General features: G+C 38.3%; 3 protein-coding genes across 3 annotated transcripts; 2 read left to right on the top strand and 1 right to left on the bottom strand.

The window, feature by feature from the left end:
- Window positions 1–20,153: 20,153 nt before the first annotated feature.
- On the bottom strand, window positions 20,154–29,777 carry LOC128856716 (general transcription factor IIF subunit 1-like). The gene is made up of 2 exons (XM_054092030.1): window positions 29,668–29,777; window positions 20,154–20,354 (listed from the first exon to the last, which is right to left on the bottom strand). Exons 1-2 carry the CDS (start codon window positions 29,719–29,721, stop codon window positions 20,172–20,174), a joined length of 237 nt encoding a protein of 78 aa, XP_053948005.1. The 5' UTR covers window positions 29,722–29,777; the 3' UTR covers window positions 20,154–20,171.
- A 26,746-nt stretch (window positions 29,778–56,523) lies between these two features.
- LOC128858827 (probable multidrug resistance-associated protein lethal(2)03659) lies at window positions 56,524–84,271 on the top strand. Its single transcript, XM_054095350.1, has 7 exons — window positions 56,524–56,934; window positions 77,161–77,391; window positions 77,469–79,373; window positions 79,648–79,963; window positions 80,032–80,182; window positions 80,253–81,201; window positions 83,745–84,271. The coding sequence occupies exons 1-7, from the start codon at window positions 56,855–56,857 to the stop codon at window positions 84,013–84,015; spliced, it is 3,903 nt and encodes a 1,300-aa protein (XP_053951325.1). The 5' UTR covers window positions 56,524–56,854; the 3' UTR covers window positions 84,016–84,271.
- A 7,608-nt stretch (window positions 84,272–91,879) lies between these two features.
- On the top strand, window positions 91,880–124,736 carry LOC128858826 (sodium-coupled monocarboxylate transporter 1). Its single transcript, XM_054095349.1, has 9 exons — window positions 91,880–92,404; window positions 116,866–117,025; window positions 117,098–117,163; window positions 117,244–117,363; window positions 117,421–117,575; window positions 117,652–117,901; window positions 117,970–118,350; window positions 118,438–118,640; window positions 124,042–124,736. The coding sequence occupies exons 1-9, from the start codon at window positions 92,163–92,165 to the stop codon at window positions 124,319–124,321; spliced, it is 1,857 nt and encodes a 618-aa protein (XP_053951324.1). The 5' UTR covers window positions 91,880–92,162; the 3' UTR covers window positions 124,322–124,736.
- The last annotated feature ends 19,443 nt before the right edge of the window (window positions 124,737–144,179 follow it).

Here is a 144,179-nt window from a genome sequence, read left to right as displayed (position 1 = left end):
ACACACACACTGAACAGCATGCAACTGCGAGATTTATTTGCAATTGCATTTGCAACAACAGTTGCCAGCTGCCTATGCAATTGATTGTTGCAATTTTCAATTTTGAATTATGGCCAGCTATCATCCATTAGATCGCAGATACTCACCCGCACGCATGCATGGATTTGTAGGCATGTTTGTATGTATGAATGCAGTGGCAGCTTTGTGTTGCTCAACATCAGCCTTGCTTTGTGTTCTTGCACTTTCAATGGTGCCACAAAACTTGGCAGCTGCTTTCGTTTGTTCGCAGCCCCTCAGCTGAGGTGGCTGGGGGTTAAGTGATTTATTGAATTGTTTGCCTGGATTTGCACTTCGACTGTCACCGATACTTTTTGACAGCTGTAGATTTGTGGCAGCCGTTCGGTCGAATACCACTGGTATATAGTTGTCTGAGTTATTGTTGCTGTTGTTATGTTTTTAACTCATACATCCCCACGCATATTGGCAACAAATTGCCGTAATTGATTTGAAGTTGATTAATGACTAAATACGATTTGAATAATTTGCATACGGAAATCAAAGAGTTCATTTAGGAGTTGAAGGGGGGCAGTTAGCCTAAAAGTAGGCTTAACCAAATGTGTGCATTTGAAGTGAAATAGTTGAAAAACTAATTTCCTTTGCAACATAGTCTACTTTTAGGCGCAAGGAAACTGGGTTTTACGCAGGATTAGTGGATTTTATGAATAATGGGAAAAAGCAGTCATCATAAAATCGGCTTAACTAAATGTGTGCTTTTAAAATGCATTTTTCTTTACACAGGCATTACATAGTCTGCTTTTGAGCGCAAATAAATTAATTTTTATACTGGACCAGACTGAATAGTTTATGTATTGGAAAGTCTTTACTTCAGAATTGAAGAAGAGCAATTAGCCTAAAAGTAAGCTTACCAAATTAGGCAAAGCAAATTTTTTTTATTCAAAATAAATCCCTCTGCATAACCGAGAAGCACATCAAACGACTTATTCAATACGTTTCCGTAAATCTAGTTCAAAATAGCAGTCGTCGACTTTGGAATATCTGCCTTCCTTTAATAACCAAATGTAGTTTTTGAAACCGAAGGAACACAAACCGAAGTAACTAAGTCAGGCCAATAAAAGCACACAATTTGATAGATCGAATGATATTTTCGGGCAAGAAGTGCGTGATTAAAGTTGAACGTTGACCCGGCGCTTTAGCGAACAACAAGTGCTGGCATCCATTTTCACAGAGTTCTGCTCGAACACGTCGAATTCACGACAGCAAACGTTTTCTTCTTCTTGATTGGCGCGATAACCATGTCTATGTCGTCGTAAAGCTCATCGTTCCATCGCCTGCGCCGTTGCCAACGTGCAAAGGTCCAAAAATTTTGCGCAGAATCTTTCTCTCACACACTCCAAGAGACGCCTCATCGGATGTTGTCATCGTGCAAGTTTCTGCGTCATACATTAGGATGGGCATGATGAGAGGCTTATAAAGTGTTAGTTTTGTTCATCGAGAGAGGAATTTACTACTCTTAGCTTAGCACTACTTAGCACTTGTTGGCAAGACAGATTGCTCGTTGGATTTCAAGGCTGCCGTTGGTTCCTAGATAATTGAAGTCGCTTACAACTTCGAAATCATAACTGTCAACAATGAAGTGGGTGCCGATACACGAGTGCGCCGACTGTTTGTTTGATGGCAGGAGGTACTTCGTTTTGTCCTCGTTCACCGCTCGTGTGTAACTTATGCGAAGGAGAAAGGAGTGCGTTAGAACACCTTCTTTACCACTTTCCTGCTCTAAGCAGTACTCGTTACAACTGCCTGGGATCGATGTACTTTTCAACTCTTAAGGATTTTGCTGACAAAAGTTTAAACGGTTTATTAAAACTTGCCAAAACATGTATCACGAACTATGTTTAACACGACTTCAACAACACTGGTAATACTACGGACTCTTGTGGTCTATGTGCGATATCAGCCAGAGATACGTAACCTAACCTTCGGTACGAAACAATTGAATTGTTGCTGCTTCCGGTCATACGAGTACATCATATGCAGTTGTTCAGACACGCTTTCCGGCTATTCGGGAGCTAAGTGAATAACGCTGGGGTTTCCTCAAAATAAATCGAGCATAATGCGACGTGCAAAGATTAAGCTGCTGCACTAACGTTGATTAGATTTGAGTAAAACTAACTAAGGAAATGAATTGCCGATTACTAGGACAACTACAGCTCACCGATTACTCGCAAAAGGACCAGAGCCACTAATCGGAATCAGTTCTCTAGGAATCATGCATGGGATCAGCGATTATGTGTGCAATTTACGTAAAGAGCGGTGGTCTAGTCTAGAGCACTGCGGAACTGCAAACTGTTTTGTGACAAGCCCAAGCAGAAAACTGCCGAACTTTTTCCTAAAACTTGATAGAAAAGATGTTCGATTGATGGACGCTACTATTACAGGCCGCCGTAGCCGAATGGGTTGGTGCGTGACTACCATTCGGAATTCACAGAGAGAACGTAGGTTGAATCTCGAAATTAAGAAAACGTTTTTTCTAATAGCGGTCGCCCCTCGGCAGGCAATGGCAAACCTCCGAGAGTATTTCTGCCATAAAAAATCTCCTCATAAAAATATCTGCCGTTTGGAGTCGGCTTGAAACTGTAGGTCCCTCCATTTGTGGAACAACGTCAAGACGCACACCACAAATAGGAGGAGGAGCTCGACCAAATACCCAGAAAGGGTGTACCCGCCAATTATATATATATTAGGGCGGGTCGATTTAAAAATCGCTCATTGCTCTGTGAAAATCGTATTCTAGGGATCAAAATAAGAAACTTTGCCGAAGGAACCATACCTCTAAAACGAATAAAATGTATGACCGACCCCCACTGACTTTGAACGGCCGATCCACCCATGCCAGTGGCACACCCCCTGGAACTTCCCTGGGGGGTTCCCCATACAATCATTTCAAAATATCACCATTTTTGGCCTTTAGATGAGAAAAGAAACTAAAAAGTTCGACCCAAATTGGGGGACATCAGAATTCGTTTTAGAGGTATGGTTCTTTCGGCAAAGTTTCTTATTTTGATCCCTAGAATATGATTTTTACAGAGCAATGGGCGAATGGAGGATGGTTCCATGTGTAGAAGTCCACGCAAGTGGAGAAAGTTACTGATCGCCATTCACTTGGGAGTGGCCAGGACGATTTTTCTACATATGGTTCAAGCAGCTCACAACGTCCGGGATTAGCCCACGTATCCTCTGGTTAGCTTCCGAACACCCGTTCGGGAGTGAGCTAACGTGAGAAGGCGAAGCATTCCAGGATAGCTGGTTGTGCGCTGGGTTTGGGACCCGCCACTTAAAAATCCCCCCCAATGAAAAGATTAAAGAAGCCTCGGATAAAAAAAAACGGCCAAAATAGCGTAAGCGGTTATCGCGCCAATTAAGAAGAAGAAGAATGGGCGAATGTTTTGCCTCCCCACAAATCGACCCGGCCTAATATATATATTATTACAGAACAAAACCCATGCGATCGGCACATGTCCATCATTAGAATCGTTGAAGACCTGACTTGCCTGTCTTTTTTAGAGGAGGCGGATAGCACTGCGTATTTTCTCTGTGATTGTACTGCATTTGCTTGAGCGAAGCTAGGATCTTTGGGTTCAGATGTCATGACAATAAGTAATATTCGTTCTTTCAAACTGGAGGAAAATTCTCACAGGACTCGCTATCTCTGTCGCTTGTTTTTTTAGTAGAAGGAAAGCATCGACTTGCACCCGAACTAAAACCCCCTCTTGTTCAAACAGTTGCTCCGCTCGGAACCTTGCCGTTAAGAAATACTTAAGCGCTCGCTCTGTCTCTGTCTCTATTCTATCCTATCTCTTTATCTCTGTCACTTCTTTCCTCTTTGACTATCTACCTTTTTACTTTCCAGAGCTTTGAATACAATTGGCTTTTTAGCTTGATTGGAGTGACCATTCTCTCAGTGCTTCTGGCCTCGCCTTTTTCAAACTTCAATTTCAACACTAACTAACAATCCTCCTGAAAGGGTTTGATGGTTAGCTGGTGGTACAGCAGAAGGCCGTATTTCAATAGAAAAAATTAGATGAAGGAGACAAGTGAAAGTTGAAGACAAAAAGATTTTATTTCATTTACTATTTCTAGGAAGTTAAAGCGGCACAGATCTGCAAAGAACTAAAAAAACAGATTTCAGCTCTTCTTGCTTGAAGTAATTCCTGTGAAGAACCTACTTACCTATGTGACCACAAATCATAGGTGGTTATCGTTTTAAGCTTCTAAATATTCACTTAACTATTTATATGTTGAAAAAATTCCTAGAGTTTTTTTCGCCTACCCAATGCATTCAACAATCAATTAGCCCTTCAATTAACAACTGACACGTGTGGTCATCCACAATAGCTTGAATTAAGCGAGTCTGAAGAATGCGCTCAACTATGATACTTAAACTTTTCTTTTCTTGTTGTTGTTGTCGTTATTTGGTAGCCACTCATAATTCCATACGCTTATCAACGCCATCATAATAAATTGCCAAAATTAAGGTGCGGAATTTTAATTACATAATTTGATGAGTGCAGGCAGGCTAACCGTAAAGGAAGGACGGGCGCATTGAGGAGTATGGGAAAAATATAGAAATTATTAAATTAAATGAGAACTGAAAAGCGAATGCGGGGAATGCACAAGTAATTAAAATAATATGGAAAAAAATTTATGAAATAAGTGTGGAAAAAATCAACGTTAGTCAAAAGCAGATAGACCATCTTAATAGAAAAGCGCACGCAAAAGTGGCGAATGCGTGCGTGAAAGTGAAAGTGTGTCCATTTGGCGCATGTGTGTGTGCTTGTAGTGGGTGCAACGTGCACAACTACCAACAAAAAAGCAAGAAGAAAAACGAAAAGAAAAGTAACAAATGACAGTAATAACAATAATTATGAGTTTTATCCGATTAAAAAGGTAAATACACTAAGGTCTACACACACACACATGCACAATTAACGAGCAGGCTGAAAGTAAAACGCCGCATTCCAGCCGCTTGTCGCCGCTACACTCAATGGCTCATTCATAGTTTTTGTATATTTTATATATTATAATTGTTTTTTTTCCGACTTTGAAAGGTGATGCGTGCGCATAAACAATTAATCCTTAACTAATTTACTATCCTTACTGCTGTTACTACACACACTCTCACACATACTTGCGCCTGCTTGTTCATTAATACCCCTTCAGTAGGCAAATGACGCTTCAAAGACAGCAGCGATGCGTGTCATAACGCTCAATTATTGTGACACTCGGTAATCATCCTGTGTGCGCCTCCTTTTTGTCTTACAACTTAGAATTCTATAGAATCTCCACGCCTGCACTTCTGGCGGCCTGCGCAGCCCATTTTTTTTTTTTTTCTTTTTGGTGCGTTAAGCCAATACTTGTAAAGGTTACATTTTCTATGCCATTTGGTTGATTTTCAGCTTAATTTTTCCTCTTCCGTTGTTTTGCATTTTTATGGGTGCGCTGGTCATACCGTATCACACCCGCATGATAGGCACATTTATGGAGCTACTCCTGCGACCGCACTTCGAATTTGATAAATTCTAATTTATAACTTTGACTTGTGTATGTATGTATGTATGTTGGGATGTATGTGGTACCATATAAGAGAAATTGGTATAAAAAGAAAATTCTATTAAAAAAGAATTAGTACTAAAAAAAAAGTTCAGTCAAATTTATAAGTGAAGTTCTACTTGTTCATAAGGCATGACAATTTGTCGTCTGCCATTTTCTTTGCCTAAAAATCAATAAAATAACCCATTAGTTGAACTGCGCTATCAAATAATTTCTATTTCGTAAAGCAGAATACAAAAACCTTAAATTGTTCTCCAATTTTCATCGTTTTCTCCGTTTAACCCCTTGCCTTACGGTTAAATCTCGAAGAATATAGAGTAAGCCATGTAAAATTTTCTTTTTGAATCGGCTATAAAAAAAAAAAATAATCAATATTTTTTCAAACTTTTTTTTTATTTTGAAGATTGAACATTGTCATTTATGAATGAAAAATAATATCGTTCAAATGACTGCCACGACTGGCTTTACAGTAGGCCATTCGATCAACCCAATTTTTAAGCACATTTTCGATTGTTTGGGCTCCAATTTCATGAATGGCAACTTCGATTTCGTGTTTTAAAGCATCAATCGTCTCTGGATCGTTCGCATAGCATTTGTCCTTAACTGCTCTCCTCAAAAAATAGTCCAACGGGCTTAAATCACAGCTCCGAGGCGGCCAATTGATATCGGAATTTCGGCTGATTATTCGGTTTTCAAAAACGGTAGCCAAAAGTTCGAGTGTACCTTTGGCAGTGTGACAAGTTGCACCGTCGTGTTGAAACCAAATGTCGTCCATGTCATCTTCTTCAATTTTTGGAAACAACTCGTTGAGCATGTCACGGTAACGCTCGCCATTTACTGTAACCGCGGCTCCTCGCTCATTTTGGAAAAAAAATGGCCCGATGACGCCGCCAGACCAAAAACCGCACCAAACAGTGACTTGTTGAGGGCGCATTTGCTTCTCTACAGCAACACGTGGATTTTCTGAGCCTCAAGTCCGACAATTTTGCTTATTGACGTAGCCACCGATGTGAAAATCAGAAAAGAAGAAGAAGACTCACCACTTTGGAAATAGGTTTTCAATATTTCCCAATTTTGTTCAAGCGTATAGCGTCCCATTTCGTAAATGTCAAACCTTTAAGTAAATTATGAACACATTTGACATGTCATTTGTGTTACCATTCTCATAAAAAATAGGTGGTTCAAAAAGCAAACGCTATATGGCCCACCCTGGCGTGCAGACAAATAAATTTAGCGCAATTCTATTAGTAGAATTATCATAAAATAAAACTTAAGTATTTTATTATTTTTATTTAATCTATTTATATAAAAGTAAAAACTATTTCATTTGTAATGCAACAGGTTTATTAAGTAATGATACTATTAAATAAAAATTTAAAAATAAAGACTTTATGTAATAATGAAATTGAGATGAAACAAAGAAAATTCTTGATACACAGAAAAACCTAACAAAATATATAAGTTCATTAATATAATAACAAAATATTGCTTCTCTTTTATGGAAATTAACTTGAACTAATAATCCTGAAGTGTGTGATACTTTTCGAAGCAATCTGGTAATTGTAGTGGCTTTACAATTACAGTTTACATTGCCAAGTGGTCTCACTTCGATTTTTGTGTTTGGCGCAAACATGACAACTTTTTGATGGATTTTGATTATTATTACTTGGAGGAACGCGTTCTGGAAAATTACCCCAATTCCTAGCCTGTAATCGAAGTGGAGTATCACCTTGGGCAGGCTGTCCTCGAGTATTGTAATTTGGTACAATAATATTTTTTTTTTGTGCAGCACTCAGACATTAATTAAGTCCCTTGTACTACACTTGGATTCCCTTTTAATTTTGTTTAAATCTGCCCGACCTCCGAAGAGATCTATGTAGATCTTGTTGTGCCAAGGAGCCAAGATGGTCGCTTCTTAACATATCAGTGCCAAAGACCTCAAACCTGATTAGAGCAAAGGCGGGGCAGACACACAGGAAGTGGTCCGCCGTCTCATCCTCCGCTTCACAAGCTGGGCAGAGTACACTGTCTGAGATGCCCAACCTTTCCATGTGCTTCGCCCACAGAAAGTGGCCCGACATCAGTTCAACCAAGCACATTTATAATATTGGGTAGTCGAAAAGTCTTTTCGTATTTCTCATCAAACTTCAACTCATTTTTTTTATATTTACTATATAATGAACTTTATTAAGCCAAATATGTACCATTTTGGTCGACCACCTTTTGCCATTTTTCTTCTAGAGACATTATTCCATCAGTGTAAAACTTTTGTGGTTTCTCGGCGAAAAACTGCGACAAACAATTTTTATAGGCTTCTCTTGAAGCCAACTTTACTCTACTAAGGGAGTTCTGCATTGACCGAAACAAATGGTATTCCGATGGTGCAAGGCCAGGGCTATAAGGAGGATGCATCAAAACTTCCCAGCCAAGCTCTCCCAGTTTTTGTCGAGTCATCAAAGATGTGTGTGGCCTAGCGTTGTCCTGATGGAAGACGACGCCCTTTCTGCTGATCAGTTCTGGCCGTTTTTTTTCGATTGCTTGCTTCAATCTCATCAGTTGTTGACAGTAAAGTGTAGAATCAATCGTTCGAGCAGGCTGGAGCAGCTCATAGTGGATGATTTCTTTCCAATCCCACCAAACACACAGCATAACCTTTCGAGGCGTCAATCCTGGCTTTGCGACCATTTGTTGAGCTTCACCACCCTTGCACCATGATCTTTTTCGTACCTTATTCTCGTATTTGATCCACTTTCCGTCTAATGTTACCATTGGCTTCAGAAATGGTTCGATTTCATTTCGTTTCAGCAAAGAATCGCAGATGTTAATTCGGTCCATTAAATTTTTCACAGACAATTCATGTGGTGCCTAAATATCGAGCTTTGTTTTGTAACCAGCCTTTTTTAAATGGTTCAAAACCGTTTGATGATGAATGTTTAGTGCCTTGGCGATATCATAGCAGCTTATGTGACGGTCCTGGTTAATCTTTTCCATAATTTCATCGACTTTTTTAACGATAGGTCGACCGGAGCGAGGTGCATCTTTCACATCGAAATTTCCAGAACGGACGCGAGCGAACCATTGATGTGCTACACGAACTGATACAGCATCGTCTCCGTAAACTTCACAAATTTCTTTGGTGGCTTGCGTGGCATTCTTCCCTTTTTTATACAAAAATTTCAAAATATAGCGAATTTCTTCATTACATTTTCAAATAAGTTACTACTGTTCGTACTTTCCTTATTCTGTCAATGCCGTCTCTCTCTCTCTCTATTATTAATAAAATGCAGAAAATGAGAAATAGCCAAATATCTTCTGAAAGGCATTGGAGTGTATATAATAGATCTTTTTGACCAGTTCCATTGCAGCTAGGGTTTTTTTACTTGTGACATAATGATGGTAAGCGCAAAAAACGTTCTCATCTCATCGGAAGTTACAGGAAACCGTTCTTTGATCAATTCTTTTTTAATATGGTGTTCACAGGTTTTGACATGTTCTGCATACAAATTAATTTCTTTTACTAACATTTCCCAAAAATCATCTTTCAAAATTTCGTCTAATACACATAGGGCATCAGGTTTATTCCCTAGTTTACGTAAAATGCAAGAATTTATACCTGGAACTTCCGTAAACCCAGTTATTTCGGTAATATTATCTTTATCTTCCCAGATCCATTCGTCCGATAAAGTGCTTGAATGATTATCAACTTCATCATTGTAGCTTCTTAGGCATTTTGCTCGTTTTCTAATTCTGGGACCTACACTACTATCTTCGCTATTTGCATTTCTTTCACTTTCACATGAATTATCACTTACAGTTTCCCATGAACTATCACTTTAACATTCCAATTGTTCTATTGTGTCTTACTCATATATTTCACAGTCAGAATTATCACTTTCGTATAATAAATTTCCAATTGTTTCAGACATTTTTAGGATTATTTTATACGAATTGATTTTAATATGTTAAAACTTCTTTTCAACTCCGAACAATTACGCTATAGCTTAAGAACTGAAGTAAACTCGTAAAATATTTAAATTAGACAAACTCCCGGTTTAAAAAACTCTTAAAACCCTTATCTATATTAAGGTCAATTTAGCTTATATTCTAGCAACAATAATAACATTTTTATTTTTACAAGTTTAAAGAAATTGATATGATTTTAAACATTAAAATATACGGCGACGCCCGTCAAATTCGAATTTAGTACTTTTAATTTAGTATTTATATCAGAAAATATTTTTTCCTATCACATACTGCGAAAGTTTATGCGGGAGTCTACTTTCTTTATATTGATATAAAGTTTTAAAAATATATTTAATAAATAGCTTGGGCGTGAAATCTGGTATCCTTAAAATCCGTTTTATGAAACACCTTTGCAGTTTGTCGACCTCATCCGATAAAGTAAAGCCCCACACTTGGGCAGCATAAGATTGTTTTTATCTGCAGATAGCTTGAAAAAATTTAAGACAATTATTGTTTACTTTGGCTGCGTTGTTTCTGACTTACAAATGATTTCCGAATGTGATTTTTGGTGCCAGTATGACATCCACATAGCGATCTTCCGCCACAACCCTGACCACTTCCCCATTATACCACCACATTTCTAACTGCGATATTCGGTCACCTTTTCTAAAAATCATAATCATATAGGTAGTTCAGGTACACCGTAAATAAGAGTGGTGATAACAAACATCGCTGATTCACTCCTGTGCCGGTCTCAAAATAATCAGACACTTCTTGTCCGGTCAACACAGCTATTTTGGTATATATTTGCGATAAAATTTACGATTTTGCTGGATATACCCATTTGACGTAGTTTATACAGCAACGGTTTTGTGGGGACTCTATCAAACGCCGTTTTAAAATCCATAAAATAGGCGTATACTTTTTTGTTTTCGTTGAATTTTGCGTGTACAATGGCCGCCAAATTATAAATCTTGTCCTCAGTTGAAACGTTTTTTCTGAAACCTGCTTGAAACTCCGTTAATATGTTATACTCTTCGACCCAATTCGCTAACCTTTTGTGTATTATTAAATATTATTATGTATATGACTAAATATTAAAATCTAAAATTTAATGTGCAAGTATAAGATCACTTTTTTCAAGGTTTTTAATTCTTCACTTCGAATTTTCCTGTGAGTGTCGTGGCGTAAATCACATTGTTCATCAATTTATTTACCACCAAGCGCGTACCGTAACGCGAAACGACTGATACCTCCGCAGTAGCAGAGACTGCACGGCATGGCTACAAGGAGAGACGTGCTGCCTTCAGGCTACTGGAGCACCTAAAAACGATTCCAGAGGGGGAGTGGTCTGACAAGCAGAAGCACTCTTTTAGCTGGGCGACAAGGGTAACGGAGGAGTCCCCTCGGGGTTCTGAACCGAACCCAAAACGTCAGTTGTCGGACGACCCACCCAGCAACCCCAGCACGTTGAAGAAGCCCCGAAACTCCAAGACTTCTCCAGCCACATACAGTGAAGCTGTCAGAGGCCAACAACTATGGGCGGTGGTTGACAAAAGCAACCCTGACGGCACTATTTCGCCTGACAACTGGAAGAAAGTGGAAGCCAGGCTCTCAAGCGTTTTCTTCCAAATCCTGAAGGAGAATCCTGGTCCTGCTAATTTCTGTCGCGATAATGGATGGCATCAGAGCCACGTGAAACTTATCGCCTGTGCCGATCAGAGATCAACTGATCTATATAAAATAGCGATTTCAAGGATAGGCGAAGTATGGCCTGGGTCTAAACTCGAGGTAATTTCAAGGGATGACATCCCCAGTTTACCAAGAGCTAGGGCCTGGTTACCAGCGGAGCCATCGGACCCTCAGAGGATCCTTGAAATGCTTCGGGTATGTAATCCGGAGCTTCCTACATCGTCGTGGAAGGTCACAAAGCTGGACGATCCCAAAGGTGAGTACCGAAGCGCTACCTTCGTAGTCTGCAAGGACTCCGTGGACGCACTGGCGCGATCTGACGGTGTAGTAAGCTATGGGTTTTCGTCCATAACACTGAGGGTCTACAACAAAGACAAGACGTCTAATTTAAAGGACCCGGTTGGAGCTGAGATAGCCCCCACGGCGGAATCTGGCTCCGGTCCTAACACGGCTACAGCGCTAAGGAAGGCATCTGCTGACGGCAGTATCTCTTTCTTGTTAGATAGAGTACTTGATACTACTCTCACTGATGAGGAAGAGCTACTGGCGTCAGACTCAGATGAGCCCAACAAAACGGTGGTGGAGAGGAAGCCCAGTAACCATGATGTTACGGGTTCTTCAAATTAACCTTCACCACTCAAAGGTTGCGTCCGCCAACCTCATAATCCACCTGGCCAAAGGTGGACCTCATATTGTCCTGATTCAATAACCATGGGTATCACATGGACTTGTGTGCGGACTAAGGACTCAAAAATATAAACTGATGTATGCTCGCAACAAAGGTAATCCTAGAGCGTGCATACTAATAAGAAAAGGGATAAATGCTTTCATGCTCTCTAATTACAGCGACACCGATCAATTGACCATTAGCCTGGAGTCGGGAAATGAACGGATGTGGCTATCTTCCTGTTACCTCGCACATGACCACGAGGAGCTACCGAGATTAATATTCAAAGATCTGGTAGCGCAGGCGCAGAAGCTTGGCGCAAAGCTAAGTATTGGTGCGAATGTAAATGCGCATCACGAGATATAAGGCAATCTTGGAAATCCTTTTGTGAAGAGGTTGAGGGGGCAACTGAGGCCTCCAGACTTCGTAAGATTTTAACGGGAAGCCCTCAAAATTGGGAACTGCTACAGAAAAGTGATGGTACTTTCACTACAACCAGTAAAGAGTCTCTAGAACTTTTACTCGACACTCATTTTCCAGGCTGCTCAGACGTTACTGGGCATGACATGGAAGATACAGTACACTGCCGTGAAGTCAGAATAGATGCTATATCTGAGGATCGGCTCTTATGGGCGATTGAAAATTTCAAACCTTTTAAATCACCGGGCCCAGATGGTATTTACCCGGTGGAACTGCAAAAGGCCGCCGAATATCTAGCACACGGGCTACTAGCAATCTACAAAGGTTGCTTTCTCTACGGTCATATACCTCTTAAGTGGAGACAAGTCAAAATTGTTTTCATTCCAAAAGCTGGTGGAAACTCACATACCCATCCAAAAGACTTAAGACCGATATCTCTCTCCTCCTTCCTATTGAAAACTTTGGAGAGGTTGATAGAATTTCACTTAAGCCTAACTATAGATAGAAATCTTATCTCTACGTCACAACATGCCTACACGAAAGGGAAATCGGTAGAGACAGCTCTACATAACCTTATTTACACGGCAGAGAGTTCACTGCACAAACAGGAATTTACTTTAGCCGCTTTCCTTGATATTGAAGGGGCCTTTAACAATGTCGAAGGGGGGGCAATTACTGCAGCACTCACTGATCTTAGGGTAGAACCGGGATTGGTGGGCTTCATTGGCAAAATGCTAAATAGTAGAATCATTGAAGTGGAACTAGGAGAATCGGTGCTCAGGAGAATCGGTGCTCAGGAGATTGGTAAGTAGAGGTACACCGCAAGGTGGAGTCCTCTCACCGTTTTTATGGAACGCAGTTGTAAATAAACTTCTGTTAATACTGGAATCGGTGGGCTGTAAGGTGACAGCTTACGCCGACGATGTTGTTATTGCTGTCTCTGGTAAATTTGTATCTACATTAAGAGACCTAATACAAAATGCTCTAGAAATACTTTCTAGGTGGGCAGGAAAGTGTGGTCTAGGAGTTAACCCAGACAAAACACAACTTATATTGTTCACTAGGAAACACAAAATCCCTCAGCTAAGTCCAATTATGCTCAAAGGGGAAGCTCTTGTGATTTCGGAAGAAACCAAGTACTTGGGACTAAACATAGATAGGAAACTGACTTGGAAGTCAAACATCTTAGAAAGAGTCAGGAAAGCGAACCTAGCTTTTTATGCCTGTAAGAGAGCTTTAGGTAAGACCTGGGGAATTAAACCTAAGGTTGCTCATTGGCTCTACACTGCTGTCGTCAGACCCATTCTTCTATATGGAAATGTTGTCTGGTGGTGTGCTATGCAGAAAAAAACCTATTCTAACTTATTGAATAAGGTGCAGAGATCAACGGAACTAGCAAATACTCAGCGGCCTGTGCCGCTATAAGGCTCAGAGCGAGCTCACAATGGAGAACTGTCACACATGGACATTCAACCATTTTAGACTCCTACACGGATATTCCCAAAGACTGTGATTATCACCCTCCCATTCTTTGCTTCGAAAGGAATTTCCTAATGAAAATCCCTTCTAGACTGGAATGGCTTGAAGAAGATCCAACACCCAACACACCCGTTAAGATCTACACGGACGGATCCAAAATGGACACCGGTGTGGGATCAGGGTTATTTTGCGAAGAGCTTTTTATTAGTGAATCATTTAAACTACCGGATCACTGTAGTGTTTTTCAAGCGGAAATAAACGCTACTCATGAAGCCTTAAAATGGTTAAAGATAAACAGAATATCATCAACGGATATCTGCATTCTATCAGACAGCCAAGCTGCCCTACGAGCCCTGGATGCATTCCAAACAACATCAAAGAGTGTCTTACGTTGTCGCCAATCTCTAAATGAGATGGCCAAATAATATCGTATAATCTTGTGCTGGGTTCCAGGCCACAGAGATATACCAGGGAACTGTAGGGCAGACCAACTTGCAAGAGAAGGTACCTGCTTGCCAGACATAAGTAATCTTATGGAGATACCTCTGGCAACTTGTAAGCTTCTCATTAAGGACGCACTAATCAATTCTGCAAATCAGAAATGGATTAGCGCTAACACCTGTGAAATTGCTAGGCAAACATGGCCAAGACTAAATTTACGTCTGTCCAAGAGTATTATAAAACTGAGTAGACTTCAAATCAGGACCGTAGTAGGGGCCCTCACAGGACATTGTCTCATAGGAAATCATGCAAAGAGATTAGGCGTTTACACGCATGATTTCTGTCGTAGCTGCAGAAATGAGGAGGAGTTAGAAACAATTCAACACCTTTTTTGCACATGCCCAGCTCTAGCCAGAAGCAGGAACCGATTTTTAAAATCCTACTTCTTAACGAATATAGATAATCTATACATTTTAGGTATCAAGAACCTTTTACGCTTTGTCAAAAGCTCAGGATGGTTTAATATGGAGAGGGAAATGTAGCTCAGCCCCCGCGGCTTCACAACGGACCCATTTCGTGGTCTAAGTGGCATCGTTGTCTCTATGTGCGATGCGGCTGCCAAACCTAACCTAACCTAACCTAAGCGCGTACCGTTGCAAAGTTTTGGTGGGCTTACTATGTTCCGAAGCGGTGGTAAGCCAGGCACATCCAAGGAGTTTAAAAATTCAATTGGATAGTTGGTGGCTTCATCTTCATTTGTTACACAGTCAATGGATTTGAATGAATGCATTGTTTCAATGATATCATTTTGAATTATGTAGTTTAGGTCCTCTACATCTGTATTCTGAGCCGCTAAAATTGCTCGCTCACTCAACCATTCATTATTTTTGTAGTTATTAATGATATTTGGAAATACTTTATTGATAAGTTCGTCTTTCGATAAGACAAAGTTACAGAAATTCTGAGGAAATGAAATCAATTCGCTCGATTCATCGACAGGTACTCGACCATTACCGATAGTCAGTAATTGCTCAGAGAAATCTTCAGTAGATGTATCATTAAGTAATGCAACTCTCATATTTGTTGTCAGCTGAAGTTTCTTCACATAGCGCCATAGATTCGATGATTTGAGGCAAGCGTTTATTTCGTCAGCAGCCGTTGATCTTTGAATTACTGGCAGTATTTGGCGGAAATCGCTAGACAGTAAAATCATTGCGCCTCCTAAAAAGTCAATTGTGGCAATTTCACTCTTCCACTAAGGCAGCACAATCCGGGCGTTTCTCCAGAAAACTTCAATGCACCAAAATAGTCGCAAACAACGTTCATTGGCTCAATGCAAACGCTAGGATGCAAGCAGTAATCAGTGTTGCAATCATATCGAAACGCTGCTCGATTCAAATCAGCACTTGATAATTCTCTTCTTGTGCGTCGAAAATCATCGACGATTTCGCATTGCCAACCGAGCCGTTTCACGGGCTGCCTCGCTTTGCTCTTGTGATTGAGAAGCACGAAGTCGACCCATACTAACGCGGCGCTCTTCACGGGCAATTCCTTGTGCTTCTTCAGTCGTTTCATTCATTCGCAATGTTTCGTATCCTTCTTGCATTACGGCTTAGTTGGGAACGATTTGTCTATTTCGTCTTGGTCGCGGCATTGATAATGATGATTCAAAGACAATACAAATTACTGTGATTATATATTTCTGACAAAATTTATCCTATCAAATTTTCTACTTAACCATAGACAAAATTACGTTTAGCTGTCATTTGAGTTTTGATATTCCATAATAGAAGCGTTTTTGTTATACCACATTTTATATTGACTTCACGGAAATGCGTTCGAATGGAATAAAAAGTATCCTATGTCCGTCTCCTGGTTCTAAGCTACCTCCCATCAATTTTCAGCCAAATCGGTTCAGCCGTTCTCGAGTTATAAATAGTGTAACTAGCATGACTTTCTTTTATATATTTAGATGTATGCAGGTATAAATTAGATAAAAAATATTTCTTTTTATTTATTTCATTCCTTCCATTTAAAAAATTGTTGTTCAGTCTTTAAAAAAAATTTTACATTTAAGGGGTCCCGGTGGTCTAGAATTTTCAAACAATCGATTTTTTTGATATTCCGTAAGTATAGACTTTTAAGAATATACAGCCAAATACTGTATTTCGATTAAACAGCCGTTTTAGCAGATAGAGTCAGATTCGTCACGCGGTCACTCTCAAAACTTTAAACTCACTTATCTCAAAACTACTTTTTTCGACCTGACGTTGTCAAAAAAAAAAAAAACTATTCAACTGAACAGTCTGAAATTTTAATATGTTTTTCACAACATCAATGGCTATCGCCCGTACTAGAATCGTATTATTATTTCAATTATTTCGTATTTCTTTGATTAAAAAACTGAAAAAAACCAAATTTTTAGAGTGTCAAATTTAAAATCGCGCCATTTCGTCACATTTTTGTTTTTTATTATTTTAGTACGAGACATAGCTACAGTCAAAGAGAAAAGCCAAAATGAATAACACCGCCCAGGTAAGATTTTTCGGTAGGATCAACTTCAGCGTCATTTTCAAAATTATTAAAATAAAAAAAGCCTACAAAATTGAAATATCGTTTTTCATTTTTTTTATTGAAAAAAAAAAGTCCTGAAATGCCTTTAATTTTCGAGCTCTAGACCATCGGGACCCCTTAAACTCAAAAATTTTTTATTAATTTTTAAATGGCAATATTTATTAAAACAAACTTTACTCAAGTAATCTAAAATTAAGTATGAGAATGCCTATGTAGTTCCAACTATTGACATTATAATAGAACATTCTGACTGTACATATAATTCTTAGAAAAAAAGTCACTAGCTCAATAGCTCAAAAGTCAATTTAACCCTGATAGACTTTTTTTCGAACAATGATGAAAAAAATGTCCCGCCTATTTGTCAAGCTTAACACTCGAATTGACTTTCTTGACGAAGTACCTCTCCAAGAGCTGAAATTTGAAAGCTCCTCCTCAAACCGCCGCTTCAAACACTCTCGTTTATATTTTAGTGGGCTAGTGACTGAAACACTTCTAACACTCTATAAGGCGCTCATCATGCCCGTCCTGACTATGGCGCAGAAGCTTGGACAACGGCGAGTATTGCAGGCGATGGAACAATGAGCTGTATGAGCTTTACGATATGGGTGTACGACATGGGTGTAGCACAGCGAATAAAGATCCAAGGGATACGTTGGCTGAGCTATGTCATTCGAATGGATGCAAACGCTCCGGCTCTGAAAGTATTCGGAGGAAAAGGAGGGCCTCTTCTGCGTTGGACAGATCAAGTGGAGAGGGACTTGGATTCACTTGGTGTGTCCAACTGGTGCCGGTTAGCATGAGAAAGAAACGACTGGCGCGGCGCGTTTTGTTAAACTCGGTCAAAAACATTAAGCGGTTATGGCGCCAATCAAGAAGAAGAAGAAGTGACTGAAATTAAATAAAAAAAAAGTTTATTCCCTTTCCAATTTCATACCATACAATTTTACCTCACTAGTGGACTACAGAACGAATCCATTATTCGCTATATTCAAACAAAGCCAATAGGTAGGTAGGTTTGGCAGCCGCATCGCACATAGAGACAACGATGCCACTTAGACCACGGAATGGGTCCGTTGTGAGCCGTGGGGGCTGGGCTACATTTCCCTTTCCATATTGAACCATCCTGAGCTTTTGACAAACCGTAAAAGGTTGTTGATACCTAAAGTGTATAGATTATCTATATTCGTTAAGAAGTAGGATTTTAAAAATCGGTTCCTGCTTCTGGCTAGAGCTGGGCATGTGCAAAAAAGGTGTTGAATTGTTTCCAATTCCTCCTCATTTCTGCAGCTACGACAGAAATCATGCGTGTATACGCCTAATCTCTTTGCATGATTTCCTATGAGACAATGTCCTGTGAGGGCCCCTACTACGGTCCTGATTTGAAGTCTACTCAGTTTTATAATACTCTTGGACAGACGTAAATTTAGTCTTGGCCATGTTTGCCTAGCAATTTCACAGGTGTTAGCGCTAATCCATTTCTGATTTGCAGAATTGATTAGTGCGTCCTTAATGAGAAGCTTACAAGTTGCCAGAGGTATCTCCATAAAATTACTTATGTCTGGCATACAGGTACCTTCTCTTGCAAGTTGGTCTGCCCTACAGTTCCCTGGTATATCTCTGTGGCCTGGAACCCAGCACAAGATTATACGATATTATTTGGCCATCTCATTTAGAGATTGGCGACAACGTAAGACACTCCTTGATGTTGTTTGGAATGCATCCAGGGCTCGTAGGGCAGCTTGGCTGTCTGATAGAATGCAGATATCCGTTGATGATATTCTGTTTATCTTTAACCATTTTAAGGCTTCATGAGTAGCGTTTATTTCCGCTTGAAAAACACTACAGTGATCCGGTAGTTTAAATGATTCACTAATAAAAAGCTCTTCGCAAAATAACCCTGATCCCACACCGGTGTCCATTTTGGATCCGTCCGTGTAGATCTTTACGGGTGTGTTAGGTGTTGGATCTTCTTCGAACCATTCCAGTCTCGAAGGGTACCCCCGATACCATCTACATACTTTTCCCAGTCTGTTTTCCTGATATTTCTACCAGGCTTAGGTTTCGGTAGATTTTTGCTAACCTCAAACGAGATATATCTATGATCAGAGAAGGAATGTTCTTCTAAAACTTTCCAGTTCCTGATTCTGTTAATAACGGAGTCAAAAGCAAAAGTAGCGTCTAACACTTCCTGTCTATTACTAATGACAAAAGTAGATTTATTACCTTTATTGCAAATCTGTAGTTTAGTTCCTATCAGATAATCAAAGAGACACTCACCTCTAGCGTTAGTATCAGTACTGCCCCATATGTCGTGATGCGCATTTACATCCGCACCAATAGTTCGCTTTGCGCCAAGCTTCTGCGCCTGCGCTACCAGATCTTTGAATATTAATCTCGGTAGCTCCTCGTGGTCATGTGCGAGGTAACAGGAAGATAGCCACATCCGTTCATTTCCCGACTCCAGGCTAATGGTCAATTGATCGGTGTCGCTGTAATTAGAGAGCATGAAAGCATTTATCCCTTTTCTTATTAGTATGCACGCTCTAGGCTTACCTTTGTTGCGAGCATACATCAGTTTATATTTTTGAGTCCTTATGGTTCTTGAATCAGGACAATATGATGTCCACCTTTGGCCAGGTGGATTATGAGGCTGGCGGACGCAACCTAACAACAAAGCCAGTAACTGCAAAAAAATGTAGAAGGAATAAAGTTCACCGAGGATAGTTCGCACTCTTTCGTTTTTAGAATTTTCCAAGAATATCTCTAAGATCAGCAAGCGTCGAAGCATTGCTCTACTGTAACGATTTAATATCAGCTTGACGGGTAGCGAAAATCATAAAAGATTGTATTACGATGGAAGAATATTTCAACTGCATAGTAGCGCCTCTATTGCTGTTAGTTCAGCTTAAAATGTGCTGCCGTAGCCGCTTAGAGTCATCCGATTTAATGAGAGTTATTTCAAGTGAATCCCGCTACCCAGCTTGTCGTTTAGTAGCAATGCAACTGGGTTCAGGTCAAAGACGTTCTTCCACTTGTTTCTCTAAGAGAGGCATAAATAGCGAGTCCTATATTTTTGGGCTTTCTGGAATAGACGCAGGCTATTCATTCCGTAGACGCTACCAGTTTGAGTAATAGTGTAACTAAAGTATCATATGTAGTACTTTCATTTTTGGATACAACCAATTTAAGGGTTAAACAAATTTTAATTTAATTAACGAATTTAAATAAATATACAATAAAATATTTTAATTGAAATATATTTATAATAAATACAGTTTATTAGAGTGACTTTAAAATTTGTTCAGCATTATGTTGTGGTTGCTGCCGTTGTTGTTGTTGTAGTTGTAGTAGTTGTAGTTGTTGTTGCTGGAGTTGTACGACGTCGTTTCAGTCCTCCAATACAATTGGCGCTTGAAGCTCTCGCAAGAGTTTTAGCAAAGGAAGGATGCGCTGGGTTCGATGCAGCTATTAGTGTCACAGGGTCCGAGAACTAAAGCGGCGGAAATTATAAACAAAAGCAGATGGTCAAGTATTAGTTATAATTAATTTCTTTTTAATTATAACTTTTTGATGCATTTTTAATTGGTTTTAGTGATTTTTATTAGACAAATTTGTATTAAGACACATTTTGATTAAAAAAAATGGATTGAAATTACTTTTTATGGAAAAAAAATTGCATTAAGAAAATGAATTAAATTTCTAAGTTAACTAGGCCACATTAAATAGTTTTTTAATAAGCTTTATTTTAAAATTTAAAATTAAATGTGGAAGTATGCGTTCTAATTTCTTTTTCAGTTTGCTTCAATTGTAAAAATTTTAATAAAAATCTTTAGTAAAAACTACAATAAAAAAATTAATTAACGTGAATAATTAAAGCATGCCTTTTTAGTACGATGCATCTTTATTTTTTTACTTTGTTTTTAATAAAAAAAGAACAGAGCATTTATATAAAATAGTATTAAATGAAGTGTATCTTTTTGATATTATTTCCTATTCTAAAATTGTATGTAAACCCTTTTTAATCAAAAAACAAACAAAAAAATAGTAAGGAATATTAATCTTAAATCTATAAAAGAGTATAAAATTTTAAGAAACTGTACCTCGTTTTTACTTTTTTTTTAATTGAAAAAAAATTTTAATAAATAAAGTCTTTTTCAAAAAATCTCAAAGTAAAAGAATATTTTTGAATTTTTTGTAGTTTTTGGATTAAAATAATTGTATTATTATATTATTATAATTCGTTTTTAATTTAAAATAATTGTAATAAAAAACTAAAAATCTAAAATAAACTAAGATTTTTTAATCCTCCACAAAATCTTGTAGGGACACAGGTAACCACCGTCTCATAGCTTTAACTTAAAAGTATGGCGCTATGGAAAGACCGACGGTTTAGCCACTCTTTATAGTCACAAACAAGGCACAAACTCTATTCCTAGACTTACCTTCAACAAGCTCTTTAAGACGAGTATACCGTCACAAAGGACGTGGCGGACACCAAGGCCATGGAGAAGGGGGGAATTATAGTATAGAGTGTTTTCGAAGGAATTAGGGCTCGCACTATCGACTACCAGAGTGCTACAGCGCCTATCAGGCAGAGGTTTTACCTATAAAAGAAGTGGCTACAATCTATATAATGTGCTAATATGTTCTCGGATAGCCAGGTGGTCATTAAATCCCTGAATGCGGCTATGCTAAGATCAAAAGTTACACAGAAATGATGGGCAGTCCTAAATGATAATTGTGTCGTATTCAAAGTCAGTCTTATTTGGGTTCCGGGGTATAGAGATCTTCGTCTTCTGAATTGGCGCGATAACCGCTTGTGCGATTTTGGCCGAGTTTAACAAAACGCGTCAGTCGTTTCTTTTTTGTGCTAACCGGCGCCAGTTGATCACACCAAGTGAAGCCAAGTCCTGCTCCACCTGATCTTTCCAACGCAAAGGATGTCTTCCTCTTCCTCTGCCATCACCAGCTGGTAGCGCATCGAATACTTTCAGAGCCGGAGCGTTTGTATCTATTCGGACGATATGACCCAGCCAACGTAGCGGCTCGTAAAACTCGTACAGCTCATCGTTCCATCGCCTGCGATATTCGCCGTTGCCAACGTGCAAAGATCCAAAAATCTTCCGCAGAATCTTTCTCTGAAACTCTCCAAGCGACGGGGCACAGAGATACTGAGGAAAATTATAAAGCCGATGAGCTAGCAAGGGAGGGTACTACTCTTCAACTGCTCAGAAGTACCATAGGGATAGCTATGGCCACGAGCAAATCAATAATTAAGAATAACATTATCCAAGAAGTCAATTGGCCATGAAGAGATGAAGGCACATGCGTAACAGTTAGGTCGCAGGTCGTGGCTTATATAACAAGTCATTGGCTATTTGGCAGGCATCCTTTGGGATTAGGAGTTTCCTCTAATGAATATTGTAAAAGTTGGAAAGATGTCGAAGGGGAAGAAACAGTTGAGTACTTCCTTTGCAATTGTCCAGGTTTAGCTAAATTCACGTTGACTAGGTAAATATTTTTTCAATTCCCTTACGGAACTGTCTTTGTTCAACTTGAATTTCCATCGTTAAATTCGAAGAACACACTCGAGCTTGACTTGTTTACAGTAGCACAGAAAACAAACTAAGTGACATATCACGCTGAAATTTGCCATGTAAGCTTATAACAGTCCTATATAATTGACGCGTACACCCTTTTCGGGTGTTTGGCCGAGCCCCTCCTCCTATTTGTGGTGTGCGTCTTGATATTGTTCTAAATATAAATATTTTTCTGAGGAGCTTTTTCATGGCAGAAATACACTCGTCGGTTTGCCATTGCCTGCTGAGGGGCGACCGGTATTAGAAAAATGTTTTTCTTAATTTTGGTGTTTCACCGAGATTCAACCTACGTTCTCTCTGTGAATTCCGAATGGTAGTCACGCACCAGCCCATTCGGCTACGGTGGCCGCCCAAAAAATTCTATCCAAAACCTTTTTATTTTAAAATATTATAAATTAAAACTTTTTATAATAATTACAATATAATAAAAAATATCCATCATGCAGGGAGGTTTGACGGATATTTTCTCTACCGATGGGTCCAAGAGTGAAATAGGGTCTGGAGTCGGATGGTACTTAAACGATAGTAATAAGTATCACTATGCTATGGGGGAAATGGCAACTGTTTTCCAAACAGTAGTTTTTGCCATCCTGAAAGTAGCCGAATGGATGATCGAGAGGAGATGGAGCGGGAAACAGATTGGAGTCTTCAGTGACAGTCAGGCTGCATTAAAGGCCCTTGAGAGCGCGAAGCAAACCTCAAAGATTGTTCAAGAATATAAGAAGAAGCTTAATTCTGTCGCAAGACAAAACAGGCTTGAACTTATATGGGTTCCGGGACACTTCGGTGTTCAAGGAAACGAAATTGCCGACGAATTGGCCAACCGTGGATTAGCGGTGCCCCAACAGGGGCCAGAGCCAGTAATCGGAATCAGTTCCGCAAGAATCAGGAATTGGATCAGCGATTATGTAGGCAATCTACTTAAAGAGCGATGGTCCGGTCTAGAACGCTGCAGAACTGCAAACTGTTTTATGACAAGTCCGAACAGAAAACTGTCAAACTTTCTACTAAAACTTAGAAGGAAAGACATTTGGTTGATGGTCGGCATCATTACAGGACACAACCCATGGGGTCAGCATATGACCACCATTGGAATCATCGAGGATCCGGTATGCCTGTCATGCTTGGAGGAGGCGGATAAGACTGAGAACTTTCTCTGTGAGGGTACTGCCTTTGCTAGAGCACGGCTACGAGTATTGGGTTCCGATGTCATGAGAATGAGTAATATTCGTTCTCTAAAACTGGAGGATATTTACAGATTTGCCAAAGAATCGGGAAAATTCTCACAGGACTAACTATGCCTATCTCTAACTAAATATCTCTATTCTTTCCTATCTCTTTCTCTGATACTTTTCTCCTTCCCTCCTTGACTATCTACCCGCTTTCCAGAGCTTTAAATACAATGGGCTCTTTAGCCTGAGTGTTTTAGGAGCCACCAAATCTCCTGGTGCTCCTTGGCTCGACTTTTTGAAATTTCAATTTTCAAGACTTTTAATATTTTTTTTTAATTATTATTATTGTTTTTTTTTAATATTATAAATTAAGACCTTTAAATTTTATTTGTTTTTTTTTAATTTTCACTTTGCTAAAATAGTAAAAGTGTTTAACGAATTTAATCGACTAAGCACGACTTTTAATTTTTTTTAAACTTCATTTTGCTTCAATTTAAAAAATTTGAATCTGAATACAAGTTTTTAAAAAAATTTTATTTAAAATAAATTTCTATTTAAATACAAAGCAAACAAAGCAAACGAACGGCAACGTTCGACATCTTGCTCTCTCCTACTTAAGTGAGCGTATATATGTGTATATATGCGCATATGTACATATATAAATTCACGTATTTGTATTTGCATATGCCTTCTTATTGATTACACTAGTCTACAAGGAAAAGTATCCGAAATAATTTAAACTAATATCTGCTTCTCTGTCCATGCAAAATTCGGATTGATAACTAAAATTAATTTATTAGTTTGAGTTTTCGAGATATCCTAACCTAAAAGTGCAAAAAACCCCATTTTTGCCCATATTTGAGGTTATGTAGCCTTGCAGATGTTTTCTTTCACCAAAATTAAAGGATGGTATCTTTAAATACAATCCTTCTTTTTTCAAATGGCGTTTTGTTTGCTCAAATATCATTTTTTTTCGCAGAGATATCGCATTTTGAAATTTTCATGTTTCGAAATTTTCCTACACCTGGAAATCGATTAAGATAACATAGACATGATATATTCGATTACTAATTTTCTTGGATTGAGTCTTATTTTTCCTAAAATTTTGTCTCACACCATAAGTGTGCTGACTCACCACACCCCTACACTATCTAACCTTTGGGTACCGAGTCACACACAGCCCTAACCCCTAGAAAGCACCCCTATCATACCGCGAGCAGGCTAACCCACTTAACCGCAAGCAGGCTTACCCACAAACTCCAAATTTACATACTATTAATCCATATATTTCAGGCCCTCAAACCCAAGAAAATTAGTAAGCGACTATATCATGTCTATGTTATCTTAATCGATTTTCAGGTGTAGGAAAATTTCGAAACATGAAAATTTCAAAATGCGATATCTCTGCGAAAAAAAATGATATTTGAGCAAACAAAACGCCATTTGAAAAAAGAAGGATTGTATTTAAAGATACCATCCTTTAATTTTGGTGAAAGAAAACATCTGCAAGGCTACATAACCTCAAATATGGGCAAAAATGGGGTTTTTTGCACTTTTAGGTTAGGATATCTCGAAAACTCAAACTAATAGAGCAATTCTGAGGCCAGATTTGGATTCAGCGCATCATAAACCTTCGGAAATATGTAGTCTGGTTTCTGGGTCTGAATGTTGGTTAAATTTTGTCGGCCTGTGTTATTATTAATTTGATTTACTTGAAGAATTTAAAATAAAACCAAGTTTGTTAACCCATTTGATCCCATTGTACTCGCTTGAGTACAGAAAAAGCATCTTTTTCGAAACGACGTCAAAAGCCAACGCTTACAAATTTTTAAATGTACTCGCCACTTTATAATACAGAGCAATGTGGAAAAGGAATACACATGTTTCTCCTTCTTTTTTTTTTGAGTCCCGTTATCCGTTATTCACTTGTCTTTGTGTGCACGTTTGCTATTTTTCTTCTTTTCATGGTTTAGTTTGCAATAAGCTCTCTGTTTGACAAAATCTAAGTTATCACGGAAAAAGTTCAGTGTTGTAATATTCATAATACATATAATTTGTATACTTTATAACAAAAATACGAAAAAAGTTGTGGAAAAGTGCATTTCGGTAGGTTTAAATTCTAGTGTACTCGCATGGGTACAGTGGGAACATTCATATATATTTTGTGTGCATATTTCATGTAGATTTGGTAATGGATGTAACAAAATTTTACGGAAAGAGGTTTCACAACCTTTCTGCGGCCACCGACTATATTGAATCAAGCGATCGTAGTCACTTCGACTTCGCTATTATACCGCCAAATACCCACTGGGTCACAGATGAGGAGGACATTGAAGAGGATAATATATTGCGTGATGATATTCCAAGGGATGTTCCGGGCGAAGTTGACTTATTTTTGAGCAGTGACAGTGACAGTGATGATGGTATTCCACTTGCAAGCTTACAAAAAAGGCAAAAGTTGTCAAAAGATCTAAATTCGAAATGGAGAAAGAGAATAACAAGTGCGGAAATTCCAGAAACGCATTTTTACGAACAATCCTAACTTGAAGCGTGTTCTTTATTCGTAACTAATAACCCAGTTGAAATTTTTGAAACTATTTTTGCCTTGCAGCATAACAAACATGATTTTTGTTTCAATGAGGAGGATCTTAAGAGGATCAGAAAGAAAGTCTCCCATTAGGTTCAAGGGTCGTCCTTGATCTTTTGGCAAACATTCCACATCCGACCGATCACATCGTATTTTTCGACAACTTCTTTACGTCATATGACCTTCTTAGAATTTTGAAAGAACAAGGATTTAAGGCTACTGGGACTGTTCGTGAACGGCGGTCCAAAAAATGTCCTCTGAAAACGAACAATGAAGTACAAAAGAAGCAACGGGGAGAGTTTGATTTTATGTAAGTTTATCATAATGATTTATTTGAATAGTTGTTTTGTATCAAATTTTGTAGATGTTCTGACTCAGGAATACTTTTTGTGAAGTGGAATGAAAATAGCGTTGTGACAGTGGGAACAAACTTTCATAGAATTGAACCTTTACATACCGTCAAACGAGGGTCAAGACAAGAGAGGCGCAAGGTGAATGCCCATCAGCCATTGAAGTTGATAGTGGAATACAACTCAGGAATGGGAGGAGTTGACCTCCACGACCAAGCTTTGAATACTTACTATATAAAGTTTAGAGGAAAGAAAAGGGGGTGGCCTCTTTTCACCACAATGATAAGCTCGTGCGTAGTAAACGCATGGAAGCTTTATAAAATGGCAAGTAAGAGTCAATGCGACTTGTTGCAATACCAACGTGAAATTGTGCGATTTTATTTACGCAATTATAATATCCGGGACATATCTTCAAAACGATCGACAACGGCATCAATAGCTGGTTCTTAAAAAAAAATGTTCCAAAAAAGGATATCGAATCAGCTGAGGTGCAGGGAGTGTCACCAAAGAATTCGATGGATTTGCGAGTTATGCAATGTAGCCCTTTGCGTGGAGAGAAAATGTTTCAAAAACTTCCATACTGTTAACCGAACTAATAACCAGGAAATCTTTGAAAGAGTATTTTTATTTAATACTCCATATTTTCATATACAGGCAATGTATGTACATATTATCCCATTGTACTCGATTGGGTACAGCCCAAAAAATGCATTTCTTTGATTTTTTTTCGTGTTTTTCTTTTTTAAGGAGCTTAATTACACTATTTCAATAAACGTTTTATAAACGCATTTAAAAAAAATTGTTTTATATAAGGTTGGGATTTAATGGGTTAATAATACCTGTTGTTTTAATGTTATTATTATTAATTTTTTTATTATATATATTATGAAGGAAAAAATGTATGGTAATATTTACCATATACCTTGTATACTAATATATATATACCTTGTATACCATATATGTTGTATACTAATATATGTATATAAACATGCATATACATATACAATTTCGCGCAATTTTCAAAAAGAACAAATCTATATGTAAAGATGCATACAAATCATATGGACATATCAAATATACGAATCTATTCCGTAGACAAGCAAATGTAAGCTAATGTGCTTGAACTGCAAGCGAGAGCGCGGAACGAACGACAAAGAGCACAATCGGCCCCCGCGTTCGACAACGTTCGACATCTGGCTCTGTCCTACTTGAGTGGGCATATATATGTATGTGTATGCGCATTTGTATATAAATTCACATACTTGTATTTGCATATGCCTTCTTGCTGTGTGCATAGTAATGAACCATTTCTTTGTTGAGAATAGGACGATGATAGAAAAAGTAGGAAATGAAAGGGAGTGTTTCGAGTGTAAAGTGTCTTGAAAAAGGCAAATCGATGATGGTGCCTCTTAGTGTTGTTGACTTATTAACGTCTGATGCACAATCGAAATTGAAGATATCTTTCATGAATTTGATAAATGTTTCGTCATTTTTCACGTTTGTGTAAATGTAACTTGACCTATTCCATTGCAATTCCATTTCTATATCCATACAAAATATCTATCAAACAAATAAAATTAAAATTTTGTTTTGAAAATTGCAACCATTCCATCAATATTTTCTTATGACGTTGTCACGTTAAACTATCGTCAGTAAACCGACTTTACAGACAACCTCTTTTTTTTATATAAAAGAATTTAATTAAAAGAAAGTGTTTTTAAACATTTTTTTTAAATACATTTTATTCTAAAAATTATTTTCTATATGTTATAGAATGACCCTTTAATATTTCCTATAGTTTTTCTATTAACTTAAATATTACAAATTTTATTCAAAAAGTTTGATTAAAAAATGTAAACTAAAACAAAACTTTTTTATTTATTTATTAATTTGTTTTTCCACTCTGATTTATTATTAAAAGTTACCATTTCCATTTATACGTTTAAGGGAAATTTTTTTACATTTTTAAAAACTTATAGATTACGAATGACTTTTAACATTTATTTAAAAAAATTTAAATTTCCTTGAATCTTGAAGTGTTTATGAAAAATATCTTCTTTAAAATAAATTTTTCTTTAAAAAATTGTTGTTTTGATATAAACCAAGGAATGAACCTTTAATATCTTCTTTAATTTTTCACTTACTTAAATTTGAAAAATTTTATTCTGGAGAAAAAAATTTTAAAACGATCAAACATTTATTTTATTCAGAAAGTATGATTAAAAATATTAAAAAAATATATATTTTTTTTTTTCACTTTGATTTATTATTAAAAATATTTCAATTGTACATACAAGTGAGACGTTTTACATTTTTCAAACTCTTTTTTCAAATTTTTATTTAAAGAACTTTTGCTTGAAAATAATATATTTCGAAGAAAGACCCTTAAATTTTGTATTATTTTTTTTCTTTAATTTTAAAAGTTTTGTTCAGAACGTTCGATTTAAAAGTTCCAGTTAAAAATATGTTTTAAAAAAGTAATTTTATATTGTTTCACTCTGATTTATTACAAAAACTATTGAATTAAAAACGTTTAAACAAGTACATACAAATACAATTTTTTACATTTTAAATTTTTGTGTTTTTCATTTTACTTAAATTAAAAAAAAAATTGATATAGAAATTATGTTTTGAAAAAGTGTTTTTATTCGACGAAGTTTTATTTTAAAATATGTTGAGATATATAATTTTTCTATTTTTGTTTTTTTGATTTGGCTTAGATTTTCTCAGAAAATTTTATTAAAAAATTCAAATTAAAAATATTTTTTTTATTCAACGAATTCTGTTTTAAAATATGTTAAAATATATAGTTTTTCTATTTTTTTTTTATTTTTAACTTGGCTTAAATTTTCTCAGAAAATTTTATTAAAGAATTAAAAATTTTAATTAAAAATATTTTTTTTAAGTTCAACAAGTTATATTCCAAATAAAGTATACATGTGACCCTTTTTTATTGTTTTATTCTTATATTTTTTGGAATTTATAAGTAACTAAAAGTATAATTAAGACTTCTTACATTTTTCAATTTTTTATTTCACTTTGCTTAAATTCTAAAAATTTATATATAAAAATATGTTTTATAAAATAAACTCACCGCCAACTGCAGACTAACGCAAATGAGCAAACTTAAAATCACGAGACGCAACATTTTACCGCATAAAAATTTGTGGGCCTTCCCAGTGCTTCAAAACCAATGCAACTGTAACAAATTTACATTTTTAAGCACAACCATCGGCGCACTTTCGTTTATATAGAAAAATTTGTAGTGATGATCAAAGTGATTTTCGATAACATTTGCTGCTACTAAGTGTGAAAAAGTTGACATTGCTTCGGAGCGGCGAAGCGGAAATTTTCTGTGGAAAAGGGACTTTTTTTGAACACAACAGAGAATGCACACAAAAAATTGCGTAAATTTACTAATTGAAAAACCTATGGTAATAACCTAATGTATCTATGCATGTGACTCTGGCATTAAATCGTCATGACACATCGGCATTCACGTTTTTGGTGTAGATGGATGAGAGTTGGCAAAACGAATGAAAAAATGTATCATTAGAGCAAATTAATAATTTTTACGGCAATGAAATGAAAAAAATGAGGGAAAGGTCAGGTTTTTTTGCGCATTTTCACAGGTTTACAAACTCCAGTCAACTTTTGGGCCCACGTATGCGAGCACAATTCTTAACTTAGACTGGGAATGAAAGACAATGATGAAGAATTGGAGACATCATTCAGTGAAGGTTCGCGTCAAATGAAACGAGGGCTTGCTAAATAGTTAGAAGGTTAGATTCGAGCAGCAATTTTGAAGCTCGTGAAAGCATATAGATTTACATATACAAGCAGGGGAAGTGGGAATCAGTGGCATATGGTATGGGTGAAGCCTCGTGGCGTCAAAAAGCGATTTTACTTCTTAGAAATGAAACCACAAAAAAACGGTATAACAAAAGTCTATATGCTTTGGTTCACTCAAGCAAAGTAAACATTGAAAAAGTAGCTGCAAAGTACCGTTATTTCAAAATTTTAATGGGCAAATCTTCGTTGCTATTACATACATACATACATGTGATAATTCGTAAGAATTCGTATGAACATAAAAATCGAATCGGTCCCCTAAAAAAGCTATGTAAGCTCCATTTTAAGGGAAATCCACCAAAATCCGAGAATTAGTGTTCCGAAATTGGCCCAACCTATCGCCTAAGCATCCGGAAAAAGTTTTTATCCAAGAACTATTAAGAGATATCTTAATAATAGCGGATATTTAAGCAGGACACCACGTAAAACGCCTTTGATTGCAAAAAAAACTGTCGCCTTCGGCATTTATTGGCAAGGGAATAGATTTTTGGTTTAAACCAAAACCTCGATTGTTTTCGATATTTCGAAAGTATAGTATCTTAAAAATATACTGTGAAATGTTCATGCGGAAATTCCCAATAGTATAGCTTCTACAGCCCAGGTAGAGAGCGGTCCGCGCGCTCCTGTACCTCAATCTTTAAACTCGTTTTGCTCGCAACGACTTTTTCCGGCACGGTCCGCATGATATATTAATTCATACAGGTTTTAATATTTTTTGATGCGGTTTTTTTTAAATATTCGGAAGTGTTTTCTCTGTAGTCCTGATTTTCGGTATTTTTATTAAAGAATTTTATACGAGTAAACATAATTAAAGTGTGGCATTTATGACGTAAATTGCAAAATTTTTCGAAATTCAAAAATCCGGCTAGACTGACTATAATTACAACTTTATTTTACAACATTTTTTTTACTTTTTACAGATAAATCAACTTTTCAAGGAGAAATGATGCAGACCGTGGAGCAACTTTTTTTTCATTGTACTTTGGGTCACGCGATTTCTTATATACTCATTTTTGTAAAGAAAATGTAAAATACATTTTTTGTAAATTTTAAGTATCTACTAATAACATTGCATACAATTTTTTTATATTTATTTCTATTGTTATCCCTTCTAAAGACAGTTTTTTGCATTTTTGGCGCTGCCTGAAAGTTTTATTTACTGACGAATCGAAGTTCAATAAAGTTGGAAGTGATGGCCAGGATAGAATATGAAGAAGAAGATATGCGGATATGAAAATGAAAAATTTGATGCCTAACATGTTGGAACAGCATTTGAAGCATCAGTAGAATGCTTGGGTCTTGGGCAAGGTTGGGTTTTCCAACAAGATAAAGGCCCTAAGCATACTGCACTAATTGCCGAAGACTGGCTTTTATATTACGGACCCAGACAACTAAATATACTGCCGGGAATTCCGGAGTTAAATTCGAAGGAGCATATTTAGCAGTTTTTAGAGAAAAAAAATCGACGAAGTATAGTAACTGAAACAAAATCTTTAAAAAAGAGAGTTCATGGAAGCATGGAACCAAATAACGCTGGAAGAGCGTATCCAACTAGTGGGATCAATGCCATGACGCCTTCAAGCATTGATTGATAACGATGGTGGACCTACTAAAAACTAAAAGTATTCAGGAAAGTTATGTTCAAAATGAATACATTTGTTGTTCAAGCTAATTTAACCTTAATAGGTTGTTCAATAAGTATTGCAGTTCGATAAGAAAAACACAATTTTATGGTTTAAATTGCCCCTCATTATTAAGTTTATTCTCCCTGAGCATCAACACACTTGCTCCAACGAGATTCCAATTTATGAATTCCATCCTTGAAGTGAGAAGTGCAAAATACGCTTCCACAGATGTTATGACCTCTACATTTAATAAAAAACGGATGCATTTTTTTATGTCTGGAAACAGACAGAAGTTGCTAGGAGTCAAATATGGTGAATTCGGCGGAGGCTCCAACAATTCGAACCTTAAATCATGGATTTTAGTACTTGTCAAAATGCTCTTGTGACTCGTTGCTTTTTCCTGATTAAAAATAATTTTTGTTTCTTTTGCAAACTGGGTCGTTTCTCAAGAATTTTTTCCGTTAGCTGGTCTAAAAGGTTATAACACTAACTAGAATTTATTGTTTTCCCAGTTTGCAAACCATCCACAAACAAAATTCCTTTCGCATCCCAAGAAATTCATGCTAACACCTTCATGGCCGATTTCTGGACACGAACTCGTTTCGGAGCCGAAGAATCAAGTTCACACCACTTTTTAGCCTCTTGTTTTGATTTAGAACCATGGTGATAGATCTAAGTTTCATACATAGTGATGATCGACCCCCAAAACCACTTTGTTTTTCGCAAACGCCCTAAATGTTGCTGACAAAGTCACATTCGAATGTGTTTTTGTTCCACTCAAAAAATTCAGTAACCCATCTTTCTACTGTACTAATTCAGGGCGAAAAGTTCTTATAAACTTTCAACATTCGTCCATAAATTTCCTCTGCTTTTTAACCTTCCAAAAATAAAAACTCAATCAGCGCACGATACTTGATTTTTACCATTGTAGATATTAAATGGCTTGTGAACAAAGAATGAACTGAGAGATTGAAATTAAGCTCCACATACCTTCACAGAAAGAGTGTACCAACAAAACACAAAATGCAGGCTGATGGTAACGACCTCTCTTATTGAACCGCAACACTTATTGAACAACCTGGTATGTAAATTTAAGATATTCACTGTGTATAGGAATTCCGGTTTTTCTTAGTTTTAAATTATTGTCCGAACTGATGTTCATGCTGTACTTGCCGTTCCTTCCATTTCCTGATAGTTTTGGCCGTCTTTCCACAATTTTATTATGGTTTTCCTCGCCTCCAATGCTAGTTTCTTTTCTTTATGCTTCCATTGTAAAGATTCGCACATAATTCTATTGAAAAATGATAAACTAAAAACTACATAACCATAATAATTTTCCTAACCAAAAAATCATCCTAACAACACAAAAGGCGAATCCGTACTTTTGAAACTCGCCTTTCTACGTTTTACCGAAAATAAGTACCGTTAGAGGGAAGATAATGAATTTGAATTCGTTTGAGCTTACCATTCGATTTGTATGCGTTTTAAAAATGTGAACTACTTTAATGGATAGTAATTAGCAAGCGCTGAATATAATTGAGCTGAAAAAAATTTTAAATTGTATTTATGTTTCACACTGGTAATACAAACTAAATGCAGCTGAGCACGTTCGATCTGTGCCGAACTCAATTAAATTTTTACAATATTAAACTATTATATTAATTTTTCATGCAAGGGAAAAATAATGAAGGGCAATTGTGAAGTAAATAAAGTGTAAAACTGTTTTTGTGCACGATGAACTATTTATTAGACGCTAAACTCAATTCAGCTAGCAAAAAATTAGCTACGGTCTTCTCTTTGTACTTTAATGAGCTGTTGTAGTAAATCTGATGTGCGCTGAATAATATATTCAACTGTACTGTATCAGCTTTTCTTTCGATTTAATTACTCTGTGTGTTTAAAAAAATTATATTAATTGATTACACAGATAATTTAGCGATAACAATCAGTACTAATTCCGGCTCAAAATTGAATGCGAGTTGATTTAACTCTTTCACGTTGTGTATTTTTTTCAATTAGTTGCTTTTATGAGCAGAATTTTTTTCCGTTTAGGCCCGCCCCTATCAAGTGGCCTAAACGCAAAAAAGTCGATTCGAATGGGGGTTTTTTCAGTAATCTTTCAAGCAAAAATACCTGCCATTTGTGTGAAGGTAAATCTTCGTAAGGCACTGAGAGGAGTTCACATTTACATGCTTTCAGACAGTCAGGCGGCTTTGAAAGCCCTTAACTGTAGGAACGTAAGTGAAATGGTTGAAGTATCAGACTGGCACACCCCAAAACTCACTAAAGCGCCGTTTTTAAACCATTATGAGACCTCCAACAGACAGATATCAACAGCCAACCAGAACTGCTGATGTAATGGAGCAAGTTAAAGGAATCTAGATTGAAGCACTGCTCCAGGCTGGAGAAGAAAGGAGCACCCTGTGACCTTAATCTCCTGTGAGGAGTTGCCTGAGCTCCCATCGGGCACGTCGCAGGTGGTGGATAGGGAAGCCCTGGCATCGCACGAGTGGTCTTCAATGATGGGGTAGGTTCAACACTCGTGTAATGACTCAAAGTTAGCATAGAATCAGAGCGCCATCACACAAGTGGCAATCCACCCGCTTCGGCGGTAGGAGCATGGATTCTGGAGACCCCTACCATTACTCAAGTCTCTCAGCTGTATGAGCGAGAGCGTATCCTGGAGGAGACCTCAATCTTCTGGCTACCAAACCCGGATATTTACAGAAAAATGCCCCATAATCTACTCCTCTTTTCAGAAAAGGTCTCTACAGCTTCTGCAATGAGGATTATGAACTGTAATCACCTCAAAAATAACAAATGACTGCCCGACACTTCATAACGCGTTCAACAATGTATTAATAGGTTGGTTTCCTGAACATGAGGGCTACGAGAGAAATGAAATGGCTGATCATCCAGCTAAAAAACGAGCAAACATACCTCTTATTGTTCTTGAGCCTTTATGTGGACTTAACAAAAGGGCACATTAACCAATTTCTCGCAAAGTATGAAGAGAAAAAATTCGTTGAACACTGGCAGAATCTATCGGTCAGCGACAAGTAGAACAATTCCTAACCCCGGACAGAGGAATTTCTCATAAGTTACTTTCACTCAGCAGAGTCTTCTAAGTAGTTACTTTACAGGCCACTATAGCCTGAGATATCATTTAACAAAACTGGTCTCCCTGAGACCCGATTCTGTGAAATAAACACTGAAAATTCAGAACACGTCCTTTCTGAAAGTCCAGCACTGGACAGAAAAAGGCTACACCTCCTTCGTGGTACTACCGTGCATTCATATAAATTGTGGAACAGTAAACCTCAAAATTTGTAAAAAGTCTTAAAATATAAGGTACCTCAGTAAGTTTTACACAATAAATCTCTTTTGGTGGGCAATAGCCTAATAATATTAGTAATACTTTTATAAGTTATTATTCAACTTCTGTGCAGAGTGCATAGTATGACATGTTTTAAGTGTTGTGTAGAATTCAGCGTAGCTGAATTGCCTTCAAATATCATTGTTATGAATCTAACGGCCTAAGTAAGATCTAATATTTTTTGAGCTGAATTCTATTCAGCATACTCGGGCAGTTGCAGTGCACTCAATGCACCCTATATTTGCTTCAAATTGTCTAAGCGTTACAAATTCCACCTTTTGATTGTATTTCTTATCATCGTCTTGTATATTGCCATCATTAATTTTAACAATTTGGGAGTTTGAAATTGAGCTGAATTTCAACAAACTCAAGCTGAATTCAAAAAACTCGAGCTGAATACAATTTTTGTGTTATTTTACAAGAAACCGAAGAATTTTGATTGTGCTGAATTTCATCAAACTCAAGCTGACTTCAATAAATTGAAGCTGAATGACATTAAGAATAAAAGTTGTGTTGTATCCATTAAACCCAATCTAAATTCAACTTTTACCTTTAAGAATTTGGGTTGTGCTGAATTTCATCAAGCTCGAGCTGAATTCCTTAAATTCGACCCCAACTCCGTTTTGTAAGAAGGTTGTGCAGAATTTCAACAAACTCAAGCTGAATTCAAAAAACTCGAGCTGAATTCAATTTTTGTGTTATTTTACAAGAAACCGAAGAATTTTGATTGTGCTGAATTTCATCAAACTCAAGCTGACTTCAATAAATTGAAGCTGAATGACATTAAGAATAAAAGTTGTGTTGTATCCATTAAACCCAATCTAAATTCAACTTTTACCTTTAAGAATTTGGGTTGTGCTGAATTTCATCAAGCTCGAGCTGAATTCCTTAAATTCGACCCCAACTCCGTTTTGTAAGAAGGTTGTGCAGAATTTCATCAAACCCAAGCTGAATTCAAAAAACTCGAGCTGAATTCAATTTTTGTGTTATTTTACAAGAAACCGAAGAATTGTGATTGTGCTGAATTTCATCAAACTCAAGCTGACTTCAATAAATTGAAGCTGAATTAAATTAAGAATAAAAGTTGTGTTGCATTCATTAAACCCAATCAAAATTCAACTTTTTCCTTTAGTTTGTAAAAAATTTAAGAATTTGGGTTGTGCTGAATTTCATCAAGCTCAAGCTGAATTCCTTAAATTCGACTCGAACTCCGTTTTGTAAGAAGTTTGTGCATTAAACCCAAGCTGAATTCATAAAACTCGCGCTGAATGCAGTTTTTGCTTGTTTTTGTAAGAAATTTAACAATTTAGTTGGTGCTAAATTTTATTAAGCTAAAGCTGAATTTAATCTTTGCGTCATTTTGTAAGAAACTTAAGCATTAGTTAGTGCTGAATTGCTCCAAACTCACGCTGAATTGATTAAACTCGAGCGGAATTCAATTTTTGCGTTATTTTTTAAGAATCTTAAGGAATTTGGTTGTGCTGAATCTCATCAACCTCAAGTTGAAATCATTAAATTCAAGCGGAGTTCAATAAACTCGAGCTGAATTCAATTTTTATATTAGAATTTTATAAAATCTTAAGAAATTAGGTTGTGCTGAATTTCATCAAACTGAAACTGAACTAATTTAAGTCGAGTTGAATTCAGTTTTGGCTATATTTTGTAAGAAACTTAAAAATTTCAATTTTGGTAAATTGCATCAAACTCAAGCTGAATTCATTAAACTTGAGCTGAACTTAATTTTTGTGTTATTTTGTAAGAAATTCAAGAATTTGGGTTGTACTGAATTGCATTAAACTCAAGCTGAATTCATTAATCTAGAGCTGAATTCAGTTTTTGCGTTATAAGTATAAACTTTTGAAGTAATAGTCAGCAGTTCAGCCTTATAAAGCGCCTCTGAATCAATTTAAAACGCGCTGAATTAGACAAAAGCTGCGCTGAATGTAATTTTTGGGCTGCATTTCAATTAGCACTTGAGAAGTAAATGATTAGAAGAAGTTTTTGAAGCAAAAATTTAAAACCGACCCAAATATTCTTAGGTGTGTTGCAGTTTTGAAGCATCCTTAGAATTCCTTTCGGTATCTGCTTACCAGCATGAACACTATTTTTACGGCATATATTATTTCTTTACTTTTCTTTCCATTTTTCGATATCAACTCCCTGTATTTTTTGTAATCAGTACGTACTTTTTTCGTTTTTTCCTTTCGAACGAGTAGAAATCAGCGCAAATCCGCATTTAACACCTTTTCCAGCGCCGTTTGAGACCCAGATTCGCCCACTCTAATAACCACTTCGCATCAAGCCAAGCGCATTTGACGCTGTGTTGGAATGTTTGAATATTTGCCAGCAAACATGGTTGCTTACATGCACTGAGCACATATAGATGGATAGCTCTGTGTATGTGCATGTTTGTGTGAGTGATCTTAAAAGCTCTACAGTGCCTGCCCAACTGTTAAGTTAGCTCAGTGCACTCGAAGCAGGTGTGCGAGTAGCACACAGAAAATACGCTGTATTTGTGTGTGTGTGTTTGTGTATTAACTTGCATATGGATACAAATGAAATGGTGATTTAAAAGTGTGTATGTATGCATGTATTAGTTTACACAGAAGTGCAAATATGTTTTTAAATACTTTGCGTGCATTCAGTAAAATCACTTTGTATGCTTATCAAAGAAAAATGGAAATAAAAAAACGGAAAAATAATTATGTGAAATAATGAGTATGTGGTAGTGCATACATACATAAGTATTTATTTACCCACATGTTCGTACACACATACACGCACACATTTCTTTGAATTGCATAATGAAAATCTCTCGAAAAAGCTGAAAACAGTGAATTCCTTCAAAATGCATCTTAGCGTTAATAATTAATTTGTAACGAGCTCTTATTGCTGTTGTGTAATATATTTCTAATATATGTATGTATGTATGTGTGTATTGCATCATATTGCAAAAGTATAATTTTTGATTTGTCACCTCTGTTGGTGCGACGTTGCCAGCCATTTTACCGCCACACTGCTCGTTTTACCCAACACAAGTGCAGCCCCAGCGATTCATTGCTCATTTTATGCTTCGACGAGGGCTGGAGTATTGCATCCACTTAGTTCAGAGAGCTGCTATATACCCAAACGTATGTTTGTATGTATGCATATGTGTATGTAACCATGCGTGTATAAGAAATTGCATGTGTGTATGAGCAAATTCATACAAATATTCATGTATTCAAACCAAAGCTATAAGCCATGGCAGTTTGCCCTATTTAAAATTTTTATATTATCCCACCTCCTAATTTCTGCACTCTTAGTTACTCCAAATGCAAATGTTGACATCCAGAGGTCCAGGTTATATTATGTTTGAGATAAGGAAGGAATAGCGAGGATTTGAAGAACTCGTGGTAATATACAGAGACGCAATTCTCGTCTCACCACTCGACCAAGACGTAGTTAGAATAGCATTAATGCGATTTAGAAGCAAAACAACCTCTCAAGCTGGCTGTATTCTGCCTAAAGTGGCCAAAAGAGGTGCGAAGAGTTCATAATTCGCTGCTGATGCGCTAAGGAGAATGGAGCTCCGGCCTCTTGGAACTGAAAAATGCACTTCCCAATTCATAAAAAGAGTAATCGTGCCTTTCCAGTCAATCATTGCGAGATAAACCTTGTCAACATCGCTTGCATATAAGCTCACATTGTTAGTACTGAACGAAAGGCAGAAGATCTTTTCATTCCACTAATTAGGCCTTGGCCTGTGACTTCAGGCCTGAAAAATTCACACCAGAGCAGATTCTGCCAGTTTGAAAAATCATGGGACAGACACCAGACAAGCAAAGCGACATCCATCGCCTTCTCATGGACTTTAAAGCCGATATCTATAACACGTCGGCATGCACGCATACCTACATATCGTAGCACTTCAAAGCTCATAAGGCTATATAGAACGATTAACGTTAATGAACCACATAAAAATTAATTTCTTGTGGAAGAAAATGGGTCTGTGAAAAAACCTAAAAAATCAACGCCAATTCTTTAAATTGCATTTGTTATATGAAAAAAAAACGCAAAAGCCGTCAGCAAAAAACAAAAAATAAAAATAAGCTTGCATTTATTTTACTAAACATTTATGAGCCACGTTACTACATAGCTAAAAATTTAGATTATAAAAACAACCAAAAAACCAAAATCAATATAAAAAATTTAAATAAAAATAAAAAAAAGAATAAAGTACAAAATAAATAAAAAATAAAGTTAAATAAAAAAAAATATGTAGTATATTTTTAATAAAAATTAAATAAAAAATATTAATTTGCATTTGAATTTTTTTAACCAGAAATAAAATAATATTTAAATTTTTATGTAATAAAAACAAAATTCAGTAAACAAATTTAAGTAAAAATAAAATACAAAATAAATAAAAATTAAAGTTATACAATATAAAAATATATATTTATTTTCAACAAAAATTAAACAAAAAACAAAAAAAAACATTTGATTTTGATTTTTGTAATAAAAATAAAATGAAAAGTAAAAAAATATATATTAAAAAAAATTAAAAAAAATGAAATAAAGAATTTTTTTTTTATAAAAATAGCATAAACAATTTTTTTTAATAATAATTAAATATAAAAGTTTTGTGGCTTTAAAAAAATTATATATTAATAAAATAACAATATTTTTTTAATAATAAAAAAAATTATAATCAAAAAAATATTGTTTTTAATAATAAAAAAATTATTTTTTTTAATAAAAAAAATATGAAAAAAAGTTTAAATAAAAATAAAATAAATATCTTCTTTATATAAAAATAAAAACATATATTTTACATTTTACATATATTTTATTTACAAATTTAAATCGCAATAAATTAAAAAACCGTTGCAAATATTACAATAAAAAAGTGCCTTATATACAATTATGCTCACGAGTGTAGATTGCGCGGGGTTATATTGAATTTTATACGATCTAAAAGCAAAACCAAGGCCAAAACAGCAATAACAACAGTGAATATAAAGACAATAAGAGCGAGAATATCTAGACTTCCAAGATTTTTAAGGTTAATTGGGACCAAACGTGGTTCCTAGGTGGAACATAGGGCCATAACAAACTTATTGTAATTTCATTTATTTGAAGCTAGAAATTTAATTTGTCTCCATGAATGGCCTGCTTTCTGCGCTTCTGCACCCCCCTGTCGCTTCCAGGTGGTAGCTGGTATCCCGTGTCTGCGAATCCCTTGGTGATTCCAGGGGCTTGTGTCGTGTAGGGCTGATGCACAGGATGGGTATTTGTTAAGTAATAGCCCATAGTTCAGTGGTACTTAGCGAAAATTATAAGAAGACACAGAAAATTTTGAAGATCGCAATTTTAAATACCTATTTGTAGAACTGCTATGATATTAACTCCAAATAAACGTGCCATATTCTAAATTGGAACCTACGAAAGGCATTTACAATGAAGGATCTTTCAAAAGTGACACCCCAGATGTGTGTAGTGAATAATTCCTAGACGGTACCTGTTTTTTTATGTAATCTTTAATTAAAAAATAATATCAAGATACCTCATTTCCACAACAGCTTCAAACAAAGAATTATATGTAAATACTTAATGAATCAGTAAAACATTTTTGAATTTTCGCAAAATTAATTTTGAAGCTATTTTCAAACAATTTTCCATGCGACTGCTTTTGCTTCAGTTGATCGAATTAGTAAAGCATTACTGCATCTTGTACGCTAAGCATTCATGCAAAGCTATCAAATATCTTTACAGACGCCTAAAGGTAGGCAATAAATTTAGTCTTAAGATTGCCAGTGATCACAAAATACAGTGGCATTCAAATTATTACTATTAGAGGTGTTAACGATCAGATAAAATAACAGAATGGCAGTTTAGCAGATTAGCAATATGCAGGGTGTAGCTGATACACCACCTGATCTACACTTTCTCTCTATTCGACCATTTTGCTTATGAGCGACTCCATGTGAAGTGTCGAAGTATTTCAGTCATCGTCGTAAGTTTTTCTAAAAATTAGTTTACTTAAACGGAAAAATGTTCAAAAAATGTAAGAACTTTGAGATTCCTTCAAAGTTGAAAATTTTGGTATATATTTTTGAAAGTGAAATATCTTCGTTTTTTTTTTAATTTTCAGTCTTATTTTATTTTTTTATTTAACAACTAGCAAACCTGCGAACTCCGTTTCGCCACCAGATGGCTTCGTTTTTTGTAACATTTCGTTTAGGGAAAAGGAAAAATTATATTGACAAGGAAAAATTATATTTCATTTATCCGTTTCATTGAAGTGCTTTTGGTAAACCACATTTTTTGTTCTTTGGTATGACGTTAACACAAACAAAGCGGATGGTTTCTCAACTCGTGAACACGCAACGTACAGCTGCCCATGTGAAAAGACTGATTTTCTAAATTTATCCCGCAAACACTAAGCAATTGGCTTTGCGACTTGTTGATTTCCATTGCGAACGCAAGGCGAAGCGGAAATTGCAATCGCTTACATTCAAACGGCAGATCAGTCGGAATCATTGGTATTCGGTTGCCGCAATCAAATTCGGCATAAGTTTTTTTACCGCAAGTCGAGTACCGTTGCAAAGTCGCGGTGGATTTAAATTACGCAATATCATAATAATTGACCCAACTTTGAGTTGCAAGTTATATGGTGCAAATCCTGGTAATTCCAGAGAGTTCAAAAACTCCGTTGGATAATTTACTACATCATGGGGATTTGTTATAGAATCAACGAATTTGTATGTCACCAAATCGCCATCGAATGGTGAATGGTGAAATTCAGTGCGTGTACATCATTATTCTTTGCGGCGAGAATTGCTCGTTGACTTAACCAAGCATAATTCTGATAATTTTCACTAATGTTTGGGAAAACATTTTCAATAAGAGCTAATTGAGAGTCTACAAATCGGCAAAAGTCGTTGGTAAGAGTAATTAATCCAGCTGTCGCCTCATCTGGGACTTTTCCATTTCCAACAGCTAAAAATTGTTTGGAAAATTGTGGAGCACTTTGTTCATTTTGAAGTTGAACTCTCATATTAGTGATTAGCGATAATGTTTTTACGTTATTCCATAAAGTTGATGCCTTCAGGCAAGCATTCAATTCATCTGCAGGTGTTCCACGGGGAATTACTGGCAACGTCTGCCTGAAATCGTCTGCCAACAATATGATCAAGCCGCCAAAGGTGTTGTTATTTCGCCGAAGGTCCTTCAGTATGAAGTTAGGTGCTTCAAGTGATTTCTGCAATGCAAACGCTAGGATGCAAGCAGTAATCAATGTTGCAATCATATCGAAACGCTGCTCGATTCAAATAAGTACTTGATAATTCTCTTCTTGTGCGTCGAAAATAATCTACTTGTCGGTCTCTGTTATTCGCTCGACGACTTCGCATTGCCAACCGAGCCGTTTCACCGGCTGCCTCGCTTTGCTCTTATGATTGAGAAGCACGAAGTCGACCCATACTAACGCGGCGCGCTTCACGGGCAATCCCTTGTGCTTCTTCAGTCGTTTCATTCATTCGCAATGTTTCGTATCCTTCTTGCATTACGGCTTTGCCGTGAAAGATTCGATCGTCTTGGTCGCGGCATTGAAAATGATGATTCAAAGAGAATACAAATTACTGTGATTATATATTTCTGACAAAATTTATATTATCAAAGTTTCCACTTAACCATAGACAAAATTACGTTTAGCTGTCATTTGCGTTTTGTTATACCACATTTTCTACGGAAACGCATTCGAATGGGATAAAATGGCTATCCTATGTCTGTCTCCTAGTTGTAAGCTACCTCTCCACCAATTTTCAGCCAAATCGGTTCAGCCGTTCTCGAGTTATAAATAGTCTAACTAACATGACTTTCTTTTATATATATAGATAAAATTTGCATGGAATAAAATGGTACTTTTTTTTGGCTAAAAACTGTTCCCAAAGCTCAGTAATCAAAGTTTCATAGTGGGATTCTCATTACCTTTCGAGACAATTCCCAGTAATCTCTAAAAGCTTCAAAGTGGGACACCCAAAACCTTCGTTTTACTATATTATATATTCAAATACCTCTTTCAAGTGCGTTATTAGAGATTGCCCCATCTAAGCTAAATTCTGTTTGGTAAGTTTATATATTCTTTTTTAAAAGTAAAAGGAAAAATTAGGCGTAACGCATTTATCATAAATTTATTTATTTAAAATATTTAGATATATATTTTAGGCAAAGGCACGAAAATTGAGACAGACTTTCAGGTTTCGCCCGTTCTGGTATTTTTCATATTCGTAAGTGCCTACGATTCGGAGTTGCTCAAATAATAGAAAGAGTTTTTTGAATAGCATTCGCTCCTCGGCAGGCAGTGGCAAGCCTCCGGCTGTATTTCTGCCATGAAAAGGATCCTATTAAAAAACCATCTGCCATTTAGAGGCAGATCTCTCCATTTGCGGAACAACATCAAAACCCACGCAACAAATTGGAGGAAAAGCTCGACCAAAGATGAAATAAAGGGTGTGAGCGCCAATTAAAAAAAAATGGATTATTCAAATCCCGCAGCTCCGCGTTTACCTTTGCTTTAAACTCGAGAAGGATTATTGATTGCTGCAGCGGTGAAAGAAATTGCCACCGCACGCAGCTTGTCCAATCAAAATTTTAGCTACTTTTTTCTAAGGGAAGGAGAAAAATTTGAATCAAAAATAATTAGAAACCCATCAGAGAATTTTTCTACAAGGCACGATTTGTATGCAAAAGAAAAATGCATTCATTCATAAATGAGTATAACAGAGTAAAAAAAAAATTAGAATAAAAAAAGATAAAAAATTCCGTTTTCAGCTGTTGCTTTGTCTTATCTCCATTTTAATAATATAATATTTCATTATTTCGATTAAATTAATATTTACTTGTTTGCTTTTATCTATCATAACCCAGCACCAATAAATTTTCCAGTTTATTGCGGTATATTGCCTACACAAACACACAAGCGCACATAATTGCACACATTAGCGCTTAATAACTACGCTGATTGCCTAGCAGCTAAGTAGCCCGTGTAAAACAAACTTTTTGAAATATTTTAATTATAATCGTAAAGAGCCTGTGGCGCTCAGAGTAGCTCTTTTTTTTTGGAAAGCGCAGACTGATAAGATATCAGCGCCGCCAACCGCAGGTAAGAGCTGCGCACATCAGCGATTCGATTGTTATTTTGGTGATTAGTCACTCAGTTTTCTGATTCGACAGTGAATGGCTGAAAAATGGTGGCTAAAGGTGCGCGAAATCTCTCCATAAACAATTGGTTTTTTTTTTTTTTCGGAAATTGTAGAAAACCTTAAAAGTCAGTGGAATGCAGACTAGCAGGCAGTGCTGCTCAGTAGGGTGAAATTCCACGTAATTCACGGGGACTCTCAACTCAGGATTGTGTGGAGTTTGTCGAGGAGAAAATGTGGGTATGTGAGAATTTCAATATTTATTAATTTACCGTTAACTGATACGTGGTTGTTTTGATCAATGGTTGCGGAGAGTTTTCTACATGCACAAAAAGTGCATATTAAAAATGCTAGCAAGCCTAATTGTCTAATCAGAATATATCAATGAATTGCTGCTTCATGAGAGGTGGAGAGATGGGCCATTACACTGCTTACAGTAGCGAGCATAAAAATTCGGTAAAGCAGTAAGCCTTCAAAGGGTTATAGGATCTAGCAGGGGGCTTCTTTTATTATTATTATTATTTATTGTTCGACTTGTTTTTTTTTTAAATATACATTACATTTCATTTTTAATCATTAACATTAGAACGTACGACAGTGACACTAGGTCGTTTGTCGAAAAAAAAATAAAAATCTTACATTTTACTTCTGCTCAAATATAAACGAGACTTTATCAATAAAGCGGTCCGTGGATGACATATGGCAAAAATAAATTTTTTGTTGGATGGTAGGACTGTTATAGGTAAGCTTACATGGCAAATTTCAGCATGATATGTCACATAGTTTGTTTTCTGTGCTACTGTAAACAAGTCAAGCTCGAGTGTGTTTTTCGAATTTAGCGATGGAAATTCAAGTTGAACAAAGAATTTGTTTGAAATTTTGTTATTCCAACAAAATTTCGGCTTCAGACGCCTTAAAAATGTTGCAGACAACCTATGGGGACTCTGCTCTATCGCGTGCACGTGTTTTCCAGTGGTACAAATCGTTCAAAGAGGGCCGTACATCAACCCAAAAAACCACGCCAAAGTCGCTCAAAAATTAAGGTTATGCTGACTGTTTTTTTCGATTACGAAGGTGTGGTGCATTCGGAGTTCCTTCCGCAAGGCCGATCGGTTAACGCTGAATATTATTTAGACGTTTTAAAGCGTTTGCGCGAGAACATTCGTCTTAAAAGGAAGGAATTGTGGGACAACAAGTCATGGTTCTTGCATCACGATAATGCACCAGCTCACACATCACGTCTTGTTCGCGATTATTTGAACAAAAAAAATGTTAATATCGTTCCGCAAGCACCGTATTCGCCTGATATGGCTCCATGTGACTTTTTCCTGTTTCCCAAGCTCAAGTTGCCGCTCCGTGGAAAACATTTTGAGATAATTGAAGTCATAAAAGAGAATTCGAAGAAGGAACTGAAATCCATACCGAAATCGGCCTTCCAGAAATGCTACGATGATTGGAAAAAACGTTGGCATATGTGTATCGCCTCCAATGGTGACTACTTTGAAGGAGATAAAATAAAAATTGAACAATAATTAACCGTTTGTCTTTTATTAAATCAGTCTCGTTCATATTTGAGCAGAAGGTACATATGTTACTATGGTACTATGTATTGAATTCGTTTAAAATTAATTTTCTATATTCTATAGCACCAGTGATGAACTTAAATAAATTATTATATCCCGAAAGGCCAATACCATTTAAATTTCTATGATTTCATCTCGATTTAAACTATATGTTCCAAAAAATCTTTGACGAATTCTTTTAAGTATGGGGCATTTTCCTAAGAAATGTGTGATGTCTTCTAATTCATTTAAGCTACATAAAGTGCAATTTAAATCTCTTTGGCTTCCCAAGTACATTAAATCACATTTGGCTTTCATAATCCACATAATTTTATAGATTCCAGTATTATCGCTTAAATAGCTTCTGGCGTTGTTATGGTCTAATTCCTCATATAATCGGGTGCTTTGGTGTGCCCTTTCCCATAAAGTTCGAATATTCGAATCATGAAGATTTTCTAGTATTGAAATTATATTTCTATTCCCCTCTCTTTTATTTGAAGGGCCCCAGTTACATGTTATATTTAACTTTTGTGCCAGATTACTAATTTCTTCAACCCAAAATATCTGTTTTTCTAAAATCTTTTTTGATAACATATGAGGCAATCTATTATCATCATATTCAAATAACGTTTTGAATATATATTTTAAATTAAGCTGCAGTGTATACAAATGAAAACTTGGAACATTTGTCTCCAATAAAATGCAAAAAGATGGCTTATTACTCGGGAGATGAAGTACCCTTTTTAAAAAATAAAGTTGAATTTTGTCTACTTCTTCAAACAATGAGTTTCCCCATACCTGAGCAGCATAACTCTGGATTGCTCTAGTCACCGCCAAAAACAGTTTCCATTTTGCCGACAACTTAATTTTATGTTTACTAAGAAATGTGCGCCAAGTTGCATTTATGCTATTTTTCGCTAGAACATTTCTATTTTCTATATGTTGCTTGAAACTGAGTTTTGATGTTAGCTTTACACCCAAGTAATTAAATTCTGTCGTTATTGGTATATCTTCGCCGTGAAAAAACCACTTTTCTTTTTCTGCTATTCTACCGCCTCTCCGAAAAATCATTCCAGCTGACTTAGATAAGTTTACTTGCATATTCCACTTTTCGCAGTATTTTTCTAAGTTGCTTATCATTTTTTGAAGAGCACTAACCTCATCTGTCAATATGACGATATCGTCAGCATATAATAGCAAACGGATATTTAACTCATCTATAAAGAGTCCCCCCTCCAAGCAGTCGTGCAGGTCATTCAAGTAAAGAGCAAAGAGCAAAGGTGAAAGCAGGCACCCTTGCTTTACTCCTGACGATATTTTGAATTTTTCACTCATTTCATCTCCTACTTTTACTACCGACCATGTATTTATTTCTGTAATAACTTTCAATAAAGTAGGCCATTTTGGTGGAGATTCCTATTTCACGAAGCTTGTATAGCAATAGTTGTCTAGGGACAGTATCAAAAGCGGCTTTAAAGTCCACAAAAAACGCGCACACTTTTTTTTCTGCCTAAATTTAATATGGACTATTGCTGCTAGGTTATAAATGTTATCTACGGTTGAATGTTGCTTTCTGAAACCTGCTTGAAATTCTGTTATAATATTTTTATTTTCTACCCAGCTTGTGAGTCGCTCATTTAAAATGCCCATCATTATCTTTGCAACACAATTCATGAATGAGATACCTCTATAATTGGAAGGAAATTTCCTATCGCCTTTTTTAAAGAGCGGATATATCAGACTTGTTTCGAAACATTCAGATACTTGGCCCATATTATATTACATAGCCTATTAAAACCGTTTGCCAACTCAACAAGAAACCGGTCATCGGCATTTTGAAAAAACTCATATGGGACCTTGTCGGAGCCTGGCGCCTTTCCACATTTCGTTTTTTGTAACATCAATCTGATTTCATCTATTGAGATTGGTCTGTCTAGACAATCATCCTTACTAAATTTGCCTTACTAATTTGCCAATTCATGAATGCGATACCTCTATAATTGGAGGGAAATTTCCTATCGCCTTTTTTAAAGAGCGGATATATCAGACTTGTTTCGAAACATTCAGATACTTGGCCCATATTACATAGCCTATTAAAACCGTTTGCCAACTCAACAAGAAACCGGTCATCGGCATTTTGAAAAAACTCATATGGGACCTTGTCGGAGCCTGGCGCCTTTCCACATTTCGTTTTTTGTAACATCATCTATTGAGATTGGTCTGTCTAGACAATCATCCCTTACTAAATTTGCCTTACTAATTTGCCAATTCATGAATGCGATACCTCTATAATTGGAGGGAAATTTCCTATCGCCTTTTTTAAAGAGCGGATATATCAGACTTGTTTCGAAACATTCAGATACTTGGCCCATATTACATAGCCTATTAAAAACGTTTGCCAACTCAACAAGAAACCGGTCATCGGCATTTTGAAAAAACTCATATGGGACCTTGTCGGAGCCTGGCGCCTTTCCACATTTCGTTTTTTGTAACATCATCTATTGAGATTGGCCTGTCTAGACAATCATCCCTTACTAAATTTGCCACGTATTGTATACGAGGTGCACAGCGAGTTGGATATAATAATGTTTGAATATAGTGCACGAATATTGCTGGCGATACCTCTAGACAAGATTCTGTAACTGAACACCGAAGATCGTTGACCATCTTCCACCAATCCTTGCTGTTATGAACCTCATTTATTTAGCAGGGGGCTTCTTTTATTGATATAATTTAATTAATTATAATAATTCATAGTCCGTAAGGTGTGAAATTCATAGACTTAAATATATAAAATAAAATATTAAATAAAAATAATAAAATAAATGTTTTTCCAATTTAACCTAAGAACAGATAGCGTGAGGAAGCTCAGTCGTTTAAGTGAAGCTACTTTTGGTTTTGTGAAAAAATGGATTCAAAAGAATTTCGTGTATTGATTAAACACTGTTTTTTAATTTAATTTAAAACACTGTGGAAACACACCAATGGCTACGGAAGTATTATTCGGAATCCGCTCTGTCGATCGGAACCGTTGAACGATGGTTTCGTGAATTTAGATGCGGTCGTACGGGCACTGAGGACGCAGCGCGTTCAGGACGTCCAAATGAAGCAGTTTTTCCAGAAAACATCAAAAAAATCCATCGTATCATTCTGAATGAACGTAAAGTGAAAGTGCGCGAGTTAGCAGAGGCCGTAAGCATATCGAAAGGGCCAGTAGGAACGATTTTGCATGAACATTTGGGTGTGAGAAAGCTAGTCGGAAGAGGGGTGCCAGCTTGTTGGACCGTTTGAACGACGAAACCAAGAAAAAGCGGTCTCATTTAGCAAAGAAAAAAGTGTTGTTCCACCAAGACAATGCACCGGCTCACAAATCAACGATTGTCATGGCAAAATTTCACGAATTGCACTACGCATTGCTTCCCTATCCACCGTATTTCCCAGATTTGGCCCCCAGGGACTATTGGATGTTTCCAAACTTGAAGAGTTGGCTTCAGGGAAAGAGATTTCGATCAAATGAAGAAGTTGAATGGGAAACAGACGCGTATTTTGAAGGTCTTTCTATCGATCATTTTTCGAAAGGCATCAATATGTTAGAAGATCGAAAAGTGTATCGCCCTAGAAGAGACCTATGTTGAAGAATAAAATCAATTTTGGTTGAAAAAATTCTTTTTACCCTCTCACCTTATGAACTTATTGGACCATGTGGTATTACTAAATTAAAAACACTCAAAAATTTTTTCCCCTAAATATTGACCGTTACGTCGGATACACTCTTGGAAACTGGCCTGCGTACTCCGTGCAATTCGCTGCAAAATATCTATCGGGATGCCATTAACCTCGCGAACGAAATATTCTTTTATTTTTATTTTTAAACAGGTGGTTGAGATTTGTGTATAAATTAATTAAAAATTAAAATATTTTAAGTAATCACCCCACAGGAAGATTTACAATTTTGCAAATGGCGTCGTACGTCTATCATTTTAGACTTTTATGAACTGGACAGCCGCAGCACAAAAACAGACAAGCAATGAGCGCGTAAAAGTCAAAATAAAGATTTCCTTCACTCAAAATATTTTTTTTATTGTAGTAAAAAAGTTATTCAAACCTAAAAAAATGGGTGATAAATTTTTGTAGTAGAAAAACTGCATGAATAGTAGCAAGCTGGGGTATAGCTAATAGGACTATGAATAAGTTCGTTACGGTTTTACAACAGATGGCGTAACTTGATTATTATTCCATCGATCCACATTTCCAAACATTCATTGGAGAGCTACTGTCGTAAGGCACAAACGTCAGTATAAGTTTTTTATTTGAAGCGTAAACAACAATATTTTTACCACACTTGAAAATGTCGAATTTCGTGCCAAATAATGTGTTTTTGCGGGGAATTCTTCTTCATTATTTTAATATGAAGAAAAAAGCAGCCGAAAGTCATCGTATCTTGGTGGAAGTTTATGGTGAGCATGCTCTATCTGAGCGAACGTGCCAGAAGTGGTTTGCACGCTTTAAAAGTGGTGATTTTGGCTTGGAAGACGAAGAACGCGAGGGTGCGCCGCCAAAGTTCATGGATACCGAATTGGAGGAATTGCTCGATCAAGATCCGGCTCAAACGCAAGAAGAGGTTGCAAAAACTTTGGGAGTTGATCAATCAACCATTTCCAAACGTTTAAAAGCCATGGGAATGATCCGAAAGGTAGGCCATTGGGTGCCGTATGAATTGAAGCCAAGAGACGTTGAACGCCGTTTTATGGCATGCGAACAACTGCTTCAACGGCACAAAAGAAAGGGTTTTTTGCATCGAATTGTGACTGGCGATGAAAAGTGGGTCCATTACGACAATCCAAAACGTCGGGCAACGTATGGATACCCTGGCCATGCTTCAACATCGACGTCGGCGCAGAATATTCATGGCCTGAAGGTTATGCTGTGTATCTGGTGGGACCAGCTGGGTGTTGTGTATTATGAGCTACTGAAACCGAATGAAACGATTACGGGGGATGTCTACCGACGACAATTGATCCGTTTGAGCCGAGCACTGCGAGAAAAACGGCCGCAATACGCCGATAGACACGACAAAGTTATTTTGCAACATGACAATGCTCGGCCACATGTTGCACAAGTGGTCAAAACATACTTAGAAACGCTCAAATGGGATGTCCTACCCCACCCGCCGTATAGTCCAGACCTTGCGCCATCCGATTACTATCTCTTCCGATCGATGCAACATGGCCTGGCTGACCAGCACTTCCGTAATTACGATGAAGTCAAAAAATGGATCGATTCGTGGATTGCGGCAAAACCGACCGAATTTTTCACAAAGGGAATCCGTGAATTGCCAGAAAGATGGGAAAAAGTAGTAGTAAGCGATGGACAATATTTTGAATATTAAATTTGTAACCATTTTACGTCAATAAAGTTTCAAATTTCGAAAAAAAACCGCACGAACTTATTCATAGTCCTATTAGTTTAACCTTTGGTAGACACACTGAGATGGGAGTCACCCCACCACAAAATGTTTAATGGGTTGTGATTCGTTCGTTTCTAACATCTGGAAATATACCGTTAGCTGTATTTTAGAAACGCCGATTTTACTCTTCAAATTCATGCAGTAAATCCTCAGTAATTGGTACGTACGAAAAGCGCGCGAAAAGTGATCAAAGTAGGAGGAATTTACCACGCGTGTATTTCGCATACTTTTTTGCATATACAGTTAACGTCAAAAGAAAGTGTACAACATATATTGGCATGTCTAGGAAACTATCATCGTCATCATCTATATCAAATAAAAAAAATCCAGCTCTCTTTCTTTTAGAGGTCGGCTTCTAGATCACATTGACATTATTGCTCTAAAAGAAAATCACTCCTTATAGAGGAAATGGAATCAAAAAAGACAAAAACTAAGCCAAATATGTGTACGTACATACCGTCTGCGTCAAAGAAAAGTGTACAACATATATTTTTAAGTTTTGCCTATTTATTTATTTATTTCAATCAATTTTATACAGAAATATAGTTCATACTAATACAAAACACGTATAATGCAACTAACAACTCACTAACTAATTTTTGTGAATTTTCAACTTTTTCGTATTCTTTTATTCATCATCAGCATCATCGTCAATACCACTGCAGTCTTTTGCAGACCATTGCTTCCACAACTACGGTTCTCCACTCCGATCGATCCTCTGTTAGGCTTTTCCAGTTTGCGATCCCCATTGTCCGCAAGTCGGCTATGACCTCATCAATCCAATGTTTGTTTGGTTGCCCTCGACGGAGACAACCACTTGCCTATGGAACGCTATACTGTCAGCTCTATTCTGTAAATGTACCCCAGGCATCTAATTCGTTGACTTCTTATAAAGCGAATTGCGTTTCCATTTCGAATCAAGGCATCGAGTTCGTGGTTATATCTTATCCGATATGTTTCGTCATCTCGACGGAAGGAACCATTTAGTATTTTCGCACTTTCTTTCAAACCTCAGTATTTGGTCGATGACAGTTGTTTTAAGTACCCATACCGCGCAGTAGGGGTCGTACAAGCACTTTATACATTGCCATCTTTGGAGTTTCTGATAGCAATCGAGACTGATTATTTTATTCTTTTAAATTTATTTTATCTAAATATAAATACGTAAAAACGTACGAAAATTACCCCAGTGTGACGCTTACTCCAAAAAAAAATAGGTGTGTCTACCGAAGGTTCAGTTAGATTGGACGGCTACTAGGTAGTAGAGGCGCACTTTGGCAGGCAAAAACGAGTAAGATGCCACACTTTACGCTACCATCGATACTAGTCAAAACGATACAGTTCTAAAGCCTCCAAGTGACGTAAGTTTTCTGAAGGAGAGTTGCATTGACTAAAATGTTGAGTCTATAAAATAGAATATTACTTTTCAAATACGCTATAGTGTTAAAAGAAATAGTGTTTATTTCAGAATTATAGTTCGATTTTAGTTTAAAATCGTACATAAGCAATTTGCTAACAAATTTCTTATTCCACTGGATTTTGTTTTGTTGTGCTGTGAATTAAAAAAATATTCGTAACAAAAAAGAATAATAGCAAAAAATAGATTTTATATAAAAAAAGCAGAAATGTTTATTATTTAATTTATTTTATATTAGTTATATTTGTATATTAATTAATCATAAGGAATAAATAAGAGTTCTCTTACACCTAAATCCAAAATTAGTAATAATATAATATGAAATAAAAGTTTAGTGCTTAAAATATTGGGTAGTCGAAAAAGTCTTTTCATATTTTATCAATAGATGTCGTTGGAGTCATCTATCTCCAGTGCTACCAATCACATTGTGTCATATCATATGGTGTTAGAAAAGTGACATTTTAAGCTTCATTCAATCAATCAAAATTAAATTCGGAGAAGTTGAAAAAAGTTATAGCTGTTCAAAAATTAGTGAAAATAATGAAGACATTCGCTATATTTTGAAATTTTTGTATAAAAAAAAGAAGAATGCCACGCAAGCCACCAATGAAATTTGTGAAGTTTACGGAGACGATGCTGTATCAGTTCGTGTAGCACAATCAGCAGAAAGGAGGTCGTCTTCCATCAGGACAACGCTAGGCTACACACATCTTTGATGACTCGGCAAAACTGGGGGAGCTTAGCTGGGAAGTTTTGATGCATTCACCATATAGCCCTGACCTTGCACCATCGGACTACCATTTGTTTCGGTCAATGCAGAACTCCCTTAATGGAGTAAAGTTGGCTTCAAGAGAAGCCTGTGAGAATTACTTGTCGCAGTTTTTCGCCGTGAAACCCCAAAAGTTTTACACTGATGGAATAATGTCTCTAGAAGAAAAATAGCAAAAGGTGGTCGACCAAAATGGTACATATTTGGTTTAATAAAGTTCATTATAAATATAAAAAAAAATGAGTTGAAGTTTGATTAGAAAAACGAAAAGATCTTTTCGACTACCCAATATCCTCAGACCAACCTTCACTTGTGATTACCAGTGACTCATACCGCCTGCAATGGCAGTCAAAGGGAGTTTTCAGATCTTTTTTCAACAGCAAGGAAATCTGGCATTTTCAAACGAATTCCAATATTTGACTTATCATAAATTAGAGTTGTATAGCCTGTTTTCATAAAGGATTCAGCTGCAACTAAAGGCTGTTAATTGAGTGTTAAAAAACTATTTCCACTAAGAACTTAACAACAGTCATTAGCTCAGTTAAGAGCTCTGTTAATTGTCTGATTCCACCACAGCAGTAAAGAACTCTATAAATAGCATATTTCCATCAAGAAATGAGCTGAAATCAGCTCCTGTTAAAAACGATTTCCCCTAATGGTCTGCATCAACCAAGAACTTCTACAAAGTTAAGATATCTTTTAATATAGGGTGGGCCATGTAAAATTTGCTTTTTGAATCGGCTATAAAAAAAACTAATTAAAATTTTTTCAAACTTTTTGTTCTTATTTTAAAGATTGAACATTGTCATTTATGAATGAAGAATAATATCGCTCAAATGACTGCCACGACTGGCTTTTCAGTAGGCCATTCGATCAACCCAATTTTTAAGCACATTTTCGATTGCTCCAATTTCATGAATGGCAACTTCGATTTCGTGTTTTAAAGCATCAATCGTCTCTGGATGGTTCGCATAGCATTTGTCCTTAACGGCTCCTCACAAAAAATAGTCCAACGGGCTTAAATCACAGCTCCGAGGCGGCCAATTGATATCGGAATTTCGGCTGATTATTCGGTTTTCAAAAACGGTAGCCAAATGTTCGAGTGTAACTTTGGCAGTGTGACAAGTTGCACCGTCCTGTTGAAACCAAATTTCGTCCATGTCATCCTCTTCAATTTTTGGAAACAACTCGTTGAGCATGTCACGGTAACGCTCGCCATTTACTGTAACCGCGGAAGAAGAAGAAGACTCACCACTTTGGAAATAGGTTTTCAATATTTCCCAATTTTGTTCAAGCGTATAGCGTCCCATTTCGTAAATGTCAAACTTTTAAGTAAATTATGAACACATTTGACATGTCATTTGTGTTACCATTCTCAAAAAAATAGGTGGTTCAAAAAGCAAACGCTATATGGCCCACCCTGTAGCTTATTACTAACAAGAAATCAGCTGAAGTGCAGAGCTCTGTTAATTAAGTAATTCTACCAAGAACATAACACCGTAGTTAGCAGCTCAGATCAGAGCTCTGTTAATAATATACATTTACAAAGAACTTATACACTGTTCAAGATCTCTTTTAATATCCTATCCACTAAGAACTTAGCTGAAGTGAAGAGCTCTGTTAAAGAAATATATATAAATATAATTGGCGCGTACACTCTTTTTGGGTGTTTAGCCGAGCTCCTCCTCATATTTGTGGTGTGCGTCTTGATGTTGTTCCACAAATGGAGGGACCTACAGTTTCAAGCCGACTCAGATATGACGGCAGATATTTTTATGAGGAGCTTTGTCATGGCAGAAATACACTCGGCGGTTTGTCATTGCCTGCCGAGGGGCGACCGCTATAAGAAAAATGTTTTTCTTAATTTTGGTGTTTTCACCGAGATTCGAACCAATGTTCTCTCTGTGAATTCCGAATTGTAGTCACGCACCAACCCATTTAGCTACGGCGGCCGCCATATTCCACTAAAAACTTAACAACCCTACAGAGCTCTGTTAATAGCATATTTCTACTAAGAACATAACAGCAGTTAGCAGCTCAATTAAGAGTTCTATTAATAGTCTGCTGCAGCAAGAAGTTTTACACAGTTAAAGATTTCTTTTAATAGCCCATTTCCATCAAGAAATTATCTGAAATCAGCTCTGTTAAAGAACTTTTTCCACTAAGAACTTAACAGCACTTCAGAGCTCTGTTAAAAGCCTCTTTATATCAAGAACATAAATGATATACTTATTACGTTTTTTCAATTATTATATTGTGAATTTGAGTGGAAACATATCTGGGTTTCATGAACATTCATGAAATATGCCACGCCATTGACAACTTAGGTGTCAGGGGGGCAGTTACTCTAAACAAATGCTCGTGTGCAACTCAAGTGTGTGGCGTTTCAATCGTTTCACATACTTTTACTATAATAAATTTCTCATTTATTTTTTCTATTACGTATTTGTTTATATATTATTTCAATTTTTTCTGTTTAGTTTTTTGGCACTCACTAGCCTGCTGTCTACTTGTCTACCTGCTTGACGCGTAACTGTCAACAAGGATTTAGATAAAATATGTTATACAAGTACCACTGTACCATATCAGGCACTCATTGGTATGATTATTTTGAATAAACTCGATAGCATGTAAAAACCCATTTAGTTAAAATTAAGTTTCGTATTGAATTTTAGCGCATTTAGTTTTTGTCAGCCATTTCGGACGGTACGGAATGGGTTGGAATCGACAGATCGATGCGCCCAATCTGAGAAACGTAGTCGCGTAGTGTTATGTGAAATTTAAAGGATTTACATAATACAAAAAAAGGATTAAAATACGGAAAAGCGGAAATATCAGAAAATTATAATAAAAAAAAAAAAATTTAACACAAATATTAAAAAAGAAAAACCAATTATTTAAAAAATTTTTTATTAACAAATTTTAAATAAATGAAAAACTAGTTCATAAATTAAATAAGGACATAAAAAAACTTGTTTTCTTGTGACATCTGTAACATGCGAATTCGTTGACAGTAGCGCATTATAGCATGAATTCATCTAAAGAGAGCGTGAAACGCAAACCAAGTCCTATACATGCCGCGAATTTTTTCTCAAAATGGTTTTTCATGTGAGTAAATTTTCAAAGAGTGTTTAATAAAAATATAAATTCAAGTAAACTAATTCGCGGATAGTAATTTTTTGAACAACCTGTACAAGGGTCATTTGCTCTATCTTTGAGTGTAGTCAAGATAATCGCTTTGGCATTGATGCCACTTTAGCCAACCGAAGCATTTTGGAGGGCACAGACGCAGAAAGGCCGGCAGAGCTACATGAGGATTTCTCACGCATGAGTCTTGTCAACCGCTTTTTACTTTCCCTCCTTACCACGCTCTTCGATTTTCTGTCTTCTTTGGGAGACCGTACCACCACCGCAGTGACTTCATAAGCAAACCCTCCGAAACTGGGAAACGGCTTTCTGTCTCTGAAGAAGAGGAGATTGCGATAGCAACCCCCGTCTCCTCCAGGATGCGCTTTTGCCTACATAGCTGAGAGACTTTGGTAATGGTTGGGGCCTCCACACTCCATGCACCTGCCGTCGAAGCGGCTGGATTGCCGCCTGTGTGGGTTTCACATTTCGTTATCCATTGCCCGATGATGGTTTTAATTCGGGACTCCTCCCTAGCCAGTTTGGTTCGCGGATGGCACCCTGATTCTATGCCAACTTTACGTCACGAGTGTTGGAACCTAACCCACTCGCGTGATGCTTTCCTATCCCCCACCTGGGTCGCGTCCGATGGGGGAGCAGGCAACTCCTCACGGGTTATCCCTTGATAGATTTTCTTAATGATCAAATCAAGTAACTGATTTGATTTAATGACTATTTGTGTTTACTTTGCTTACATTTATCAAGAAATTTATTCACTTCTACTACTAATAACGTAGTCTCGCTCACTGGCCACCACACACGAAACGCACTGATTTGCCGTCTACCCACTATGAAGCGAAAATAACTCAGGCTGGTATATAGTAAATGAACCGTACTTTCTGTCTGCAGATCATTACAAAGATTTGAAAATATTTAAATTCATAGTGGTACTAAAAGCTAGAATCGAATATACGAGGGGGGTTCAATAAGCACTTGTGTTAGAAATGAAGTTTTGGATAAATATTTTTTTTTTATTAAAAAATATTCATTTTAATAAAAAATATTTATTTTAATATTTAATAAAAAACATTTATTTTAATATTTTGTATCTTTATTTTATTTTAAAAAGCTTACATGGTAATAAAATTATTAGTAAACTCAAGTCTGCAGTAACGTCGCAGAAATGAGGGAAACAGCGAGACTTTGTAAGGTCCTTCATTTAGACCGCTCAGTAAGGCTAGATTCCATTCGAAAACCTGATGGTTCATACACCATTTCCAAATCGGAAACGTTTAATGCTCTACTCGAAACCCATTTTCCGGGTAGTAGAACTCTCTCTGAAGCTGAGAGTGGCATGAACAATGACGGTGGCAACGGTGGAACCTCTAGGTACAGCTGGTATATTGCTAGTCGGATAGTGACAAGGCAATTGATAAGGTTTTCCTTATCTTCCTTTGAGAACTTTAAGTCCCCTGGACCTGACGGAATATATTCAGTAATGCTTAAAAAAGGAGGAGACAGGCTGATTGAGGCCCTGAAAAGGATCTTCACAGCCTGTCTTGCATTTGGTTATATACCATCCCAATGGCGACGCGTAAGAGTAGTATTTATTCCGAAACCAGGAAAAGATGACTATTCCCTAGCAAAAAGTTTTAGACCAATCAGTTTGACATCGTTCATGTTGAAAAGTCTGGAATGAGTGGTGGAGAAACATATTCGAGTGGGGTTATTGCCGAGAAGTCCACTTAGTAGAAATCAACATGCTTACCAGAGTGGAAAATCATGTGAATCAGCCTTACACGATCTTGTTAGCAAGATTGAAGCTGGGCTGGAAGCTGACGAATACACAATGGGCGTGTTCGTGGACATTGAGGGGGCTTTTGATAATGCCACTTTCGGCTCGATATGTTCTTCTGCCGAACGAAACGGAGTTAATCAAGCCATTATAAAATGGATATACTCCATGCTCTCTGAGAGGCTGTTAACCGCTGGTGGGAGCGATGGCGAGCAAATCACAGTCAGGGCCAAGCAAGGATGTCCCCAAGGGGGTGTTCTTTCTCCGCTGCTGTGGTGCTTCGTCGTAGACTCCCTATTAGCGGAGATGCAGGAACTCGGCTTTCACGTCCAAGCATATGCGGACGACGTCTGTGCGCTAACATCGGATAAATCCTTAAGGAGGCTTTGCACGAAAGTGCAGAGGATTCTTGACAAAATCGATGACTGGTGCATGAGACAAGGTCTTTCCGTTAATCCGAACAAAACAACCATAGTCTTGTTTACGAGAAAACGGAAATTGGATGGACTCAGTCTTCCAACACTGAAAGGTGTGACACTTGGTCTTTCCAACGAAGTTAAATATCTAGGAGTAATCTTGGATAAGAAGCTGACTTGGGAGACACACGTTTCACTGAAGGTGAATCGTGCATTGAAGATTTTTCAGCAATGCCGTAGAGCCTTTGGCAAAACTTGGGCTCTGAAACCTGCTGTGGTCCTATGGATATACACAGCACTTATCAGACCAATCATCACTTACGCTCCTGTGGTCTGGTGGCGACGGAGCATGGTTAAGTCCACAATCCGGGAACTATACAGGCTGCAAAGAAGTGTATGTTTATGCATCACGGGTGCCATGAGTACAACCTCTGGTGATGCCCTAAATGCTATGCTTGATTTGCTCCCCCTGGATCTTAAGATACAACAGGAAGCAATAAAAGCATTGTGTAGGCTCCATAAATATGGTTTCTGGCACGAAGATGGAACTTCGGGACACAGAGAAATCTTTAAGTTGCTGTCGGTGCAGTATCCACTATTTTTGGCACCTAAAGATGACCTGATACCCACAGTTTCATTCGGAAGGAAATTTGATGTCAGATTTCCATTGCGTGAGCAATGGAGCAATCCAGAATGCATGCAGGGAGGTTTGACGGATATTTTCTTTACCGATGGGTCCAAGACTGAAATAGGGTCTGGAGCCGGATGGTATTTAAACGATAGTAATAAGTATCACTATGCTATGGGGGGAATGGCAATTGTTTTCCAAACAGAAGTTTTTGCCATCCTAAAAGTAGCCGAATGGATAATCGAGAGGAGATGAAGCGGGAAACAGATTGGAGTCTTCAGTGACAGTCAGGCTGCAGCTTAATTCTGTCGCAAGACAGAAGAGGCTTGTACTTATATGGGTTCCGGGACACTCCGGTGTTCAAGGAAACGAAATTGCCGACGAATTGGCCAACCGTGGATCAGCGGTGCCCCCACAGGGGCCAGAGCCAATAATCGGAATCAGTCCCGCAGGAATCAAGAATTGGATCAACGATTATGTAGGCAATCTACATAAAGAGCGATGGTCCGGTCTAGAACGCTGCAGAACTGCAAAGTGTTTTGTGACAAGTCCGAACAGAAAACTGTCAAACTTTCTACTAAAACTTAGAAGGAAAGACATTCGGTTGATGGTCGGCATCATTACAGGACACAACCCATGGGGTCAGCATATGACCACCATTGGAATCATCGAGGACCCGGTATGCCTGTCGTGCTTGGAGGAGGCGGATAGCACTGAGCACTTTCTCTGTGAGTGTCCTGCCTTTGCTAGAGCGCGACTACGAGTATTGGGTTCCGATGTCATGGGAATGAGTAATATTCGTTCTCCAAAACTGGAGGATATTTACAGATTTGCCAAAGAATCTGGAAAATTCTCACAGGACTAACTATCTCTATCTCCGTCTCTACTCTTTCCTATCTCTTTCTCTGATACTTTTCTGCCTCCCTCCTTGACTATCTACCCACTTTCCAGAGCTTTAAATACAATGGGCTTTTTAGCCTGAGTGTTTTAGAAGCCACCAAATCTCCTGGTGCTCCTTGGCTCGACCTCTTCAAATTCAAATCCAAACTCAAGCAAACGCAGCGCTAGCAGCAGAGGCTTTCGGCTGGTAACATAAAATAAAAATTTAATATCTAAAATATTCTTGGACCAACCTTCACTTCCAACTCATGTTTAGCATTTCTAAATTTTCCAGCAAAATAACGATTACCAACGACTCATACCGCCTCCAATGACAGTTAAAGTGAGCTTTCAGGTCCTAGCGAGGAAATGTAACATTATTAAAATTAATATGAAAAGTCAAATCACTTTTTCACCCCTTAATCTTTGACTAATCACAAATGAGTGTTTAAGCCTATTTTCGACAATAGTTCAGCTGCAGTTAAAAGCTCTGTTAATAGACTATTGATAAACTATTTCTACTAAAAACTTAACAGCAGTTAACAGCTCAGCTAAGAGCTCTGCTAATAGTCTGCATCCACCACAGCACTAAAGAACTCTACAAATAGCATGTTTCCATCACGAAATCAGCTGTTATGAATAGTAAACTATATTATTAGTGAATTATTTCTAACTGGAACTAAGCAGCAGTCAACATCTCTATTCATAGTATATTTCTGCCAAGAACTAAACAGCTGCCACCAGCTCAGTCAGTCTGCTTCAACTAAAACATATACAATTTGAAAGATCTATTTTAATAGCCTATTGCCATCACGAAGTTAGCTGAAGTGAAGAGCTCTGTTAAAGGAATATTTTCACTAAAAACTGAACAGCACTTCAAAGCTCTGCTGATAGCATATTTATACCAAGAACATAGCAGTAGCTAAGAGTATTAACGCCTCTAGAGTATAACAGCCTCTTTCTGTAAAGAATATAAATGTACCTAATGCTATGTTAAAATTGAGATATTTCAAGCATTTCCACGGCAATAGAGCAGGTGTGGACAAGCTCCTTGGTAGTTAGAGCCATTTTTCAAAACTTTCACTTCTTCACGAGCCGCAAAAAAACAAGTATGCAAAAGAATGCACATATTTAAAAGGCATGCAAAAATATATTAAACTTTTTTTTTACAGAAATTATGCTTATTGTAAACATACACAGTATGTTCAATAAATAACAGAACTTTTTATTTAAATCATGGAACACGTAGAGCTATCTATTAAATTTTGATCATATTGAAAGGGTACAAGCGTCAGCTTCCAACCGCAGCCAACTTCATGTAAATCGTTTGACAGGTTAAAAAGTTACGCGCCTTTTATTGACAGCATATTTCGCGCTTCTGTCGTAAAAATACAATGGAGCCAAGAGCAAATATTAAATTCTGTGTTAAACTTGGAAAAGCATTTAGTGAAACGTACGAATTTATGCAAAAAGTTTATGGTGATGATTGCTTAGCTCGTTCAAATTTATATAATTGGTTTAAACGATTTAAAAATGGTCGTGAAGATTTGAATGACGATGAAAGACCTGGTCGTACAGAAGCAAGTAATCGTGCTGAATTGGTGGAAAAAGTCCGCGAAATCATTGCTGTTGGCGGAAATTTCACTGTAAGAATGTTGGCTGAAGAATTAAATTCATCTACTGGTACTACTTGGAAAATTTTAACTGACGATTTGGGTAAAAGAAAGGTTTGTGCACGCTTTGTTCCCCACCAATTAAATGAAGATAAAAAAATCGCTCGTGTAGAGCATTGTAAAGACATCATTTCAACAGCTGAAAACGAACCAGATTTTCTTGATTCGATCATAACTGGTGACGAAACATGGTGCTTCAAATATGACCCTGAAATTAAGCGTCAATCTGCAGAATGGAAGACGAAAGGGGAGCCAAAAGCAAAGAAATTGCGTTTTCAGAAGTCAAGAATCAAAACAATGTTGATCACGTTCTACGATTCCAAGGGTATTGTACACAAGGAATTTGTTGCAGAAGGTCAAACTATTGATGGAGAATACTATTTACAAGTTTTACATCGTTTGTAGTCAAGAATTGTTCGTGTAAGACCGTATCCAGAGGGGAAACAGCTGTTTTTATTGCATGCTAATGCATCACATCACAAAACCAAAAATGTTCGTGAATTTTTGATGAAAAACATATTTGTGTCTTCGACCCTCCGTATTCTCCTGATCTATCACCATGCGACTATTTTCTGTTCCCTAAATTGAAAACTGCCATGAAAGGTGCGTTTTATGATGATATTCCAGCCATTCAAGCAGCCGTGACACAGCTGTTAAAAAACATTCACTTAGATGACACAAAAAAGTCCATGCAGAAATTGGTTGATCGTTCTGAACGTTATATCGAGTTAAATGGAGACTATTTTGAATAAAAAATAACTTTCAAACACAGTACAATACGTGTTTTATTCTACATCTGAAAAGTTTAAAAAAGTTATTACGTTATTTATTGAACATACTCTGTAAGCACACGACAATTTTTATATTAAAATTTAAATACATTTATTTCATTTCTCTTGATAATTCTTTAAAATTTGGTGAACAATTGGTGACCGCACTTCTCAGTAACTCTTTGAGCTGCTGGTTAGTTAATACTGATCGGTGTTTGGCTTTCACGAATTTTAAAGTGGAATAAAATAATTTACACACGTGCGTTATTCGGAATATTGAAATAATTCGACAAACAGCCTTTTTTAATTCAAGATACTTCGATTGTGGTGCACATTTCCAAAATTCCGTAAACGAAGTCAACTTATATTTCAATTGTAGAGCAAGAATTGCATCTCTATTCATTCTAATTTTCCAGATGCTTTTTGGGTTACATTATATTGGAAATGGAAAACTCACCTTGAATTATGCTAGTTTCAAATGGACTAATTTGCGACTTTTATTTAGCAATACAGTGAACAAACTCAGAGGAATTATTGTGAGACAATTTCTTTGTATAAAAACGTAACAACTTCCTTATAATAAAATAGCACAAAAGTGAAAAGGGAGCTGGGGTACATTTATCGAAAGCCACTAATAATCCTTCTAAGACCCGCATGTGGCTCGCGAGCCGCAGATTGGCCTCTGCAATAGAGTTAACTTCATAAAATGATTTTTATTTACATTTGAGATTTTCTGACAACAGTTGGCTCCTAGGTAGGTAGGTTGATATGGTTGCCCAGGGAATGGGCACACTTGGACGATGAAGGATTCGTCCTTTGTGATGTCATTATGGAGGGGTGAAGCGGGAGAGAAAGACCGATGGGATACAGGGAGAGGGCGGGGAGAGATGGTACTGGGATGGTTAGGGGCGTGCGGATTACGAACGATGACTATGTTTGCGTCGACCGCTTAATGGTGCTGATGAAATTCATCAGATTTTTAATGTCAGCACCAGCTATATCAGCAGGCGTGGCAAAGAAGTAGGAGCCAAGATGCCTAGATATTAGCCCCGCCAGAGCAGGGCAGCTAAGGAGAAGGTGCTGAGATGATTCCACCTCATCCTCCATACATCCAGCGCAAAAAGGACTCGAGGTAATTCCAAGTCTCACAGCATGCATTCCTCGCGCATTGTGTCCTATGAGAGAGCCCACGAGATTAGAGAGCTGATATTTTGTCAGCCTCATAAGCTCGCCCGAGCGCCTCTGGTTCACATGTAGCCAGAAGGATTTCGCGACCTTACACGTTTGTGTACTTGCCCAGCGCTCGCTGAGACCAGGAACCCAGATGAGGCTGATGTTAAATAATTCGGACGCAGTCGAAAGCGAAGTCAAGTATTCCTTGACCAATTCCGAATGCACCGTCATAGACCCGAGAGCCCTTATTGCCGCTTGGCTGTTGGAGTAAATATTTATTTTCTTGACCGTTAATACGCATTTGAGCAACAAATCGGCTGCCTCCTTGATTGCGGCTACCTCTGCCTGGAACACACTGCAGTGGTCCGGTAGCCTGAATTTGAGTCTGATGGGGAGCTCCTAGCAAAATACTCCTCCGCCAACCTTTCCTTGCAACTTCGATCCATCCGTGAACAAGTTCACCAGGCCCTGCCCCCAAGTGTAGCCCTCCGTCTACTCTTCCCTTGACGGAATATAAGTGGAGAAGGTTCCGGTTGGACTAAATGAGGGTATACACTGATCCGTGAACAGAGAGATGAACTCGAAGTTTCTGAGGATGCTTGAGTGCCCATAAGTGAGATTAAGCTTATAGCTCCAGCCCCTCAGTCTGATTGCGGTATGCGAAGCGACAATTCTGCCTGCGATGTCTACGGGTACCACATTTAACATTGCGTTGAGCGCCAGAGTAGGAGTCGTTCGAAGCGCCCCACGGATTCCAATGTGCCGACCTCTGAACTCTCTCCAGCTTCTTCACCAATGTCGTCTTCTCTAGTGAGTTCCACCAGACTATGACTCCATATAACAAGATAGGCTTTACAGTAGTATTATATAGCCAGAAAAAAACTCTAGGCGAGAGGCCCTATCTTTTACCAATTGCGCCTTTGCATCCATACAAGGCGATTTTTGCCTTCCTCACTCTTTCCTCAATATTGGGCTTCCATGTGAACTTGCTGTCAAGGATAATACCTAGGTACTTTACCTTGTCAGATAGCATCAGAGGAGCGCCCCCTAGTGAGGGAAGTTGAGCTCTGGGTATTTTATGTTTCCTCGTAAATAGGACGAGCTCCTTCTTAAGAGGATTCACCGACAGGCCGCAATCCGTTGCCCATCTAACAACTACGTTAAGATATCCCTGCATCAGGTTGTACAGAGTATCCACAAATTTTCCTCTGACGATTAATGCGACGTCATCCGCGTAGGCAACCACCCTGCAGCCCCCTTTCACCAGCTCCTCCAGCAAGTTGGCTCCTAAAAACGTTTCTATTTTTATACAAAACATATCATCTGGAATTTGAGTTTGTTTGCTTTGCATTTTTGGAATTTATTATATTGAAATAATTGAAAACTAAGTGTGTTTATTATAAAGAAGAAATATTTATGCTAAAAGTAAAAGATAGAGTCATTTACTGTACGAAAAGTACAATAAACCAAACTTAACTATTGATTACGCGCTCATTTGTATGGTTACAGATCAGGCTGCGCTTACATTTGTTAACATATCATTTAACATTTCTCAGTTAACATAACATTTTCTGTTAGGCCAGTAAATTGATTCGCATAACTCCCTTCTGAAAATGTGTTCATGAGTTGTGATACAACAGCCATTGCATGGGAATTGGAGCATTAAAAGCCATACTTAATCGGTAAAGGAAAAACGTCTTTAAGTTAACCGCCTCATTTCGACTATCGTAGAAGCTACATAAATGAGGAGAACGAAGAGTCTGTCAGACTTGTTCTCCTGTCACTGTCCCGAGTGGCAAGCCTCTATGTTCAGCTGCTTTGGCCTCAATGATACTGATGACCTTAGGAGTATAAGTGTCAGCCAAATCAATGGGTTTGCCCTTAAAACAAAGTGGTTTAACGAAGAGTAGCTGGTAAACTGCTACTATGGTTTAAATACCAAAGGCAAATTGTACCTACCTATCTAACTGTAATTAAGGTCCGGTGGAAATAATGCATTATAACTTAAATTATAGAAACTGTCTTCCAAAGTTAATGCTTAATGAAAGGTTTGTTCACAAAGCGCTCCAGTCAACGCTTAGTATTCAGTATTCACCGCTGAGGTACTCTCTTTCCCTTACCAACTACAGATCAGATAAACCTGTACGCAAGTTGTACGTATATGAATACACCTTAATGGTGAGGCCACTTGCACTTTTAACTCGGTTTTCTACTCGTACAACTGCATATCTGTTGCCCGAACTCATAAAACAAATCAACTTATTATTTAAGATTATCATCGAGACCCATAATCAAAAGCGTCAAAAGTAACTCGAGGGGTTCCTCGTCGTTAGTCGTTATCATTCACGTTTCCACATATTAAATTTACCACTCACTGCTCGACAAATTGTGATAAGAGTGCAATGTTTCAACGCAGCAATTTGAACACAAATTCTCGAGATGTGTGCAAATTTATATAGTAAACAAAAAAACTCACAAGCCCATGCCGCAAACGTATGGTATGTACTAGCGATAAGATCGTCATTAAATCACCAAATCCTAACAAAAAAAATGACGCCCCTGATAATACATAAAATCGTAAGAAATATGTGTGGTGCAAAGTCGCATGTTAATCAACCAAAATGTCTGGTTATTTTTTCCAAGATTAGATTTTGTTAGACGGGCTGCTCTTATCAAAACTTCATTCGGTGGCGCATAGACCCGGTGAAATGCTTAAGCGAAGATTTTCACAGATATATCCCTACTTTTCCTTAAATCAATCCAATCTTTTGTGCAATCCACCTGTCCTCTCAAACAAATCGGTGTCTGCGTCTGTACAGGTCCTCCGGATATATGAGGCGTATTCTTCGAAGTGCAGAATGCTCGCATAGGCAGTGCTGAATTGCTACTTCTTCCGCATTTCCTCAAATTCTACCTGTATCTTATCTCTCTATAGTTTCAGCAGAAATCATTATGCGCAGCTTCGAATCTGATGGTCATGTGACCAATAGTTCAAGTCTTATTCAGTATTCCCATTAGAAGCCATAATTTCGGTTAGGTGAGCTTCAGCAAGCTCAATTTTACTCTCGAGTTATGACCAGAGTTAAAGAGATATTGCAGGTTAATAAACTTTCTTTTTAGTAGCTACCCTAGCCTTATCATCTATCTTGTAAGAAGAGGAGTCTTGTATGCTTGAACTCGGTTCCCCAAGCGCTGTCGCAGAACATTTCCTTGCGCGTTCACGTGCTTTCTCTTTTTCCGAAGCACGACTACGTCCCAGAACTCAGCAATGATTGGAGATGTGCTGCTGGAAATAATGTGGGAACTTTAGACATTCTTTAACGCTTAGCCGGTTAGTCGTTGCCGACCCAAGAGATTCGATTGCAGACTGATTCTCACACTTCTTTGCCATTAGAGAGAATAAAATTCGGTTAACCGCGACTCGCAAAAGATAATATCTTTTCAAACTGTTGTATAGGTCCGGCAGCAGTTTGAAGACTTTTTTCTTAATTTTTTGCTAATGGAGATGTTTTTCTCTTCCAGTTCCGCTTCTTCTTCCGAATAAGTTTAGCTCTCACAAATGAAGCTTTAGTGAACACCATATAGTTCTGAGATGAAAGTCCATCAGCTCAAAAGTATGTACAGAAACTTGCACTCTTAACATTCACGATGGACAACAAGCGTATGCGGCTGTTAACTTCGAAACGGTGTTTGGAGCAATTCAAGCGAGATCCGAAGGAATTTTTGAGTGGAGTTGTAACCGTTTATGAAACCTGGATTCATCATTACACACCCCAAACTAAGCAACAATCAATACAATGGATTTATCCCGGTGAATCTGCTCCAAAGAAGTCGAAGACAGTCCCTTCGGCTGGAAAGGTCATGGCGACGATTTTTTGGGATGCGAACGGCGTCATCCTTATGGACTTTTTTAGAAAAAATGATCACTGGACAATACTGCAGTAATTTATTTGACCACTTTCACAAAACATTGAAGGAGCCACGGCCGCATTTGGCGAAAGAGAAGGTGCTGTTTCACCACGATAACGCGCTAGCGCAATCATCCGGAGTTGTCGCCGCCAAACTGCATGAATTGCGATATGAATTGCTGCCGCACGCCCCGTATTCACCCGATCTGGCTCCCTGCGACTTTTTCTTTTTCCCTGCCATGAAGAAATGGCTCGTGGGAAAAAAGGAGGAAGTCATCGCCGAAACAGAGACATATTTTGGAGAGTTCGACAAATCCTCCTTCTAAAAAGTGCCTATGTTGGAAAAAATTTTTTTTTTTTTTTTTTTTTTAAATGTTGTCTTCATTTCTAACACGGATACTTACTTATTGAACCCGCCTCATATTACTTTGAGGTTCGAGTTTTAGGCAGTTACATTAGTTTTCCGACAGAAGCAGGCTGCCGAATGAGTGTGAGAAAAGAAGTTGCTAGCCTTTCCCGTTTTTTGAGTTGCAATGACAAGAAGGCTGATAGAGCCCAATACTACTGAATTCTGAATGGAAGGAGCAACTAACAATACTATGAAATAAAATTCAATCCAAAATCCATTTTTCAAATAACAAGATTTCGCCGACAGAATATGGCGAAGAGTAGTATGTATCGGGCACAAAAAACTTGAAGTTCGAAGTACAAACCTCCTTTCGTTCAGTAAAAACTGTTAGACAGAGTTTATCTTCGCCACAGCAGCAGGTTCTACAACTCCGGATCAATACGGATTTGTATCCAGCCAAGGACTGTCACTACAGCAGCATGCCCCGTAGGTTAGGTTTGGTTAGTCGGGTTGGTTGTCTAAGACAAGACACCTGGAGGCCCTAAGGCCCATTGAGATACCGGCATTTGTTTTCCTTCTCCTAACTAAGTTGCTTAACACGCTTAGATCTTTTTAAGAATTTAATTAGTCCTTCCAGTTAGTAATTTAGCAAATTTCCCAAGTTTTCAAAGAAATAATCGCCAGGATATTTCGCACGGCTTCTCTGAAATGCAGAACATTCACAGAGTAGGTATTGTACCCACTCAATTTCTTCTTCATCTCCACAATTCCTGCAAAAGCCATTGGGAGTCACACTCACTCTACTGGCTAGGGTGCCAATAGTGCAGTGACCAGTTATAACAGCGGTGAGGACGCTGGTAGTTGATCTGCTGAATCCAAGTTGACATTTTGTCCTTCTAAGATTCAGTTTTGGCCACAACGCGTTGGAGCCCTGCAGTTAGTAATCAACCTTATATTGGTTTCCGCGATTACGCTTAAGTAAATCGCAGTCTAGAGTTCGTTTGGAGGAATGCTTATGACCTCTACCACTCGCTGGAAGTCAAGCACAGAGCCTTTCCTTGCCCACTCATCTGCTCTTCCATTTTTCTCCGGCCTCTAGAGTGGCCGAGTACCCAACAAAGTGTGGTGTTGTGTTGTTGGCTAGGCGAGAGGTATCTCCTGCATTCTTTAACACATCTTGAATTAATGCGCGCTGAGGCCAGTGCCTTGATAGCTTGACTATCAATAAAAATTGTAAGTTTTGCCTGAGGTGAGTCCATTGTTCTGTCGTTTTTTGCTGCTTTGTCTATTGCGTAAATTTCTTCTTGGAAGATCCTACACCGATCTGGGAGTCTAAACGCGTAATTTAAGAATACGTTTTTTGCCGCCCTGCATGTATGGGTAACGTTTATGCTGTTACAACAACATAAACAAGAGAGAGTTTCCCAAGTTCACTTGTAGAACAGAATTTATTTTAGGAGGGTAGATTCAAAGTTCATTCTTTCTTAGGATGAAACGGCATACGAAGTTACAAGAATTCTACATCTGTGACATGAAATAACTCAGCCATTTTATGTGGCATCTGCGACTATAGTTTCTTTAGAATACATTAACCCTCTACCTCCTTCACATATACAGTGGCTCAATAAAGAACTTGGACACCCAAGTGATATGGTTTTAAATGAAAAATATATATTAAAATGCAAATCGAATGCGTTTATGTGTCACATTTATTTTTGTTCATCACGCGTATTTTTCAAAACTACCAAAAACATAAACCAACTTCAACTCAAACGTACATTGCAAATACTACAAACATAAAAAGTTAACAAAATACATGCAAAAAGGACCCGGACATTTATATAAAGTAGAGTCAGGCAAAAAAATATTTGAGAAAAAACAATAAAATGAATATTCAGTCGGTAAGCTATTATTTTTTCTCACAGCATTCAGTCTTCTTGGCAGGGATTCGACCAGCTTCTTGCATGTTAAAGGATTTATTTTCCCCTTTTCCTATTTTAATATCATCTTCTAGATCTTTCTTTCTCCTAATAACTTGAGATTTCAGTTGGTTTTCCAAATGACCCAACAGATGTTCAATTACACTCATGTCTGGAGATTGCGGTGGTGTTTCAAGCACTTTTGGGCAGTTGTGTATACGATGTAGGCGGTCAGCAAGTGCCTTATGTTTCGGATCGTTGTCTTGATAGTACTGGAAATTGTCCTTAATTCCCAACTTTTCAGCCCTTTGGAACAAATTGACTTTAATAAAGATTGTTACGTACTGTTTGTCGCCCATATTGCCGTTAATACGACAAAAATTTCCAATATCAGCAGCGGCCAGCTTAACTGTCAGACTTAAGTTTTTTTCCAGCAACTCTTTATTAGGGCTTCTCAACACATATGATTGTCCATCTGACCTATATAAATATGTTGAACTTGCTTTCATCTGCATATAAAACGTGCTTCCAGAACTCGATATTCTTATCGCCATGACACTTTGCGAATTTTATTCTCTTGTGTCGGTTAATCTCGTTGATGAAAGGCTCGTTTCATGAAACTCTTCCATTATAATTATTCTTTCGCAATACTGTCGGGGTTGCAGTTCATATTAAGGTGTTAGGCTACTTCTGTTGCGAGACTATATATTTATATATTATAATTATAATATATAATTGGCGCGTACATCCTTTTTGGGTGTTTGGCCGAGCTTCTCCTCCTATTTGTGGTGTGTGTCTTGATGTTGTTCCACAACTGGAGGGACCTACAGTTTCAAGCCGACTCCAAACGGCAGATATTTTTTTGTGAGGAGCTTTTTCATGGCAGAAATTCACTTAGAGGTTTGCCATTGCCTGCCCAGGGGCGCCCGCTTTTAGAAAAATGTTTTCTTCATTTTGGTCTTTTACTGAGATTCGAACCGACCGAACTTAGGAACGCTTAAATTTGGAATTTTTCTCGCCGGGGCCTCCAATCAGCTAAGAAGCTGGAGAGGGTACAAAGGTTTGCCCTCATTGGAATCAGTGGGGCGCTCCGTACCACTCGTACTTTGGTGCTTAACGCCATGCTGAATGTGGCACCCGTGGACATTGTAGGACAAACTACCGCTGCACGCGCCGCAATCAGACTAAGGTGTTCGGGCAATAGGCTAGACTTAAGTTACGGGCACTCTAGCATTCTTAAAAACTTTGAGTTCATCCCCATGGTGCTGGATAACTGTACACCCACGCTAGGTCCGAGCGGACCTTTTTCTACAACATTTGGCGGGAAGGCATGGAAAACATGTTCACGGATGGCTCAAAATTGGGCGGAAGGATTGGGGGGGAATATTCTGTAAGGAGCCTCAAACTTAAATGTAGGCTCCCGGACCACTGTAGTGTTTTCCAAGCGGAGGTATCCACAATTAAGGAACCGGTGGACTGGTTGCTTACTTCGGTAATTACCGTTAAGGATGTAAATATTTACTCCGATAGCCAATCGGCAATTAGGGCCTTGGGCTCGTTATTTGTGCATTCGAGATTGGTCGAGGAATGTTTGGCTTCTCTCTCGAGTGCATCCGAATACTTCGTCATCAGGCTCATTTGGGTTCCCGGTCACAGCGGCATAGAGGGAAACTGCTGGGCTGATGAGCTGGCTAGACAGGGAACTTTGGAGACGGTTTCGTCGTGAAATGAGAGAATTGGGGTTCCCCTGAGAACCTGTGGTCTGCTCCTGGAAAGATGGGCCGCAAGGTCGCGAGATCCTCCACGGGTAGATCGGGGACGCTCAAGGGAACTCCTAAGGCTAACAAAGCCACAGCTCTCGGATTTGGTGGGCATCCTTACCGGACATTGTCTGTTAGGTGTTCATGCCGTGAGACTTGGGATTGCCTCATGTCCGTTCTGCAGAAACTGTCTGGAGGACGAGGTGGAATCATCTCAACACCTTCTTATCAGCTACCCTGCTCTCGTCTGGCAAAGACTTAGACATCTGGGCTCTCAATTTTTCGCTACGCCTATGGATATAGCCGGTGTAGATACCATAAATTTGGTGAAGTTCATCAGTAGCTTGTTGCGGCTAACTACGAACGCAAATCAGCCACCGTCGGCATTGTCGTAAAATGTATGGTTATCATCGTCTCTAATCCCAAGGCTCCTTCTTCCTTCCTTTCCCCTTTCTCCCCTCCCATGTATTGCACCACAACGGACGAATTTTTAAATATATGTCCAAGTGAGCCCTTAGCTAGGGCAGCCATTTAACCTAACCTAACCTAACATAAATTTGTTGTACTATCCACCGTTCCTGCATCCGAAAACAGTTTTGGTCGTCCCGATTTCTTTTTATTTTCCACGGATTTTAATTCTTTGAAACGTTTTATCACGTCGAATACAAGCACTCGAAGTGTTACCAATTAAAAAGGTCATACAATTCAAAGTAAAAAATGTGTGAAAATAATACAAAATTAAGAATCAATTTACTTTTGCTGGATTGACCACCTTTTACCTTTAATAAGGCCTTGAGACGGTCCAAAAACGAATCGCCAGCTGCCCGAATGTGACTTGCAGGTATTTTGGCCCACTCGCGGACAATGGCTTTTTTTAGCGCCTCAAGACTGGTGAATCTTTTAGTTCGGCCCTTGCCCTCCGAAATTGCCCAAAGATAATAATCCATCGGATTCACGTCTAGTGAATTTGAAAGCCATTGTGTGAACGTTGTGAAGTTCGGAGCGTTCCTTTTAACCATTCTTGGTTCACTCGAGCTTTTTGAGACGGTGCCGAGCCCTGTTGAAACGTCCATGCCATTGAAATGTTTACCTGCCCACGGCTTCAAAGCAACCACCAGAATACTTTCCCGATAATATTTCGCATTTACCTTGACGTCAGACTCGATGAAACGATTGGAGAACGCCCATCTGCGGTTACAGCGGTCCGAACCAATACCTGTGGCGGGTGCTGCCTCCTGGAGGCCAATCGATGAGTCAAATTATTGAATGAACGGTCGGAGAAATAAACCCTTTTGTTTTGGAAGTTTACGAATTGCTCCATTTGAGAAATTCTCTCGTCAAAAAACAAAATGTTCCGAAATTGATCGCTTTCGGCCAAGCGAAACAACTCCTTCGCTCTCTCAAGTCTGACTTTTGGCTACTTTGCTGTGAGATCATGCGCCTTTTGGGTCTTGTAAGGCTTGCCTTTCAGATCATTTTTCAGTATGCGGCAGATGCTAGGGTGAGAAATTTTCAGTTCTTTCCCCATTTGATTGGCACTTCGTTGAGGTTTTCGCTCAATTTGAAGCTGCATGCTATGCATTTCCTAGTTCTTTATTGTGCCACTGTAAGTACTTTTTGTTCTTTTGAAGAAAATAGAAAAAAGTATTACATAAAAAACAAGTGCCCATTAATTATGAGAACCAAAGGCGCTTCAAAATGATTTGAGATGTTCAATTTTTATGTTCAATATACGTTAAAGTGGCTGGATTTTCAAAAGTGTTACAAGTGACACTTCTCTTTGAGAGTAGTTACAGACGACTTTTTGTTGGAAGTACTGTTACTAAAACTCAAGCACTTTTATGAAAATGCAGGAAATATAAGGAGGATTTTAGCTAAATTTTTAATTGCTGCTAAAGCATTTATGTGCGCTCATATGATCACGCAATGAACAGCTACATAAGTACACTTAAATCTTAATTAGTTATAAACAATAATTATTCGCTTATCGATAAGTATTGCTTATCAGCTCCAACTATATATCTTTTTTCATTGTCCGCTTAATCTTTTATAGCAAATACGAGCATGTACCTACAGATACTTATATAGGCATTAATGAAAAAAAAAATTTACGCATTTACTAAAATAACAAACGCAAAACTCTCTGAAGCACGTACTTCGTGATATCGTTGATATCTCGTTACTCAAATAAAATCAATTTTGTAACAAAAATGGACGAGTGCTCACATGCGAAGCTCTTCACTATTCAGTCATAAATAAGAATTTAATTTAAATGACGCTACAGTATATTCTTAAGCTTAAAGTTTAAAATTTCATTCAAGCGTCTTAGTCAGTTTCTGCGTGACAGTTGATAAAGAGAAACAGAGTGATAACGAAATGCCAATGCCTGTGACGCCAACATAACAGCTGGTGGTATTTTATCGTTTAAAACCTCATTAAGACCCGACTAAGGGAATCGTAAATATTATGACGAATTTGATTAGCGAGCGCTCTCAGCATACGAGTATATCTTTATTTATTTATTTCGTTTATTCAGTCTACAAATAATTCTTACAGACTATATTAGATAATTTTTAATTATTAGTTAAAGATTATAAACAATTGTTGCCTAAAATTATATAAACTTAGTCTAAAGTCGAGGCTAGGATAATTGTTGCAGAATCGAATGCATCTCACCATTGGTTCATTGAGGGCATAGTTAGTTCTATACCGTTGATCTACAAATAAACGAACCTGCCTTAAATCATGGTGCTTTGTTTGATATGTAATTAAACTCTGTAACTCACAACAATTTATATTGAAATTTAAGAGATTATACACGAAGAGAATCGAAAAGTAGATTTGTCTGTCCTCAAGGCTTTGCAGTCCAATCAATTTGCGTCTGCCTATATAACTAGGGAGCCCTTTAGGCCAGCGCAGCTTACACAACGCATATTTGATAAAGACTTTTTGGACTCTTTCAATCTTATTTATATGGCATTGGTAGAATGGGTTCCATATTAGAGAACAATAATCTAGTGGGCTTCGAATTAAGGAGAGGTAGAGTACTTTCAAAGTCAAGGGATCTGAAAAAGTCTTCCGTATTACGACGTAAAAATCCAGTCATAGAAAAAGCTTTAGAGATAATATAATCAATAGAAAGGCCAGTGGTTGATGGGTTGCGATCTAAGCGATAGACGTGATAATTTTCGTCGAAAAATCCTGATGAAAATATTTGCTCGTGAAACCAAGTTTCTGATAAAGCAATAATTTCGTAATCGTGTAAATGCATATCACGACGAAACTGAGCAGATTTAGTTCGCATTCCACTAACATTATGATAATATACAGCATATTTGTTAGTAGGTCTTTAGCAGTAGTATGTAGTCAAATTGATTTCTCTGCCTTCGCCGCTGTTTGAAAAAATTTAAAGGGCCGTACGTTTACATTGGCTGGCCATAAGTTTGGATTCATCAATGTATCATAGTATGATGAAGAGATGCCTATTTTAAAGTTCACCCTCTTTAGCGAGTCAATTTGGACATCTCTTTTGATTAATTTATAGCAAGAGATAAGGTTCTGGTCGATGTTTGCATGTTTCGCAATGTATGCTATTATATCTTCCGCTGATACCGACGGTTTAAAAGATGAGATGTGTAACCATATTGAGCGAGTAGCGACGTCAAGTTCGCAGTTAACGTTTGCACCAACAACAAGAATATTATTTTCTTTTCTCTCACGCTGTATTGCTAAGCTCGGAACACACAATGAAGAGTTAGTATTACATGAAACAGCAGGTGAAGAGATTACACCTGCGCCTTTGACATTTGCAACAGCAGTAGTATTTGGAGCGAACGGGAGAGGTATGGTAACGGATTCAAGGTGAGCGGGAACTACAGCATTGGCTTTAGCTACGGCGGCAGTTTGGGCGTAAGAGAGAGATCCAGTGAGAGAATTAGCAGCATTAGAAGTCAACACATTAGCATCAGCAACGATTAAAGTATCAGCATCAGTATGCAGAGTGGACGGTCTTAGTTGACAGGGAGAGCTACTTAGAGAGTTTTTAGCGTTGTTTTTGGACCGAAGAGCTGGCGCATCCAGTTTTGTTGCTACGCAAACGTTGTTAGGTTCATTGACCTTGGCCTTAGATCCTGTTACAATTTTATTATCAGCAGTTTTAGTGTTGTTGTTATAATGCAGTTTAGAAACTAAATTAATAAATTCTTTAACACGATTATCCATGACTTCATCAATTTTTGACTGGCTAAGAGACAGCATGCGATCTTTGCAGATACCACACCTGTATAGTACATTTAAATTGCAATTGATTACATTTATGCAGCTGGCACTCAGATTTGAACATTTTATATGCTTTAATGAGCAACATATACCGCACGTAATGTACTCGTTCGCTAAGCGCTTTAATTTGCATGACACACAATTAGCCATAACAAAAGACACAATTAAGCCGATAAAGCTACTTAGAGCACTGTCGATATTAATTAAAAGTCACTAAAATCACTTACTATAGCTTATTGTATGGAGTAAATAAATACACGTCCGATCGCGACGAATGCTAACACTGTAGTTAAACAATGTCCATATAGTCCATATAGAGATGGTTGTAAGGAGGGAAATCACCAGGATCGTAGATAATTACTGTTAACTGAGAAACTTAGGCCCGCTTCAAACCTTAGGGAGCTGTCACAGTTGGACCCTAGGCAACTGTGAAACCTCTTATAAGTAGGCGGTTTTGCCCCTTATGCACTTTTACAATTTTTCTCTCCTCTTTCATATGTACAATCACACCATAACGGACTGAACTTTAACTATCTGCATTTTCTAACTTATTTTAACTTAACTTCATTTTTACAAAACGTTTAGTTATTCTCAATTTAGATGTCCACAACACATTCTTACACAAATACCTTTTGAAAACATTTTTCATTCTCATTTTAGTTGGACACGCGGCGTCTTCAAGAAGGGCTACTTAGAAAAATTAGGACCAGATGATATCTATGAGCACGTACCGAAATTGGATAGCAAACTGCTATCCAACTCACTTATTAGCTACTGGGAAAAGGAGGTGCGCAGAAAAAATCCCAGCCTTTTGCATATGATCTTTAGCGCATTCGGATGGCGATTTGTGCCGATGTGTATAATCTACTCAATATTGGAGATAATGTTACAGTGAGTACCAAATATCAGCATATCTGCACCCATATTTTCATCGACCTCAAGATAATTTTCTTCTTCTTCTTCTTCAGCACATTTCAACCGCTCTTTCTTGGCTTATTCGTTGCTTATTTTGCCGACGGTCAAACGGAAATTACCAAAAAGGATGCTTATCTTGCCGCCACTGGCATTGTAATCTGCTCACTCGTCGCTTCGCTGTGCTTTCATCCATTCATGTTCTTTCTCTTCAAAACTGGCACCGCCATACGTGTCGCATGCGCTGGTTTAATCTATCGCAAATGTCTACGCTCTTCCGTAACTTCAGACAATAGCGGCATGAGCGGTTTCGCTATCTCAGTTCTGTCTACCGATCTGCCACAATTCGATACGACTTTCTATTTCGTGCACGATCTCTGGAAGGGACCTATTGAGGCGTGTGTTTTCGGTTACGTAATGTACACAGAGATCGGCTGGTCGGCAATAGTGGGTATTGCGGCGATCGCCATATTTATACCGCTACAAGCGTGGGCAGCCAAGGCCACCGCCAAGTATCGACATCGTTTCTCCGAATACGGCGATGAACGCGTCAAGCTGATGAATGAGATTATAACGGCCATACAAGTGATAAAGATGTATGCGTGGGAGAAATCCTTCGCTAGGCTGATATCGAGCGTACGTAAGAAGGAGATACGCGCCATTAGGGGTTCCCTGAATATTTACTCGGCTATGCAATGCACTAACATGATTTCGAAATTCGCGCTCTTTCTCAGCCTAATCGCTTATGTGTACACTGGCGATGTTATAACGGCCAGAAAGGTTTTCATTATATCCTCTTATTATGACGCACTCAACGAATCGCTACTTCACTTCTGGCCGCTGTCGGTCACAACGTGGGCTGAAACTTTTGTATGCGCGCGACGTATACAAACATTCCTGATGCAGAGTGAGGACCCTGCAGATGGTGGTATCGAAAACTTTGCTGCCGATATCGAGAAGAGTGAAAAAGCAAACTTTTCTGGGCGTGTTCATAATCCAAATGCGTCTGAAAAAAGTGTTATATTGCAAAATCTGTCGGCCAGTTGGGATCGTGAGGATGTGGAGAAGCGACGAAACCACATAAGCGATATCACTGTTCACATACGTCCAGGACAATTCGTCGGCATTCTTGGCAATGTAGGTGCCGGTAAGACCACGCTCTTAACTGCCATACTCGGTGAGCTGGAAATCGCCAAAGGCAGTATGCAGGTAAATGGCCGCATCAGCTATGCACCGCAAGAAGCGTGGATTTTCGAGGCGAGCATACGTGACAACATCTGCTTTGTAGAGCCTTACGATGCGCAACGCTACAGAGATGTTGTACAAGCCTGTGAACTAGAACGCGACCTGCAATTGTTACCCTACGGCGACTCGACGATAGTCGGCGAACGTGGCATTAGTCTGAGCGGCGGCCAGAAGGCGCGTATTAGCTTGGCACGCGCTGTCTACCGCCAAGCGGACATTTACATATTCGATGATCCTCTATCAGCTGTGGATGCAAAAGTGGCCAAACGTCTGTTACGCAACTGCTTTCAAGACTATTTGAGCACGAAGATACGCCTAATGGTTACACATCGCGTGTATAATCTCAAAGAGGCCGACTGGATAATATTGTTGGAAGCGGGCACTATCGAGGTGCAGGGCACCTATGAAGTACTCGAACAGAAGATCAGCAAACGATTGAGTTTGACGCAGGAGCAAGTGGAGAAGCGACCTAAATTGATGCATAGCGAGAGCGTGATGGTGAAAGCGACGGCGGAGGAAGAATCGGAGCAAATCGAACTACCGAGTGATACAGGTTTGGAGCGAAAGGAACAACAAATGCAGGGTTCTGTGCGCTTTCAAATCTACGCTGCCTACTTTCGGGCACTTCGCAAACCTTGGCTGATATGTTTGGTATTCTTGGTGTTCATTTTAGCGCGCGCTTGCCAAGCCGTAATGGATGTATTCATAGCCAGATGGTGAGTAAGAGTTGGAAGTGGGTATTAGGTGGGTTGAATCAATACCAATTTACAGGAGTTCAATGGCGAAGGAACTTTAGCACATGGATACTCCAGTATTCATATTTTCGTAGACTTGAACTGACCAAGCTCCTCCTCGAAAATGTTTTTTTATCTCTGGTGTATCCAGTATCTCTGGTGCAGAAGTTGGCTCTAAAATTGAACTTTATTTCAACCCACATTTCGACACCTGCTTATATTTTAAATATATTTTTTCTTCCTCTCCTTCCATCAGGGCTACTTGGGAGGAATCTCAGCCACAGCAGCATGAATCAACCAATGAATTCACCACGAAGCGCATGCAGATAGTAATCACCTATACGATGCTCATGCTGGGCACACTTCTCCTGTACATCGTTCGTACCTTTAGCTTTTTCTTCATTTGTCTCGCTATATCGCTACGTCTGCACGATTATCTCTTCAATGGTATTATTCGCGCCCGCATGAGATTCTTCAATACGAATCCTTCTGGCAGAATACTAAATCGTTTCTCCGGCGATATTGCTAACATAGATATTACACTGCCTCAAACCATGTTGGACTCGTACTCGGTGAGTAAAAATATTCCAGTATACCAAATTCTTGGCTGCTCTGCTTCATTGGAAACCTTTCGCTGCAGTTCTACGTAAATATTATTGCCGTGTTGGCGATTGTGGCCTTTGCGAACTATTGGCTTCTAATACCCGAGTTCATCGTGATTTCCCTACTCTACTTTTGCCGCGGGCTCTACATTAAAGCAAGTCGTAGTCTCAAACGGATCGAGAGTATGAGTGAGTAAAATATTTTCTTAGTCTGCGCTACGTGCCTACTGGTAACTAAACCCTTTCTTTCCCGACTTAGCACGCAGTCCTGTATACACACACACGAATCAGACCTTCCAGGGTCTTACTACAATTCGTGCACTCAACGCTACAAGCCATTTGGATAACGAATTCCATAGCCACCAAAACACGAATACATCTGCCTTGTTTCTCTTTGTCAGCGTGAATCGCGCTTTCGCCTTCTGGACTGATCTCATCTGTGTACTTTATATCCTGGCTGTCACCTTTAGTTTCTTAATAATCGAAAAAGATTTCTATAGTGGTGATGTCGGCCTCGCCATCACCCAGTCCATGACGCTGGTAATTATGTGTCAATGGGGTGTGCGGCAAACCGCCGAGATGGAGAATAATATGACGAGTGTAGAACGGGTGATGGAATATGTGGAACTACCACCAGAACCTCCGCTAGAGACCGACCCAAGCCTCAAGCTGCCTGAAACATGGCCAAGCTCGGGTGAGGTCCAATTTAGGGATCTTGTTCTACGCTATGTGGAACAGGGAGAGCCCGTACTCAAAGGGCTGAATTTCTCTATTAACTCAAAGGAAAAGATCGGTATTGTAGGACGAACAGGGGCCGGCAAATCGTCCATTATACAAGCAATCTTTCGGCTGGCGCTTAATGAGGGAAGCATCCTCATTGATGGTATTGATATTAACACACTGGGTTTACATGATTTGCGCAGTCGCATATCGATCATTCCGCAGGATCCTGTGTTGTTCTCAGGAACTTTACGCTACAATCTCGATCCTTTGGCAGAGAAAGCAGACGAAGAGTTGTGGCGTGCGCTGGAAGATGTTAAGCTGAAAAGATATGTGTCTTCATTGGAGGGGGGCTTGAATTGTCGCATGCACGATGGGGGTTCGAACTTTAGTATGGGCCAAAGGCAGCTGGTCTGTATGGCGAGAGCCATACTGAGGCACAACAAATTGCTAATAATGGACGAAGCGACAGCGAATGTGGATCCAGAGTAAGTTTGATAACTGTCAAGAGACGGAAAAAAATATAGTAATAACTTAACAAAATAAAAACAATTGGCATAGCATAAAATTAGCGTAAGTTGAAATATAGTAAAATTTAGCAAAATACGGCAACACTACAAAACAGAATATGGCATAGCAATGCACAACTTAATAAAAAATAAATGAAAATAACTTGGAATGACAAAACATAGTTCAGTATAATATAGTTCAGTATAACATGGCATAGCATAACATAAGAAAAATATAAATAGCAGGGCGGGAAAGGTGGGAAAAGGTGGGAAGTATGGAAAAGAAAAGGAAGAGTAGATCAAATAAAGCCAAATAAGATAACATTACAAAACATAGCTCAACATGGCATATCAAGACATAACATATATTAACATAAACATTTAAATATATAAAACTAAATAAAACTAATAAACGAAAAATAACACAACAAAATAAAAATAACATAGCATAGCATAAAAAAAATTCAGATGAAATATATTAAAATAAAATTTTAATGAAATAAAGTAAATTGAAACAAAGTGAAACAAAATACCAAATAATATACAAATAAATTAACATAAGAAAGCATAACAGAATATGGCATAGCAATATATGCATAACATAATAAACAATAAATTAAAATTAAAAAATCACTTCGAATAACAAAGCACAATTCCACATAGCATGGCATAACATAAAATAATGAAATATAGCGCAGAAATTAAATGCAGTAAAACACAAGAACATACATAGCATAACAAAAAAAATTATAAATAGGAGGGACGGAGAAGAAAGAAAAGAAAAAGGGGAAAATAGAAAACCAAACTTAATAGAATGACCTAACTTTACGTATACCTAACATAACATAATAAACATAACATAGCATAGTAATACATAACATAATAAAAAATAAGCTGAAATTAAAAAAACAAATAAAATCACTTCGAATAACAAAACACAATTCAGCATAACATGACATGGCATAAAATAATTTGTAATAGGAAAGGAATTAAAGACAGTAAAGTAAAAGAACATAACATAACTTAACGTAAAGAGTTATAAATAGAAAGAAGGATAGGAAAGAAAAGAAAATGAAGAGTCAATAAAATTAAGTCACATACCTTAACATTACAAAACATAGCACAACATTGCATAGCAAGACATAACACAATATAAAAATTTAAATATACATAGCTAAATAAAATAACCAAACTTAGTGTAAACATAACATAACATAACATAACATAATAAAAATTACATAGCATAGTAATACATAGCACAATAAAAATTAATTAAAATTAAAAAACAATTAAAATCACTTAGAATAGCAAAACACTATTCAACACAATAAAACATAACATAAAATGATTAAAAATAGTGCAGGAATTAAATGCAGTAAAACAAAATCAAAAAAATTAGTGTCAAATACAGCAACATTACAAAACACGGAGCCCATATCTTCGATTATTTTTAACTTGTTCATAACTTTTTTTTTGCAATAAAATATACTTAAAAATAAAAGCTGAAAATTTTGGTATAGAAAATTTTAAAGTAAAATATCTTCGATTCTTTGCAACATTTTCCTTTTTTGTTTTTGAATTCTTTAGAATAAAATATTTTTAAAAATTTTGGTTTAGAGATTTTAAATTGAAATGACTTTGATTTTTTTTTAACATTTTTAGATTTTTTTTCGAAATTTTTTGGATTAAAAATACCTCACCAAAAATGTTGGAAATTTTAGTATAGATATTTATAAAGTGGAGCCTGACATAGCCAAACATAACATAAAATAAAAATTCAAATAAATAAAACAGTGCAACCTTATGTTACATAGCATAACATAACACAAAATGGCATAGCAAAAAACAAAAAAATAAATAAAAGCAAGAAAAAGGAGAGGAAAAATCAAAAGGAAATAAAATTCAAGGATTACCAATGATTGGAACCCGTGATCCCGAAATTTGCGGGATATTTCTAATGTAAACCTGATAAGCCGGAACTCGTTTCATTATACTGTCTTATTTTATTTATAATTGGCGCGTACACCCTTTTTTTTGGGTGTTTGGCCGAGCTCCTCCTCCTATTTGTGGTGTGCGTCTTGATGTTGTTCCACAAATGGAGGGACCTACAGTTTCAAGCCGACTCCGAACGGCAGATATTTTTATGAGGAGCTTTTTCATGGCAGAAATACACTTAGAGGTTTGCCATTGCCTGCCTTGTCATTGACTGTCTTAAATCCAATTAAAATAGCGCACTAAACTACAAATTTAAATCAAATGAAGGATAGCATAAGGCTTGTCAGTATCAGGGATGCCAATATTAGCGGTCATTTTCGGTTTTCGGAAAATGCCATTCTGAAATGCCGACTTTTTTGTATATCGCTTTCTTCATTTGAATTTGCTTTTTTAAGATAAGAAAATTTAATAAAGTATATAAAAATCTTTTATTGTATATAACTTCTTGTCTCTCTCGGTCTCTCTCTCTCTCTCCTTTTACCTCTTCCTCTTTCTCTCACTCCCTCTCTCTTTCTTTCTTTATCCAGAACCGACATTCTCATCCAACAAACCATTCACACTAACTTCCATCACTGCACCGTACTAACCATCGCTCATCGCTTAAATACCGTTATGGACAATGATAAGGTGATGGTAGTCGATGCCGGACAAGTGGTCGAGTTTGGACATCCTTACGATTTGCTGCGCAATACAGATGGTTTTCTCTACAAGCTGGTGCAGAATACAGGCAGACTCACGTCGGAGATGTTACACCACATTGCAGAGAAAAGCTACAAAAAACGAGTGTCAAATGGCTGAGGCAGTGGGATTAATAATTTCATACGTACTTAATAGCGATTAATAAGCGATTTTGTTAAGGCTTTCAAAGTCTAGAATTTTTTTAAATTATAATTTTTATAACTTAAAATTTTTACAAGAAGAAAAAACTGTTATTTTTAAAACTTTATATGATTAAGAAAACAAAATGGGGAAAAATTTCGGAATCAAGCTAGGCAAATTATTTTTTAAAGAATTTGGTTTACACAAATTTGATGAATAAATTAACAAAAAATCATATTTTGGCTTTGCGTGTCGAATAGTCATCACCACGGTTGATGACCGAAGTTGTTTTTAGAAAATTTTGAAATAAATTTCCACAATTTATAATAGCCTCTCATTGCACACGTGTCACGCACTCCTGTCGCTAAGCACTCAATCAATTGCAGATTTTGCTAAATCATGGCGTTATAATATAACTAATCGCCACTTAAACATTAAAAACTCGAGCCAATTGAAAAAAGTTCCGCAAAGGGGATACTTGAACTATTTAATTTAATAATAGATAATATCCCTGTAGGGAAAAGCCAAATTACTCGGCAAAGAATCAAGCTCATAAACAGATATTTGATACTCTGTGCCTAGTGTGACGAATTGTACCAGTTGCAAAATTTCCAAATAGAGATGTATGCAAAAAACAAAAATATTCTTCAATTACTCCAAGTAAGTATGCCTCAAACGTTGAGGATGCATGAAATGAGCATTGAACAAACGAAGATATACCACCTTGATCGAAAACTTCCCGAAAGAATAGCCAGGTGACGCTCAAAGTCAACTGATGAGTTCTTTTTATTTGTTTTTTTTTTTTTGCTCGGTTCCCACATCTGTGCTTAAAATTCCTACCAAAATTAAGGAAGTAATGGAAAAAACGAAAGCGGCACTGATAACTATACCGAAATGTTTAGAAAACTGGATCAAGTGCTGGTTGTTGTAGTTGATGGGGAGTACTTCCAGGGCGATAATATTAATTTTGAGGAATCAATTTGAATTTTGAACTTTCTGAATTTATTCCGGGAACATTTGGATCAATTTGTTATACGTGTATGTTAATGAGTCAATCAACTCATTTTTTGTCCATAATGGACTAGTTCACTAACTCGTATAACACAGATGCAAAGGCCTGCTAATTCGTTAAATTGTATGATGCTAATGAATAAACTGAAAACTATTAGATAACTGGCATATCGAAGGACTCTCGCCGTATTAAAAATAGTCCACCATTTAACTATTTGCCCATTATGAGCTTGTTCGTGAACTGGCGCAATGCTCATGGAGAGGCTGACTGGTTCTTCAACTGGCATGAAACTGGTACAGAAGCTGACTAGTGCCTCAAATATATATAACACCCATGCAGAGGCTAACAATTCACATTTTGTAGAGCATTTTCTTCTTCTTAAGACGTGGGTGCCGATATGCGATTGCGCCGACTGTTTGTTTGATGAGAGCAGGTTTTTCGTTTTGCCCTCGTTCACCACCAGGGCATCGCCTTGCTGAAAATATCAGTTGCTAGCTTTGAAGGAATTAGTTAAGGAAATCTTTCGACAGCAAAACATACCGTTAGTAACATAAGTGGTTCAGAACTAGTAAGTTTGATTGTAGGACTATTAAAGAACAGAGACCTAGTTACAGTGTCATAGCTTCCTAGTTCGCATCTAGTGGATTAAGGCCCACAATTAGTTCTCATTTATTGTTTTACTTTTCCAATTTATATACAATGTAATGCGAAACCCTGTAGGAAAAGAAACTAGTACCGAACTAGTTAGCTTGTAATCAATTTAGGACCAGAACTACTTTGAGGTTTTTGGTTTTTTCTTTTTAATTTGTATACAAGGTGGTGCGAAACCCTGCAGTAAAAAAGATACTAGTGCCAAACTAGTTCCCATCTAGTGAATTTCGGACCACTACTAGTTCCCGTTTTTTTTTTGTTTTTTTTCTTGTTTATAAGGTGAGCCGAAATCCTGCAGGAAAAGGTACTAGTCCGGGACTAGTTCGTTTCTAGTGAATTTAGGACCACAACTAGTTCTCGTTTTTTGTTTTATTTTTCTAATTTGAATATAATGTGATCGGAAACCCTTTAGAGAAAGGTATTAGTACCGGTCTAGTCTGCTTCTAGTGAATTTAGGTCCACAACTAACTAGTTCTGAGTTTTAGTTTTATTTTTCCATTTTAAATGAAAGAAAGTGGTGAATTTTATGGGTGTTGTGCTGGGAAGTGCCTATTGTGCCACACTAAGTCAGTAAGTGATTGAGAGTAGCCGCAAACCGCTAAAAAGTTAAGGGATCTTAAAAATAACTGAATTCAACGGGGAAGTCGTTCGAAAAGGTTAATACTGTTCCTTTAGAAAAATCAAATGGAGCTCATCGAGAGTTCTCCAAGTGAAGTTAGTAGCTTGCATTACTTCAAATGGCGATTTCCAACTGGGTGTGTATGCCATACATACATATAAACATTCAATCTACACCCCCAGCTGCCCTCGCACACGCACATAGCCGCGCTTACCAGGCGGTTGCTTTTTTGAAGCGAATTTCTCGAGAACTTTGTAGTTGAAAATTTCGGAACAATTGTTAAAGTGGGTTTTAAAATTAAATAATTGGCGCCAATATACGAGTACGCAGCGTGCAGTGCTCCAATTTTAGATCAACTAAATCTGTCAAAAGTGTGAAATGTAGTGTTTTTTGCTGTCTCTATGATCTGTTGTATGTCATCGCTAATTTAAGCAAAAACAAAGCTAACCGGACCTTGAACTACGAAACTTATTTGTAATCGAATTTAGTAAAATGATAAATTAAGAGGTTTCTGACATTGCATCACATCGGTAACAAAAAAATATTTACAAAACATCCTGCCCTTGAAGGAAGTCTACTGAACATCAATCATCTTTTCGCATGCCTTTTAGGTTAGGTTGGGAAGATTGGACTGTTGACTGTTCCGATAGCACGAACGCATATGTATGCACGTACAAATGTATGTTTATATGTATGTATGTAATCCTACTGTAGAGACAGTTGGTATACCGCTTAGATCCAAAACACATAATTCCTCTTCCAACCAGCCTGCAGACGAATCTGAGCAACAGCCAAATTGCTAACTTGCCACTGCGTAATTTTCATTTAAAAACTCAAAACCAAAAAAGTTCTCCAACTCCCAATGCATAAGCGCTGATCACATGCTAAATATTTCTTGGTTTCCGACTCTTCTTCATATTGCAACTTCTGGAAAACTCATCCTGAGAGGCCCTTAGTAGGATCCGTTCAAACCAATTAATCAGGCAAAATTTATTTTAAGATAGGAGCCCCAGAAATATGCTGCTTCCTGGACCAACGACAGATCTCAGGTAGCACTAAAGCGCCAATTGAAACCATTATGAGACCTCCAGCGGGCAGATATCTAAAGTCAGCCAGAGCTGTTGATGTAATTGAGAAGAGTGATGAGATTAAGTTGGCGCATTGCCCCATTCTGTCGAAGAAAGGATCTCCCAGTGACCTTAATAGTCTAGCTGCCAAACCCGGCTCAACAGCCACCTTCTCTGAAAGGTCTCCACGGCTTCTGCAATAGTGATTAAATGATAAACCTAGCTTTTCTGCGTGTGTGCCTTTCATCCAATGACCGGTAAACAGTTTGGAAATTTAATCGCGTGGAGTCCCCAGAACTTTCTGAGTCTTCCGTCTATTGTACTGGGACCAAAGAGTTTGCGAAAGAGCACATGAAGAAATGGAGCTTCATCTTTTCTTCGCTTTCCTGAAAAATTAAGTGTGCAGTTCCTCTTTAAAAACAGTCAGGGGAATGCCGATGACGGCGTAGGAGGTGTTTGAGACCAATTCGGCCTCTTCCTCTATTTAATTTTTTTTAAAAGATCCCTATTTTAAGACGGGCTTAATGGAGAACTCATGAGTAGAACACTACCTTCTTAATTGGCCCGATAACCGCTTACGCGATTTTGGCCGAGTTTAATAAAGCGCGCCAGTTTGGAGAAGGCAAAACTAACAGCGCGGTTGCTAAGGCCGATGATGTCAATATCATCGGCATACGCCAGCAATTGTACGCTCTTATAAAATATTGTGCCTGAGCGATTAAGTTCTACGGCTCGTACGATGCTCTCCAACATCAGGTTAAAGAAGTCGCACGACAGCGAGTCACCCTGTCTGAAACCTCGTTTGGTATCAAACGGCTCGGAGAGGTCCTTCCCAGTTCTGACGGCGCTGCTGGTATTGAGCAACGTCATCTTGCAAAGCCGTATTAATTCATGGTCGGGTAGCGGAACGACAATTCCGTCGACGGCGATTGGGGTATCGGGATCTTCACATTCTCGGTGACATGCGCAGCTATCCCTGTTTAACAGGTTCGAGAAGTGTTCCCTCCATAATTTAAGATTACTCTGGATTTCAGTCACCAGTTCGCCGTCTTTGTTCTTTCAGGAACTTAAAACCTTCTGGAAGCCGCCGAACTTTCTGATAGAATTTTCGGGCGTTGTTCCTGTTGGCCAGCATCTCAAGCTCCTCGCACTCACGTATTTCGGTCACTCGTTTCTTCTTTCGGATAATACGTCTCTCTTCCTTTTTTAGCTCTCGGTAGCGATCCCACATGGCTCGCGTTGCGCCCGATCGAAGCGTGGCTCTATAGGCGGCATCCTTTCTTTCAGCGGCAGCATGACATTCCTCGTCGTACCAATTGTTTTTTCGGGCTCGCCGGAATTCGATTTCTTCTTCGGCGGCGGTACGTAGGGAACGAGAAATGTTGCTCCATTGCTCCCGCATGCCGGTTTGTTGGGCAGTGCTCTCCGAGAGCAGGAGTGAGAGTCGAGTGGCGAATCTTCTGGCTGTCTGTTGTGATTGCAGCATTTCGATGTTGAACATTCTTTGCCTAGGTAGATGTACGATTTTTGCTGCACAGAGGCGTGTGCGCAGTTTGGCTGCAACAAGGTAATGATCTGAGTCGATGTTGGGTCCTCGGATCGTACGGACATCTAATACACTAGAAGCGTGTCTTGCTTCTATCCCAACATGATCGATCTGGTTTCGCGTTTTTCGATCAGGGGACAACCAGGTAGCTTGGTGGATCTTTTTATGCCGGAATCTCAAAGAAGGAATCTTTAGTCGCATCGTCCTTCTCTTCCGTCGGGGTGTGGGCACAAATTAGCGAGATGTTAAAAAATCGCGCTTTGATGCGGATTGTTGCGAGACGCTCGTCCACCGGAGTGAACGGCAGTACTTGGCGACGAAGTCTCCCTCCCACAACAAATCCGACACCGAATTTGCGCTCCTTTACATGGCAGCCGTAGTAGACGTCACAAGGTCCTATGGTTTTCTTGCCTTGCCCCGTCCATCGCATCTCTTGGATGGCAGTGATGTCAGCCTTTACTCTCACGAGGACATCATCCAGCCGGGCAGAGGCACCTTCCCCATTAAATGACCGGACAAGAAGTCATGTGGTTGCGTACCTATTCTCTGGGAATGTCAGCCTATTAGGCAGTGCTCCTTTATAACGGAAATCAGTGTGCTAAGACTGCATTTATTTTGGCTTAGCAGAGATTCTATGCTTTTTGCATTGAGAGCTTTACTGGTCGATTAATTTCTTTCTATTTCTTTCGTCTTAGAATATAATTTTTTCAGCCAAACCATTCCAAATTTATTGGTTAAAGGTAACGAGTTTCCGACGTTGACGATGGTTGGTCGCATGGCTTCAATTCTTACGCGAACTTAACCTTTTAGGCCGTGATTCATAAATAAAATTCCCCAGATGTTGGTTACATTATTTATTATGAGCGGCCAGGACGAATGTGCGCTGGATCAATTTAAAAAGTTGAAGACAATTTTTGAAATTTGTAAAATTTTTGTAAATTTCGTACAGCGTCTGGCATTTTTATTTATAATGTTTTCGCTGTACAAAAAAAAAAACTATATTTTTATGGAAAATTAACGAATTAATTACTTATTCCCATAACACCTAATACTTTTTGTTGCATATGTACACTCTTAACACAGAAAGTTTGTATGTAAACACTTTAAACGAACAGGAATAAATCTTAATTTACTTAAATGACTTTAAGCGCGCACAGGCCAACCACATACAGCTAACTTTGCACTATTTCCGTGCAATAACAACATAAACTGCACAAGAATCTATACTAGCATACCTATACAGAAATTAATCATAATCAACTACTAGTAATTTGCAGATACGTCAAGAATAGCTGGAGTTCAAAGTCTGCAGAGAGCAACACTTTATTACACGCAGTTCATCATTGCACACTAGCAAAACAAAACAAATAAAAATTAACAGTTTGATCGACACTGTAAACAAAACGAATATCCAATCGGAATGCAGCTGAAAGGCTGAGAAAATAAACAGAGAGTGCGTATATGTATAGATGTGTGCATACATATGTATATGAGAATTTCCATGTATTGAAGAGCAATGATTACGTGTATGTTCTCTGTTTATTCAATAAGCTTTATTGTGATCTTGCAGTACTAAGCAGCTCGCAGCGCTCAACTCACAAATACAAATGCATAATAAATATGAGCAAGTGCGCACACCACACACTGAGTAACTCTCCGCCGCGTCAAGCACCACCCACTGCATTGGCAATCAAGTGCAATAATAATATTTAGATTTGCCAAGGAGCTGTTGAATGTCTAGAGAAAACGCAACGTAATAATTGTAAAATTACCACAAATTGACACCCCCAGGTTCTAGCTGTCACTTTGTCATCAACATGTTGAGAGTTCGTTGATCAACATTTGACGAATCACTTAACGTATACGAATGCATAATTATACACAGTATCTCTCCAACAAATTGTGAACGGTAGGAGTTTTTTAGTAAATCTACCATTGCTAGGAGATATGTGGAGACCAACTCGAGAGTTGAAGCAAGCAGATTTGATGCGACGTTAGAACGCTTATTGGATACTTAACATAATTGAGCTCTAGGGAATAGAAATTTGAGAAAAAAAAACAATTTTTCTTCCATTTCTCATGTTAAGACTATTTTTTTAAAGTAAAGCAATCAAATTTTGGGGAAAATTTTTTCACTGCGATGTAATTAAACTCCAAAAAATGAGAATTTGACTAAACCCACATTTCGCATGTCAAGATTATTTTTCTTAAGGTGAAGTAATCAAATTTGTAAGAAATTTGTTTACTGCAATTTGACAAACCAACAACATTTTTTCTTCCATTTCTCATATTAAGATTATTTTTCTCAAAGTAAAGTAATGAAATTTTGGCGAAAATATTTTTTCTACGATGTAATTGAGCTCTGAGAAATGAAAATTTTCCCCAAAAATACATTTTTCATTCTATTTATCATACTTTTACTCATCGTTTGGTATTTAAAAACTGTATCAAAACGAAACTTTTTCGCTGATGACGTCACAATATCCCCATGTGAGGTAATAACACACATTGTCCGGATTTTGAGAAGTATTTACAAAAAAAAAAAAACGAAAAAAACAAGTACAGAAATATTCACCTACAGATATCCACCAAGAAAATATTCACCTTTGAGGAAACCGTATCCACAAAATATTGACTAATATAAAAAAACAATATTTTTCAACGACATGAAAAAAGGAGGAGAAAAATACAAACAAAAACTCCACTTCCTTTGAACACATCCAATATTTTCGTTTTTATTGCTAGTCTCGGTAAGAACTCGGTATATATTCCGGCCGTTCCCAATCCATCGAACAGTTACTGTACTCACATCTAGTGGCTAAATTAAGCTCGTTACAATTCGCAAAATTAAGCGATCGACGCCGAATGACGTAGCTTACTACGTATGAAGTTAGATCTAACGGGTAATAAGATACAAAGTTACAGGCTTAGTTCCAACAGTTATACGTCGTGCGCGAAGGCGTAAACATCGTCGGCCGGTAGCAGCAAGTGAAGTGATCGTGTGATTGAAAACAAGTGGCAAAGGAAGTGGAAAAATATTTCAGAAAAAAAGGACACTCACAAAGGACTTTAATGGCAAAAGAACTAGAAAAATGTTTGTGTAAAGTAAATTAACAACAAAAAAAAACAATAAAAGCCTTTTAGTGTTATTTTTTTATTGCAAAAAAATATATAAAATATTAAAAAACAAAATATCAGTATATCTGCATTTATCCGCTTATAACCACCAAAATGCTGCCCAAAATGAATGTGGATGAGGTGCGCGTTAGCCTGCAACGCTTCGGCTGGCCCGATTATGTTGTCTTCGTCTTGATGTTGACCAGCTGTGCAGTGATCGGTATTTACTTTGCATTGCAAATGCGTCGTGAGAGCAAGGCGCGTAAGTCGCTCACCACCGAAGACGCGGAGGATGCTTACTTGGTGGGTGGCAGAAATATGAAGATTTTTCCCATCGCCATGTCGCTGATTGCGAGGTTAGTTGTGAAGTACTTTTATAAAGCGTTTGAAAAAGTGAGAGAGAATTTTTTAAGCAAAGATTTTTCTTTGCAAAGGGATTTTATTTTGTAATTTTTTACACAAATAATAGTACAAAAATTCTGACTCTTAATAAATAACTCAAAAATTATTGAATGGACTTCAATATTTTTTTTGTTTTTAGAAACAGGCTATGAGCTTATCCACTAGGGAGCGCTGCAGTCTAAATGTTTAGAAAAATTATGTTTAGTTTGGTTTATATTTACTAAGAAGGAAATTTTGGTTTTTGAAATATCAACCCCAGCGCCTCCTAACAGGTCAACGAGTAAAAGTCTGCCCGAGCCTACAATTTTGCCTTTGATGTGCCTCTAAGGACTGGCAGTTTCTAGCGTAACAAATTCCTTCCTCTCGCATCAACTCCCACCTGATTGTGTCTATATTTTAACTATAGATGAAAAAACGTGAACGATTGGTTCGATTTACTCCGAACGTGGACAAAAATGCAAAAATGAAAGTTGTGGCACTTGAACTTTTGGTGTCATTTGAAAGCTAAAACTCCAATTAAGAAAAGCGTTAAGTCTAATTTGTGATAAAATAGACTTTAAGTCTTATACATTCCCTCAAATCACAAGTAATTTGAGTCCATCATTTCACTTCCACGCTTGGCATATAAAAGTAATTAGTTGTGATAAAAAACTTGCTAAAAATAGATTTTTAGCCTTAACAGAACGTACAGATGTACTTTTATAAAGATAGTTATGATGAACCCAAAAAATATGTCTCGTGAAAAAAAATTAAAAACAAATATTTTTTTTTAATAGTAAGTAAATCAGTGTTCGAAGATGCTAAAACCCACAAATTGGGTTAATTTAGGGGAAAAAACGTCTAAAATTATTTTATGGTTTATGACAATTTGAGCTCTCCATTACTAGGGAAAAGTATTGAAGGGTTTTCCAATAAGAGGTTATATAATATTTTAATAGTCAAAGAAAAATGCTATTTTTAAATATAAGTGTTCGAATGTTTATTTGATTATAAAGAGGAAGGTATGCCATTAACGGTTGGAAAATAACATCAGACAAATTACCACCACGACCACGCTTACAGGACAATATCCTTTTTAAAATTTTCCATAACCAAATTGCAAAGTGGCTGCCCTATGTCCTCGATAGCCTCACGAATTCCATCTTTGAGGTCTTGAATCGACCCTGGGCTGTTGGCGTAGACCTTCTCTTTCACGTGGCCCCAAAGAAAAAAGTAAAAAGGTGTTAAATCACAAGATGTCGGTGGCCAATTGTGATCACCTCTTCGAGAGATAACACGGTCCGGAAACTTTTCCCGTAAAAGATTAATGGTTTCGTTGCTTGTGTGTCACGTAGCCATCTTGTTGAAAATAAACCTTGTCCAGATCAATACCATCCAATTCCGGTCATAAATAAATCGTCATAGCCATAGATAATTCCTGTTATTGGAAACCCCTTAATTTTCTCCGCCTTTTTCCGTCTCTTCAAATTTTTATTTTTGATAGTTTGAACTCGATTAAACGCTACAGGGAGATTTGAAATTTGATTAAATGAAAAACCGAGGAGTTATAAGACGATTTTCGTTGAAATACAATATATTTTTGGATAAGGTTGCCACCAAATTTTGAAAACCAAATTTGAATAAATTATATCCCAGTTATGTGAAATATTTCAGTATTGGTGTCAAGAGAAAGGGTGTTAAGAAAACTTCAGAAATTACTCGTCTGGATGAATCTTTAGTATACAATTTTTCATTTACCAATAAATAATGAACCACTGTGTCAACTCATACCTGGCACCTACTGGGCCTCAGAGTCTGTATATTACTAATATAATTGAAGGCGGTCTTCTTTTTTCTTTTCTGAAACCCACTCTATCATAAAAGGAAACAATACCTCACCAAAAATTTTGTTTACTCTCCCTAAAATCAACTCACTTACTTTCCCTTACTCACCAGTCGGTTCTCATCGCAAATGTTCATTCCATATTGCGACCGTTGGATCGGAGGGGGATCAGAGCTCCAACGAGGAAACCTTGCGCCACAAGGACAATAACAAAGACAACTACGAGTCTCTTCTCTTACAGACATATAGAATTGTTTTCAATACCAAGCGGCACAAAGTCTGTGTTGCCACCTTTAGCCTTTTCGTAATTAATTTAAGCTCATTGCAGCCTAAATAAACTATCAACTGATCCTTGATATTGCCAATTGAATGAAGGCTATGTAATCGTAGGCTTCAAATCTAAATCAATTCCTTTCGCCCCAACCAGAATGACCTTCAATAAGGTGGAGAGGACAGCTAAACTGTGGTGTGCAGAATGCACAGAAAATCTTCACGAAATTCTTATCAATGTAGTCCCAATCTGCACTTACTTTCCGTTGACCTTGAAGTTCAATCCATTGCGGCTCAAAACGCTATTAGGTTAAAGGAGGTTGGCCTCTGGAGGCAATCTTCTGTAGGAAATTATAGCATTTTGAGGCAAATTCCTTCTTCCTTTTCTGTATAGATCTCTCCATCCTCAAAATGGGATTACAGGATTGTGCTAGGGCTATCTTTCCAAGCAGACTTGATTGGAAGAAGGGGAAAGTATGTACGGACATAGGTAACTCTGTTTTCACCGACGATGCAAGATGGCATCTGGAATTGGGGTAAGAGTTTTCTCTAAATCAGCCAATATTTCAGTATCCTTTAAACTGACGAAACCTAGCAGTGTTTTTCAAGTAGTGGTCTTCGCAATCGTACAAGTTTGCAAAATGTTTAGACATAGCGCTTGGCACAGAGACATAATATAAAGGTTTCTTCCGATAGTCGAGCTGCGATCCAGACCCAAGCACAATTTCTTTCTTATTAAAGCGCAAGACAGATGGAGTTCTATATTATCGTGTGCTATCTCAAAAATAAGCAGGACGCTTAACGTGCTTGGATATCCCACCATTCAATTTCCAAACTCATAGCAATGGTCAGCAATCACTGGGTGATTCGAACTCATGCGAAGAAGCTTGGACCTCCGTGCAACCCCTATTGAAAAAGCTGTGGGGATGCTGTAGAGTAAGAGATTGTTGAACACTTTCTACGCAAATGTCCGGATCTGGAGGGTAGGTGCTCGAGATTTCTTAGTGTGAATATCGGGGATAGGCTGAGGCAGTTCTCAAGCCTAGAACCCTTTTCTTTTCTCCACTACATCAACGGCGCTAGATGGCTGTAGATGGGTTTTCTTCTCTTAAGGTCCTTTTCTTCACAGGCGGGGGTCTTTATTATGGTTTCAAAACGGCACTCTAGTGCTACTTGCAGTATACCCGTTGTAATCTTGCCCTCTAACCTACCTACCTACTTCAATGCCTTAGTGCCTTAGTGCTTTTTATTTAAATAGCCATCCCATTAAACTAATAGGAAAGTATAGACATCACGTGCTCGAGGAATTTCATTCGCCTCTCCTATACTGTACTACAATTCGCATTAAGTTCATGAAACAAACAATAGTCATGAAGTCACATAGTGCACTGTATGATAATCCGTATGACAACCTTAGCTAGGTGGTAAACTACTTTTGGCAATTAATGTCAAATTGTGTGTCATATTGTAGGCGAAACATCGATTGGTGAATGGAGGAATTTGAGTGGAGTATAAGATTGAAAAAGAAGACGAAATCATCTGGCGTGGATGCCTTTACTTAAGCTCTGATCAGAAGGACAGGAAGTATAGTTAGGGTGAAGACAGTTAGAGTATTACACGGTTAGCTCCTCTTCCACTGACTTTACTAGCCCCTAAGATAATAAACAATCAGCAGTTTATGCTCATCACCTCTTTAATTTCTTCTTCGCGAACATTTCCAGTAGATTATTATTATTCCATACTCCTTTAGGAGCTTAAGGATTCAACAAAAGTATTCCAAACACTTCTATTTCTAGACATAAATCTCGGTTCATTAAACGATATTCTAATTTCATTGCGGATAGTCCTTTGCCAAGTCATCACTGGTCTGCCTCTTCTTCTCGTTTCTTGCGGGTTCCAAGTCAAAACGGCATGCGGTATTTCCTCATAAGGCTTTCGCAGAGTATGCCCTATCCATCCATATTTTCTTTTCTTTATTTCACTGTTGATGCTATTTTGGTGCGTACTTCTCCAGAGCTCCTTGTTAATCGCAAGATATCCACAGATCTCGAAAGCATTGCTCTAAATTCACCATATCATAACGAAGGCAATTTTCAAACACACAACCCGCCAAGGTCTAAAAGTTCGTAATTGACACAAAAATTAGTAAGTCACTGACAAATGCAATCAAAAAATTTAGATTTTCGGGGTAAAACGGGTAACGTGCGTATTAAAAGTATTTTATTGCATATCACCCCAGCGGCTGCAGCATCCAACATTGCCACACATGCATTTCCATTAGCGTATATAGACTGCCACAAATACATACACACATACATATATACATACACACATACGTACATATGAGTGTGTGTGTGCACATTGACCACCATTATCGCGAATAACTGAACCAAAATCTTCGCAGATAAAAATATCAAACCGCATAATAAGCGCAATAAACTGCTGTCGGACAGTTGCTAAATCGCGCGCTCGTGTCATATTCAAATCTGAACAATTTCCATACAATTTTGATACGAGTACACAAGAATAAACGTAATTTTTGTTTTTCTTTTTCTGATTTCTCCTTTTGTGCAACAACAATATTTGTATGTATGTATTTGAGGCAATTTAATAATTGTATGGCAAATTAGACGCATTCGCATACGAGTGTGGGCGCACAAAAGGGAGGAGAGCAGAGCATACCAGTTGACAGCTGCCAAGCGATGACCTACGCATATGCAAAGTGCTTCCATAGTTTATTTAAGCAGACTGACTAGTAAATCGGGTAGCTACTACTTTGACTGACTACAGCTGGTTGGATTGACGGCTGGCTCTGGCATGAATGAGGAGGCATCGCGAGTCTGAGTACTCAGTAAAGCTACTGGGGCAGACGGATGTTGGTGGGTGTATGCGACAGAGCAAAACAAGGAATAAGAAAAAAAAAACGAACGAGCTGACACTAAATGATCAAATTGAAATTTAGCTAAAAATAAATTGCACTCAACTAGGCAAATTATGGAGTATAAAAAAAAAGAAAGCAAAAGATTTTAAGCGAAAGAAAGGAGTAGAGGAATACGAGTGTAATTTGATAAGTATACGAGGTGTGCCAATTAGATAGTGAGACTACTGCGGGTAAATGTTTTATTTTTAGTTTTATTACTTCTTAAGGAGACCCGGTGGTCTAGAGTTCGAAAATTTAAGCTATTTTCAGGATTTTTTTTTCAATAAAAAAATTAAAAATTATATTTAAATTTTTTAGGCTTTTTATTTAACTTCTTTTACATACAAAAATGAAAGAAACATCTTTTTTATTATTTTATTGTAATAATTTTATTTTAATAATTTTTTTACAATAAAAACAAATGACACACGATATTTAAATTTCCAAATCTTTTTATTTAACTTCTTTTACATACAAAAAATAATTTTGTTTTATTTTTTAATCTTAATAATTTAAAAAACGACGCCGAAGCTGACTGTCCTGAAAATTGGACCTGGTCGGTGCTGTACATTTTGCCTCTTCTTTTTATCTGAAACACAAAAACCAAAAAAAAAAAAAATATTTATAAGTATGACAGGTTTTTTTTTAATTTTTATGACTTTTTTACAATAAAAAAATTAAAAATGATATTTAAATATTTCAAGCTTTTTATTTAACTTCTTTTACATACAAAAATGAAAAAAAAAATATTTATTTAATTTTAATAATTTTAATATTTTTTTACAATAAACAAATGAAAAACAATATTTAATATCATCAGTATGAAAAAAATGTTTTTTTTAATTCTTATGATTTTTTTACAATAAAAAAATTATAAGCGATATCTTAACTTCCTTTACATACAAAAATTAAAAAAAAAATTTTTTTTTTAATTTTAATAAATTTTTTACAGTAAAAAAATTAAAAACGATATTTAAATTTTTAGGCTTCTTATTTAACTTCTTTTACATAGAAAAATAAAAAAAAAATTTAATTTTAATAATTTTTTATTGTAGTTTTTAACTTTAATAATTTTTTCTTAATATAAACAATGAAAAACGATATTAAAATTTCTTAGGCTTTTTATTTAACTTCTTTTACATATAAAAATAGAAAAAAATTTTTTTTTTTAATTTTAATAATTTTGAGAACTACGCTGAAGCTGACTCTCCCGCAAAATTGGACCTTTACGGTGCTGTCCATTTTGGGTCTTCTATTTATTTGAAACTCAAAAAACAAAAAAATATTAATCATTATGACTGTAACTATGTCTCGTACTAGAATAATTATATAAAAAATATAATAAAAAAATTTACAAAATGGTGAGGTTTTGAATTTTACACTCTAAAGATCGGGATTTTTTCAGTTTTTTAATAGAAAAACACGAAATAGTTGAAATAATAATATGATTCTTGTACGGGCGATAACCATTGATGTTGTGAACGACATATTTAAATTTCAGACTATTTTTTTTTTTTTTTTTTGGCAACATCAAACAACATCATTCTTAAAAGCCTTTACTTTCGAAAAAAAAATTGATTTTTTTTTTAAGTCTGGACCACCGGGACCCCTTAACACCTTAGGTATACACCTCAACTCTGAAATGCTTCATGTGAATCTTCAATTGTTTGAAACAGTGGAAGCCCTCCTCTGTCAACTGAAGATTTCCTCTATCAACTGCTTAAATGGTCTATGCGTACTGATTCTCGGCGCTTTCTCTGAAAACATTCGTTATTAGAAGAATTTATTCTTTCATTTCGTATTTCATGTCCATAGTGAGCAGCGAATCCGCGATCAACCCAACGGTAGTCAAGCGCAAACCGACCAGGCTATCGGGACCCCCAATTGAAATTGACGCTCACACTCTCTGTTGAGAGTCTGGCGCAGCTCTTCCTCCTTTAGAATGCGTCTTGATGTTCTTCTGCAAAAGGGAGTGACCTACAGTTTTACGCTACCTACGATCAGCAAATCATTTTTTATGAGTAACTTTTTGATCGCAGAAATTTAATTAGAAGTTTACTATCACCTGCTGAGAAGCGACTGCATAGTGATTAAGACCAGACTTAGCGGTTGGTCTGCTGAGGAACACATGTCTAGTGCGATGATAGTCTAGAAACTTACTTTCACATTCGCTTCAGATGGAGCTACACGCAGAGAAATTGAAGAGAGATCCAAATTTCGACAAATGTAACCGGAGTCAATCGTTGCCAGCAGTTGTTAGACCAGAGCATGTCTGGAGCGGTGATATTCCAGAAATTCACATTCTCTGTAGACGAAGCTCACATGAGAAATGTTTGTGAGGGATGTAAGCTTCGAAACGAGACTGGAGTCAATCCTCTCCTGCAGCTGTTGCGGTAGAGCTAAAGTCTGCGCAGAAGTATTTGCTAACCCGCGTGCCGAACAAAAACTTGACTTGCTCGGAGAGACGCGGCGATAAGACAGAGAAAACCCTTCCAGGAGGTTACAAGCAGGTCGGCAGTCTGTCAATGACAACAATCGCTCGACATCACAAGCGGACGGCTCGATGAAAAAGAGCGTCAAATAATGGACAAGTATCGACAATTAAGTAAGAGGTTGGTTGGAGTAGACTGCGGAACACTCAAAACAACAGTTCGTGGCATTTTAACAGAGGATATTTAATTGAGAAAATCTGCACGAAAATGGTGCCAAAGTTCTGACGCGTGAGATAATGGTGGAGGGTTTGTTGACGTGCCAGAAATTGCATGAATGCTGGGAAATGGACCCAATCCGACTCCAGCATCTTCTATCTGACTCCAGCGGCTTCTTTTAATCCCATGGATCATAACTACCTCAAAAAGAATGCAGAATAGGATGCTGGAGACGATAAAAACAACTTTAACCCTCTAGTGCATATAACCGCCTACAGGCGGGCAACACTTAAAAGCAAAAAAACAATAAACTAAAAACACGAAGTGTTTTTTTGTTTGTCATGCAGCTTACACGATTCATATTCTTCAGTTTACCCTTGATCGTGAAAGCTGCATGTGCTCATATTACAAAAATTTTGCAAGTGGAATTAAAAGAAGTGATCAAATAACCGAAAAAAGTATTTTTCTGAGAAGGTGTTTTTGTGATACTTCCTAAGAAGTGCCCTATTGAAATATTGAGTTAAAAAAATATTTGGTAAGTAGATTGAGAAGTGTAGAGTGGGATAAAGTGCTCTCCAAGTTTTTGTTTTATGTACATTGTGCCACTGTGTGCTTCACGCTGCAACCGTCTACAGGAGGCCGTATGCAGGGCGTTCAAAAAAAATTTTCAGTTATTTTGAACTTCAAGTGCACATATTATGCTGATTTATATTTTTATCACTAGAAAAATGTCGCGGTGGGGACGCAAACGCAAATACGACTTGTCGAAGATGTCAGATGAGGAGTTCAACGACTTTATGGGCTTTTGCGAAAACAGTGATGAGGAAATTGAAGGCGATGATTTCGATAGTGACAACGACGTGAATGACCCAGATTTTGTGGTCCCCAATCAAAATGGTTGTGGTCCCCCTTTCTACAAGAAACAGCAAACAACATTTCTGTATCTGATCTTTCTCTTTCCCTTGTTGTACCAACTGGTCCACAAGAAAATCTAAAAAGCATGTCTGTACCGGTTTCACAAGGAGAAATTGAAGCTACAGGAACAGACGAATTTTCGGGAAGGGGTATACCAACTTCTTCAGCGCACTTTGAATGCGATGTTGCTAATCTTCGAAACAATATGAAAGAGTTTCAAAACTTACTGTGGCGTAAAAATCATCTTCAAATAAATGTTGAAGAGTTGACGTTTCATAACCCGAATCTTGAAGAGTTTTTTCACTTAAAAACACCCTATGACTGCTTCGCATACTTTTTTAATACAGAGCTATTGGAACTGATTTGTGACGAAACCAATCTCTATGCTCGTCAGAAGAAAATAAATTCAACTTTCGTCTGCACAGTGCAAGAAATACGAAAATATATTGGCATACTGATATTTATGTCTATATATCGTTCTCCGAATGTGCGATCATATTGGGGCAGACATTCTTTTCAACCAATAAAAAATGCCATGCCAGTAAATCGATTCGAAGAATTTCGGAGCTACATACATTTCGCTGATAGATCGAAACGACCATCTAGAGACCACGCTGACTATGATATCTTGTACCTTGTTCGACCTATTATCAAACATATGAATGTTCGATTTTCCTCTGTGCCAATGTCCCAGCGTTTGAGCGTCCACGAACAAATGTGCGGCACGAAAATGTCTAAAACAAATATCAAGCAGTATATGCCGAAAAAGCCTCATAAATGGGGTTTCAAAATATTCTCCATTTGTGACACCAAAGGTTTTTCTTATAGTTTTGAATTGTTTACAGGCACTGCCGATAATGTGCGTGAAGAAGGAATACCTGATTTGGGAGCCGCTTCAAATATTGTTGTCTGTTTGTCAAGAAACATACCAGACTTTTCAAACCACATAGAGTATTTCGATAATTACTTTACGTCGCTTGGACTATTGGTTTACCTTCGAAGTCGTGGAATTTATTCGCTTGGAACTTTTCGAGCCAACCGTGTGAGAAACTGTAAACTATCTACCGATGAACAGCTAGTGGTGAAAAAAGCTCCTCGTGGATATTCGGAGGAATTCGTTGCCACCGCATTTGGAGTAGATATTTCTACTGTTGTTTGGAAGGACAGCAAACCAGTTCGCTTAGCGTCAACGTATGCAGCTGTGCAGCCATTTAACTCGAATAATCCGAGCGACCGAAACACATTGTCCCGTCGCTATAACCGCAATAGAAAACAGTATGAATATGTGAGCTGTCCAAACATTGTCAAAGAATACAACCGGCACATGGGCGGAGTGGACTTGATGGACAGTCTAATTGGTCGCTACAAAATTCGCATGAAGGCTGGTAAATGGCCATCTCGTATATTTCACCATGTTATCGACTTGGCAATAGTGAATGCTTACGTTTTATACCATCGCATCAATCGTGAAAAACATCAGCGTGTCGAGCTTCCTCGATTTCGGGAAGAAATCGCCGAAACTCTCCTGCTCATATCGGAAACGAAAAAATTAGGTCGCCCCACTACTGCAGAAAAACAAGCCGAAGAAGTACCAAAGGGAAGCAAGTTACTGTACCTACCACCACCCAATATAAGGTATGATTGTCTCAATCATTGGCCAAATTTTTGCGATAAAAGTAGTAAACGTCAATGTCGTAACAAGCCATGTAAATCGGAGACTCAAGTTTATTGCGAAAAATGCAACATACCACTTTGCATGCCTGTCAAAAAATCATGTTTTAAGGAATTTCATGCTGAATAAAGGACATTTTTGAAGATATGGTGTGAAGTTATTTCTAAGCAAATGTATATGTACATATATTCGTTCTTCTTAGACTTTGAACCAAACTTAACAATTTGTATACTATTTTATATATTACTTAAATTTTTATAAATAAACGTTTTCTGTTTACTTGTTTAAGTGGTATTGTATTTTTAGTAATTTTTTTTTAAGCTACCTGCATAAGACCGTCCAGAGGCGGGGTGCTAATTTCCAGGGCCACAGAGCGAATTCGGGTCGCACAAATAAAAATAATATTATATTTGTGTTTTACAGCCTCTAATTAGTACAAAACATAGGTTAGGTTAGGTTAGCCTGGTTGGCAGTAAGCCACGCATAGACCTTTTGGTCCCTTGCGATACCAGATGGAGACCGACCTCTATGAATACCTAAAGTAGACATCATGTAGGATGTCAGCGCTTTTGGCGAATCTAAGTAGGGCTGGGAGCTCCGCTTTTGAGACGTCTTCCAGACCCTCAAACAGTGGGGCTCCCAGGCATCTTAGTCGTGTTTTTGATAATGCCGGACAAACGCACAGAAGGTGTTCTAAAGTCTCCTCAACATCCTCTCTGCATTTTCTGCATCTGTCCGTGTTAGCAATCCCTATCTTGTACGCATGTGCAGCCAATAGATTGTGACCTGTTAGCATACCTATGATAGTTCTGCATTCCTTTCGCGAGAGCGTAAGTACGAATTGAGTAAGTTTTTTGTCGTTAGTTCTACACATGAGTTTTGCTGTTTTGCATGTGGTCAGGTAAGTCCAACTAGCTTTAACTTGCCTTTTCATGTGGCCGTCCATTTCATTGTATATTGTGTTTAGCGGTCTCGGTATGTCGTTCTCTTGTTCAAATGGTAGTCTCACAGCACTTTTTGCTATCTCATCTACTATTTCGTTCCCTATAATGCCTTTGCGTCCAGGTACCCAGTAGATATGCAGCCTACTGTTTCCGGCTAGCCTTGCTATGGCCTCCCTGCTCCGTCGAACATTTTTGGACTTAATACAATATGAGCTTATTGCTCTTATTGCTGCTTGACTATCCACGTATATATTAATTGTTGAGTTCTTTCTTGTTCTAGTGTAGGCTAGCTCCGCGGCCTTCCCCACAGCAAAAACTTCCGCTTGGAAAATACTGCTGTGGTCTGGCAGCTTGATAGACTGCCTTATTCCTAGTTTTGAGCAGTAGATACCCGCTCCCACTCCGTCTGGAGTTTTCGAGCCGTCTGTATAGATGTGAAAGGTTCTATGGCCAGGCTTCATGCCTTTGTGCCATCCCTCCTCTTCAATTGTAGTGCGGAACCTTCTTTCCCAATTAAAGTACGGAGTCATGTAGTCTGTGCCTCCTGAGCTCCACTTTCCTATTGAGCTGTGACCGAAGGTTCTGCAGGTGAATACCCCCGCAGCCATTAGCCTCCTCGCGGATTTCGCTGCCAGGTTTTCTGCCATGAGGTCAATAGGTGGCATGCTGAGTATCATTTCCAGCGCCGCCGTTGGAGTGGTCTTCATCGCTGTTATGCACAGGGCAGCGAGTCGTTGAATCCTTTCCAGCGGCATTAAGTATGACAGTTTTTTTGTCGCAGTCCACCATACTAAGGTTCCGTACAGCAATATCGGTCTGACTACTGCTGTGTAGCACCAATGCATCAGCCCAGCATTCTTTTACATGCGTACAACGCATTACTGGCCTTTTTCACCCTCTCCTCAACGTTGTGCTTCCACAGCAATTTGCTGTCCAGTATTACTCCGAGGTACCTCGCATAATCTTTGAGAATTAGTTCGTTGTTGCCTAGCTTCGGGAGGTTCCACGCCGGAACTTTGTACTTCCTGGTAAAAAGTACCATGTCCGTTTTTCCCGCGTTTATCCCTAGCCCTGCGCGAGATGCCCATTGATGTATCGTTTTGAGAGTGCTGTTCATCACATTACTGATGGTGTCCAGGTACTTTCCCGTAACTACTATAGCTATGTCATCGGCATATGCCACTAGTTTAGGTGCCCCTCTGTCAAGTTTCTTAAGAATTTCATTTGCTACTAGTAGCCATAATAGCGGCGATAGTACCCCACCTTGCGGAGTACCTCTGCATGCATATTTGGTGACGCTCGCATCGTTCCACTCCGCTCTTATCTTTCTGCTAGCTAATAGCTGCCTTATCCATAGATAAACCGCGGGTTGCACATTAAGTGACTCTATGTTATTTAGAATAGCATCTTTTGTCACGTTGTTAAAGGTCCCTGATATATGTATCTAGAAATACTCCTAGAGCATACTCCTTATATTCTAACGCCTTTTCTATGTTTAGTAATAGGACTATGAATAAGTTCGTGCGGTTTTTTTTTCGAAATTTGAAACTTTATTGACGTAAAATGGTTACAAATTTAATATTCAAAATATTGTCCATCGCTTACTACTACTTTCTCCCATCTTTCTGGCAATTCACGGATTCCCTTTGTGAAAAATTCGGTCGGTTTTGCCGCAATCCACGAATCGATCCATTTTTTGACTTCATCGTAATTACGGAAGTGCTGGTCAGCCAGGCCATGTTGCATCGATCGGAAGAGATAGTAATCGGATGGCGCAAGGTCTGGACTATACGGCGGGTGGGGTAGGACATCCCATTTGAGCGTTTCTAAGTATGTTTTGACCACTTGTGCAACATGTGGCCGAGCATTGTCATGTTGCAAAATAACTTTGTCGTGTCTATCGGCGTATTGCGGCCGTTTTTCTCGCAGTGCTCGGCTCAAACGCATCAATTGTCGTCGGTAGACATCCCCCGTAATCGTTTCATTCGGTTTCAGTAGCTCATAATACACAACACCCAGCTGGTCCCACCAGATACACAGCATAACCTTCAGGCCATGAATATTCTGCGCCGACGTCGATGTTGAAGCATGGCCAGGGTATCCATACGTTGCCCGACGTTTTGGATTGTCGTAATGGACCCACTTTTCATCGCCAGTCACAATTCGATGCAAAAAACCCTTTCTTTTGTGCCGTTGAAGCAGTTGTTCGCATGCCATAAAACGGCGTTCAACGTCTCTTGGCTTCAATTCATACGGCACCCAATGGCCTACCTTTCGGATAATTCCCATGGCTTTTAAACGTTTGGAAATGGTTGATTGATCAACTCCCAAAGTTTTTGCAACCTCTTCTTGCGTTTGAGCCGGATCTTGATCGAGCAATTCCTCCAATTCGGTATCCATGAACTTTGGCGGCGCACCCTCGCGTTCTTCGTCTTCCAAGCCAAAATCACCACTTTTAAAGCGTGCAAACCACTTCTGGCACGTTCGCTCAGATAGAGCATGCTCACCATAAACTTCCACCAAGATACGATGACTTTCGGCTGCTTTTTTCTTCATATTAAAATAATGAAGAAGAATTCCCCGCAAAAACACATTATTTGGCACGAAATTCGACATTTTCAAGTGTGGTAAAAATATTGTTGTTTACACTTCAAATAAAAAACTTATACTGACGTTTGTGCCTTACGACAGTAGCTCTCCAATGAATGTTTGGAAATGTGGATCGATGGAATAATAATCAAGTTACGCCATCTGTTGTAAAACCGAAACGAACTTATTCATAGTCCTATTACAAGTGAGTGAAGTGCAGTTTCAGTGGATCTGCCTTTAGTGTAAGCATGCTGCGCCTTGGATAATTCGTCCGGCGCAATTGTGTATCTAATGTATGTATCTAGAATCTTCTCTAACGTTTTCAGGAGAAATGAAGTCAAACTAATGGGCCTGTATTCTTTTGAGTATAGAGGGTTGCTTTTTCCCGCTTTTAGAATAAACACAACCCTCGCTTCCCTCCACAATACAGGAACGTAGCTGAACCTCAGGCATCCCCTGAATATCGTTCTTAACCATGGTACCACAAGGTGGCTTACCTTTTGGAGCATGGCTGGGAAGATTCCATCCAGTCCTGGCGATTTATATGGGTGGAAACTTTGTATAGCCCATTCTATTTTGTTGGTTGTAATTACGTTCGTCGGGATTTCGTGCACAATATCTCCTCTAGGTTCGAGATCTGCAATGTCCGCACACCCTGGAAAGTGTGTACTGACTAGGTCTTCTAGAGAGTCCTCACAGCTGTCAGCCCACTCCCCGTTAGTTTTTCGTATTGTTCTTGGCGTAGACGGATTCTTGGATAACAGTTTCCTAAGTCTAGCCACATCGTTAGTGTCTTCCATACTGCTACAGAAGTCTTTCCAAGATTCTCTCTTGGCTTTACGTATCTCTTTCTTGTATACTTTTAGTAGATCCTTATACTCTTTCCAACAGAACTCATTGTCAGCAACTTTGGCTAACCTATAGAATTCATGTACTCTACGTCATTGTGCTTCTAATTCCCTGTTCCACCAGGGAGGCTTCACCTTGCGTTTATTACGTGTTGGAGGGCAGGATCTTTTAAAGGCTTTGACAAGAGTAGTTGCAAACAATTCAACCCCTTTCTCAAGTGCGACGTGTGACTTGTATTTCCGGGGTATCATTGGTGTTTTTGATAGTATATCCCTATACAAGTCCCAGTTCGTATTCTTAGGATTTCTAAAGGATGTAAGCTTGTTTTTTGAGCGGAATATAACCTGAAAGCTTATGTATCTGTGATCAGAGAATGAGGGCCTACTCAACACTTTCCATTCCTGAACCATAACATGCCTGCTTGTGTAGAGTGTTAAATCGAGTACATTCTTCGAGGTTGGTCCCACATATGTTGGTTCTTCACCTCTATTAGCTATTTCTAGGCTACTCTGAAGAATATAAGTAAATAGTGACTCACCTCGGTCGTTTATATCTGCACTTCCCCAGACCGTGTGATGTGCGTTTGCGTCCGTTCCTATTACCAGAGCATGCTTCTTTCTGGCAGCTGTTTCTACCAGCTTCCGAAGTTCCGTCTGTGGTGCTTCTTCATCATGTGACCGCTTCCTTTAGCCATGTGAGCGTGGGGTCATCCTTGCATTTTATGATTTTGACGCCACTGAACCACCCTGCTCCGTCGAATGCTGGCATGGGTGCGTCCGGCTCTGCGTCCATTTTTGTAAACAAGGCTTCCAGTAGCTTCATTTCCACTACCTTCCACCGTTCCTGCGACATTCGCCCCAGCTGGTCCCTACGGTCAGTGAGTGCCACTATGAGGTGTCTCTTGGCAATTTCACTGGCCGCTGCCGCTGCTTTCGACGTCGTAGGTCTTTCGTCACGGTTTTTCGGTTTAGCCGTCTCGTGCCTGTGCTTCTGCTTTTTTGATGGCCCTGAGGCTTCACTATCCGCAGAACGCTGCCTCTTGATGGCTAGCTCTTCTTCGATGTTGTTCGCATATTTCGGATTGGAAGCCGCGAACATTGGCTTTGTTGCGTAGAAGGCCCGGCCATTTTTGATCTCCTCTCTGGCCCAAGCCAACCGTTCCTCCTCTTGCTTCGTCAGATTGGACTTGCTGCCAAATCGGTCACAAACTTTGACCGCGGCCTTGTATCGGGCTTTGGCCTTCAGCTTCTCTTTATCAGGCTTGATCCTTGGTCTGATCTTGCTATCCGAAGCAGCACCATTGGATCCAGCCGGAGAACGCAGAAGAGCCTCTTCCTCAGCTGTGTTAATGCTCCCGACGCTTTCGTGGTCCGAGTCTTCGTTGACAACGGCACCCTCGCGCTGAAGAGCGTTATGTGTGTGTTTGGCAGTAGAATTACGACCACTGTAGCCTGCTCCCGCTACAATGGAAGTTTTGTTGCTTAAATTTTTGCTTGTATTCATCTTTTTCGTACGACCACCTGCTCGACAAGGCGAGCGCAGTGGTCTATTTTTATAATGGGGAATTCAACACGGTCCACCGCGGCAGCGCCCCATGCCGTGGCAATGCACATAACATAATTTACATACAATAGTACAAAACATAATTTTATTATAAAAAATCTTTTCTATGCACTAGAGGGTTAATAACGTCACTGAAGAAGATTCCCATTAATGATTTCCAAGGCTCCAACAATGATTGGATGAAGTGTTGGGAACGGTGCATCGAAAAAGGAGGGAAAATGCATTGAAAAGTTCTGAGAAATTTGTTTACTGATATCGAGTCCTCATCATCATGTAGCGATTACAGTCAGGGTAAGCTTTAACTTCGTCCACAATCCTCTTCCAATCTGCACCGTTTATAGCAATGGACTTCCAGCTACTAACTCGTAGGTTTTTCAGCTCGGTTATGACTTGGTCAAGCCAGGTTAACCTTGGGCATACTCCGAACCGGTTCGTTAGAGAGTTTCTTGTATTTTGAGGGCGGCTGTCCTCCATGCGCACAATATGTCCGAGCCATCGGAGTCTTTGGGATTTAATGTGTTTAACGACATCTTCTCCCCGGCATAGGTTCAGCAGCTCTTCGATGTAGGGGCCAAAAACCTTTCAGAGCACTTTTCGCTGGAACACTTTTAAGCTTCTTTCGTCTTTGCTTGTCATTGTCCAGCACTCGCAGCCGCACGACAGCACCGGGAGTATTATTGACTGGTAAAGACGGAGTTTACATTCGCGCGTTAGCAGTTTAGACGTCAGCAATTTTGTGTGGGTGTAATATTCTTTGTTTCCTATATTCTGTCTTGTATTGCGTAGTGACTACTGTTGTCATTATGTCTCCCAAACACTCCTTATTACCACTCGAAATTTTTCAAGTGTTGAACTTTCTCAAAGGATATTGAATGAATGATTTAAAAAATACTTCTGGGAATTTTTTACGGCACATTCTGCAAACGAAAAGCTCTACATTTTCTGGCCACTTATCATAAATAAGCGATCCCGAAACTCCTATCCTCTAGAATTGCTCATTTTGGGAAATAAATCAGAGGAATCCTAGATCTTAGATCCAAATTCTGGGATAGGGATTGTTAAACAGCCATAATGGGCCTGTAATCACAATACAACTGCTTGGGTCCAGTATATTTTTACACTTTGATATTATTTGTTGTGTACTCAGGTACTCACATTGGTGTTAAACTAAAGGATCTGTCCAGTGAAGTGAGTCGCGATATAGCCTCGCGAACGTTTTCGCCAGATTTCTGTACGACCAAATATGCTTTCATATCTGCTTTAGGAATCAGAGTAGATCAATTTTTTGTTTCTTTTTCAGTCTTTATGTCAACAGTGGTGTTGCCGACGAGGTGGAAGATTAGTTGATTTCGTTAGATGTTTGAACAAATTCCAGCCTCAAGACTAGGGCTCATCCGAAACTCGGCGTTAGGTTCAAAATCCACCTGTCAAGTTCTCTTTTGCTGGGTTTGTATAACCCTAGAGGTTACCAGGCTGTTCTAACCACCTTCTGGAGCCAAATTAACTTCAGCAAGTACTAAGATGTGCTAGATGCCGTATGAAATGACTCCATCAAGCAATCTCTGCGGATACTGATGGGTATACTCTTCAGACTACTATCCTCTGGACATCAAAAAGCTAGGTCTGTAAAATAATATCTAAAAACTCGTTAAACTACAGATGTCTTTAACTCATTTCTGTATATACTTTTGCTTCTAAACCCGTCAAAAATCGTCAGATCGCCTCATTGGCTTTTTCCATCGCCCACGATTTGGCGCCATTCTATGGAGCGAGCAAAATAAGATGTTTGAGGAATATATCATAGCGGCAAAAAGTGCCCTACGAGCTTATAGGGACTACTTAAAACTTTTACTGTCTTTAATTTTTTTTTCGTAGGATTAACATTTCTAGTACTCAGTACTATTTTTAGTACACCAAAGTTATTTTTTAATTTTCTCACGACATTTTGTGCTCTCCCCTTCTTTTTCGCTCCCCGTCTACACAATGATGTTGACCTCCATTATGCAGAAATTGATAATCAAATAATATAAAACAACAACAAACAAGAAATCAAATTTGCATGCACTACTATCTACTCGATGTGTTTATTTACGCGCAATTCCAACTACCTCAATTGACGAATTCCCCACACGTTCCCTGTATTCCTATTATACTAATATTAAAATAAATGCTTAAGTCTGTCATACAACAATGATGACAAACCGAGCAATTGAGTACTACGATCAAGCAACGAGGAAAAATCAAGAAATTCGCTTATGAAACAATTTACTCAGCCAATTTAAATATCAAAGCATATAATCCTTTGCTAATTTTATAAGGTGACACTACAATTTTGATGAGGTGATGTACTATGTGACAGCACCAGTGTGTTTATCCATAAGCTACAGACAAAAGCTCCTGTACATGAAACCTCAAGTAATTGAAAAAATGTTCCAACAGTGTTTTTGCCAGAGCGAGATGGTGATCATCCCCTTCGCAGCTCTACCTGTACAGCATCAACAATCATTTAGGACGAAATTCCCTCGCGTGTACTTCATGCGTACGCTTAGAGTAGCATCCAGTAAGGGTACCCACAAGAACACAAATGGAATTATAGTCAGAGGTGACTAGCGTTTTAGATCTTGTTTCATCGAACCTTGGACAGAACTGTCTTATCTCCAAATACTCGTACACTAGTTTCCTGACTCATCTACTATTTGTTTGTCAAGCCGAAGATAGCATTAAAATATAGAAACGGTGGAGGGTTAACTGTTCCTTTTTTCGCTTGTCAGCTCATTCGTTATACAGCTAATCCGTGTGTCTAGGACCCTTACAACTTTCTTAGCATACTTCGCAATCCACTCATTCAGAGAGTTCCTGCACTCAATAGCTACCAACGCGGAGGGGCTATCGCATTGCAGAGATTCAATTGCTGCCTGACAGTCAGAGATAATTGTGATAGACTGCATTAAAATTAGAATACTCCCGAGGTAGTGAATCGCCTATCTTATTGCTGCTAACTCAGCTTATAGGACAACACAGCGGTCCGGCAGTTGTATAAAGAGGTGAATAGATCTCACTGCCAGTCTGATCGTGTACGTGTTTTGTATGGATCTCACGGCCAATCTTATCGTGTACTTTTGAACCATCGAAGCTAGCGATGCCAATAGCCATGAACCTTGAATTCATGTCATTGAAGCTTCCCAATTCACTCATCTTGGAGATTTTTGTAGAGAAGCTACATTCAAAGAAGAAACTGACGTTAGCGGAGTCCAGCTCTCTGAAGTCTGTCGGATGAACGTCTTTTTATATCACTGTATAAAAACTTAAGATCCATCTAGGCACGAACTGCATCTGGTTGTGCTGAAACTGCTATGAAGCTTGCCATGTTACTCTATTAATATAGAAGAATATACAAGGTGGTGCAAAAGTAACCTTGCGATGTTTTTTGGCTGTAATTTAAAAAAAAAAGAAAAACTTTGATTCTTCTTGTGGATTATTTTTATTTGGTCTTTTAATTTTTTTTTACATCAAGTCGAGAATATGATGTCATGTAAATGGCCGCCGCCACAGTTGATTGCCATTTGAGCCCTTTTTATGGCATTTTCCATCACTTTGGCCAAAACTTCCGGCGATAGGTCCCCACATTCTTGACGGATATTGTCTTTAAGAGCTGCAAGAGTCTGAGGCTTGTTGACATAAACCCACGACTTCAAAAAGCCCCACAAAAAGAAGTCTGTAGAAGTCTGGAGCGGTCAAATCAGGCGATCTTGCTGGCCAGTGCAAATCGCCAAAACGGGAGATTAAGCGCCCGGGAAATGCATCCTTCAGCATATCGGTTGTGGCACGTGCAGTGTGTGCCATTGCACCGTCCTGTTGGAACCACATGTTTTCCAATCCCAATTCATCAAGTTGCGGCATAAGAACTCGTTGATCATTGCTCTGTAGCGCTCACCATTCACAGTAACCGTTTGGCCCGCGACGTCTTCGAAGAAAAAAGGTCCGATGACTCCTCCAGCGAAAACAGCACACCATACAGTGACTTTGAGCGGGTGTAATGGGTTTTCGTGGGTTACACGCGGATTTTCAGTGCCCCAGAAGCGTAAATTTTGCTTATTTACGTACCCGCTAAGATGGAAATGGGCCTCATCACTAATGATTATTTTTGATGAAAAATCATCTTCCTCTTGGTGGTGATTAAGGATGGCTTGAGCGTATGTTAGACGCGATTGGCGGTCAGCAGCTAACAGCTGATGAACCGTCTGGACTTTGTACGGAAACATCTTCTTGTACCAAAATTCGCTGTAAAGACCGTCGAATGATACCCATTTGCGTGGCACGTCGTCTGGTCGATGTCGACGGCGCTTCCATGACAACCTCGGCTACAGCAGCAATATTCTCTGCAGAACGGCTACTCCGGAGTCTGCCACGCCTGGCAGCATCTCGTGTTGTGTCAGTCTCTTCGAGGCGAGCGGCTAAACGTCGCAGTGTTTCACCAGTAGGCGTTGGACGGCGAGGTCACTGTGGTCACTTTGGAGACAAAGAGGGCAATAAAAGCTTTCTTGGAACGATCTTCAATGTATTGGTGCATGTTTAACTTCCTTTCGAGAATCACACCGCGACATTTTATTTCGATATGGAAAGGGTTTTACTTCCTTTTAACCATTATGATTTCGATTTTTGTAGCATTGCCGTGGAGTAAACTTGGTTTCGAGAATGTCTTCATGAGGTTCGGTACAAGCGCGCTCAGAATCTGAAGATGTTTTTCGAAATTCCGGTATTTCTCAAGCTTCCAAGCTACCTATTAACTGTGAGTTTCCAAAGTAGAGGGAGACAACCCTACTTTAGGAGTAACTCTGGTTATGAGTTTAATTAAGAGCATGGCCCCCGCCCCGACTCTGAGAAAAGTGTTTTATTTTTTTGTTGTTCTTACTATTACGGTGGCAAATGATTTCGGACATGTGTCCACTACGAGGGCATCTAAGGAGCATCATTATGCAACTTATTTTTCCACCTAAATTTAAAATATTTGAGGCTGTTCAGAGTTGTCAAATTATGTCCGGAAGATATTTGGGAAGGCTTGAAGCAATGACTTTAGACCAAAACTATTGATAAAGGCATACGGTGTTTAATTTATTGTTTATTGTTATTAACTGTAGAGCGCAATATGAGTCGATAGTTGGGCGAAATGGCTGCAATATATATATATATATGCGAATATATATATATATATAATTGGCGCGTACTCCCTTTTTGTGTGTTTGGCCGAGCTCCTCCTCCTATTTGTGGTGTGCGTCTTGATGTTGTTCCACAAATGGAGGGACCTACAGTTTGAAGATGGCTCCGAACGGCTTATGAACTTTCGAACACTATTAGAAACAACTTTTTCTATCATTGCTTACAAGGTAGGGCAAGCTAAGGCTTGGCTCCATTGTTATCTTCTCCATCACTGGTCGCCAAATTTGTGGTCACCTTCAAGCGCGCACTGCTTGACTGTTCATGTTTTTAAAAGTCATACACCTTCCATTAGTGATATTACTTCCGACTGCCTTATCTGGAATTATAGTGATGGGAAAATACTAAGTCGTCATATGATCAACAACATTTTTTACATATGCATGTATGTATGTGTATTCAAATGTTTATGAAATTTATGCTATGCGTAATATTTATTTTTGATAAAATTAAGAATTCTAAACCTTAATAAAAAGTAAATCATTTGTTTTTGCTTACAATTGCTAATAATAGTACACATCGATCACTGGTTTTTAAATGAATTTATTAGGTTTTTTTATGAATTTATACAAAATAAAAAGTTAAAAATATTTTTGTAAATAAATGCGTATGCTAGACACGTACGAAAGCTCTTTGTAAAGGTAAAAATTCGCTGAAAATTGTTGACGTCTCTGTTAACCGCCTCCGCCTGCTATCCGGCTCGCGAGAACTCAACTATGCGCGAGTTTACATACCCATAGCTTTGTGAATACTTAGAATGTATGTAGTACTTGTTGTAATTAATTTCACGAGGATCACGTTCGATACATTGTTTCTGCTAATGTATGTGAATAAATATTTTATTTATGTGTAGCATTTATTAGTTGGAGTTCTTCCGGAAATTCGAGTACTCTAAACAGTATCTTTGTGTTTTTTTATGAAATTTTTTTTAATAATATTTTTTTTTGGTCATTGCTTTATTTTTCACACGTTTTCATTTATGTAAGTACGGGCAGGAAGTTTATTTGTTAATCAATGGTTATGAATGTCCCTCTGGCTTTCTCGACTTTGGTCGTGAATTTTAAAAGGTGTCCAACGCAGGGTGATTCGTAAAAGATGCCCACTTTTTTTTAATTATTACTCAGTAAATAAACTATAACAATATAGGTGTCAGGCACTATTTATACAACGTCGATCGAGAAATATTTTAATAATTATTTCAGTTTGTTAAATATTTATATTAATGCCGAAAGAATCTCTTTTTAGGTAGACCTCATAGCTCAGGTTGATCGAAAGAGGTTGCCACTCTTAAATTATATCCAAAGTAAATAAAATATTACGGTATGTGCACCATATTTGATGGCCTTTATTCATCTTTAATCGAGTAATAATAATAGTAATAGGGTTGCCATCTAACCTGAATTTAAAATATTTGGCTAAATAATTATTTTAGTTTGTTCAGTAAATTAGCAAATAAAAAATCTCATTTTTAACAGATCTTATTGCTGAGATTAATCGCACGAGGTTGCCACTCTTTATAATTATTTCGAAAGTACTTAAATAAAATACTACGGATATGTGCATGAAACGAGATGCACTTCAAACTCCTTGAATCCAGTAACATTTCTGATAGGGTTGCCACCTATACTGCATTTAAAATATTTTTTAAAATAATTATTTCAGTTTGTTCAATATATTATTGTAATAAAAATTTCTTTTTGGGCAGGCTTCATAGCTGAGATTGATCGAATGAGGTTGCCACTCTCTATAATTATGCATGCCTTTTATACGAGTATAAATTTAATCCAACAATTTAAATTTACAAAAATATTTTTAATCCAGAAATATTTTAAACAGCGTTACCACCTAATTTAAATGTTGAATATTTACTTAGATAATTTCTTGACAAGTTTAGCATATGAAATATAAGAAAACAGGTATTTTTGGAAATATTTTAATACCGCACTGCACTAAATTCAAAGTATTTTTGACAGCTTTCATCTCGAAAAACTTCTGAATACATTTGAACCAGGTTGCCACTTAGTTTTCAATGAAAAATATTTTATTATTTATTAAAAAATTTAGACTGCAGTGCAATAATATAATACATGCAAAGCTGAAAAAACAAGTGGCAAAGATAACAAAAAAAAAAAATTGCGAAATATGTGGTATACCTAAGAATTTCCGTATAAGGTTCCCACTTTTATTGTAAGTTAATTAAAATGTGAATGATTTCTCGCAAGACAGTCATAAAGTCAAAGATATTACGGATAATTTTAATTACGAAATTTCGTTGAATAGAGTTGCCAACTTATATTGAATATTAGAATGCTCGTATAAGGTTGCCATCTTTATTTGAAATTTATTAAAATGTGAATAAGTTCTCACAAGATAGTCATAAAATCAGAGGTATTTCTGGTAACTTTAAATACGAAATATTTTCGAATAGGATTGCCAACTAATATTCAATATAAATAATTTATGCAATTAATTATTTTGAAAGTTACAACAAAATATGACGCTATAATTCTAAGCAACAAAGGAGTGTATTCAGTAATTGAGAGTAAAATTTACCTGAAGAGGGGCTATCTTTAAGAGACTCTCACAAGGTTGCCACTTATTTTAATTTATTTAAAAAATAAATATTAGAAAGGAATATGGGTATCAGAATAAATATGTTTTATGCAACTTTAATCCAAAATCATCCAAATGGGGTTGCCACATAATTTTGTAAAATAAATTACATCAGTTAATTCTAAAAAAAACAAAAAAATGTATTTAAGATTATTATTAAGATTGAATATGGGTATGATATTAATTATGTTTTATTCAACTTAAACTCGAAACTATTTCCAAATAGGAAATAATTTGAATAAAAAATGTTTATTTAAAAAAATTTATTTAAGGTTACAACTTACCCTAAATTCGGGAAACTTAAATTTTTTTTTTCAAAAAAGGTAATTTTGATTTTTTGTTTGCCTAGAACTCTTTTTAATCCGCGTTATGAAAATTCTTATCTTATTTTTCCAGTTTCATCTCGGGCATTACGTTGTTGGGCACACCCACAGAAGTCTATCTCTTCGGAATACAATATCTCTACATTATGGGTTCATTGGTGATAATGGGTTTCGTGCTGTACTACTTCTTCCTGCCAGTATTCCACGATCTCAAACTAATATCCACTTACCAGGTAAGGAATTGCTTCTTGACATAAACAAATATTTTAAAATTTAACCATATTCACGTGTATCTCCTTCAATAGTATTTGGAGTCTCGTTACGACAGACGCATGCGGCTTTTTGGGTCAGTGCTCTTCATGTTTGGTTCGGTGAGTCATTTTAGCAACAAAATCCAAAGAATAGTGTTCTGAAATCTGATTTCTGATTGCTTATTTCCCCACACCCACAGTTATTGTGGCTGCCGATTGTCATCTATGTGCCTGCACTTGCCTTCAATCAAGCCACTGGAATTAATATACATCTGGTAACACCAATTGTGTGTTTGGTTTGCATTTTCTACACCTGTGTGGTAAGATTTATTTTAAATTGTGGGAAACTTTAAACCTCTAATTTTGCTTTTCTTTAGGGTGGCTTGAAAGCTGTTGTTTGGACCGATGTCATACAGACGCTCATCATGTTCGGCGCTATGGTCTTGATCATTGTCAAAGGCACCATAGATGTGGGTGGTTTTGGTGCAGTTTATCAGAGAGCTAAAGAGAGTGGACGCATTGAGACGCCGAAGTTAGTGATATCTCTCACTCTTTTTATTTCTTTCTCTTTTTATCCCTTCCTCCGTATTCCACTTTTGCCCTCACAGCTTCACCTTTGACCTCACCGAACGCTACACAGTTTACTCGCTCTTCATTGGCGGTGTGGCTCATTGGCTCAAATCGAATGCGATCAGTCAGAATATGATTCAACGTTATCTCTCGCTGCCTAACATGAAGTCGGCGCGCACTGCCGTTTGTATCTTCATATGTGGTGTGCTAACCTTTATTTGCCTTTGTGGCTATAGTGGTCTGCTCATTTATGCCACCTATCACGATTGCGATCCGCTACAAACTAAGGTCAGTTCGACATAAAGTAAAACGCATCTTTCTTATCCTTTCATATAATTTCCAAACATTCTATTCAGCTCGCCAAACGAAACGATCAACTATTGCCGCTGCTTGTCATGGAGATACTGGGAGACTTTCCGGGCTTGCCTGGTCTCTTCGTTGCTGGTGTTTTTAGTGCTGCTCTCTCTTCGCTTTCCACTGGCCTGAACTCCATGTCGGCGGTAATGCTTGAGGACTTCTTCAAATCATTCGCCAAAAAGCCGCTGACTGAGCGTCAAACGGCATTAATAATGCGTTTTGTGGTAATCATCTTTGGCGCCATATGCGTGAGCTTGGTTTTTGTAGTGGAGAAACTTGGCACAGTGCTACAGCTGACTATAACCTTATCGTCTGTGGCGAATGGACCGTTGCTAGGTATTTTTACTGCGGGCGTTATGGTGCCTTGGATAGAGGGAAAGGTGAGTGCTTATTAGTACATATTTGGAGGGGAAAAATACTAACGAAAGACTCTTTTAATTATCCCGCTTCCTTTCTTGCTATTGCAGGGCGCTCTGGTTGGCGGTCTTAGCAGTCTCTTCTTTATGGCCTGGATGTGCATACGCGCCCAAGCGGATTTGGCTAGTGGTGCTGTAAGCTACCTACGGAAGCCACATACCATTACAGGGTGCAATTATACGTTCATAGATTTTGCCTCGATGAGTATGGTGGCTGAGAATATAACAGAATCCACAACATCAGTGCATTTGAAGTGAGTAGAAGTGAAATAAAATGAAAAGGAAAATAAATAAAATAACATAACTAAAATTAATAAAACATTGTACAACATAACACAGCAGTGATGAAGAAACATTTTTAATTGAAATAAAATAAAATAAATTAAAACAAAAAATTTAATAAAACAACATGGCAAAAGTAACTGAACATAGATCGAATGAAAAAATTTAGAAAAACTTAACTTATCATAACGTAACTTAATACAGCATAACACTAAAAAATTTTAAGTAAAATAAAGAAACATAAGAAAGCATAGTGGAACATAGCATAGCATAATTTTACAAAAAAAAAAAATTAAAAAAAATAACCCTTCAGAACATAAAATATAATAATGAATCATAGCACAACAGAGTATAGCATAGCATAAAAGAACATAGCATAGCATAACAGAACATAACGTAACATAAAACGACTTAACAAAACATTTTACGGAAAATATTATTATTATTATTAGAAGGCCATTACGCACTGCGACCAGAGCTGATCTATTGTGAAAGGCCTATTTTGTAACCCTAGAGTTTTAGGCTGTTTAGAAATTTTAGCACAGTTTTGGGTTTGTTGTTCCAAAGATTGCATGGAGATACTACGATACCACCAAGGTGGTGAAGTCTTTGTCTGCCCAACGCAGGACACTCACAAAGCACATGTTCTGAGCTTTCTATGTCCATTTCGCAAAAGCGGCAGACATTGGTCTCGGATAGACCAATATTGTTTAGATGGTACCTCAGGCTGCAGTGACCTGTAAGGTATCCAGTTAAAAGACGCAGATCTACTCTGTTTAGTGAGAGAAGTTTGTCAGATATTCCTTTGTTGGGACTTAGGAATAGTTTGGCTTGACGCTGACCGGCACAGTTTAGCCAGTGTGCGGCAAGTTTTCTTTCCTCCCATTTCCTAAGGAATTCATTAATGTGGCCTTTTGTCAGTCCACAGAAAGGCTCAGGACCAGTAAGTTGCATATTTGCTCCTTGTTTTGCAAGGTCGTCAGCCATTTCATTTCCCTCATGTCCTTCATGTCCCGGAATCCAACATAGTGTTACTGTGTTGAGGTTTCCTAACGTGTTTAAGAGGTTTAGGCAATCGTTTACCAATTTAGAGGTGATGGTTGTAGATAGAAGGTCTTTTAAAGCCGCTTGGCTATCTGAAAGTATGTAGATGTGAGTACCTCTCATTTTCCTTCTAAGGCATTCTCTCACACATATTTCAATGGCATGTATTTCTGCCTGGAATATTGTTGGGAAGGATCCCATCGGAATCGATTTTTTGAATTTGGGCCCATTGATTCCTGCCCCTGTTCTACCATTTTCCAATTTGGACCCATCAGTAAACCATAGCTGGGAGCCAGGTTTGAAGGTGATAGAGTTAGTTCTCCAGTCTGTTCGTTCATTGATTATAACTTGGAAGTTCCTGAAGAGTATTGGTTTGGGTGATAGTATATCATCCCTATGAAGAATGGGACTATGTAGGAAGTCTTCTAAGATCTTTAAATGTCCTTTCATATCCCCACTTTTAAGTTCAGATATACCTTTTAGTCTTAAGGCACTCGATCGAGCTTCCCTTTCAATTAGAATTGGAAGCGGTGGTATGTTCAGGAGCACACCCAATGCATCCGTGGGACACGTTTTCATAGCCCCTGTAATCCCAACACATACCAGGCGATGCAGTTTGCTTAATTCGTTTGCCGCCTTTCTTTGCTTGACCTTGGGCCACCATGCTAAGGATGCATAAGTGACTATGGGTTTTACAACTGTGGTGAATGTCCAGAAGGTCATTCTAGGGTTTAGTCCCCATGTCTTACCAAAAAGCCTTGTACAGGCAAAGAATGCCCTTGTGGCTTTTGAAGTAACTCTCTCAATATGGGAGTTCCACGTAAGCGTTTTGTCAAGACTAACGCCAAGATAGTTCGCTTCTGTCGAGAGTTCAAGTGTTGTTCTATTAAGGGTCGGACATTTGAGATTTATGTTCCTTCTCCTAGTAAACGGTACAAGTGTTGTTTTGGATGGGTTGATGGAGAGCCCTTTTTCCGTGCACCATTTGTTTATTATTGTAAGGGCTTGCTGCATGCGATCCGAAATGGTTTCCTCATGCCACCCTAATACATAAACTACTAGGTCATCAGCGTAACCCTGAGTGTGAAATCCTAGGTTATTCAGTTTGTGGAGAAGTTCATCTATAACTAGAGTCCACAGAAGAGGAGAGAGTACGCCACCTTGGGGGCAACCTCTTGTGGCTTTGATAGATTTGATTGTTCCTCCTAGTTCGGTGCTGATCGTCCTAGATTTCAGCATGAATATTATCCATCTAGTGATGGGTTCAGGTACCTCCTTTAGATATAGGGCATTATAGATTGACTCATAGGAGGTGTTATCAAAAGCTCCTGATATGTCAATAAATGCACATAGAGCTATCTGTTTGGACTCAATAGCCTTTTCGATAACTGTTACCAGGCTGTGTATTGCAGTCTCAGTGGATTTTCCTTGTTGATAGGCAAATTGAAGTCGATGCAGTGGGAATTTAGCTAGATTGTATTCCCTAATATACTGATCAACTATCTTTTCCATTGTTTTGAGGAAAAATGAGCTGAGACTAATTGGTCTGTATGATTTAGGCAATTGTTCGGGTTTTTTCCCTACCTTTGGAATAAATACAACCTTAACCTCAGCCCATTTTGTAGGCAAATGTCCTAGCAGTAAGCTTGCTTTGTATAGTCTGGTCAAATTAGGGATAATATGGTGTGCACCCTGCTGTAAAAGACAGAGGAATATCCCATCAGGACCAGGAGATTTGTATGGGCTGAATGTTGATATCGCCCATTGTACCCGCTGTTCATGGAATAGCTTGTTTGCTAGTTTTAAGTTCTCAGCACCCGCAGATGTAGTAGTTTCTGCCGGTACAGAGATCTCGTCTAGCACAAGTGATCCAGGGAAGTGAGTGTCCAGCAGAAGTTGACTGGTTTCCTCTGGATTCCTTGTGTAGCTTCCGTCTGGCTTTTTCAGGGTACTAATGCCGTTTAAGTGATCTTTTAGTAGGTCTTTTTGGATACGAATAGCATCCGGAAGACTACAGATCTTTTCACAGTGATTCCTCCAAGTAGCCCTTTTAGATTTCCTCAATTCTTTGTTGTAGTTGGTTAGGGCTGTTGAGTAGGAGGACCAGTCCCCCATTGCTTTAGCTCTATTCCATAGGGTTCTTGTTTCTTTACGCTGGTTGGAAAGTGTACTATTCCACCAAGGAACATTTCTTTGTGACTTTTTGACTTTTACTGGGCAACTTTCGTGAAACGCAGATATTATGTTTGAATGTAGTTCGTTCGATTCGAACTCAAGCTCAGATATAAGCTGAATGTGACGCTTAGAGCAGTTAACACTTTGTTCTAAGTCGAAGTGAAAGTAGTCCCAGTTAGTTTTTCTGGGGTTTCTGTAAATTGTCATTTGTGGTTTGGTTGCACCTATATCGAATCTAATATGTCTGTGATCCGACATAGATGTTTCCTCTGACACATGCCAATTTGAGACTTCGGACACAACATTATGGCTAGAGAGAGTGATGTCAAGGACTTCACCTCTGATTGCATTAATGAATGTAGGTTCGTTGCCTCGGTTTAGGATAGATATATTATACCTAAGTAGAAATTCAATAAGGTACTCACCTCTTGGATTGATGTCTGTGCTTCCCCACGCTGTGTGGTGCGCATTTGCGTCACAGCAGAGGATCCACCGGAGACGTTTTTGCTGACAATATTCCACCAGGCCTATAACCGGAAAATATAAAAAGAATAGTATAAAGTGAAATAACATAACATAGCAAAGCATAGTGGAACATAGCATAGCATAATTTTACAAAAAAAAAACAAAAAAAACACAATTGAAAAACGTAGAAACCAACATAAAGTATAATAATTAAGCATAGCGCATAATAGAACATAGCATAGCATAACAGAACATAGCATAGCAAAAAATTACTTGACCAAATATTTCAGGGAAAAAATAAAGTAAAATGATATGAAGTGAAATAAAAAACATAACAAAGCATAGTGAACATAACATAGCATAGGTGAATACGACATGGCATAATATTATAAAACAAAAACCAAATTAAATTGAACAAAATTAAAAAAAAAAAATAACGAGAGTTCAAAGCATAAAATATAATAATATAGCATAGCATAGCATAATAGAAAATAACACAGCATAAAATGACTTTACAAAATATTTCACGAAAAATATAAAAAAATGATGTAAAGTGAAATGAAACAACATAACAAAACATAGTGGAGCATAACATAACTGCATGGCAGAATACGACATGGCATAATATTACAAAATAGTAACAAAATTAAATTGTAAAATTATTAAATTTAATTCAACAAAATGTAAAAAAATAACCAGCCTTCACAACATAAAATATAATAATTCAGCATGGCATAATAGAACATAGCATAGCATAAAATGACTTAACAAAACATTTTACGGAAAATACAATATAAAAAAAAGTATATAAAGTCATATAAAAAAACATAACAAAGCATAGTGGAGCATAACATAACAGCATGGCATAATATATATTTATTATAAACAAAAACAAAATTAGATAGAACAAAATTTAAAAAATAACGAGTCTTCACAACATGAAATATACATAATAATATAGCATAGCATAAAAGAACATAGCATAGCATAATAGAACATAGCATAGCATAAAATGACCTACCAAAACATTTCACGGAAAATATAGAATTAAATGAGATAAAGTTAAATGAAACAACATATCAAAACATAGTGGAACATAGTGGAGCATGGCATAGCATAATATTACAAAATAAAATAGGTATAACTTTAACAAATAAAAAAATAGTATATTGTAACATATCATAACATAAATTAAGAGAATTTAGCATAGTCCAGCCAAACATAGCACAGCATCAAATGGCATTACATATCATTTCAAGGAAAAACCTCAGAAACAATGATATAAAGTGAAATAAAGCAAAATAACGGAAGCATATCACAAAAATGTCAAATAATAGATTCGCTTTTTATAACATAACATAAAAAAACATAGCACACTATAACATAGCATAACAAAACATAACGTAGCATAGCACAACATAACATAACATAGCACAATTGAACATACCAAATCATTTCAGAGCATTGCAAAACATAACATAGCACATAAAAAAACATATCAGAGCATAGCCTAAAATAAAAATGAATTATAAGAAATACACAATAATATTAAATATAACAACGTATTATATAACAAAACTGAACATGGCTTAGCATAAAATTAAATAAACTAAAAAAAAAGAAATTAAATACATTAAAATATTAGATATAGCAAAATTTTTTAAAAATTTTCTTCATTTCCTCCACCAGCGACGGCGCCTTCCACATCTACAACATCTCCTATTTATTCTACACGATGTTCGGCTCGCTGATAACGGTCGTGATTGCTTCGATCACCAGCCTTGCATTGGGCGCAAATAAAGTGGAAGATATGGACACAAAACTACTGTCGCCCTGTGTGCGTCGATGGGTGGATCGGTATAAGGCAAAAAAAGCGCTGAAAACGAATACTCAGCTACAAACACAAACGCCCAATGGTGCCGAAGTCAACAATATCAAATTGACGAAGCTGGCGGAAACGCCAACATAAAATAATAACGAGTGGTTTTGTGGTAACGAACGCAAAATATTTGGTTAAGATTTATTTATTTACAGCTATAAGCGACCTACCACAGAGTTTTTGTGAAGAAAAAAGTTTTGCGGAAAATTGGACTTGCCTCAAGGCCACCTTCATTCGCGCCATGTAAACTAAGCTTGCGCTACTCCTCAACCACGAGTATTGCATGAAGCCTACTTTTCGGCGTACTTTTCTACAGAACTTGTTGAAGCTGTTACATTTAATAAAATATACTAAGTAATTGTAAATAATGCTTATTAGTGTGGAAAGTATTAATCTTTAGAGAGCATAGCATTACAAAAAGTAGAAATAGAAATATTAAAAAACAAAAAACAAAATTAAGTATTAATGTTCCTATAAGTTATTGTAAATAAATCAACACATTCGCCCAATTCAATGCAATTTCATTGGTTTAACTACTTTTTTTCTCATTTCGAATGCATACACATTTATTTATGTAGGTAAACAGTTACTCTCGTCCAGCCGCCCGGCTGCAACTCCAACTTCAAAGCCTGCCTGCCGGGTCCATTTTTTTACTACACTGCACAGCTCGTTGTTTTTTTTTCGAACCCCAAACTATCAATTTCAGCCTATTTGTTTTTCACCCTAATTCTTAAAAAATGCCCACAGGCATAGTGTTTGAATGCGGCCTAACTCAGCGCCAACCTCAAACTAATGACCCGCATTTTTCTGCTGCTCACCCCTTCCCCGCTCAATTGGTAACTTAACCTTTTTGGCCTCACTAATTTTGCTTTCATCTCTTTTGCGTATTGTTGATTTGCCTATGTATTTTTGCGCATAGTTTGAGTTCGAAAAGGGTCAATTTGCTATTTTTTATGTAATGTTTTTGAAAGTTAATTGAAAGTTTGTGTCTTTCCAACCAACAGCTGTATGAGTTGTTATTGTAAGTAATTACTGGTTATTTTCTTTATTTGCTATGTGTTTGCTATGCCATTTGTTTGCGGTTAGACACAACTTAATTGAATAGTTAATGATTTGAAAATATATATTTGGGTGAATTTGAAGATGCATGGGTGAGAAGTGTACATTCCAAAGGACTTCAAGTTTCACACCATAAACCATATCGCGCGACGATTTTTATTCAAAGTCTTCGACAAAAAGTAAGGTGAATTTGGTTGTAAAATGAAAAATCTTTATTTTTTCTTGTAAATCAATTTCATCCCCTTCAAAATAATCCCCTCTCGATGAAATACCTAAACTTATGCCAACGATTTTTCCAATCCCCGAAACATGCCAAATAGTCCATTTCCGGTATAGCCATCAGCACCTTCTTCGATTCAGCTTTTATCTTCTCAATCGACTCGAAAGGCGTTCCCCGGAGTGGTCTCTTGAGTTTTGGGAATAGCCAGAAGTCACACGGAGCCAAATCAGGCGAATACGGTGGTTGCGGAGCGATATGTGTGGAATTTTTGGGGAAATGGTCACGAAGAACGAGTGCAGTGTGAGACATTGCATTATCGTGATGCAAAAACCAATAGTTGTTGGCCCATAATTCTGGTCTTTTTAGACGAATTGCTTCACGTAAACGACGCATAACGCTCAAATAATATTCCTTATTAACAGTTTGGCCAGGTGGAAGGAATTCATAGTGTACCACACCACGAAAATCGAAAAAAACTGTCATCATGACCTTTATTTTTGAACGACTTTGACGTGCTCTTTTCGGTCGGGCCTCGCCTTTAGCACGATATTCGCTTCATTGGTCGGTTTTTTCAGGGTCGTAAGCATAAATCCAAGTCTCATCTCCCGTAATGATGCATTTGAGCTTGTCCTGATAGTCTGGAAGCATTGTTTCACACACATCAACGCGACGACTTTTAGCCAAGAAATTGAGAGTTTTCGGTACCAAACGAGATTTGACTTTTCGTAGGCCCAAATGGTCTTTCCAATGGTTTTCACAGATCCTTCTGATATTCCGATCATATCAGTAAGGTCTTTAACAGTCAACCGACGATTTTTGAGCACTAACTCTTCCACTTTATTGACGTGTTGGTCATCTGTTGACGTCGATGGTCGTCCGGAGCGCTCCAAGTCATCAACACGTTCTCGACCCTCTTTGAAGTCTTTGTACCACTTATAAACATTTTTCTGCGACATGGTCGAATCACCAAATCCTTCCGCATGCTAAACGTTTCCGCAGCCGAAATTTCATTCCGCAAACAAAATTTGATGGCACTTCTCTGCTCAATCAAATCAAACATTGTAAAAATCGAAAAATGCACTCTTGGTAGTTTGGTAAACACAAGCGTAAATATATTACTGATAATGACGTTCACATGAAAGTTGGCCCAAATGTTATTAACAGTGCTGCCAACTCACGAAAAAAATAACTAGAGCGAAATTTTAATCCGGCGAAGTTTGACAATTAATTTCACCTTACTTTTTGCCCACAGTACTTAGTCGTGCCATACGTTCTGTTACAAGTTAAGTCCGTTATAGACATGGAATTATAATAATATACTTTTTTTAATGAAGTTAGTTTTATTTAATCATGAAAATATTAAAAAAAAAATTTTTATTTTCATTCGATTAGGTCATTCAGCTATTGCAGCAAGCACGTTTCCAAGGATAATGGCTTCGCTGCTCAAACTGAAGGTAATTTGAGACCCTCCAAGTTTTTGTGAGGTCTCCGACAAGCCATGTTCTCCAATTCTGACACCATACTACTGTCCAATGGACTACGAATACGGCCAATCTTTTGCGGCTATGAAGCCACTGCTGAGTGGTTTTTGTCTAATGGGCTGGAGCGGAATCTTGCTGGAAGATCCAACGCTCTCCACTGAGTACTTCTTAACTGCTTCTTCAGGCCTTCTAAGACATCCCTCTGGTAAACTCTTACCCTGGTCTTAGCCTCTTCTTCGCAGAAATGAAGAGATGTAACGTCTTTAAACGCTACGGTGCTTCCCTCCAAACCATTACGGAGGCTGGATGGTAGCCACGCTGAACCCTTGGAACAACATTTTTTGCATCTTTAGAAGTTTTAGCAAAGATTTTGTCGTTTTGCTTATTAAAACCTTCTTCAGCAGTGAACATTTTCTCATCTGTGAAAAAAAATTTTTCATGGCCGTTGACTGCGTGCCACCGAAAAAGCTGCTTGAATCTGTCGACCCTAATTTTCTTCAAGCGCGTTGTCAACAGATATCCAATTGAGCGACGGTAGGCTTTCATGTGGAGGTCATCTCTAATTAGTGTTGACATGAATCTGGTCGATACATTCCGTTCCCTGGACACTTTCTAAGGGGAGTTTTGCGAATTCTTTCTCGAACGGCTTTTATAGCTGCACTGGTTCGAATCACGCGGACGACCTCTTCTTTTCAGGTCTGCAACTTCGAAATTTGGGAAAATCGACTGATCGTGCAGTAAATAAACATTCTCAAAATATTCAGTTTTTTCAGCACTTCTTAAATCTCACTTGCACTTTTACCACACTTAACCGAATCACTGCAATGCGATTTTCCCTAGCTCTCCAGTCCATTGTTAACAAGCGAAATTCAACAATTGTTTGGTGCGACCTATGGGCTGGAGGAATCATCGGCTCATATTTCTTCAAAGACGAGGCTGGCGCCAACAGTAAATGGGGAACGCCATTGCGCCCTTAAAAACGCCTTTTTGATAACCAAATTGAAGTCCGTGATCTTCACAATCTTTGGTTCCAACAAAACAACGCTACTTGCCATCACAACTTTGGCCTTTTATTTGTGCAGGTATGTAAAGTCTAAATGCTTTGTCGACAAACCGAAGCTGGTTGGCATTGGAAGCCACCATTACTGAAGTTATTCACGAGACATCGAGCGAAGTCCTCCAGCGAGTCATTCAAAACTGGTGCTTACGAATGACCGAATTACGACGCAGTTGCGGCCAACAGTTGAAAGGGATTATATATACAGTATAATCTCGATAATTCGGACAATTAAATACCAGAGGTTGTCCGAAATATCGAATTTTCCGGATTATCGAGTGGGTAAAAAATTTAATAGAAATCAGTAGATCAGTAATTAAATGAAATAAACTTTTATTTGATCTTAAATTGATTAATATTCAATGAGTTATATGTACATATATTCGTTTTTATTCGGCCGTAAAATAATTCAATATATTCGTTTGCCGCAATTTTGTTTCATTTCCCTTTCTGAAGGCAATATCTCTGAGACTCACAAGTTTTAAAATGTCTCCGGATGAAAATTCCTGTTCCTCTGCATATTTAATACAACTATCAAATGCGACAATAGCTTGAGAGTGCGAAATTTTAGGATCTTGACTTTCATTTTCGTCAAGACTGCTGTTCTCGTTATCTTCTTCCTCAATCTCGTTGATATCGAAATCAGTGTCGTCATTCAACCACTCAGTAATTTCGTTATCATTATATACATTTGGGGATATTTCAACAAGAAGATCAATTATTTTAGTTGAGCTGCTGGGCCGTAGCATCGCAAGAGGCAAATCATCATCTGAGTCCCATTCTTCGTCATAAAGAATTTTGTTAAAACATTTTCTGAGCACGCGTTCATCCACATTTTTCCAAGCATTAGACGATAAAGCCACATCTTTTAATGTAAAGTTTTTTAAAGATTCCGGGAGATTGCTCGTTGGGCTGGACAAAAGTAGAGACAAAAAACTCTTCCAATAGTTTGTCTTTAAAATTCGGATAGCATTTTGGTCCATTGGCTGTATAAGAGCCGTGCAGTTTGGTGGCAAAAACATAACATATATGTCCTTATCGAAATCCGATAGTGATTGGGGATGGCAAGTTGCATTGTCTAGCAGTAAAATGGCTTTGGCTGGTAAATTCTTTTCCTTTAAGTATTGCTTTACTTCTTTAACGAATGAGTTTTCAAACCAATTTTTAAAGATTTGCTCTGTCATCCAAGCATTTTTGGTATGGGAGTACCCAAGCGGAAGGTTTACTTTTTTAAACGCTCTGGGGTTTTTGGCTTTCCCTATCATGAACAATGGAAGTTTGTGTTCTCCGGTTGCATTACAGCAAACTAGAAGTGTTACTCTTTCTTTTCCAATTTTGCGCCCGGGTGCGGATTTTTCATTATGCAATGCAAGGGTTTTTTCTGGAAGTTTTCTCCAAAACAAAGCAGTCTCATCTGCATTATAAACCTGATCATGCATTATAAACCTGAAATGCCCGTTTCTGCAATTTTCTTTCGCAATTTTTCAATAAAGGGTTGCACAGCAGTAGAATCATTGGAAAGTTTTTCGCCAGATATTTTTAAGAATTTAATTCCATATCGGGAGCGAAAATTACTAAACCAACCATTACTAGCCACAAATTCCACACTTTGTCCGTAAATTTGGGAACAGAATTGTTTGGCCTTTTCTTTGATGATTTTCGAGGAAATCGGTGCATTGTTTCGTCTTGCGTTTACAAACCATTTATACAAGTGGTCTTCCATCTTTTCAAACTCCGCAGGTCGCATAGTTTTACGCTTTCCAAGGCCACATTCTGTTCTAGCAATGTAATTGCAAAATATAATGAAAGGAGTGTAAACTCTTCTTACAAAATGTTTTCGTTTTTTACCTATCAATCTTTAATCCACTTGATTATATGTCCGAACTTGTAGATTTACCTACATTGTATTGCGCAGCTAGCTGTCGAATTGACTGTCCTTCACTTAGTTTCTTAAGAACTTCTTTTTTCTGGTCTATCGTTAAAAACGTATGTTTTTTCTTAGCTGCTGGTGCCATAGTTAAATTTATACAGTCCACAGTTAAAGAAATTATGGAGTTAATGTTTGAAATTAGCTACTGAACTACACGTTACGCAAATATGCTTATGAATATGAACTAGGAGGCTGACGAGCACTTAAACGCACTATTCACGCAAAGTAGTTAGCAGGGGAGTCCCCTTTATAAAATAAAATAAAAAATAACGGAATTCCTTTTTATTTCAGCATATTCACTGGAAAATAAAGAAGTGTCCGAATTTTAGAGGTACATGAATACGTGGTGTCCGGATTACAGAGACTTCAATAGAAAACGTTTTGGTGTCCGGATTACCGCGCTGTCCGAATTATCAAGTGTCCGAATTACCAAGATTAGACTGTATATATATAATTGGCGCGTATACCCTTTTTGGGTGTTTGGCCGAGCTCCTCCTCCTATTTGTGGTGTGCGTCTTGATGTTATTCCACAAATGGAGGGGCCTACAGTTTCAAGCCGACTCCGAACGGCAGATATTTTTTTATGAGGAGCTTTTTCATGGCAGAAATTCACTCAGAGGTTTGCCATTGCCTGCCGAGGGGCGACCACTATTAGAAAAATGTTTTTCTTAAGTTCTGGTGTTTCACCGAGATTCGAACCGACGTTCTCTCTGTGAATTCCGATTGGTAGTCACGCACTAGCCCATTCGGCTATGGCGGCCGCCTTGAAAGGGATTATCTATAGATTTTTTACATTAAAAGCCGATAGCTCTACATTTGATACCCTTCATTTACCGCTTCAAGCTACTAATGAAATTCATCAAGATGATATTTAAATCTCCTATATCAACCGCCTTAGCGAAATGATTGATGCGGAGCTACCATTCGGGAGTACGTAACTTGGAATTTCCGTGAAACACCAAAATGAAAACACAGTTTTTTCTTATAGTGGTAGCCCCTCAGCCGACAATGGCAAGCCTCCATGCGTATTTCTGGCATGAAAAGCTCCTCATAAAAACCGTTTACCATTCAGATCCGGCTCCCTGAAGCTCCCTCCGTTAGTGAAACAACATGAAGAAGCACGCCACAAATTTGGAAGAAGAGCTCAGCCAAACACTAAAAACGGTTGTAAGTGCCGTTTCCGCAGGTGTAGCAAGAAGTAAGAGCCCAGATGTCTGAATTTTAACCCGGTGAGAGCAGGGCAGCTGAGAAGAAGGTGCTGAGATTATTCCACCTCATTCTCCAGGCATCTTCTGCAGAAAAGACTTGAAACAATCACACCACATGGATACCTTACGGACACTGTTCGGTAAGAACTCCCACCAAAATAGAGATCTGCGGTTTTGTTAGCTTAAGCAGTTCCCTCAAGCACCTCCGATCTATCGGTGGCTAGAAGGATCTCGCGGCGTTGCACGTTTGCGCACTAACCCAGCGCTTGATGAGTTGACACGAGGCCGATCCTTCCAAGAGTAGAGTACAACATCTCAAGGGAACTCCAATCTTCTCATTTCGCGTGCGAACTGTCTCCTGAGTCCTCTGTCTACCCAGCTTTTCAGCTCTGCATTTGCTTCTATGCCACTGTGACCGGTAACCCAAATGCGCCTAATATCGAAGTATTCAGATGCTGTCGAGAGAGAAACCAGGCATTCCAGACTAATTTCGAACGCACAAAACGAAACGGACGCGAGGCCCTAATTGCCACCTGGTTGTCGGAGTGGATATCCTTTAGAGTAATTACAGAAGTAAGCAACTAATTCACTGCTTCCTTAATTGCGGCTATCTCCGCTTGGAAAACACTGCAGTGGTCCGAAAGCCTAAGTTTGAGCTTGATGGAGAGCTCCTCGCAGGATAATCGCTCACCAGCCATTCCGTCCAGTTTCGAATCATCCGTAAACATGTTTGATATGCCTTGTCGCCAAATGTTGCACCAGGACCACTCTTCGGACCGAGCGTGGAAGTATATTGATCAAGTTCCATGGGGATGAACTCAAAGTTTTAAGAATACTAAAGTGCCCATAGCTTAAGTTTAGCTTATGACCCGGCTCTGAATGCAGCGCGTGCAGCGGCTGTTTTCTCTACGATGTGCACTGGTCCACATTCAGCATGACGTTAAGCGCTAGAGTAGAAGTCGTCCTAAGTGCTCCACTGATATCAACCTTTGGACTCTCTTCAGCTTTTTAGCTAATGTCATTCTTTCCAGCGAGTTCCACTAGACAAAGACTTCATGCAGCCAAATCGGCTTTTAAATTGTGTTATTTAGTCAAAATGTAACTTTAGGCGAAAGGACCCATCTTTTGCCGATAGCGCCCCTACATCCATACAAGACGGCTGACTGTTGCCTTCCAGATTTTCTACTTTTTACTTTAAAAAGATGGCGTCTTAGATGAATGCTGCTGTGATGAATCTAAAAGCTCGAATGTTGGAAAGATTTAAGTTAAAAAAGAAAGAAATTATCTTAAGCAAACAGAAGCTGTTGGTTCAGGAGATGAATGAGCTTCTGGAATCTAATAATCCTGCGAACTACAAATGCCACGAATACATGCCAAGACCATCTCAAACTCCGAACTCGAACCACAGATTCCCCTGTGATATGCAACTCCTATTATTTAACGCTTTAGGGAAATGTCAGTGAGAAAAAGTGTCAGAGGATCGCGCAGTCTTGTAATTGTCATGAGGGAGTCTTACATGTGTGCATAGTTGTTGTACGCTTCTGATAGAAAATTTCTATTACTCTCACTCCTACGATAATAATCGTACTTTGACTGCAAGCAGAGAATGTCATTGGTAGAAAAAACAACGAAATTACTATTAAAACTATCTACCCACACTTTTCAAGAAACGGATGTCACGCACACACACACATACACACACTCGCGCGCGATTATTATACGCAAAATGTACCTACGAAAATATAAGATAATACAATACAACATCCCATTAGTGCTGTCAACTCTTTTATGCCGCCAGTGTCAAAACAAAAGCGTGCACAAAGAGAGCAAAAAAAAAAAACAAAACAACGCCAAACACAATTCATACAACCGAAGTGACATGAGTACACATTTTTGATTTTTCTACTACTATTTTGTATTTAAGTTTATTTCATTTTTTCTTCCAGAAATTGCGCTGTGGTTGGGAGAAATTATAATTAAAATTGTTGTAAAATTGCACATAAAAGGCAGCCGAAAATATATGGCACTCCTACACACACCGCTGCACCCTGCAGGAAAATCTACTGCTATCAAATGGGTGGACATTTTAAAGAGTTCGAGGCCTGAAGTTGCTGGTATATCTTATTATTTCCTTGAAATCAGGAGCTAGAGGGAAAAATGCTCTCGCATTTTCATCTTAGGAAGCCGTTCACCAAAATATTCTGGAGGTCTTAACAAAGCGAATCTTTTAAAGGTGATATTCTCCTGAACAACAACAACATTTACCTGTATTTTGTTCTTGTAAAAAAGAATTTTAGTGTCAAAATTTCTATGAGAATATAAATAAACCACTTTGACAATCAAGACACAAATTCGAAAATTCATTTGCTCTAATGTCAATATCTCAAAAGAATTCGTCTTAGCTCTATTTTCTCAATGGCTCACAAAAAAAACTTGAGAGAATAGCCATCCCCATGATTAGTTTTGGGAGAGTGGCGCAATGCGGATTAGATTACTTCTAGTTTTGCACTTCGACCCATTGTTCTTGGTCCCTTGTGTCCTCTACTCATCACAGTACCTCATCCAAACCCAGTTCGCTTATTAGACTTAAGATAGAGCTGGGTTGGCCTGAGCCTTTCTTCTGGCTGCAGTTGGCCGCCATAGCCGAATGGATTGGTGCGTGATTACCATGCGGAATTCACAGAGAGAACGTTGGTTCGAAACTCGGTGAAACACCAAAATTAAGAAAAACATTTTTCTAATAGCGGTCCCCCTCGGCAGGCAATGGCAAACCTCCGAGTGTATTTCTGCCATGAAAAAGCTCCTCATAAAAATATCTGCCGTTCGGAGTCGGCTTGAAACTGTAGGTCCCTCTATTTGTGGAACAACATCAAGGCGCACACCAAAAATAGGAAGAGGAGCTCGGCCAAATACCCAAAAAGGATGTACGCGCCAATTATATACATATATAGTTGGCCGAGATGTCCCAACCTTCTCCACGCTATAGCACTACATTCAAGGAGAAGGTGCATTGAAGTCTGCTGGGATTGGCCGCAGGTCGATCATCCCGATCAAGTGCAGATGACTACGTACGACTGGTTAGGTTATAAGTTTTTTGGTTATATAGTATTATCCCAAATATGTACATAGATATAGTGTGATCAACATCCTGCTTTGCTGTAGTACTGCCGGGCTGATTCCATCAGTTCCCGGGGTCCTGTATCGGTGGTTAAAGGAGCGAACTGTCCGTGTTATGGATTACTTGGCGACCATTTGCTTAGCCAGTTTGCAGTCCGATTGGGTTTACCTCGAAAACACCGTATATGACTCCGGGATCTGGGTTACGGCACCCGGAACATGTGTAGCCTGCAAGACTCATGCTCTTCCCACTGCACTACATGTAGGAGTATATGTGTCGTCTGGCTTTTTAATACCTAGTTTAATACTAACGCTACCATTATCTATAGCTTGGAGAAGCCTAGCCGCAACGGGGGTTGAGGTGATTGTCTCGCAGCTGCATGCCTTTGCTTTCCTAATTCCCTTACTACAGGTGGTTAGAATGGTAGCGTATTCATGCCAGCATCAGTTGCGTTTGGCTTTAATTTGCCTTCGCACCACCTTCCGAAGCGCTGAGAGTTCCTTCGACCAATATGACGTGTTGGTTTTGTCTCTTGGTTTGGTCTCAAGACAGCTGCACTCAAAGGCAGTAATAATTGAGTCGTTGAGACTGTTTATCTTTTCTTCTAGCGTCATATAGCCAGCTTTTTCGGTAGATATCTATCCAAAGGTACTTAAAATTGACAAAAGCCTTAATTTTGATAACAATTTGGAGGTCAGAGAGGTAGAATCGTTTCCCAGAGTCTTCTGCTCCGGTGCTTAGTTTTCTTAAGGCTAAGAGTTTTGATTTTTCTCTTCTTCAGTCCAGTTTTACTTCGGGATAATTGCCGCTAACCTAATATAATAGGATTTTTTTATAACAGGTGGCGCAAAATTAATCAATTATAGAAAGATTTATAATATTTGCAAATATCGTCCTACGGCAATCATATATGACACTTGTGAGCTAGCATACAAACAGACAAGCAATGGAGCACGTAAGGGTCAAAATAAAGATTTCCGTCATTCAAAATATTTTTTTTGTTTTAGTAAAAAGTTGAATGGTTAATTTTGCGCTACCCGATTAATTTTGCGCCACCCGTTAGAACAGCCCATTTTGGTGCCTCTGAACTAGCGAAAATTAAATAATTTCCAGACTAGTTCGCATTTCCAGAAAATGCCTCAGTTTTAAATCAGAAATTCCGTTCCCTTCTTCCAGTTTTCCTGCTGGGTGCTCAGATACAAACTCATATTCGCATACCATTGTAAAAATAATAGTTGCTGGTAGCTGTAATTGTAGTTGTAGTTGTGGCGCATCTTTTCCCCATTGATTCGTTTTTGATGTGCACCGTCGCACCGCTCAACAAAATTCACTTACAAGCGGATTCGCTCAGTACCCATTGTCATTTTTCCATTTCTACTGTCACAGCCTTTGACTTTTCCCGCCGCCCGCCGCCTTCCGCCATTTGAAACCCGCTTTTGGACGTTTTTCGGTAGTTTCCTTGATGTGCCGGCACAGCGCTTTGTGTTAATGATAAAATTTTAATTATAAAATTTTTATTTCATTACTTTATTGTGGTTGACATTACCTTTGGGTACATTACGACACATTACCCGTTTCCGTTAGCCCAGGCATCTGTGATGGAATGGTACAAAATCCTTTCATAGTTTTTTTTTTGGCTTGACACGAGTAGGAACAGTGAGTGTGAGCTGTAAGCTCAAATTGGCTAAGAAGGGGTGAAATGAGAACTTTCGAGTGCCAGACAGATTTTTATTTCTATAATAAACAAATAATTAGATAATGGCTGAATCAGAGCGTTATGTTTGCGCATTCGAAATCCATGTTTGAATCATAATTAAATAGCTCGAAATACAAGGTGTGCTCCAAAGTAACTACTCATCGCGAAATCCAGCGATTATTCTCGCTTCTGGCATTTAGTTGATAGGAAGTAGGGTTCTGCCCATAAAAAAATAGTCTTTAGATTTCGCCTCCTACCACTGTCGCCCGAAAATCTTCATTGCTAAAAAGGAAAAAGTTACTGGTAGCCAACCCTTCTTCTCACCATCGTCCGAGAATCTTCAGCTTGAAAAAGGGAAAGTCATTGATAGCCAGGCCTCCATTTCACTGCCGTCCGAAAATTTTCAGCTTGGAAAAGGGAAAAGTCGTCAGAAACCAGGTTCCACCTCACTGTCGTTCGAGAATCTGCCGCTTGAAAAAGAGAAACGACACCGGGAATCAGGACTCCACCTCACTGTCTTCAGAAGATCTTCATTTTCAAAAAAGGAATAATCACTGGTAGCCAGGCCTTCATGTCACTATCGTCTGAGAATCTCCAGTTTGAAAAATGAAAAAATTCCTGGGAGCCAGGCCTTTATGTAACTGCCGTCCGAGAATCTTCATCTTGAAAAAAGTCACTAGAAGACAAGTTTGAACAGCAGCTCTATATAAATTTCCCTTATGCCCCTGAAAACACTTTCCTTAGATTTCGTCGTCCTCCCACTGTCGTCCGAAAATCTTCATTTTAAAAAAGGGAAGATGTCACTGGGAGTCAAGTCCGGATAGCAGGGTGGGTGATTAATTCCTCTGAATCTCATAGCGCTTAAGTCTTTCCTCTCAATTCAAGCGGTGTGAAGGGACATATTTCCTTACAGAATCAGCCTCTTCCCAATGACAGCCGCACGAGCCTGACTCAAAATATTAGCGTAGTACTGGTCGTTTATTGTAGTCCCTTTAGACAAGTAATTAAAATAATAAGTTCTCCATGCTATCACAGAAGAGTATATCCATAATCTTCAGTGCCGTCTTTTCGAATTTGAATTTCTTTAGTGGCCTTTCTTTCTTATATAACCAAAGTATTGATTTTTCTTGGAACTCCGGATCATACCAATGAATTCAGGTATCATCAACGACGACAATGCAAATACAAATTTCATCCAAATCAATTTGACATAGTCCCTAAATATCTTTACCACTCTGAAACAGTCACTGTTTGTCGATCGGAGTGTGCATTCGCGGTACCCCACGCTCACCAATTTTTTTTCTGTGCAAATGTTCATGAAAAATATTTTCAGTTCATACCTTTTTAATTGGTAGTTCTTGTGGTATCTGCCACAATTTAATTCTTTGGTCAGACGGTACAAATTTTTCGACATTTTGGACATTTCTTCGGTCTCTAAACTTACAATTCATTCTTCATTGTTGCAATAAGCGGGCCCAAGTTTTTATAATTTTTTGTAAAGTTGCGGAATCCACAAGGACCGATGGTTTTACTTGAATTTTTTTTTTTTTTTTTTTTCAGGGAGGGCATTTCGAAGTTGTCCACAGTACTTCTTGGAAGCCAAAATTCATTTTTCCTCTGGTATATAAAGAAATGTAAACGCTCGCTGCAATAGACGACATTTATTGGCTTACGATACGCTTTGGATACACAACCCAATATTATCAATACCATCATCTTTATACCACGGCTTAATTGGGCAGAGAGGCCTTGTTCTTGACTTGTTTGCTGCAAGATTATGGTTGAGCAAAATCTAAATATTGAGGGAGAAAAAATGCATTCCTTGAACTATTATCCACACTGAAGTGCTCAGCTGTGTTCCGAAGAAGATCCGAATCGAGAGTTGAATTGTTATTTTTACCGATATCATATTAATAACATATATTTTATCGGGGGAACCATTCAACATTTTAACGCTTTTAGAATTCTTGTAAGGAGGTTTTTGAAAGCAGACAAATCTACTTGGCTGAGTTGAGGTAAATCTAGTTCAAAGGATATGCAACCCCGGCCTTTTCCTCCTAATCTAGAAGTTCAGGCCTTAGATACAGAAGTAAATAAGGGAAAAATATGAGGTTTTGGTTTTGGGACTTTATGCTCTACTTGGTGAACTCGAAGAACAAAAGATGCAGGACGTTTTATACCATCACTTCTATCATCAGCTTCTCGCTGTTCTGGTCGTATACACGGAAACACGTCATCTATCGACGGTAATTTAATCTGCAAATTTTGGTTCCGGTCTGTTATTCCCGCTTTAAGTTTTCTTGCGTGTCTTCCAAGTACTGCCCTTAGGAAGTTTAAGAATTTTTTAATTGATTCGTAGATAAGTAAATAGATGAGTAAAGACTTGTTGCTCGACCTCAAAATGTATTGTGTGCTCTACCCTTCTATTGTGAAGGTCATCCAGACCCAGTTCCTTCAATAAACCGAAGAAAGTAGTTTTGAGCTGATTCAGGCAATCAGCCTTTCTTCCGGCACTACCAGGCCGAGATACTTAATTTGGCATCGCATTCGAGAGGCAAGTGTGATAGTGATACTGAACACAGAAGACAGATGGCACAGTCATCTGAAAATACAGGGTGGCGCACGAATCGTGCTACAAAAACAAAACGTAATAACTTTTTTCTGTGTGAGTAATCGGCTTTTTTTTTATTTTGCAGATTAGTATTTAGATTTACAAAAAATGGAGGCTTGGGATACCGAAAAGAGGATTTGGATAGTGCAGCGGTACCATGTTTTGCAGTCCATCATTTCCGTCCAAAGGGAATTTAGGCGGGAGTTTGGCGGCACTCCCCCGAGCAGATGGACCATTATGAGGCTGGTGAACATGTTTGCTGAATCTGGAAGCATCGCACGCAGACCGTACCATCGAGATCCCCATGTTCGGGTCGAAGCCACAATCGCGGCTGTAGCATCGTCAATTCAGGCAAATCCAAGAGTTTCGACTCGTAACTTGTCGGCGCAAATTGGAGTTAGCAGACGGTCATTGCAGCGGATAGTTCATGATGACTAAAACTTGTTTCCGTACAAAGTTCAAATCACAAGCAAATTAAACCCTCTGGATTTGCCTATTCGCCTGGAATTTTGCCAAAAAATTATTGAAATGGCCGAAGAAGACAACAACTTCATAAATTGCTTGTTTATGTCTGATGAGGCCCATTTTGATCTAAACGGCAATGTAAACAAGCAAATTTGCCGTATATGGAGTCAATCAAATCCGCAAATACTCCATGAGATGGAACTGCACCCAGAACGAGTCACAGTGTGGTGCGCAGTTTCATCAAGGTGCATTGTCGGGCCATACTTCTTCGAAGAAAACGGTGTAACAGCGACTGTAAATGGGGACCGTTATTTAAACATGTTGAAGGAGTTTTTTTATCCAGAACTGCGGCGAAGACGTATCCCTTTTAACAGCATTTGGTTCCAGCAAGATGGAGCAACTGCACATATAGCCAGACCGGTTATGGAGGAGCTCCAACGAAAATTTAGAAATAAATTGATATCCAGAAATTCCACTTTCCGCTGGCCCCCAAGGTCACCTGACCTCACTGCACCAGATTTTTTTTTATGGGGTTATCTCAAACAAGAGGTGTGTAAAACAAAACCAAGTAATTTGACTGAATTGAAGCAGTCCATCACAACAATAATTGAGGCGATCCCGACTTCAAGCCTTCAGTGCGCAATGAACAATTTTCTCATCAGGTGTCGCATATGCGTGAATGAGCATGGAGGTCATTTACGTTCTATTATTTTCAAAACTAATATAATTAGTTACATAAAATAAAATTGAATTATCTGTACAATAAAAAAACAAAAAGTTAAATACATTGATTAGAAAAAAAGTTATTACGTTTTGTTTTTGTAGCACGATTCGTGCGCCACCCTGTAGTTTCCCGATCCTAATCGGATAACTTCACTATCCGCAATGACCAATAAGAATCCTGTAAGCGTTCGCAGTTTTTTCTTAAGACAGGAAGACAAATACACCTCTTTACCGATGGGCTCGGTTTTGTACTATGTATCCCAGTTCGTTCCACGTAAGACCAAGAGAGCTCCTTTCAGTTTCTAATTAGCGTACCCAGGTGGTACAAGGCTTACCCACTCTTCGGCTATCTTCTTGGGGGGCTCTCCGTAGCAACATTGCTATCACTTTTTCTAAGTGAATGACCGTTGCAGTGCCACTTCCTTTTTCGAATTTCAGCCGCCACGTCAAGCTGATTAGCTCTTTATTAACAGGTCCGAAAAATTTGCAAAATACGGCGCAAGGAGAGATTGGCAAACGTTTGCAGGCGTCTCGTAATTACCGGGGGTACTTTCCTTGTGGTGCAACCATTTAGGAGCACAGATTTGAAGGTAGTGTTAAATGTGCGAAATTTGGTAAGAAGGCTGCTGTTTTTATTTTGTCACAAAGCCGCGAGGATGACAAAAGAGGGCATCACTTTACTAATATCACACTTAACATGTATCACAGAGCCACCTTCGGGGGGTTACCATGCAGTCAAGATAGCACAATTTCTCTACACTTTCATACAGATTTCAACCCACCCATACAAAATTCAGCCTACTGCAATTGGCTCTGATGTAACCTCATTTAAATGAAGTGCTTTCGTTTTTTTCTAGCGTTGATTTTGCTGCCTTCAAACTTTTTCTTGCCTTGTGTTAGCAGTTTCAGGTCGCAAGGTTTATAAGCCGTTTATGAGATGTTTTAATCTCATTTTTCTATACTCCCCTAGTGAGGATTTTATTTGATGTAGTTAGTCTTAGTTTGGTGTCAGTTTAAGTTCCTAAAATTGATTGGAACTTTATTGAGATTTGTGGTCTGTACTTGGAGAAGGAAAAAAGTCTTGATATTTTGGGATAGTTTCCAACTGAGTTGAGTTTATAAGAAAAGCTGCAAAACCTGGAAAAATTCCATGAACCTAACTAAATATCGATAATTCCGTGTACGGAATTCCAAAAGAGGATATCGCAAATGTTTCTAGTTTTTGTGATTTCCATTAAGACCATTTTTTGAAGGCTGACAACTTTTTGAACGAACCTCATATGGCCAAATAAAATTTTATTTTTTAACAATAGATAAAAAAAATGCTAAAAACAAAAATAAAAATTCTTCTTTCGTTTCCGTTTTTAAAGAAACACCCAAAAAACACCATTTTAAATGAGGCGAGGGCCTTAATCTGGGTTAATTTAAATGGGGTTAAAGCAGTCCACAACTTTCGACCAATTCGACCAATTAATTTCTAGGCAGCAACCATATACCCGTTTTAGAGCAAATGCTAATGTGAAAAGGCGGGTGCTGGAGTAGCCACTCTGACTTATTCGACATGAGGACAACAGAGTTCACAGCGCCTTTACATCAATTCGTACGACTGCAAGGGGAGGAGAAGCGTCTGCCAATTAGGCTGTTCGTAGTACAAAAGTGCTCATGTGAGAGTCTCTGAAACTGGCTGCTCTGCTGTGCTTGGAAGCCGCTCTATTCATATAAACCAACGAAAAGTTGAGGCAGTTCTCCATTTTACCAGATGAAAAAGGCTTAAAAAACTTTGGTATTAGGAAGGTAGGTAGGTGAAATGGTTGAAGTATAAGTCTGGCACTCCCCAAATTGCACTAAAGCGCTGTTTTTTTTTCAATATGAGCCCTCCAATAGGCATATATCTACAGCCAACCAGAGCTGTTGATGTAATGGAGAAAATTAATGGGATTTAGGTTGGCGCACGGCCTCAGGCTGTCGAAGAAAGAGCACCCAGTGATCTTAATCGTCTAGCAGTCCAACCTCGGTCATTTACAGAGAAAATGTTCAACAGTTTTCTTCTCTGAAAACAGCTTCTGCAATGCGGTTTAAATGGTAACTCTGGCTTTTCTGCGTGTGACTTTGGTACTTAGTCTAAGAAGACAGAAGAAAAAGGCTTAAAGACTTTGCCACCAAGTCGAAATTGTGTGTTAAAAATATACTCATCTACAGCAAAGTAGTTGCTAATTTTATCAGCAGGGTTGCATTAGCATTAACATAAATTATTTGCAAAGCGCAGTAAAAACGGCAAAAATTAAAATGCGTGTAAAGAGGAGTGCATGTTAAAGCAAACAGAAGAATAAAAAGCAACTAAATAAGAAAAAAAAAACTAAAATGCATGCACCAATACACTCGTAAATCAGCTCGTCGCACGTAGACGCATAACAACTTACTTACGAGTGCGATACTTTTTTACGAGTATTGGCCAACTCGCATTTTTACTACTCGAATACTACTCAATGTGTTGCCGTATGGCAATGCCCTATAGGAAAAGCGTCCCGAAATATTGGGTTGGAGAAAAAGTAATGTCGTATTTTGTCAGTTGAGCGCGACATTTAAACGTATCATGCGTTTTACTTATTGCATCGGGTCACACTAAACGGCGATTTAAAGACGAAAATCTGTACTGCAAGTATCTCTTTGACAGTGTTATGATCGTAAGTTTCAGTCTTAAGTTATAGCGCGTCAAAGATGGAGTCCACCAAGCAAGAAATTCGTCATATTTTACGTTTTTACTACCTTAGAGGTAAAAATGCAACGAAGGCGACGGCAAAAATTTGTGAAGTTTATGGGCCTGATACTGTAACGATTCGCACAGCCCAGTGTTGGTTCGATCGATTTCGTTCTGGTGTAGTAGATGTCGAAGAGGCACCCCATACTGGTAGGCCAATCGTCGTAGAGACTGATAAAATCGTTGAAATTATCCAAAGTCAGGAACTAGGTGTAGACCACAAAACCGTTTGGAACCATTTGCAGAAAATTGGATTCCAAAAAAAGCTGGATGTTTGGATGCCACACGTGTTGACGCAAAAAAATCTCTTGGACCGAATCAACGCTTGCAATTCTCTGCTAAAACGGAACGAACTTGACCCATTTTTGAAGTGGATGGTGACTGGCGATGAAAAGTGTATCACGTACGACAACGCCAAGCGAAAAAGATCGTGGTCGAGAAGCGGCGAGCCGGCCCAAACCATCGCCAAGCCCGGATTGACCGCCAGGAAGGTTTTGCTGTGTGTTTGGTGGGATTGGAAGGGAATTATCCACCATGAGCTGCTCAACTATGGCCAGACCCTTAATTCGGTCCTCTACTGTGAGCAACTTGACCGTTTGAAGCAGGCGATTGACCAGAAGCGGCCAGAATTTGTCAATAGGAATGGTGTTGTATTTCACCAGGACAACGCTCGTCCTCACACATTTTTGATGATCCGCCAGAATCTACGGGAGCTCGGATGGGATGTCCTATCGCACCCACCATATAGTCCGGACCTGGCACCAAGTGAATATCATCTCTTCCGGTCCATGCAAAACACCCTTGGTGATACCAAGTTGGCCTCAAAGAGGCTTGCGAAAACTGGTTGTCTGAGTTTTTTGCAAATAAGGAGGCGGGTTTTATAAAGGGGGGATAATGAAGTTGCCTTCTAAATGGCAACAAGTTTGCGAACAAAACGGGCATATTTCACTTGAATCGCATAATTCTAAGTACGTTAAATAAAGCGTCAAATTACGATCACAAATACGACATTTATTTTTCCCCAACCCAACATATAAAGGCAGATTAAAAACTAAGGGTGAGCCATATAGCGTTTGCTTTTTGAACCACCTACTTTTTTGAGAATGGTAACACAGATGGCATGTCAAATGTGTTCATAATTTACTTAAAGGTTTGACATTTACGAAATGGGACGCTATACGCTTGAACAAAATTGTGAAATATTGAAAACCTATTTCTAAAGTGGTGAGTCTTTTTTTTTTCTTTTCTGATTTTCACATCGGTGGCTACGTCAATAAGCAAAATTGTCGGATTTGGGGCTCAGAAAATTGACACGTTACTGTAGAGAAGCAAATGCATCCACAACGAGTCACTGTTTGGTGCGGTTTTTGGTCTGGCAGCATCATCGGGCCGTTTTTCGAAAATGAGCGAGGAGCCGCGGTTACAGTAAATGGCCAGCGTTGCCGTGACATGCTCAACGAGTTGTTTCCAAAAATCGAAGAGGATGACATGGACGACATTTGGTTTCAACAGGACGGTGCAGCTTGTCACACTGCCAAAGTTACACTCGAACTTTGGCTACCGTTTCTCAAAACCAAATAATCAGCCGAAATTCCGATATCAATTGGCTGCCTCGGAGCTGT

This window comes from Anastrepha ludens, chromosome 3, assembly GCF_028408465.1.
Source record: "Anastrepha ludens isolate Willacy chromosome 3, idAnaLude1.1, whole genome shotgun sequence".
NCBI classification, from domain to species: Eukaryota; Metazoa; Arthropoda; class Insecta; order Diptera; family Tephritidae; genus Anastrepha; species Anastrepha ludens.
This window is presented reverse-complemented; position numbering and strand designations above follow the sequence as displayed.

Bases quoted from the DNA above. Each gene is read 5' to 3' on its own strand.
- LOC128856716 (XM_054092030.1), bottom strand. From the start codon at position 29,721: ATGTTGCGTCTCGTGATTTTAAGTTTGCTCATTTGCGTTAGTCTGCAG. The intron at 20,355-29,667 runs GTGAGTTTATTT...CCGCCGCTTTAG, and splicing joins GCGTTAGTCTGCAGTTGGCG to TTCTCGGACCCTGTGACACT.
- LOC128858827 (XM_054095350.1), top strand. From the start codon at position 56,855: ATGAATTCATCTAAAGAGAGCGTGAAACGCAAACCAAGTCCTATACAT. The intron at 77,392-77,468 runs GTGAGTACCAAA...CTTCTTCTTCAG, and splicing joins ATATTGGAGATAATGTTACA to CACATTTCAACCGCTCTTTC. The intron at 79,964-80,031 runs GTGAGTAAAAAT...CTTTCGCTGCAG, and splicing joins CCATGTTGGACTCGTACTCG to TTCTACGTAAATATTATTGC.
- LOC128858826 (XM_054095349.1), top strand. From the start codon at position 92,163: ATGCTGCCCAAAATGAATGTGGATGAGGTGCGCGTTAGCCTGCAACGC. The intron at 117,026-117,097 runs GTAAGGAATTGC...CTCCTTCAATAG, and splicing joins AACTAATATCCACTTACCAG to TATTTGGAGTCTCGTTACGA. The intron at 118,641-124,041 runs GTGAGTAGAAGT...TTCCTCCACCAG, and splicing joins ACAACATCAGTGCATTTGAA to CGACGGCGCCTTCCACATCT.